We start from the raw sequence: 144,179 nt of genomic DNA on the forward strand, positions 1-144,179 counted from the left end.
TTCATTAGTGTAACTCATATATATCACCAAATTCTTTTGCCAGGACCTCATCTTCATCCATGTCCTCACCCCTTTCTACGATATTGTCTTCTAGTTCCTTTGCTTTATGTAGCACTTGTATACATTCATTCCATCTTTCAGCCTTTTCGTCATTGCTGGCGGCGGCGGCGGTGGTGGTGGTGGTGGTGGTAGTAGTAGTAGTAGAACTGACTTGTCATCTTAGCTCTTGATGTTTGTCGGACTACTTCTCTTTGCTCCTTTAATTTTCCTGCATTTAGGATCTCTCTTTCACTTAGTAATGTATGCACCTAGAGCTTTGTAAAGGTTGTATGAGATTGTCGATGATTCATTCTTCACCTTGTTAACAAAACTGGTTGCATTTACCTACAGCTGACATCTAAAGAAGATATTGCATGGTTCTCATGTCACAAAATGCCAAGTTTAGTTGTAGTGATATGGCAGTGTACCAGCACAAGGAAATTATATTCATATCCACTTTGTTCAGGTGGTGTCTGATAAACTTTACTCATCCTAATGCCTGACTTGCATAATCTAGAATTTGTGGTTAAATTTGTAGCAGAAAATGAAGTGCATATTTTACACCCGTTTGCCACCAACATAATAAAAGTTTGTACTGCATGATAAATGTATAATTTTGATAGCCATATGTGTTTAGTCAGCATTCTGTTAAGAAAAGACCACCTCAAAATAACTTTAGATATGTACAAAATAGCACTTTTATGCAGAGAGTATTGTGATAGTTTGTTCAGAACAACAAAAAAGGACAAAGATAGATTGGTATCATAACATTAAGAAGATAGAAACTACTAACCTCTTGCACAAGACAAAATAGCTTTCAAAATGCATTGAGTCAGATTTTATGACATTCAGCAAAATGTGATTATTCATATGGAAGTCTTTTAAATGTTAAAGGATCAGTGTGAATTTCTAGAGAGATTAAAAAGACTGAGTAACCTTGTGGCACATAGTGTCCGCTACAGTAGACAGCTATTAATGGTCATTTCTTTGGTGTTTTCAATCAGTAAATGCACACAATCCACTGCAGTAAGCACTTTCTACTGGTGGTGTACCCTGCATTCATTTGGAGCCTCATGCCTGAATGGAAACACCAGAGATGTGACCATTAAAAACTGTTCACTGCAGTGGAATTCATGCACCACAGGGTTAAGCAACTAGTGAATGAAATTTTGCACCCACCCAATTACAAATGTTATGCTCAAGATAGCTAAAAGACTGCTTGAATCCATCCCTGCTTTTTACTCAATGTAGAACAAAGATGTGGTGTTCTAGGAAAGGAAAGCCAGCAAATAATTATGCAGGCATTGCAGATAACTGAGAAAATGCAGCAGTGATAAGTAAAAGTTTACTTCCACTTTCCGTAAGCCTTGTTAGGTGAGAAACCAGAGATTCAAGGGTGACACGAACCGAAGGTGATGTGGCAAAGCAAAAGCAGAATTGCTGAACTCAGTTTTGAGAGAGAGAGTGTGAGTGAGTGAGTGAGTGAGTGGGGGCAGGGGGAGTGTAAGCCACAAGTGCATTGTTTTGGATGTACTTACGCGTTAGTTCAAATCACAACAGATACTAGAGCAAATACTACTGAAAAAACTATAATGTTCAAATCAAAAATTAATATTTACTGTAATCACAGATTTCGCTGGTCAAAAAAAAAAAAATTGCACAAGTTATTCTGAACTCATTTGTATTCAATATATGCTCAAGACATTGTACATGACATACTGAAAGCTGTGGATCAAGGCAATCAGATAGATACAGCATTTCTTGATCTCCAAAAAGCATTTGACTCAGTATAACATCCACACTTATCGTCAAAAATTCGATCATATGGGGTATCAAGTAGAATTTGTGACTGGACTGAGGACTTTTTAGAAGGGAGGACACAGCATGTTATCTTGGATGGAGAACCATTGTCAGATATAGAAGTAATTTTAGGTGTATCCCAGGGAGGTGCATTGGGATCCTTGTTGTTCATGTTGTATATTAATGGCCTTGCATACAATATTATTAATAATAATAGTAGGCTTTTTGCAGGTGATGCAGTTATCTATAATAAAGTACTATCTGAAAGAAGCTGCATAAATATTCAGTCAGATGTTAATAAGATTTCAATGTAATGCAAAGCCTGGCAATTTGCTTTAAATGTCCAGAAATGTAAAACTGGGCATTTTTACAGACCAAAAAGCATGGTATCCTATGACTGTAATATCAATGAGTCACTGCTGGAATTGCCCAACTCATACAAATACCTGGGTGTAACACTATGTAGGGGTATGAAATGGAATGATGACATATGCTCAGTCATGGGTAAAGCAGGTGATAGATCTCAGATTGCTGGTAGAATACCAGGGACGTGCAATATGTCTACAAAGGAGGTTTCTTACAAATCACATGTGCAACCCATCCTAGAATATTGCTGAAGTGTGTGGGACCCATACCAAATAGGATTTACAGGGGACATTGAACATTTATAGCACAAATGGTCACAGTTGTTTAATCCATGGGAGAGTGTCATGGAAATACTGGAGGAACTGAACTGAAAGACAGACAAAAACAACCCTAAGAAAGCCTACTAACAAAGCTTTAAATGGCGACTCTAGGAATATACCACAATCCCCCATGTATCACTCACACAGTTATCATGAGAATAAGATTAGAATAATTACGGCACACAAAGAGGCATTCAGTATGTCAATGGAACAGGAAGAAACCTTAATAACTGGTACAATGGAACAAAGTCTCTGCCATGTATGTCACTGTGGTTTGCAGAATATAGATGTTGATGTAGATATAGACTTAGTTACAGAGTGATGAAAAGAGAACAGCAAAGAGACACTTGTGATCTCTGCCACATAACTATTTATATTTCTTAAATATTCAGATTATTGTGAAATATATCTCAGTGCTTTAGGCCCTCAGCTGTCACCTGTCCTCATCTCCAGAATGGCAACCTACATATTTACCTTTCTTGTGTTCTTCTATTAGTATATTTCACGCATGTTTACTATTTGAGAGGTTTAGTCACACATTTTTAATTGGAAGTGTTACTTATTTCACCCATTGCCTCTGCTCCCAAGGCACCTCCTAGTGTACCGACACATTGAATTTGACCTCACTGCAGGGTGAGTGGCAGCTGGTAATGTATTTACATCCCTCCAAGTGCAGGGCCACAGGTGGCCGTTTCTTCAGCAGGGCCTGAGCAGGCACAAGTGGGTGGGGCTTTGCTAGGAATTGGGAGCTCCAATGTTAGGTGTGTTACAGACCCCCTTAGGAAGATAGCACTCAGGGCTGGGAGGAAAGCCAATGTGCACTCGGTATGTCTGCTCGAGGGGAGGGGATTTCATCCAAGATGTGGAGGCAGCCTGGCCTGTGGCTATCGAGTGTGCAGGGTGCAGTAGTCTGCAAGTTGTGGCTCGTGTCGGCACTGACATCTGTCACGTGGGTTCAGAGGCCATCCAGTTCATCATGGCACTGGCAGAGGTGGTAAAGGTTGATGGCGTGTTGTGTGGGGTGCAAGCACAGCTCATAATTTACAGCATTGTTCCCAGAGTTGATCAGGGTCATTTGGTTTGGAGCCAAGTGGAGGGTCTTGACCAAAGGTTTTGTCAACTGTGCGACAGTCTTGGCTGCTGATGTCTGGACGTGCGTTATTGGATGGAGAATTGTAGGACTCCCCTTGATAGGTCAGGAATGCACAATGCAAAGGAAGCAGCTATTTGGGTAGTGGGGTACTTGTGGAGTGCACGTGGTGGTATTTTAGGCTAGGCGGTAGTTTAAATTCCTCTGATGAACACTCACTGGTTGATATGCAGTTAGTGAAATAAGACCATGTTCAATGTAAAGACACCTTTTGACTGATATAATTTTATTGGTAAATTGTCAAATTATTCATAACAAACATTCTGAATTTACTGCCCTCCAGGAAAGTCCACATGTTGAAATTGTTCTTGGAGCCGAGAGCTAGCTGAAACCCAACATAGAAACCTCCGAGATGCTTAGCGAGACACGGAATATATGTCAAAAAGACATATTATGATCCATAGGAGGGGGAGTGTTTGCTGCAACTGACAAAAATATTGTCTCTATTGAAATTGTGTCTGACAGAGAAGTCATATGGTTGCATATAAGAGGTCTAGGTGAAACCAAGTTAAGTATTGGATGTTTTTACCAGTGACCTGATCCACTGTGACAGTTCTAGAGCCATTCAAAGAAAGTCTATGGTTAGTAGTGCGTAAATGCCCAGATCTAGCAATACTAGTTGGAAACAACTTTAACCTCAAAGTATGGACTGGGGAATCTATGAATTCACTGCAGGGGGTACAGACACACACTCTTGCGAAGTACTTTTGAACACATTTTTGATAAATAGTCTTGAGCAGCTAGTTTGGCAGCTTACATGCAATGGACAGATCATAGACCTTGTAGCTACAACCAGGCCAAACCTTATCAATGGCATCAGTATAGAGATGGAGATTAGTGTTCATGATGTCATCATACCAGCTATGGATACAAAAGTTAATAAATCATCAAGAAGGCTAGGAGACTGTTTGTGCTGGAAAGAGCAGATAAGTAGTTGTTAGCATCTCACTCAGCCAATGAATTGACATCCTTTAGTTCTGGTACGATTGATGAGGAGGAATTGTGGACAACGTTTAAATAGATTGTAAATCATGCTCTAGAGAATTATGTGCCTAGTTAGTGGATTAAGGATGGAAAAGACCCACTGCAGTTTAACAATGAAATTTGGAAAATGCTGAGGAAGCAAAGGATGTTGCACTTCTGGTTCAAAAGATAAAGTTCGGATGAAGACAGGCACAGATTAGTAGAGATTCATGCACCTGTGAAAAGATCTATGCTTAAAGCATACAGCAACTACCAGTGTCATGCCTTAACAAAAGACCTGGCCAATACCCCGAGAAAATTCTGGTCCCATGTAAAATCAGTAAGCAAGTCTACAGCTTCCATCCAGTCATTCAGTGACCAGTCTGGTATAGCAGTAGAAGATAGCAAAACAAAAGCCGAAGTTTTAAATTTTGTGTTTAATAAATTGTTCATGCAGCAGTTGTTGACCATCGCACAGAGTCCTTTATGGATGACATAGTAATAAGCATTCCTGACAGAGAGAAATAACCGAAAGAGTTGAAAACAAATAAGTCATCAGGTCTGGATGGCATACCAGTTTGGTTTTACAAAGTGTTCTCTATGGCATTGGCCTCTTACTTAGCTTGCATTTATTGCCAATCTCTCGCCCAGCGCAAATTCCCAAGTGACGAAAAAAGTGCAAGTGGCTCCAGTATACAGGATGAAAATTATTGAAACCAACAAACTCTGAGAGATTGGATGGGTCACTGAAATGCATATTTTTCTCTAATATCATATCTTCCTGTGAGAATTTTTTAAACTGTTAGAGGAAGTTTTCTGTAGAAGAAAATTAAACTAACATATTCTGGGAGGGTACATGGATCAATGAAAATACTTTTTCTAGTGTGTTTTGTCTGTGAGGACAAAAAGTAACACAAACAAGTTTGGACAAAAGCATTAACATAACATAGTTACTTCAATTGCAGTAGAGGTTCAAAAGATGACTCTACTGACTTTTAAACAGAGGTTACTCCAGTGGGTCATGTTCTATCTAACACATTCAAAGAGTGCATGAGTCTCCTTAATTCATACTGCTACTGCTACTGTTTTGGCAACCAGATCCTCTTCTGATTCAACAAGGATTTTTGAATCAGGTTGCACACCTCTCATCACACAAAACAAGTCCAGAGCAGTCAAATCAGGGAATGGAGTAGGCAATGGTACAAGACCATAGCTGTCACCACTTTTCTGGAATTTCTTTTCAAGAGTCAGTGCACAGGACGACTGAAATGTGCCAGTGCCCCATCATGCTGGAACCATTTGCCCTGTCTTGTAGTGAGTGGCACATCATCCAGCAACTGTGGTGAGGAAATTGTAATGATGCCTGTCATAATGGCCTAAGTAGGGGATGTGGCCCAATTAAATAGTCACCAATAACATTTGCCACCACATTCCCATAGAACCACAACTGATGAGCACAAATAAATGTGGCATGTGGATTTATCTCACTCAAAACATGCAAATTGTGAATGTTGAAGACCCCATCATGCCACAATGTTGCTTCATATGTAAACAGCACAGAGGATGGAAATGTAGGTTGCGTTTGACACTGTCCCAGGTACCACTGCGAAAACTGTGCTCTGCATGGATAAACATCCGATTACAGATTGTGCACACACTGTAAGTGAAATGGATTAACTATTGCTCATGAAAGACATTATTAATATTCATCTGATTCGCCCCCATGTTATGCTCAATTGATGCAATTGCGAGTGCCAAGAGCAACTATGCCTCTACCAGATTAGATATTAGAGAAAAATTTTTGTTTTGGTGTCCCATGCAACCTCCCAGAGTTTGTCAGTTTAAATAATTGCAAAAGTTGGACACTCAAGGCCACAGACAAACAGCGCATTGATGCGTTTGATCTTTGGTGCTGGTGTAGGATGCTACACATAAAATGGAGCGAAATAATAACAAATATGTCCATTATGGAACAACTTGATATCTCCAGATGCCTTTCTTCTTGAGTCACCAAAAAAAATTCTCCAGTTCTTTGGCATATTGTGAGAAGAGATGGAGAAAATCTTGCAAGGAAAGATTGAGGGAATGAGACTAAGAGGAAGAGCAGCAAATAGATGGATAGATCAAATCAAGAAGATCTCTGGTCTGCCTCTTCAGCAGACACTAAGAGAAGCTGGCAACCGCCCGAGATGGAGACGCTTGGCTCACAGGGTCACGATGCTCAGCAGTGAGCACAACTTATGATGACGACGATAATGATGATGAAGGGCAAAAGAATGGGCTGGCAAAATTACTGACCAAAATGCTTAGTATTGGTTTGCTTCAGCATATTTTATCTTAAGTATCCCTGATGCCAAAAACCTTATGTCCATGAATCAGCATAGTTTTAGAAAACTCTGCTCATGTGAAACTTAAGTTGCCTTCTTCTCACATGATATACTGCAAACTGTGGATGAAGGGCAACAGGCAGATCCCATGCTTCTAGATTTCGAAAAAGCACCTCACATGATCCTCCACTGCAGACTGTTGATGACGGTATGAGCACAGCATTAGTAGTGTCCTGCTTGGCACCATCGTGTCATTTAAATATCTGGGTGTAATGTTGCAAAGTGATACGAACTTGAATGAACATGTGGGGATTGTGGTAGGGAAGGCAAATGGTCGACTTCGGTTTATTGGGAGAATTTTGGGAAAGTTTGGTTTATCTGCAAAGGAGACTACATACAGGACACTATTGCAACCTATTCTTGAGTACGGTTTGAGTGTTTCGGATCTGCAGCACCAAATTTGACTTAAAGGAAGACATGGAAGTAATTCAGAGGTGGGCTGCTATATTTGATACTGGCTTGTTCAAACAAAATGCAAGTACTATGGATATGCTTCGGGAACAAATGGGAAACCCTGGAGGGAAGGCAACGTTGTTTTTGAGGAACATTATTGAGAAAATTTTATAGAACCAGCATTTGAAGCTGAGTGATGAACATTTCTCCTCCACGCTCATAATTTCTCATAAGGAACATAAAGATATGACATGAGCAATTAGGGCTTATTTGGAGGCATAAAGACAGTTATTTTTCCCTCATTCTATTTGCAAGGGGAACAGGAAAGGAAATGACCCTCTCCCATAAACTGCGTGGTGGCTTGTGGAGTGTGCACATAGATGTGGATGACAAAAATATGACTACTGTATACTTCCCCTAACCACTACATCATATACCGGTACTATATAATTCCCTTGATTAGTCAGTTATCTTTTACTCTGCAACGAAGAATTATGTAGACATTAGTGTCAGTGCCATTGAGGAACTGCTGAAAATCAAATAAGGTTCCACAGCCCAATGTCATTCCAGTCAGATTTATACATAATTTAAGCTGAGTATACTGTATATCCCTTGAAAAAACTGCTGTTCCCAGTGGTTGGAAGAGAGCACAGGTCATAACAGTATTACAAGAAGATTAGCAGAAAAGAAAACTCAAGATAGTTACAGTTACATGGGAGTAAAACTATTTAACATGTTGCCAATAGAGGCACATAATGTGTCACTGAATGAGTTTAAAAGTGTCACAAAGAAATGGCTTAGAGAAAAAGCTTTTTATACGATAGAAGAGTTTATAATGTGCACTAAAGATGATCTTAAGTATCAGTACTAATATAGTTTCACTTAGATTAAACTTACACATGTAAATATAATGCAAATAACTTGTGCAGCATGTAAACTGTATATGTACACAAATGACGACATCAAAGGCATTTTAATGCCTAAAGATGGATAATAAAACAAATAAATAGATCCACAAAACTATCAATCATTATCATTGACTTTCATCTGTTCTAGAATCTTAGAATATATTCTGAACTCAGACATTTCAAGTTATCTCAAACAGAATGGCCTGAACACATTGATTCTAGAATAGAATAATTTTATTGTCATCAGGCCATTAAGGCAATAGACAAAGTCATACATATAAAACAATATAATGCATGTTGCAATGGAACAATAGGTTTGTGATTACAGTGTAATATTACAATTGATGAAATCCTACAAAGTCATACTTATAACACAATATAATTCCTGTTGCAAAAGAGCAATAGATTTGTTATTACAGTATAATATTACAGTTGACAAGGTCACACATATGATACAATATAATTCATGTTGCAAAAGAACAATGGGTTTGTTATTACATGGTTATATTACGATTAATGAAATCCTACAAAGTCATACTTATATTACTATATAATTCCTTCGGCAAAAGAGTAGTTGGTTTGTTATTACAGTATAATTTTTACAATTGATAAAATCCTTTATGTTGTAGAATGGGTGGGCAACTAACCAGTCATACAGTGCTTGTTTGAATGGTTGCTCTGGTAAATCTTGCATAGCTAGTGGAAGTTTATTATAGGTTTACTACTGTCATAATTTTTTGCTCAGAAAACAAAGGTTTACAGTGTGCCTTATATGATGAGCCTGTAATTACCCTAATAGCTTTCTTCTGCAGTAGAAGGATGTCACACACACAAGTGGAGTTTCCCCATAAAGTGATACCACAGGTTATTATGCTTTGGCAGAATGAGAGAGAGGATATTCTAACATAATTTTTAGGTACAAAATCCATTAGTCGCCTTAACAGATAGATTACCGTAGGCAACTTACCACTAAGATACTTGACTTGTTGACCCCAAGATAATTTGTGATCCAAATATACCCCTAAAAACTTAACATAACTAGGATCATCAGATGGTAGCTTGTCTTTTAGACTAAATACTACCTGCTGAGTTTTATTTTTACTAAAAGCAAAAATCCATTTGCTTTAAACCAGTATGATGCTTGAGCAATTGTCTGTGCAACACAAGCTTTAAGGCTATTGAGGTCATTACTGCTGTTCAGAAAAGTTGTACCATTTGCACATAGTGCAGTTTCTGTTTTAATACATGATGGCAGGTCGTTAATCATTATTAGGAACAGGAAAGGGCCCAGTACAGATCCCTGTGGGACACCTACCTTAACTAGTTCTACACTGGACAATTCTTTGCCAACACAGACAGCTTGCTTACGGTTCTGTAAAAATGATCTTAATAGTTTAAAGCTATTACCTCTAACTCCATAGAAGTCCAATTTTTCAAGTAGTAGTGTATATTCTACACAGTCAAAGGCTTTGCTTAGGTCACAAAAAGTGACTTGAGCAAACTCTTTATCCTCAAATACTTGATGGATGTATTTTACAATAGCATCGATCACATCAATTGTTGACAAGTTTTTCCTAAAACCATATTGAGATCCACTAATAATTCCTATATTAGCAAAGTAATCAGATAATTGCAAATTGTGCATTCCAGAACTTTAGCAAAAGATGGGACTATGGTAATTGGCCCATAACTTGAGGCAGAGTCTTTATCCCCTTTTTTTATAAACTAGAACTACCCAAGACAGTTTAAGCTCATCAGGAATATATCCTTCAGCAAGACATTTGTTTATACAATGTGTTAAGAGGTACACTGTACTGCCTATGACTTTCTTCAGTATGTTACAGGATAAGTCATATATATCTACACTGTCTGATGATTTTAACTGTTACACTATTCTTAATACAAAATCTGGTGAGACCTCAGAGAAACTGAAGATACTTGTATTTGTTGTTGATCTACAACTATTTTTTGACAGTAACTGTGATGAGAACTGGGTTTCCATCTGGGCTCTTGATATTCATACAAGTGGTTCTCTTTTCTCGAAATGATTCTTTAATATTCCTGCAGGCAGTATCTATCTTACCCCTAGTGAGATATGCCTCTACATCCTTACATTTGTCCTCTAGCCATCCCAACTTAGCCATTTTGCACTTCCTGTTGATCTCATTTTTGAGGCGTTTGTATTCCCTTTTGCCCGCTTCTAAGCAAAGAAGAGAAAGTAGACAGGTGGAAGGAGTATATAGAGGGCCTGTGCAAGGGTGATGCACTTGAGGACAATATTATGGAAATGGAAGAGGATGTAGATGAAGATGAAATGGGAGATATGATACTGCGTGAAGAGTTTGACAGGGCACTGAAAGACCTAAGCCAAAACAAGGCCCCGGGAGTAGACAACATTCCATTAGAACAACCGATAGCCTTGGGAGAGCCAGCCCTGACAAAACTCTACCATCTGGTGAGCAAGATGTATGAGGCAGACCCTCAGACTTAAAGAAGAATAGAATAATTCCAATATCAATGAAAGCAGGTGTTGACAGATATGCAAATTACCAAACTACCAGTTTAATAAGCTATGTCTGCAAAATACTAAGACTAATTATTTACAGATGAATGGAAAAACCGTTAAAGCCGACCTTGGGGAAGATCAGTTTGGATTCCGTAGAAATGTTGGAACATGTGAGGCAAATACTGACCCTACGACTTATCTTAGAAAATAGATTAAGGAAAGGCAAACCTATGTTTCTAGCATTTGTAGACTTAGAGAAAGCTTTTGACAATGTTGACTGGAATATTCTCTTTCAAATTCTGAAGGTGGCAGGGCTAAAATACAGGGAGCGAAAGGCTATTTACAATTTGTTCAGGAACCAAATGGCAGTTCTAAGAGTTGAGGGGCATGAAAGGGAAGCAGTGGTTGGGAAGGGAGTGATACAGGGTTGTAGCCTCTCCCTGATGTTGTTCAATCTGTTTATTGAGCAAGCACTAAAGGAAACAAAAGAAAAATTCGGAGTAGGAATTAAAATCCATGGAGAAGAAATAAAAACTCTGAGGTTCGTCGTTGATATTGTAATTCTGTCAGAGACTGGAAGAGCAGCTGAACGGAATGGACAGTGTCTTGAAAGGAGGATATAAGATGAACATCAACAAAAGCAAAACGAGGATAATGGAATGTAGTCGAATTAAATCAGGTGATTCTGAGGGTATTAGATTAGGAAATGAGACGCTTACAGCAGTAAATGAGTTTTGCTATTTGGGGAGCAAAATAACTGATGGTGGTCGAAGTAGAGAGGATATAAAATGTAGACTGGCAATGGCAAGGAAAGCTTTCCTGAAGAAGAGAAATTTGTTAACATTGACTACAGATTTAAGTGTCAGGAAGTTGTCTCTGAAAGTATTTGTATGGAGTGTGGCCATGTATGGAAGTGAAACGTGGACGCTAAATAGTTTGGACAAGAAGGGAATAGAAGCTTTCAAAATGTTGTGCTACAGAAGAATGCTGAAGATTAGATGGGTAGATCACATAACTAATGAGGAGGTATTGAATAGAATTATGGAGAAGAGAAATTTGTGGCACACCTTGACTAGAAGAAGGGATCGGATGGTAGGACACGTTCTGAGGCATCAAGGGATCACCAATTTAGTATTGGAGGGCAGCGTGGAGGGTAAAAATCGTAGAGGGAGACCAAGAGATGAATACACTAAGCAGATTCAGAAGGATGTAGATTGCAGTAGGTACTGGGAGATGAAGAAGCTTGCGCAGGACAGAGTAGCATGGAGAGCTGCATCAAACCAGTCTCTGGACTGAAGACCACAATAACTGTGATGAGCTGATTTCGAGTTTAGCAATACTACTTCCTTCTTCTTCAACTGATTTTTAAAAAAAAATCATTGAATTTTTGGGGAGAGATATTAATTGCAACATTTCTTTCATCTTTTGTGACACTATTTATTAGCTTCCAAGCAGCTTTGCACTTGTTTGTGGATTTCTCAGTACTTTTGAGATTGTGTGCTTTTTTGGCCTCTATGATCGCTTTTTTATATTCATTCCTACATGTAACATAGGCTAGTTTAGCTTGATTAGCCTTCAATCTACAATAAACATTGTGCAACAACATAACTTGGTTGTTCAGAGTGGTCAGCTGTTCTGTATACCATGTATTTTGTCTTTTTGGAACTTTATTTTTCAGGACTTGATCAGTTAGGCCTACTTTGAATTTCTTTGTTGGAATGCAGTCATCAAAGTGTGCCAAAAATACTTTAAAAAACCTATCCTATAGTATAGTATAGTATAGTGTCACCATAACATATCAAAATACCATGCACTAAAGCAACTGGGATGCAGTATTTATTCAGTATTTGGCACTGTATTACACCAACATAATATTGGGTATCAAATGAAATTAATGACTGGGTTGAGGATGTCTTGCTAGGAAGGACACAGTATATTATCTTTCTTGTAGAGTCATCAGCAAAAGTAGAAGAAATTTCAGCCATGCCCTAGGAAAGTGTATTGACAACCTGCTGTTCACATTGTAAATTAATTGACAGATAATAGTAACTGTAAAGTTTTTGAAAGTAAGTGGAATGAGGTAGTATCTGAAAATAATTGCAAACTATCCACATAGATCTTGGTAAGCTTTCAAAGTGGTGCAAAGGCTGATCACTAGCTTTAAATGTAGGGAAATGTAAAACTGTGCACATCACAAAACACAGAATAATAATATTCCATGACTACAGTACCAGTCACAGTTGGAATCAGTCAACTCATACAAATAACTGTGTGTAACAGTTTATGGAAATAGGTAAAGCAGGTGGCAGAAATCAGTTCAGTCGTAGGGTGCTTTGAAAATGTGAACTGTCTGCAAAAGAGCATAGTTATTAAACTCTGTGTGACCCTTCCTAGAATACCGCTTAAGTGTTGGGGGCCAGTGTCGAATAAGGCTAACAGAGCGAAACGAGCATATGCAGAAAAGGGCAGCTCAAATCATCACAGGTTTGTTTGATTCAAGAGAGAGCATGACAGAAATACTGGAAAACCTGGATTGGGCATGCCAATTATTTTATGGAAGCCCGCTTCCAAAGTTTCAAGTATGTAGGAGTGTACTACATTCCCCTACATATCGCTCATGCAAGGATGGTGAAGATAAAATTTGCTAATTATGGTGCGTACAGACCCAGTTAAGAACTCTTCAATGCATACTGAACTGTAAGAAACTTTAGTATGGTATATGTTCCAATGGGAAATACTATCTGCCATGCACTTCACAGCAGTCTGCAGAGTAGATTTTTGGCAGTACTTCAGGACACAAGAATCTTGTGACATGATAATCGGTTCATAAGAAAAGACTTAAGTAAATGTTAAAATGGAACTCATTCTAATTCTTTTACATTAGCTGTGAGCTTGCATCAAGGATTATTTTGTCTCAGTCTCTTTTCATTGCATATACTGAGGTAATATTGAATAATTATGGTGGAGGCAATTACGAGAAGTTATCACTATTGCATACAATGATTTGGAGTGCAGAACATTGTGAGTGCAAGAAAATATAGAGTACTACTCAGTAGAGATGAGATTTGCACAATAATAAATTGATGATTTTCAAATACCAAAGCAGGTGCATAAAATGACAGTTTAAGTACTCAATAACAAAGACACATGTGATAAAAGAGATTGTTCAATGGTTCAATACTCTTATAAACTATGATGCTGTCACTAAGCAACCCATAATTTGATAAGCACACATTCCTATATAACTAACTTAAGTTCTAGGCATGCATTGCCAGCTGCCACTTCAACCTCGTAAACTGGAGTGTTGAACTCTGAGAGACGAAAAGTCTTTATGCTCAAATGTGAGTATAGGGAAGGAAGTAATGTTATTGTTCACATCTAAGTCAACAAACCACTGGAAAGTGCATAGCAGAAGGTATTTGTCATTGTATCACATATTAGGATATCTTCCCATTTAATTAGTGTATGTGGTGTGAGAATAATGACTGCTTAAATATCTCGTGGCGCTGATGAGGTCAGCACCAGCATTGATCTGAGTATCATCTTTGAACTAAGCTAAGCATTATTTTTGGGCAGTTCCACCACATCAGTTCTTTGTGAGCCTTTGATGTGTTTAGGTGAATAAACGAACTACTGTTAAATTGGTGTTGTTTGGTGTAACCAACCCGAACATACACATTACTGGTGATCCCGAGTTGTAACGTCTTCTGTTTTCGCCATTTTACTGTGCCCGCGGCCTCCGCGTTGGTTATTTTCGCGTGTATTACATCGACACAGCATTCGAACAATGACTTCGGCCCAATGCCTAACACCGGATTTTGTGATCGACATGCATCGTGTTGCGGGCGATGTACACCCACCAGGACTGCAACACAATGCCTCTCACTTGATGATTACGCTGATTTCGCCAGACGTTTTCGAACCTGCAACAATAAGTGAGGTTAGGAGAGCAAATGACTCCGGCTATCAGACGCCTTTGTTCCCACCACATGTGCCCTCCCTCATAGACGGTGCAGTTACCTCTTACGGATCTCCGTGCAGTGCGGGACCAATGCCGATTTCTGCAAATGCTTCGTTGGACAACCTACCACGGTCAGGAAAATGATTTGCCACACCGCAATCCATGCAGTACCACGCAAATTCCTGCCACGTGGCCGGAACTGCTTCGTTCCCAGGTCAACCTCCTCAGCATCTGACCACGCCCACGCCTGCCTCGGTTCAGCATCAGCACATGCCTTCCTGCTTTGATACCTCGGCCTGCAACAGGAACAATAACTTGTTATCTGTGCCTGACCTCCATCTCCATTCCACTGCTACGCCTCAGTGTTTTGTGCCACGACATTCACCTTATCCGCACACTGTTTTGAGTGGAGTGACTATGAACAGTGAACATTCACACATTCCATCCCACGTTCGACATCATTTCCCACACTATGCTTCTGGACAGCCCGCACCTCCACAGCCTCCCTGCAACACAGGTGGCTCCAGCTCTGATCATCCATCGAGCTTTCCGCAGACTGACACGAGTTCTCAAACTTTGAACTTTTTCTCACCTGTCGCCCCCGTGCCGGCTCCAGTCGAGCTTCCGCTACCATTCTCGGCACATCTCTGTGTCTCATCCGCATCGGTCTACCGCAACACATCAATCCGAACACACCCGCAGTGTGTAGAGCTTCCGCAACCACAATCGACACATTACGGTGTCTCACCCGCGTCGGCCTTCTGCCTCGCAATGGATCGCGCTCAACCACAACGCGTCACCTTCACACTGCCACCCGACCAGTCATCGTCGCCAAATCCCCTGGAGACACACTCTCCTGGAATACTACAGCAACAACAGCTCGTTTCAGGCAGTGCCCCGATGAATTCAACTCAACATGTTCTTCCGAACATTGTACAATGCTTACCGACACTGCCGCCGTTTAATCCCGACAGAGCAACAACCTGGTTCAAAATTGTGGACGAAGTGTTTGACAACTACAAACTCGACGAGTCAACCAGGTTTCTGTGCCTCATCACCCACCTGCACGACCAGGAGGACGTGATTGCTGACCTGGTCGATGCCCTGGATTCATCTACCCGGTACACTCTAGCCAAAACGACAGTTCTACGTCGGCTTGCGTGCAGGTCAGCAAGTGCTCCACGTCGAGCAACTAGGCAACAACAAACCTTCCCAGCTCTGGAGACGGCTACGTGCCCTGGTCAGCGACGATCTACTCTCTGACACAGCTCTCCTCACCATCTGGTCAGATAAACTATCTCTTCACATCCGCTTTGCTCTGGCTCAGAGGTCTCCCGAACCTGTCGAGCAACGAATGACGATTGCTGACAAGCTACATGATGCATCACTGCTCTATTTCGCCAGCCACTGCCTACCTGGCAAGTCTCAGGTTCAGGCTCATCGTCCTGCGGCCGGCCGCGGCCAGTGCCGCACTGTACCGACTGCTCTGCTTGCTACGGGAAACAGTAAACAAGCAGCTGGTACATCACCAGCTCCACCCACGGTCACGCCGCCTTCTGCAACCAAACCTGCTGCGGCCACCGAACCTCGGCCACCACCCCTGGCAATGAACTTTCCACAGGAAATGCAACCACACTACCCATACTGTTACTTCCACACACGGTTTCGTGAGGCAGCACAGAACTGCAGACCACCCTGCTACTTCCAAAACGTCAATTGCAGGTAGGTCTGGGTGCCACCTCCTGCGCACAACATGACAGGCACCCCCCAGTGCTCCATTCTGTCTGGGAACGACCGGATAATTGTGGACGACTTTATATTGAAGACATTTCGTCGGGATACTTTTTCCAAGTGGACACAGGCGCCGATGTTTCGCTGCTGCCTATGTCCTTAGTGTCGTTGAACATCCGCCCTCATCATACTTCACTGCAAGCCATGAATTCAACTAAACTAAAATGCTCGGCTTCAACTTCCCACGTTTCTCATTCTCCGCAAACTGCAAACTCGAGTGGACTATTTTAGTGTGCGAAATTGATGAACCTATACTAGGCATTGACTTTTTGTGATACCACAAACTTTCACCAGACCTAGTGCAAAACACCGTGTTTCATCACCCATCCAAGACACACTTCCCCTGTGCTCCGTCGAGCAAAGCCCCCCGTGACACATTGGTCTGGGCTCATCTCATCCGTACATGCTCGTCTCTGTCGACGACGTTACAAGAAACAATCCACAAGTGCCTTGTCGAGCTTGAAAACGTCGCTCGCCTACGCAAGGAAAACTCTGAGCTCTCCCTCTGGCTCCACGAAACTCATCTCCAACTCTCCAATGCAGCAAAGGAATTACAGACACTACAGCAAGGACAAAGCAAGGTCAGTAAGTGCGCCAAATCTGCTTGCAGTCCCAGCAATCGAGCCTCCGTGTGCTTACCTCCCGCTACCCCTCGCAACTGTGCTATCAAGTCTGCCATAACGCGTACTGACAGTTCTACAGGGCCACACACCCCTAACACGGCAGCGTTTGACACTTGGCTGGACACAAGTGCGCTTGTGCGACGAGCGTCACGTGTTCCCAAACTGATGGCTCCTACCCCGCCCCTCGCGGACAGCACCTCAGACTATGCAACTTCGGCTCCTGTGTGCCGCCGTGCGACTGTCACTGACAACATAAACACTGCACTCACCCCAAGCACTTCGCCCATGACCGTGCTGCCACAGGCCACGCCCTTGGACAATGGACTGACTAACAGCTCACGAGCTCTACCGAGCTCACCTAACCTTGGTGCCACTGCTTTGGGCCGGCGGCCATCTTGTCACGTTGACTCCTGGGACACTTTGCCGGCTCGGCTCCCGTCGGATCCACTGAGTGGCTCCGAACACCACGACCGTGCCTCGCCTGCCCCGCCCACCACACATTGTAAACAAACCACCTCCTGCACTGCCGGCAACATTTCTGTTGTCACCAATGCCACGGTTCACAAGCTTTGCTTCACGCTAGGTCCCCTGATCTCCAGTAAACCACGTTGACTTTGTCCCGAGCGCCTCTCCGACCTTAAAAATCAGATTTCTGAACTACTAAGCTCCGGCGTCATTGAACCCTCTGCCAGTAGCTGGTTCACGCCCATACATATGACACCCAAGAAAGACAGGTCCTGGCGCATGTGCGGAGACTACCGTTGTCTAAACACATGAACAATTATGGACACCTACCGCACATCCAACATTGCCGACTTTATCAGTTCCCTCGCAGGTGCGACCACGTTCTCTGTCATTGATTGCAAACGGGCCTACCACCAGATCCCCATGGCACCTGAAGACATAGAGAAGACAGCAATCACCACCCCGATTGGGTTATTTCAGTTTCGAATCATGCCCTTCGATCTGAAAAACGCAACCCAGACCTGGCAACGCTTCATCAACGAAGTGCTATTCGACCTAAAATTCTGCTTTGCATATCTGGATGACATTCTTGTGTTCAGCTCCTCCATCGAGGACAACGTTCGACATGTGCAAACTGTTATGAACACTCTTGAGGCAGCAGGCATCGAGACCAACCAGGACAAATTGCAGCTACATCAACCCGCTGTCACTTTTCTTGGTTTTCGGGTCTCTGCTGACGGCATTTCACCGCCCCCTGAGATGTACAAACAATACTAAACCTACCCAGACCTTCGTCATTCAAAGAGCTCCGGCGCTTTCTGGAGACGGTTAATTATTATTGCTGACATCTACCTCAGGCTGCGGAGATTCAGGCTCCACTGAAGGACGCCTTGGCAGGCACCAACACTTCTGGATCTCGGCCCATTCCATGGACCCCTGCTATGACTGGCTCTTTCACTGCCCTCAAAAATCTTCTTGCCAAGGCCTGCACCATCACGCATCCTCATCCAAATGCGCAGCTTTTCAGCACCACAGATGCAAGCAATACTGCCATCGGCGCTGTCCTTAGCCAGACAATCGACGGCCAAACTACGCCTCTGCAGTTCTTCTTGCGCAAGCTCACCAATGCACAACGGAAATATTCCGTGTTTGACAGGGAGTTGCTCGTGATCTACGAAGCAATCAAGCATTTTAAGACTGACGTTGAGGGATGCCCTTTCTATGTTTTAACGGACCACAAACCCCTGCCTGCGGCCATTACAAAACCGCCAGCTGACCCGCCTCCTCGCCACTTCAGATACATGGACTTCATGTCCCAGTTCACCACCGATGTCAGACACATAAAGGGTGTTGACAATATAGTTGCTGATTTCCTTTCACGAGTCGACGCCGTCCATTCGCTGTTAGACCTCTCTGAACTGCCTGACCTCCAACCCGCCAACGAGGACTCGCAAAACCTGATTTCAGACTCTACCTCTTCAGTACACTTTGTCCGCACCACCTTCCCTGGCACTTCTGGTGAGATCTGGTGCGACGACAGTACGGGCACGCTATGCCCCCTCATTCCAACCACGCTCTGTCCAGCTGTCTTCAACGCATTGCATAATTTAGCCCACACTAGTGTTCGTGCGTCTGCCCGCCTCATAGCAGAGCTCTCTGTGTGGAGAAATGTCAACAAGGACTGCCAGCAATGGGCACGCTCCTCCATTGCGTGCCAACGCTGCAAAGTCCACAAGCACACTTCACCCCCCCCCTCCCCTCGGCGCCTTTTCGATCCCTCCTGGGCGTTTTCCAGCATATTCATATTGACATTGTCAGCCCTCTCACCCCCCCCCCCCCCCCGCTTTCTAACTGCTTTTGTTATGTCCTCTCGTCTATCAACCGAACAACTTGCTGGGTCGAGGCTGCCCCCTCCCCAATATTACGACAGTAACTGTTGCTCGAGCTTTCATTGAGTCATGGGTATTGCATTTCGGATGTCCAGCTATCATCATGACTGACCAGGGCAGACAATTTAAGTTGGCCCTGTTCAATGAGATTTATAACATTTGCAGCATCCGGCCCATCCATACCACAGCATATCACCTGCAAAGTAACGGGCTAGTTGCGCGCTGGCACCGCACTTTCAAGGCAGCTCTTCGATGCCAGGACTCTCTATGGACGGAGGCCCTTCCCCTTGTGCTACTTGGCATTCGTGCGATCTATAAAGAAGACCTCAAAGTCACAATAGCTGAGTTCGTATGGCCAGAACATTGTTCTCCCTGGCGAACTCGTGAGCCCTTCCGCTTCTCTCCCTCAGTTTGACTTACCTTCCCTCATGGACCGCATCAGACGCCACTTCATCAACCTCCACATCCCTCAGCCCGCCAGCCATTCCCACCCTAAGGTTCAAGTCCCGAAATCTCTGGACAATAGTATGTCATGCTCTGAGATGACACTGTCCATGCTCCCTCCAACCTCCATATACCGGCCTGTACTGAGTTATCTGGCGCTCAGCCAACACCTATGACATCCAGATGAAAGATTCATCTGTCACAGTCTCTCTCAACAGACTTAAGCCTGCTCATGTCGAGCCTTCTTCTACCCCCCTTCAGGCCACAACCACACCACTCACTGTCGTGGCTCACACCGCTCCGTCTGTCCCTCCACGTCGGACTTACACACTCAATCGAGTGACTTCCAGCTCCAATTGTCGAGCTCTCCTCCGACCTCACCCCCTACTCCAGTCTCACGCACTCCATCGAGTGACCACCTCCTCCCCACGTCGAGCTTACCTACGATCACGCCCTCGCCGCCAGACCCTTCGCCGGTCCCTTCGACCTCTCCCCCGTCGCCTGCCTCGCCCTGTCAAGGTTTCTCACTCCCCCCATCTTGAACGTGCCCTCGCTCGAGGTATTTGTGCCTGTCCCTCCGGACATAATCCACGACATCTCAATAATATTACCCGATTATACACTGTTTGTTGTGTGTTTCCCTTCATCTAGTGCTCATGACACAACATCCGCCATTCCCTGCCAGCTGGTTAAATGTGTTCCCCTCTCGCCTGACATCGACCTGGACATGCTTCGTGTGTTTGCCATGCCCACTGGAGACATCGTCGTCGTCGCTCCGTTACACCCGGAAACTGCCAGCCTACATGTCGCCGCACGACCAGCATGCCAAGTACGATGCCCGGCTCGCTTCAACGACTTCCAGGTTCATGACATCTACCCACACAGCTCCCCGACGACGCTGTCGAGCTGACCGTGGTCCGACTCCCGCAGACCACCCTGCCGACGCCATAGTCACCCCCCCCCCCCGGCCTCTCAAGAGTACTCCGTACTGCGTGGGGGGGGGGGGGGGGGTCTATTTGGCGCTGATGAGGTCAACACCAGCATCAATCTGAGTATCGTCTTTGAACTAAGCTAAGCATTATCTTTGGGCAGTTCCAATCAAGTCAGACACGGCTTTCCATCAGGATGAGTTGCTTTGTTTCTACTTAGAGACTGAGAACTAGAGCATGATAGATGGTCTTCCCATCACTAGTGCCATGATAGCAATGGCTTTTCACATGGATCACGTATTTAGTCAGGTCCTCTCTTTTGTGCAGCACAGTTGAGCAGAAAAAGCCTCGGCCTGTGCCTCGGATGTGTTGTGTAATTACTTCTCTCTCCAACACCGTGTGACAAAGCAAGTTGAGATCTCTTTAGAACCTCTCTTTAAATTCATTTTATTTTCATATTTGCCCAATTACCATTAACATGCATGAGTATTATCTGCATTTCCATAAAAGAGAAAGGTTGGCCCTCAGTCTTAAGGAATATAGCACCACGTCTAATTTTGACTTAGTTTTGCATATGTAATTAATTTCATAATTTACTTTGACCATTCCTAGTTAATACTTTCGTTATAGGGAGAAATTGGTATTGTTTCAGGATTGTTGACTTAGAAGCAAATATAAATTCTGTACTAATTGGAAACATTTAGTTAGTATCTTTGATGTGGGATACTGGCTTTTGGGCAGTCATTTGTAGGTGCTGGTCAACAAGAGTGGAAATTCTTCCAATGGGAACTCAAAAGGCAGCTACAACGGGGTGTCCAAGATTTTTGGATTTGTGGATTTTGGGGAGCATGTAGAAGATAGGTGTGTTGAATATTTTGGGGTGAGGAGGAGAAGGACTTTGGGGAGAGCTTCTGGGAAGGTTCTAAGGATTTCAGTATGGATTTCAGGTTATGTTGGAGTTCTGGAATGGGATCATTACAGGAGAGCTTGCAGGTGGATGAGTCAGGCAGTTGGCAGAAGCATTCTGCCAGGTAGTCATTGCAGTACATTACAACAGTAGTGGAGCTTAGAAATCCAATTATGAAAGCATAGCTCTGTTGAAATCGTTCATCTATAAAATGCTTTTTTAGTAATCTTGGCTTGTGAAATTTTCTTCAATTACCATATATCCCCCCATGAACCATGGACGTTGCCATTGGTCGGGATGCTTGCGTGCCTCAACGATACAGATAGCCGTACCATAGGTGCAACCACAATGGAGGGGTATCTGTTGAGAGGCCAGACAAACTTGTGGTTCCTGAAGAGGGGCAGCAGCCTTTTCAGTAGTTGCAGGGGCAACAGTCTGGATGACTGACTGATCTGGCCTTGTAACACTAACCAAAACGGCCTTGCTCTGCTGGTACTGCGAACGGCTGAAAGCAAGTGGAAACTACAGCTGTAATTTTTCCCGAGGGCATGCAGGAGTCCTCAATGACAAGGCTAGATACATCAGTTTACTCTGCAATCTAGAAGTCAAGCAGATGTCAACAGTGATGTCATATTGTTACCACCTAAAATGAACAAATGCAACACAGTGAAACTTAGACTCCTACAATGCCTCTCAAGAACCCCTCAACAACAAGTGCAGGAGGCTTTGTATGAGTAACAGCTACACAATAACAATCCATTACACGTCTGGTGGCATCTCCACACAAACGTTGACAATGCCCTCATGCTGGACATGGTACTATGGACACTGTGTGTGTTAAACTACCAACGGAACTACAACTAACGATGATTATGCATGAGTCTGAATCTCTTGACAAATGACTCATATTAACTGACCGTATGTTCTCCATCATCCTTTACTGTCAATTAATAAACAGCCAGGATGATGACACCCCAGGCAGCACATGGGTGTTATCATCTTCAAAGCCACCACTGCTAGGCATACCAGCTTGATGCATCCTGAGTGCGACGTCATACCACACTATCCAGCTCCAACAAGCTGTAGCAAGAACATGCCATCCATGCCATGCGACAAGGACACTTCCAGCAACATGACCTCATCACGATAGTTCTGCTACTTTCATACAACCTTCAGGCACACAGCTCCAAAATGTAGAAAACCGTGTGAGTTCCCAAATGTCTTCAGTGAACTGAAGTTTGAGCTTCAGCCCACTCATCACAATATAGTCACCTATCACCCTCGCATGTTGCACAGACTCACTTCACATATATGGCACCTATGGACAGGTGCCTCTTCATTCAATAACTAACTACAAAACAATTCTTTCTTATGAATATGGGCTCTGTCAGTTCCCTGCCCTTTGACGGCATGGCCATTTCAAGCCATCATTGATTATTAGTCTACACACAGGAGATGATTCAGGAATCGCCATCCATGACACCCTTCGTGCACTGTTCAGCTTACACTGGATTTACAATGCACCTGGACATTTTAGAGCATGGACATGTGTGAACCTATTATCGACATGGGCTTCCTATATAACCATAAACTTTTGCCTGATGTAGGGCACACAGCATTAATGTTCCACATTAGTGGGGCTCAGGTTCAAGGACGATTCTCTAAGACTATTCTCACTACACCTCGTTCTACCAGACCCATTTCTACTCATAAGTCTATGACAGAAACAGCCCACCGGTGCATCACTATGATTGAAAGCATTCTCTCCACTCAACAGCAATACATTGACTCTTTCACAGAAGCATGATTACTTTGTATCGAAAATTCTGACCTCTACCACCGCATAAACATCTTGGGAGCCAAAGATACAACAGCATGCACACAAAAATGTGAGCTTCCTTCAAAATGGCCAGCTATGACAAACAGGATGCCACCCCATGCTCCACACCCCCTCGCAACCATGGCACAGACTTCATAGGCATTCCACTGTGCCACACGCCAATGCTAGATGTCAACAATCACTTCGAACCAGCCACTGCCGACAAGGTGCCCCCCTGTTCCTCATCACCTGTCTACACACCAGTCTCGGTACAGCACTCACCGCAACGACTGGGGCCATCAATCAACAACATCACACACTTCAAGGCCAGTACGCTGCTACCTGCAGTGTTAGTAAACAGTGCACTGGCCCCAGCAACTGCCCACATTCAGCCTTGTGTCTGTGCAGTATGTGATGTTGCAATGGGCAGGACTGTGACTACAGATGGTCCTCCCATCAGATACAAACCTCGTCACCTGTGTCCAGCCGATTTACCAACAGCTAAAAATGCCATTCACAGAGTCATACAAGCAGGTATTTTCCACCCATCTGTCAGCCCCTTGGCATCATAAATTAAATATATTGCCAAGAAAGATGGTAGTACAACAAGACTTCGTGGCAACTGGAGAGTTCTTAACTCTAGAACAACCCATGACAACTACCCTGTCCTGAATCTCCAGGATTCCTCATGTGCTCACATGCCAACAATCTTCAATGTCAATGACTGCTAGCATGTATTTCTACACATTCAGATGCATCCTGATGATATACAAAAGACTGACATCTTAACACCATTCGGACTTTATGTATACCTCTATACGAGGTGTGGCTAGAAAAAAACCGGACTAGTACTGGTGAAACAATAAAACGAATGCAATAAGGCTGAAAGTCACGTGGCCTGTCACGTGACTCTCTCTTCGCCTACTGCTCGAGTTTCATCTGCCTCCTGCACTCAGTCTGCCCGTGGCGTCTGTTTTAAGTAGTTGACGTTTTGTCTGTGCGTCGGAAAATGTTGAGTGTACAGAAAGAACAGCGTGTTAACATCAAATTTTGTTTCAAACTAGGAAAATCTGCAAGTGAAACGTTTGTAATGTTACAACAAGTGTACGGCGATGATTGTTTATCGCGAACACAAGTGTTTGAGTGGTTTAAACGATTTAAAGATGGCCGTGAAGACACCAGTGATGACACTCGCACTGGCAGACCATTGTCAGCAAAATCTGATGCAAACATTGAAAAAATCGGTAAACTTGTTCGACAAGATCGCCGTTTAACAATCAGAGCAGTGTCTGAGTTAACAGGAGTTGACAAGGAAAGTGTTAGGCAGATTCTTCATGAAAGTTTCAACATGAACAAAGTGTGTTCAAAACGGTTCCAAAGTGTCTCACAATTGAACAGAAGGAACGCCGAAAAATGATTTGTTCTGACATCCTGGAAAACATTGAAAGTGATCCCACCTTCTTAAAAAATGTTATTACTTGCGATGAATCGTGGTTTTTTACTTACGATCCCGAAACTAAACGCCAATCGATGCATTGGAAAACTCCTGGTTCTCCACGACAAAAAAAGCGCTAATGTCAAAATCGAAATTCAAGGCAATGACGATTGTTTTTTTTGACATCAAAGGGATTGTGCATATTGATTGGGTACCAGAGGGACAAACAGTGAATCAGCATTACTACATTAGCGTCCTGGCTACCCTACGTGAGCGAGTACGGAGAAAACGGAACGATTTGTGGAGAAAAAAGTCATGGATCCTTCACCAAGACAATGCACCAGCTCACAGTGCGTTGTCAGTGAAGACGTTTTTGGCAAAACACAACATTCCCATCTTAGATCATCCACCCTACTCACCTGATTTGGCCCCCCTGTGACTTTTTTCTTTTCCCTAAAGTCAAATCAGCTTTGAAAGGAACTAGATTTGAGACTGTTGAAGCAGTAAAAGAAAAAGCGACGGAACTAATGTATGGACTTACCGAAAATGATCTGCAGCATTGCTATGAACAGTGGAAAATTCGTATGGAGCGGTGTAGAGACCGAGGAGGAGAGTACATTGAAGGAGATAACATGAAATTGTAAATAATTGTAAATAAATGTTTTTTCCAGCATCAGTCCGGTTTTTTTCTAGCCGCACCTCGTATGCCTTATGGCTTAACAAAATGCTGCACAAGTGTAGCAGTGGTTCACTGATGGCCTCCTCTGCTGGGTAATGTTTATTTTCTCACCGTCTAGTCACAAACACATCAGTCTACTTGCTAGTTGCTTTGTTTCTCCTGTGTTTTTGATAGGCTCTCTTCGTCCTTTATAGATGCTGCTATCACTTCCAGTTGATTTCTTCTGTATGTTTCCCAATCTTTGTCCAGACTTTCATCGAGTATTTGTTCTTCTAATTGGTCTTCATCAATACAATAATCCAAGCACTGTCTGTATTTTTATCTTCTTAAGTTGCTTACTAGTACCAGGCAGCGGTGCAAAGTTGCCCCACTTCTCCCAGAAAATTCACTTCATGGCTGCTTTCGATCGTATAGTGACAAATAATGTGCTGACTACAATTTTTAGGGTACGCTTTTGACAATAACTAATTTCTACAAATAAAATAATGTCATTGGCCTTCTGTTTCCTGGTAGCAAAATACCACTTTTTCTTGACGAAAATTACCTAAAAAGTAGAGATATGGTTAACAGAAAATATGCAAAATAGCGAATGGCAGAATAACTCAAACATTCGATCTAGTAGAAACTGACAATTGTTGGAAAGAATCAAAATCGTTCTGAAACTTTTATTAGAATAGGTGCTTGGCAGGATTGAATCTTTTTTCACAGTTGGAGCAAAGTTACCCCCCAAGGGGCAAAGTAGCCCAGCTTTACGGTACTTATTTTTAATACACGGCAGCTGACGCACTCGCAAAGAGAGCCTTTCATCAATTGGATTGCTGAACCCTGACCGCGCTCTGAACAAGACCTTTTGCGCTAGACAACAGCGCGCTAAGCGAACTCTCTGACTCAGCATTCAACGTCGTCAAGCCGTCTGACGATTTTCAATTTAATATTCTATACCTATCCGTAGCGCACTGAAACGGTACATGACGATACCAGTGGTTTGATGGCAGCTGAGAGCGTTTTGGCGCCAGTAGCTAGAAGTTATTTGAACTGTCGAACGACTTTGATCTTTGGCTGGTGTTATCTGTCTTACGGCTTTGTTTGGATCTATGGTGATGCGCGAAAGGTTGTGAGCTGTGTTTGGTATTGTGGATTGAGTGAATGAATTGAAAATGTCGATGTTTACGAGATCTGTTTTGGAATTGTTTTCGTTTCCTCGGTATGTGTTACTCAACAGACAGTTAAGAGATTCTCGTGAGTGTGAACTTCAGTTTCTTTAGTAGATTAGCAGAGAAAAACTGTATAATTAGCGACCGGTTAGACATAACCTCGAACTGTAATGTGGTTTTTCCTTTATTAATGATTAACAACTCGATTAAACAAAATGTTAACAATATTCTCCATGTTGGTTTTTGTAAGACACTCGAGAAAGCTGAGAGGACATTATTCAATTGACAGGTGTACATTTAAGTAAGTACCGGTCATAATAGCAGACATCCCACAAATATTGTGAAAGTAGCTGTGTTCACCTAGATAACCTATAAGTAAACTAGCTGCCACGCACCCGTCTTATACTCCCCTTTATTGGTGAGTGAATTCGAATACCAAGTTTCGTAGCAGCATGCATACGTGCACGATCAGATAAAGCGACATTTGAATATATTTCGGTGTGATCCCGTTAATCTTCAAGGACATTTAATATGACTTTATTTTAAAGAAACTGCAGCATTCACTCGGTCTCAACACATTTACGCGCGGATAACAAGGGACAGTGGCTTCTGTATCAAGAGTGACTTGCTACATATAACATCCGCAATCAGCCGTATAAATACAGGGTGTTTCAAAAATGACCGGTATATTTGAAACGGCAATAAAAACTAAACGAGTAGCGATAGAAATACACCGTTTGTTGCAATATGCTTGGGACAACAGTACATTTTCAGGCGGACAAACTTTCGAAATTACAGTAGTTACAATTTTCAACAACAGATGGCGCTGCAAGTGATGTGAAAGATGTAGAAGACAACGCAGTCTGTGGGTGCGCCATTCCGTACGTCGTCTTTCTGCTGTAAGCGTGTGCTGTTCACAACATGCAAGTGTGCTGTAGACAACATGGTTTATTCCTTAGAACAGAGGATTTTTCTGGTGTTGGAATTCCACCGCCTAGAACACAGTGTTGTTGCAACAAGACGAAGTTTTCAACGGAGGGTTAATGTAACCAAAGGACCGAAAAGCGATACAATAAAGGATCTGTTTGAAAAATTTCAACGGACTGGGAACGTGACGGATGAACGTGCTGGAAAGGTACGGCGACCGCGTACGGCAACCACAGAGGGCAACGCGCAGCTAGTGCAGCAGGTGATCCAACAGCGGCCTCGGGTTTCCGTTCGCCGTGTTGCAGCTGCGGTCCAAATGACGCCAATGTCCACGTATCGTCTAATGCGCCAGAGTTTACACCTCTATCCATACAAAATTCAAGCGCGGCAACCCCTCAGCGCCGCTACCATTGCTGCGCGAGAGACATTCGCTAACGATATAGTGCACAGGATTGATGACGGCGATATGCATGTGGGCAGCATTTGGTTTACTGATGAAGCGTATTTCTACCTGGACGGCTTCGTCAGTAAACAGAACTGGCGCATATGGGGAACCGAAAAGCCCCATGTTGCAGTCCCATCGTCCCTGCATCCTCAAAAAGTACTGGTCTGGGCCGCCATTTCTTCCAAAGGAATCATTGGCCCATTTTTCAGATCCGAAACGATTACTGCATCACGCTATCTGGACATTCTTCGTGAATTTGTGGCGGTACAAACTGCCTTAGACAACACTGCGAACACCTCGTGGTTTATGCAAGATGGTGCCCGGCCACATCGCGCGGCCGACGTCTTTAATTTCCTGAATGAATATTTCGATGATCGTGTGATTGCTTAGGGCTATCCGAAACATACAGGAGGCGGCGTGGAGTGGCCTCCCTATTCGCCAGACATGAACCCCTGTGACTTCTTTCTGTGGGTACACTTGAAAGACCAGGTGTACCGCCAGAATCCAGAAACAATTGAACAGCTTAAGCAGTACATCTCATCTGCATGTGAAGCCATTCCGCCAGACACGTTGCCAAAGGTTTCGGGTAATTTCATTCAGAGACTACGCCATATTATTGCTACGCATGGTGGATATGTGGAAAATATCGTACTATAGAGTTTCCCAGACCGCAGCCCCATCTGTTGTTGACAGTTGTAACTACTGTAATTTCGAAAGGTTGTCTGCCTGAAAATGTACTGTTGTCCCAAGCATATTGCAACAATTGGTGTATTTCTATCGCTGCTCATTTAGTTTTTATTGCCGTGTCAAATATACTGGTCATTTTTGAAACACCCTGTATTTAGGTCCGTATATGTTTTGAGACGTTGTGGCAGGCTCAACCTGACCAGCTCCTTGAGTTGGGTCAAGATTGGGGTAGCGCAGTGATTAGCATGCTGGACTTGTATTGGGGAGAAAGACAGTTCAAACTTGCGTGTGGCCATCCTGATTTAGGCTTTCCATTATTTTCTTAAGTTGCTTAAGGCAAATGCCAGGATGTTTCCTTCCAAAGGGCATGGCTGCTTTCCTTCACCAACCTTCCCTAATCGGAGATTGTGCTAAGTCTCTAATGACCTCATTGTCTATGGATCATTAAATTCTAAACTCCTCCTCCTCGAGTTGGGCCAACATGGAGGTAAACCAAATGCTTCTGTCAAGTACTGGGTCACACATAAGTTGGGTTTCTGTTTGTGCTATTAACAGCCAGGGTTTACAAGGCATACCTTACATATTAACAGGAGTGGGAAAGGGATATTGGCTGGTTTGATAGCAGAATTTGTAAGGGTGTGGCGTAACATGTACACTCAGCTCTCAGGGTATCTTTATCAAAAGAAGTAAACCTCTTGTATCAAGAGTGCTAGAGGATTAAAACATACCACTAAATTTCTGAATTCTTTGGATGACTTGCAGCTTTAAAATCGTGTATTTGCAATGTGTGTTCCTGAACATCATTTGATGACCTATGTAGGAATGTTGAATATGGATGGATATAACCTAACATTCAGTTACTGTTTGTCAAATACAGAGAAAAGAGTAGTCGCCACTTACATTAGGCAGGGATACAAATGTAAATTCATTGATGGACACAGATTTTTCAGTTGAAGTTTGTCCTGCAGAAGTAGATTTTCGTGAAAAGTCAATAATAATAACAATATAGAGGCTTCATTTTGTGATTTTCAATTATTTATGAAACAACTTAATACATTATTACACTTCTTGACTTTCAAGCTGAAGGTGATGACATTAAGTGTAGATTTTAATTTAAATTTTTAAGAGCATACCTATTCCATATATAGATTAAAATAACTTTGTGATTGATGTTTCAGGAAGCCAAGTGGATAGGGTCCATGAGTGCCACGTGCTCAGAGAGTTGCCTGTGATGTTGGTGAACACAGAGCCTTGTTAAGCATGGCTGGTTGCACATCGACTGCACCCCCCCCCCCCCCAAACAACCACCACCGCCCCACCACCACCACCACCACCACCATTGCAATCGGAAATACGGAAGCATCCGATCCCACCCATCTGCTTTGACCCATGACGTCACAAATATGGTGAAAACGACCATAAACCACGAATCCAATATGGCGCATATAAAGTCTTTACGTAAACATTATAAAGAAGAAAATACATCGAAACACACACACACACACACACACACACATTCCACAAAAAGCCTAATGACACTGACGGGACAAGCGCGGGAAATTGGGGGTTTTTGGGTGGGGACAAACTAAATATAAACAAATTTAGACACCCACCCCCATATAAAACCATACAAAATGACGAAAAAAACCGACAACACAAAACTCTCCAAATTCCACTAAAAACAATATCATGTGGAATCGGACACTTCCCTTGACCTATATAGCTCAGCAGCAGCTCCCGATACCACAAGTTAGAATCTATCACTTCCCTTGACCTTTATAGTTAAACAGCACCTCTCGATCCCATAAATTGCGATCGAACACTTCCCTTGACCTATATAGCTCAACAGCAGCTCCTGATCCCATAAATTGGGATCTAACACTACCGTGACCTATATAGCTGTTTCAGATTTGGATAGATTCAGCCATCAGCGACCTATATGTATAGGAAATTGAGGTCCATCTTGGATCAGTTTTGAGTGCATCCTCTTTGCCATTGAAGTCAACGGTATCATGACCGCAGTGGGACTCACGATCTCACCATCATTTTGTGTAGAAGGTCTGTGCATGTATTACAGCTCTACATTGATGCGCATCTCTGGGTGTCAACTGCAGGGGACATACAGAAGTACAGAGCTGAGCCATGAACCATGGATATCAATTTTCTCCTGTAAAAACTCATTTGGTTCACTTTTGTAGACTCAGGATTGCATCAGGACCTAGACTTTTGAAGTCTTTGAAACTTTCATATTCTTAGTCCTCTTGTTGGACAATAAGTCAACATAGTTAAAACAATTATGTCAGATAGAAACTTAATGCCCTCATATTTCTCAGTAGACCTTCCTAAGTTGCAGATCACACAGTTCTTTTGTGACTCTTAAAGTGACTTTTATTTTTTATCCCGTCTCGATGTATTGCTTACGGGTCGGTAGCACCAATGGTACTAAGCTTGTAAGACCTTGTCCACCACAGTGGTGTGCGGTTGGCAGCTGAAGCTTTCTGCACAAGCCCTGTAGACAGTCTACTGGTTGAAGGTGGTATCTCATCACAGAGGGTTAGACACCAGCAACTCCTGGTGAACTATGTGGTCACAATCTGTCAGATGCCAACCTGCTTGATTGGGTGATTGCTTACGAATCACCCAAAAATGGATAGACCAGTGGTATACGATTCGAAGCGCTATCCAGGGACCTCCAATTGGCCCCTCTTGTCTGTGTTAACAGAGTTCTCTCAGCATCCCTCCCTCCCCTCCCCCTCCCCCCTTCCCCTGTGGTGTGTATCCAGTCCTATGATTCAGATGGCCCTAAGAAAATGCTGATGTCACCATTCTCCAATGCTTGTTCCCTTTGGTTCCCTATGGCTACCCATATTCGACATCCATTTACATGGGTGGATCCAAAGTCAGTGATAGAATCAATTTGCTTTTGACATGCAATGAGACACGAAAAGTGTCCACTGTCTAGTGCTTGGAGTGTATATGTGGCATAGTTGGTCACCATATCGAGGGTTCTGCAGTACGTTAAAACCCTCACTACAGAAAACTTGGTGGTTTAAAGTGACACCATGAGCTACTTAGAAGGTGTATCTCAGTGTTGCCACAAAAACATTGTGGTCGCTGCCATCCAAGGTCTATTAGTTGACTATCATGGCTCCAGTACAATGGCAACATTCATCTGGACACCAAGAGACATGGGTATTCTGGAGAATGAAGTCACTGACAAATTAGCTGAAGAAGCAGCCACAGGAGACAAACTCAGATTTGAATTACTGGGCACAAATTTAAGATTGCGACTGTGACATTAAATCTAGAAAACCTGAGATATGGAAAGGCAGGCTACCATAGCCTTCAGCAAACAGAACAATCAAGGGCACCACCAAGGCATGGCATTCTTCTCTTCAGGCCCGTTGGAAAGATGCCATTGGACTTTTGCAACTGTTATTGCCAACACCAGACTTGTCAACAAGTTCTTTTAACATCAAGATGACTCTCCTCAAAACAAGTGTGGAAGTCCTCTCACGATTCCCCAAATTCTCGGGGAGTGTGCCGGGGTTAATGGAAACATCCGATTCCACCCATCTGCTTTGACCAGTGACATCACCAATATGTCGGAAATGACCATTCACAACAACTCCCGTATAGCGACTATGATGTCATAATGTAAACAAGACAACAAACCCAAAAATAGATTGAAAAACCATCAAATACATATTCCTCCAAAAAGATAATGAAACTAACAGGACAAGTGAGGGAAATTGGGGTTTTGGGTGGGGACAAACGAAATATAAACCAACACCACTAAACCAAACGACAAAAACAATAAAATAAAATGACCTCAACCTTCCCAAAATCAGCTAAAAACAATATCCACTGGAATCAAACACTTCCCTTGACCTATATAGGTCAACAGAAACTACCGATACCAAATCATGAAACCCAGAACTACAACCACCTCCACAATCATCACTACCTCAGAAAACACAACAAACCAACAAAATTGGAATAGAACACTTCCCTTGACCTATATAGGTCAACAGCAACTACCGATACCACACTGTAAGTCTCAAAACTTTCACCACCACCACACTTAATCCTACCACAAAAAAACACCTAGAAAATCAAAATTAGAATCGAACACATCCCTTGACCTGTTATCCTTACAACATCTTCACGTATAGCCATCCCTGATCCAAGACGCCGTAACTTTAGTAAGCCTCATTTCTTCACGACACATTGAACACTTCACGACTTCAGCCGACAGGCTGAATAGCTGAAGAAATTTTATTAGAGACAACACACTGTCCCCCATCATCATCGAAAACTGAAAACTGTTGACCTTGTCAGTCACATCCACATCTACCAAAGACATAACCAAAGCGATTTACCAAAATTCACACACAATGAGCAGAAAAAAAAACCAATTACGTCGACATAACGAAACCAAAATTGTTAACTCGCTGAAAAATATTCCGCTGAAAGACAGTCACCACTGATGCCCCACACGTGCAATGCTACCACGCAGGTGAACCCCATACACCACATAACATGCTAACCATAAACACACCACACATGCAAACTAAAGCAACACACAAACACACCTCCAGAGAGCACCACCGATCATATCGAAATGACCCCTACAAACACGCCACTCTCACAAACTAAACTCCGCGCTGTCATGACTTCACACACCACAACAGCCTTATGTCACGGGTCAAGGCTGACGGGTGGAATCGGACGCTTCAGTTAACCCATGTGCCCTTTTGGCTGATTTGAGATCAGGAATCAACCTGTCTTCCTCACTACCTCAGACACTTGCAAACAATGAGTTAGCAGCTACCAAAGGCCTATGTTTCCTGTGGGATAGCGGATTTTATAAAAAATAAATAAATTTAAAGCCCCTCCATTTTCAGAGTCTGGGATGGTTGTGGGTGGAGTACCTCTCACTACAACATGTACGCGAATGCCCTCAGGCTACTTTATCCCTCTGCACATTTTTGTGTGTGTATTTTATTGATCTAATTGTTTAAGGGGATACGGAATCACCTATCCCCGCAATGTTAATATATGCCTACTATAGGGAACATTTTCTCACAAACTACTGGAGACAGAGAGGTAAAAATTTTACTGTATGTGCATTCATATGTTACAACAATACTGAAACAACAGTTTATTGTCAAAGTATTTTCTTACAGAGATATTGTACATTTATTTTTAAGTAAATTTTTTCCATCGCTTTTTACTAGACTATCACCCCTAAGTCTTTTGTAAATCAAGTAATTAAAAAATCGTTGTTTCAGTATGTAATAGGGACCTATGTCACTACGTCATAAAAATTTCAGACTTCTAGGTTGACCAGTACCTGAGATAATGTTCCTAGATGAAGTAAAAAGTAAACTTACGGGAAACGGAGAAAGAAGATTAAAACATTCCTGATCCGTAGCTAATACCCCCTTCACAGTCTTCATAATCATCTTCAAGTCTTCTTTTGGCACCCCTCTGCACCTGTCTTGCTTTTTTCACTAATGTCTTGATTATATTATCAGCATGCCTTAGTCTGTGCTGATCTAAAAAGAACATAGCACGTACCGTACGGGAACCAACACACATACCCAACTTTTGAAGGACCTGGCATTTAGTTATATTTCCAAGATTGAAGGTTGCCACAGCATCATACACACCAAAATGTAGTGTATTAATTCCGACAAACACTGTTTTTGGGAGACGATGCCATATCACACTATTCAAGCACTCGTTGGGGTTCTGCGTTTTTCCGTGAAGACATTTCATCAGAAGACTTCTGTCAGCCAGATCTCTGAAAATGGGCTTTATTTCTGCCATGATGGCTGATGGTAGACTGTGGTGGTGAATGTATTTCTCTCCTGTTGTTAGTCCCCTATTGTATTTACACCAGCTGTTTTCACCTTTGGGGCACAAACCATGTTGTGGATGCTCATCCGTGGATGCGGTGTGGAAATATAAAGCCCATATAGCTCTCCTCATTTCTTCAAGATTGCCTGTATTTTGCCTGATTGCAAGGCCATAACAGTTCTGAATGTGGTCTATTATGGAATCAGTCAATCTTCCTCTGCCATCCAAGGTTTTCCCATCATCTAGTTTTTTTCCTTTCATAACTGATTTTAACCTTCTCAGCCTGGCACCCATTCTCTTCTGCACATGTCCTATACATTCAAGTTTGCTTATATTTACACTGTTCCCATATGGTTTGCTTTCCAAAACTTCTTTGAATGCTTTAGAGTCACCATCTCCCAGATATTTGACATAGCGAACATTATACCACTGTGAAGAGCGATGAAAAATTTTCTTCACTCCAGCAACCTCCATGCCACCACTACTACCATAATAATTAGCAATACAGTCATCACTGTGTTCATTTTTCAGCCTGCCTGTGCACCTACAGTATTTAGACATTATTGCAACATCAATAACCTTGCCAGTATCAACACTAGTTGCTGTTACAACACCATTGTTGGAGGTGTGGCCCCTTTTCTGCCACGTGCCATCAAACGCCACTGTGAGGTCACGACTGCCGTCATTTTCTTCCACTGCTTCTTCCACAGCAACCTACATTGACTTCTGTGCTACATCTTCAACTGCAGATCCTAGTACATAATTGTAAGCTTCAAACTTTGAAGGTGCACTTGGAAGATTTAGAACACCACATAGCATATCACCAGCTGCTTTGCCCTTACCAATTGCTCGCAATCCATAAACTAACCTAATATTTACACTATAAAGTTCAGTTTTCTTGTATCCATTATTTACAGTTACTGAAACCGAACTTGGAAACTTACAGCTGTATTTACAAACACTGCATATTAAATTAAACTGGGCAGCCAGGCCAACATGGGATTCTACTTTCAGAGAAACGTTTCCATGACATTTTTTGCAGCACAAACTGTTTTCAAGAGCTTCACACAATATATTCGTATCAATGAGTTCAAAAACTTCATTCCCTCTATCAAGTAAATTATATTTCTCTTCCAAATCTCTTAGTTTTTTATGAGAAGCACTGTTTTCATTTGGTGTAAGTTCGTTCGGCAAATCAGTAATAAGTGGATTCACATTTTCCAACAGTGATGATGATGAACTGCTTTGCTTTGCTAATGAATCATTATTTCTTTTCTTTTGCCAGTTCACACGCTTTTTAAATACTTTTGCTTTAGCTCTAGGCATTTTCACTGCGAAAAATGAAGCACTAAATACGAAATAACTCAACAACAACTACTTTCTTATATCACACTGTTTACAAAACAGTCCCGCCACAAAGTCAAAGAGTAACTTGAGGAAACCAGAGAGAAACATTTTCGGGCAACTAGTGTATAAATAGTCGCTGGAAACCGGGATATTTGAATTCATGTCACTTTAAAGGTACTGCCAAAAAGTTCATGGTCAGCCACGAGAGACGTGTATAACTAAAGCGCAATACCCGATCTCACAAATATATAAAAATAAAATAGTTATAATTGTAGTAGAGTTATGTATGATACGTCATTTTAAAGAGGAAACATGGCAGAATATAATACGCCAATAAAAAAAAAATCGATTTTTTAACCCAAAATCCGATTCCGTATCCCCGCTAATTTGTTGCCAAGTTCGTACAGTCTGCATTTCCTTGTGCCATTTAGTTTCTCACCCCATTTTAGGTATACTGACTGTGATGATTCTTGGTGTAACCCTCAGTAACCAGCTACAGTTTTTAGCTGCTTGAGTTGTATCTCACTTTTAACTATTCTGCTAAAACAGCTGTCACGCACATTTTCAACAACGATGACATGCTCACATACACTGCAGCTGACAGTTCTTTCTCATTTCATATCTTTTTCCGTCATTTTCCTGTGCATCAAGGAACTGATAACCAAGTGTTTTAGCCCCTTGAACCCGTAATCATCATCATCACAATCAGTGTTTCTAAGTTCTGAAAGTTATTTTAGTATTTGGGTTATAATACTTTTTCTGTTCCACAGGCATTCGAACACTATACTCGGCAGCTGCACTGGGACTAGACAACTACAGCAAAACAAGAGAGAGGGTACAAAACCAGTTTACAAATATGGCTGACAGATTTCGATCAAAGATGGAAGAAATTTCTCATCCAGAGTCAAAAAATTTAGTTTTCACTGAAGACCTGAAAAACATGGTTCACTTAGCTGGTGAAAATGATGTGGAATTGGTGCTGAAAATGCTCAGAAGGTATTGTCTCTTGCATTTATGTTAAATTTTCTTAAAATGAGCAACTCTGTGTTGTTGAATGCTATTTTGTCTGCAGGTGATTTATTTAGGATACAGTGGTTTAAAATAAATTGTAAAACAGTTTTCAGCCACTGAATTTATGAAATGTTTCAGTCATATGTTTGTTCCGTGCAATTACCAATTTTAAATAAAATGTTCATCATGAGATGTCTGTAGTACATTAATGAGATGAGTTACTGATTGTGTGTTACATGGCATTGACTGTTATTGTGCCAGTGAAGTCTTCCTTCCACATAGCACAAAATATGCGGTTTGCCTTTCTATGTATCATTTCCTTGAGCAGGATAATAACAAAATGTGTGAGCCTAAAATATGGAGTGAGGAAACACTTGCACATGGAACTGAACAACATGTTCTTTTAACTTCATGATTTATTTTTATTTGAAGTGATGAACTCTCTTCTGTGCCAAATTGTATCAAGATATCAAGAGTAATGACATGTTAAAGTTCGCAGAGTTATCCATTGATACATGTTGAAACAAAAAATACCCTCCACCACCCACCCCATCTTCTGAAGACAAACAGCAGAATTGTGAAACACTTCAAGAAAGTTAAAAATACAAGCTTGAGAGAAATTTTTGCACAAGAAATGTCAAGGATAAGAAAACTGCAAACGACAAGACTAATTCATAATTTAATATTTAGTTGTACGTCCAGGTGTAGCAGTAAGGACTATGATAGATCCAGAGTGACTGAACTTAGCAGAAAGGCAAAGTGTGAAAGGAGGGAGAGGATTTGCTACAGAGCAGTGAAGAAATTGAAAGATGTAATAAGCTGAGCAGATGAATGTGTGCGAGGGGTGAGGCGGGAAGCAGAACAACAGTTATTTACCACACTCATTTCTGCCACATGACTGCTTATGGTGTGTGTTATTGACTGTCAAAAATGGCTAATTCAATGAGCTGAATCAGTAGCCAGTGAGATAATTTCTTCTGCGTCTTGTTAGCACACGGCACTCGCACTCGGGAGGACGACGGTTCAAACCTGCGTCCAACCATCCTGATATGGGTTTTCCATGATTTCCCTAAATTGCTTCAGGCAAATACCTGGATGGTTCCTTTGAAAGGGCACAGCCGACTTTGTTCCACATCCCTCCATAATCCGATGGAACCAATAACCTCGCTATTTGGTCCCCTCCCCTAAATCAACCAACCAATCTTCTGCATCTACAGTGTCCCCAGATTACAGTTGATGATTAGGGTAAGGCTGTTAAAGAGATATTATAAAGTCATGTGATAAGGAAATGTTTAATATCTAGTGAACAGAAGGCGTCTACATTGTGTCAGTTTCACTGATATTTCTGTAAGAACAATTATGAACATTTGAATGGAGGAATGTTTTACTTCAATAACTTCGACAGGACTGTAGTAAGATATAGTATGTGGTATTTCTTCTCAGTGGAGAAAAGTCTCTGCTGCACCAAAGGAATGAGGGAAAAAATTGAATTTATACAATCTGTCAATTCAGTGACACAGTTTCATACAGTTGGGTTCAAAAATGGTTGTACGCAATTGGTTTCAAGTGGGAGAGGTGTGCTAGCAAGAAGAAGATTTTAATTAAACAACAAATATTGTATTTTAGCATGTAAAATGTTTCAGGGTCATCAAAGCTTTTCAATATCGGAACATGAACAATGTTACACAAGTAACCACAAGTACCAGTCTACCGAAATGATTTACACATTTTCATCCAGGAGCGAATTTTTCAGTGAAGCAGAACTAATTTTTAAAGCTTGAAAAGCCACTGGACATTATTGTAGGAAAATGAATGCTACTAATTGATCAAAGTGGGTACAAGAATTTTTTGCTCCCCATTCTGACCAAGGGTAAAATCATAATTGTAGGTAATGTTTCCCCTTTACCAATCAAGAAATGAAGTTCCTTGGCATAGTGTCATCAATATGATTAATTGGTTGCAAAATAACGGTGTACAGTACAGCAAAAAAAAGGAAGATATTTGAATGATTAGACCAGATTCAAAAGTCCTGGAAATACATACCACTTAGATGAATTGTAAACATTAATGTACACAGTTCTCTGGTGACCTCCATTTATTTATTTATCATATGGCGAGCATCACATCGCCCAAGGAAACATTTTTTTTTCCTTACAACACATATACAGTCAGTTAGCACATAGAAAGGAACATTATTTCAAGATTTTAAACATGGCTGCAGCAGCAACTGTTAAAATTCTTCACAATAAAGGATGGCAGCCAAAAACAGTTGCAGGATAGAATTTTTTTATTAAAATTCTTGACCAAGGTTTCGGTACATATAAACATACCTTCATCAGAAGTAAAACTTCCTGAACAGAAAGACACATTCATTAGAAAAGCCATATCAACGAAAGTGAGAAACAGAAGCTTAAATAACGGTGAAATTGCTAAAGTAATACAGGCACACAATCTTTAGTACTTACTAAAATTACATCATGCACTGGAGAATAATAAAACAATTATGCCAAAAGGCGTCGTCAGTAATTAAAATATCATCTCTATTTGTACAACATGTGTAATGGGCACAGGATCAAAGCGAACAGTTTAACAATGTTACTTCGCCTATGAACTGTTGAGACACGAGTGTGAAGGCACTAAGGTAGATTGTTTCGCCGAGAGAGGGCACTTGCATGTCCCAGACTCGCGCATATTACAATCCATAAATACATACATAAGCGCATCACTGCCTACGTTACGCGAGACTCTCGCGCATTACAGTAGTGCCCTCTCTCGTTAGATGTTCCAAGCGCAAGCTTTATCCGTTTGACACTAGGACACAGGTAAATTTGGTTCTATATTTCTAGTTTACATAAATGTCTTTAATTGGCGTGATACGCTTTATTTATTAAGACAAAGTTTGAATTAACACAACCTTTAATAATTTTTGATGCACTTATGTATGTACTTATGGATTGTAATATGCGCGAGTCTGGCACATGCAAGTGCCCTCTCTCGGCGAAACAATCTACCTTAGTGCCTTCACACTCGTGTCTCAACAGTTCATAGGCGAAGTAATATTGTTAAACTGTTCGCTTTGATCCTGTGCCCATTACACATGTTGTACAAATAGAGATGATATTTTAATTACTGACGACGCCTTTTGGCATAATTGTTTTATTATTCTCCAGTGCATGATGTAATTTTAGTAAGTACTAAAGATTGTGTGCCTGTATTACTTTAGCAATTTCACCGTTATTTAAGCTTCTGTTTCTCACTTTCGTTGATATGGCTTTTCTAATGAATGTGTCTTTCTGTTCAGGAAGTTTTACTTCTGATGAAGGTATGTTTATATGTACCGAAACCTTGGTCAAGAATTTTAATAAAAAAATTCTATCCTGCAACTGTTTTTGGCTGCCATCCTTTATTGTGAAGGAACATTATGATTATAAGTTGATTAAATTTACAATACTTACAAATTACAGGTTACAGGATTACCTCCAACTGCTGACTATACACAATTGATGCCTTGCTTGCTAACAGGAACTCCTCCAGATCACCAGGAAAGGATCAATTTGGGCATGTACATATGATGTGCTGAACAGTGTGTCATTCTGCACCGCGGTCACAGCTGGGCGATGTTGTTAATCGCCGTTTGTACATTGAGTCGGCACATCTTCCACTATTTGTCCTTATTCTATTAAAAGCAGGCCAGATATTGTGATGCTCTTCAAACCCCGGAGGTTTATTCGCGATGCATGGCATCTTCAGCTGTTCTGGGATAGCGTTCTGCCAATATTTCTGTCCATTAGTCTGTTGTTGTTCTGTTGTCCGCCAGAGATTTTACTCTTTGTAGAGGTGGGTGACGGGTGCGAAGTCTGTTTTTATCAAGGACAGGAATGTCCTCATGTATAGAGAGGTAAGGATCATCAGCTATTTTTGTAAACTCACACTTTAATATGGCTGAGAATAGGCAGCCAGGAAGTTGGGGTATTTTGGATTGTACCTGTGATGATACGCATAGTGTGGTTGAGTTGTGTATTTATGAGTCTGGTGTATGAGCTGTTCATCCAGACTGCAGTGCAATATTTTGCAACAGGGTTTACCAGTCCAAAAGCAGATGTCCTTAGTGTTGGAGCTAATGATCTCCACGTTGTGCCACGGAGTTTCTGGAAGACGCCCTGGTAGAAAGAAAGAAAAATAAATAAAAAATAAAACATAAAAAATGAGAATGGCATAAGGAACATGAGAGGTTGCATTGCAATAGAGAAGCTCCAGGAGGCAACAGAATATAATTCCATCCATGACTGCAGTTGTCGTGTAGAAGTTTGTTAAACACACCATAGAAACAAGGAATTTGTTTTGGGTAAAAGATGGATCAGAGGTGTATGACAATTGTGAAGAAAGTTACATGTCTGCAAAATTTTGAAATTGTATGGAACTTACATGCATGTGTATCAACATATATGACTATAATTCTGATTCAAATCCATATGCAGCAGAGAAACTTATATCACTGAGAAGCTAACGAGTAGAGCTTTACATATATATGCAACATCACAGGTTTCTAAGAATTTGTTTGTTCCTTTATGAAATAGAGTAGACAAGAAGCAAAATTCACAGATTTGTCACTCCCTGTGAGGCAAAGAAGTACCTTGGGAATGTTTGGAGCCTTTGTTATCACAATGTTTTAAACGGAAGCTTTACTCCCTAAAATAAATATCACACTGACAGCAGTGACGCAGATTAAAACATTAGTCTATCATTTCTCAATATCGCACCAACAACAATAACGATGACAACAGGATTCATTATCTGAAATTGAAAAAATTTCTTGTCAGCAAATTACGTGCGCTGAAACGCATACAAAAGGGTTGTGGGGAGGGAAGGGAGAAAGAAATCATGATTCTTTGTACGTGGAAGAAATGAGTATATGTAGGAGGCAGCAGTCAGTAGTAAATGTGGATGTGGCAGGGGGATCATCAGCTACAAGTTCCCCACCACATTCATTGAAAGTGTGAGTGACATTGAGGCTGAAGTAGTTTTCTTTATTGAAAATGATAATTTTGATTAATCATTAATTTCATTTCAATTTTCTACCATCTGCATTTTGATAGTGTACTGATGCCGACAAATTTTTGGGCGTGATACCCTTGGTGGACCATCTTGGTAGTTACCATATTTATAGTAAACAAAAATATTGGACATGTAGTTTCTACAGTTAGCAGAGTAGGTTTATACCTTCTGTTCACTTGTTAAAACAGTAACAAAATGAAAATGTCACGTGTGGGTCATTCCATGTCAAGTCATCCAGGCCATGATACCCATTATCTAGTTATGGACTGAGATTTTGGAAAGTTTAATGCAATGCGTTACTTCAAAGCAAACTGTAAAAATTTGAAAATTGGCTGCAGTTTTTTTTTTTTTTTTTAAATGGTATTCTGACAGTTTTTTGCCCTGAATTTCCTTTCAGATGTAGTTTCTCAAAACATGTTAGAATTACCCAATTAAATTTCTGTAATTTAATTTTATTGTTAAATTAGAAAAAAATATTTTGGACAATTGCACCCCCACCCTCAAATCTATAAATAATAAAGTTTCATCACACAAAAAAATCAGTTTTGAGAAATGAATGGCTATATATATAAAAACATTTTCTTCTTTACATAGCATTTTGTTTATAATATTCAAGCATTTTGTCAAAAGCCAATATTGCCAACACTGCACAAAGTGCTGGTGCTGCATTCAAATTGATTCGGAACTACACATGTGACGAAACACTTTAATGCTTAGATAATATTTTTTTGTATGAGAACCACTTTTCTTCCAGCAGCCTTGTGGACTCTGATCAGAGAATAACTACGGCCTGTTGCTGTGATTATATCAACTTCACACAGAATATGAGAGAAAGAAATATCACAAGCATCATTATCAGGCCAATAGGAGGACAGGGATGGTCCATGAGGGTGCTTGCACCTTACTGTAACATCTGCTTTAACATCTGCTTCTTCACAATTTACCATCGCAACAATTCCCACATACCAAGAAGAGTCATATGCACATGCAACATAGCAGGTGGGCTGCACAGTGCATTCTGGTATTAGTGGCATAAGTGCATCTGAGAAATCATGCACAATACTAAAATATGTATCGCAGCTCAGCCCTTTTGCTCTAATCTTGGTTGGTGGTTTTGGTACATGTTCCAGGAATAGTTTTTGCACTTGTGAAGTGCTGAGAAAGATTGTCTGACTTATACCGTTTCATCTTTTGAAACAGAGAGAACTTAAATGCCTTGCAGGTTCTCACGACAGAATTCAAATACCTGTGGAGCTATAAGTATTTGATCTTTATAAACTCTTTGCAAACATGTTTTTGTGACAAGTCTTTTAACAGTGCCACCAATACCATCTCAGGGAGATTTGTCATGGCTGGTGCAAAAAAGGACCAGCTGCACTTTATGTTGGAAGTCATGTTCATGGTAGCAGATATTTCTGAAATTCTTACAATTTTTATATTGTGCAGCACAACTGTCAGTGAAATATTCAACATACGAAAGATGAATTTCTGGAAATTCACACTTAAAAAAACTCAGTACAGTCTTCTGAGTCTGGTACACCAAGGCAATATCATGTTCTAGATCATCAGAAACAATACAAATACTTTATGTATGCGACTGTTTGTTGTAATATATATAGACAGTGTGAAGAGTGCAGCTGCCATTGTTCCAATGGTACCCCTGTACTTCATCTTGAACAACAAAATTGAGATTTTCACTGAAATCCATTAAAATTAACACTGATCCTCCATCAAGTGTTTCCTTCTTTATTTTTAGATCATCAGATTGTGATTGAGAAATAAGAGTGTGGAGTAAGTTTTTCAATTTTCTTAATTAGTGTGTCACAGAATTTCTGATAGAGAAGTGATTCGAACACTTAGTCATTCCGTCAGTTGATACCCATTAGCTGTACTGAACTATCTCCTCAGGATCATAGTCTTCTATTTTATTTTCTAAGTGGGTTTGAAGCAATGAGGGGGTGGGGCATTTTTCACACAGACGAAGCATACAGGCTCAGTTATTTATATCATATGTTGTTATTTTAGTTAGATTTTGGTATGTTTCTTTAATAGAAAAGGAATTTAGAAGCAACTTAAAGTTTTGGTGGTAAATGCACACACATACGGTATATGTTCCTAATGATCCTGCAACTATACACTGTTTTAGTCGAAGAGAAGGATACTTTTTTTTATAGAGAGAATACAGTTCAGTTAAATTACTTGAAACAAGATGCTTTTGTTCATAGGTATTTATGCTGGTGCTCACTTTCTCTTTTTTCCCGGGCATTATTCTTGTGTTTTCATCATCCAAATAAAAATGCTTTACTTTTTGCACTGTATCATGTGGCAATGTCTTTCCTCTTTTTTTGCTCAGCCAACGATAAAATCCCCCTCTCCATTAAAAGAACTCTTGCTTGTCGTACCAAATATTCAGAAACCTGAAATTTGGAACTGACTTTCCGTCGAGACCAAGTTGGTGGCACAAGAGTAAGTAACTGAATTTTTTCACAATTATTTGCATGTTCAATTTTCTGTTTGATTTTGTCCATGGGTTCATTGTGGTGCTTTGCCTTTTCTTCCAGTTCTGTTGAATCACTGTCAGGGATAGTGCTTGCATCAGCAGCCAGCTCAACTTAATATGTATGTGAAATTTTAGTTTTCAAAGCCCCAGCTGCTGACTCCAATTTTTGTTTGGCTGCTGCATACCGACTATGCCGAGAAATTAAATGCAGCTTTGCAGGAGATCCTCCTAAGTTAGTTAAGCTAGTATTGAGCACAGATTTTTCAGGAGTCTGCACCTTCACATTACTGTCATTTATATAGTCTGGTGATGAGTCGTAACTTGCTTGCTTTTCATTAATAAGTTTGACAGGTTGGGGGGCACATTTTCTCCCCAGGAATAACGCCAAAGCCTCTCATTTTGAAGGTCTTTGTCTTTTCTAAACTAATTTCACGCAGTTCAGATGAAACAGATTGTTTATGGTACTTGAAGGGATCAAAGCAAATTTTTTTATGTAAAGAGAATCTTATTTAAAGAGAATCTTTCTTTGTGTGTACACACACACACACACACACGCACATGAAACACTTAAATCACAGTAGGAATGACTGTTACTTTGCCGTAATAAAAGTTCTTCTTCTTCACTTGTCAGTTCATTCACACAAGTCAGGGCATTATCACATGTATCTTGCCGATACCGTACAAGAAAACACTGGCTACTTGTACTTCCCATACTACTTCAGTCTTAAAACCAATATTTATTGTAAATAATTCAAAAGATGATTGGTGTAACCTAGAATGTAATTAAATAATGGAAAAATTATTCTATCCCAGTGTTTCATTACAAAAGTATTTCACATTATTATTGTGACATTAGGGGAGTTACTTTTGTTTTGGAATGAATAGTTGAAAACTGCAACAATTGAATTTTTAACCAATAATTGACTCTGGATCACAAGGGGAGGCCGCCAGTTGTGAAATTCAGATTCGATTCATACTGCGCATAATAAAAGCTCATCGCCAGAGGTGTAATGTGGCAAAGCACCAAGATGCACTTCTCAGCCGTTGTCGAGAAAATCGACACTTAATAGAAACCGTTGTAGTGAAATACTCTCTACGATTAACAATTTTCTACAGCATCGTGGCGCAGCGGTAAGCGCTTGGGTTCGTAATCTGAAGGTCGCCGGATTGAATCTCGCGCCATGCAACTTTTTTTTAATTATTTGTTTTTTGCAATTGAAATGTATACACACACACATATGTATGCATATAATAAGTTGTTGAAAGTCGTTTGTCGTGAAAAAATAATACTTGAAGTAAAACACAATATCACAAATAATATTCAAGTGGATACAATTTATTGAAAAGTTCGGTATACACTCGCACATAATTAACAATTACTGACCAGAAGTAGCTGGAGTATCGCATGAACTTGAGTGATAGTTATCATAGAAACATGGAAAGCAGGAAACAGCACGACATCGAACACATCTGATAAACGATGTGTTTTTACAAGAACAATTGTTTTTTAAATTATCTGTTGGGAAACACACCTGATTGACATTCTGAAAAATTGTTCTATCGTTCGTCAGGTTTGATGCATAGCACGCGTATCGTATCATATCGGCAAAAATCGGAGAAGACAATTGGTGGTGGACGATGGATTGGATTTTTATACAATCGTCTCTGGAGTTGATGTCATGGTTTCGCTCAATTAAAAAAGCACAATTTTGAAGGCGCTTGATCAAATTTTTTACCTGCCGGTAAAAATACACGTCACACGGTTGGATGAGAGGAGTGCACTTTGGAGGAATGACTTTTATAGTGCATGTTGGTAACTTCTTATCGTCCTGGAACATCTCATTGTATAACGTCGGGTCTGTTTGCCCACCCCAAGAGTCGATCAGAAGGAGAACTTCTTTCTTTTGTACGTATGGTTGCAAAGCATTAAGCAAGAAGTCCATGATAAAACTCGTTGTTAGTTTACTGGATTTGGAGGATGTAATAACAACATTGGTATACTTCTTGGTGTACTCGTTGACTGTCTTCTGTACTCTGGGTCCAAACGTACCTGTGGACTCTTGGAGGCATACGAAAACAAGAGGCAAGACTCGTCCAGACATCGTGATTGAATATTGTGCCGTATACGAATGCGTCACCCTGTTCATGTCATGTCGGGTTACCAGGACAGCCTTTGATCCTTTTTCGGCGAGAGTTCTGTTGAACGTGGACTGGTACTGGTAACCTGACAAACAAATATTGTTTATATAAGAAATATATGAAATCTGTGTTGTCTATCATATATCAGATTATCATATTCTATCATCATGTCATATGACATTTGTGAACAGCTCTTTACGTACCTGTTTGATCAGTATTAATTATGAAATCTTTGTCGACGTTAGTTATCAATGTTCGCGTCTGGATCCGAAATGTGTCTGCTACGGCCAAAATTTCGTCTTGGGTAGCCATCTCTTTCTGGGAAACAAATTTTGTGATTTTCCGTTGCCGAATACCATGCTTCTTTTTAAATTCGGTGACCCATGTTTTTGAAGCTTTGAAGTTGAAATCTGGGAACTGACTTGCAGCGCCCAAGCCCCACTGCTGCAGGTTTCTGGTAGTAACTTGCTGGAAGTTTTGTCGAGCTTCTACGAAGCGATCATGCACCCATGAATCGATGGTACAACATTTATCAAATTTGCTACCGCCACGTTTTTTTTTTTTAGTGTTTTGAGGCTCAGCCTGGATGTTTTTTGGCCAGATTGACAGCCCTAATTTTGTAATCCAGAGAAATATAGTCGTACCCTTTTTTTTTTTTTTTTTTTTCTTCTCGTCCGGCTCATATTCGTCTGATGATTCGTTGGCAATGGGATTCGTTTCAACTTCTTCATAGGCATTATTATCATCGATTTCATTAATGTCTATCAGTTCCTCATCATGAACGAGGGTTTTTTCAGCGAGCATTTGCAGCGTACCCTGGAACATTTCTTCCACAATTACCATGGCTTCTTCGTTGATTGCTGATGACGGTTCTGCTGCGATGCGATTACTGTTACGGAGAACACTTTCAAAATACACCAACGCACCTTTCAATTGTTTTTTCGCCACTTCACTGTGTATAGAATCTTCTTTGATCACATCACTTTCATGCGAAGGGCCCGGATCGCTCTCCAATTGTACCGCCTCCATTTTTGTTGTAACAGGATGTACCAAAGCTCTCACGTACGCACTGTTTTTCGATGATGTTATAAGTTGCGCTAGGGACCGCATCTACCTTCTTTCGAAGTTAGCAGGCAACTACGCTGTTACGTGGCAGCTCGTTTCGGCCCATTCAACATCTGTTCTTCAAGTGTAACAAGCAAGTAACGGAGTTTATATTTCATACCTGCCACAGCAAATTTGTGTTCGTGGGGTCTCTATTCTAATTCGAACGTTTGACTTACACTATACGTATTCATTTCGGAATATTGTTTCTACATCTTCCGTTAACTATACGTGGTAAACATTATGAAGTCAATTAATAACATTTGTGAAATACAACTTTGTTTGTGGAAAACATAATGATGTTCGAAGTCGCCAGCTTTTCCACGACAAACGACTTTCAGCAACTTATTATTTTCATAATTGTTGAGACTGATTGCCGGGAATGGAATTTTTTTTATATATATATAAAAAAAAAAAAAACAAAGATGATGTGACTTACCAAATGAAAGTGCTGGCAGGTCGACAGACACACAAACAAACACAAACATACACACAAAATTCAAGCTTTCGCAACAAACTGTTGCCTCATCAGGAAAGAGGGAAGGAGAGGGAAAGACGAAAGGATGTGGGTTTTAAGGGAGAGGGTAAGGAGTCATTCGAATTCTGGGAGCGGAAAGACTTACCTTAGGGGGAAAAAAGGACGGGTATACGCTCGCACACACACACATATCCATCCACACATATACAGACACAAGCAGACATATTTAAAGACAAAGAGTTTGGGCAGAGATGTCAGTCGAGGCAGAAGTGCAGAGGCAAAGATGTTGTTGAATGACAGGTGAGGTATGAGTGGTGGCAACTTGAAATTAGCGGAGATTGAGGCCTGGTGGATAACGGGAAGAGAGGATATATTGAAGAGAAAGTTCCCATCTCCGGAGTTCGGATAGGTTGGTGTTAGTGGGAAGTATCCAGATAACCCGGACAGTGTAACACTGTGCCAAGATGTGCTGGCCGTGCACCAAGGCATGTTTAGCCACAGGGTGATATCACGTGAGTGCTTTCACAGGGGGCTCTGCCTTTGATCGTGTACACCTTCCGGGTTACAGGACTGGAGTAGGTGGTGGTGGGAGGGTGCATGGGACAGGTTTTACACCGGGGGCGGTTACAAGGGTAGGAGCCAGAGGGTAGGGAAGGTGGTTTGGGGATTTCATAGGGATGAACTAAGAGGTTACGAAGGTTAGGTGGACGGCGGAAAGACACTCTTGGTGGAGTGGGGAGGATTTCATGAAGGATGGATCTCATTTCAGGGCAGGATTTGAGGAAGTCGTATCCCTGCTGGAGAGCCACATTCAGAATCTGATCCAGTCCCGGAAAATATCCTGTCACAAGTGCGAAAGCTGTTGTCAGGTTGTTGGTGTAATGCTTCAGGGATTCCGGACTGGATCAGATTCGTTTGCCACGAAGACCTAAGCTGTGATCTACCAACTGACCTGCCTACACTGTGACGCATTCTATGTGGGAATGACCAGGAACAAACTGTCCATTCGCATGAATGGACACAGGCAGACAGTGTTTGTTGGTAATGAGGATCACCCTGTGGCTAAACATGCCTTGGTGCACGACCAGCACATCTTGGCACAGTGTTACACTGTCCGGGTTATCTGGATACTTCCCACTAACACCAACCTATCCGAACTCCGGAGATGGGAACTTTCTCTTCAATATATCCTCTCTTCCCGTTATCCACCAGGCCTCAATCTCCGCTAATTTCAAGTTGCCGCCACTCATACCTCACCTGTCATTCAACAACATCTTTGCCTCTGCACTTCTGCCTCGACTGACATCTCTGCCCAAACTCTTTGTCTTTAAATATGTCTGCTTGTGTCTGTATATGTGTGGGGATATGTGTGTGTGTGTGCGAGTGTATACCCGTCCTTTTTTCCCCCTAAGGTAAGTCTTTCCGCTCCCAGGATTGGAATGACTCCTTACCCTCTCCCTTAAAACCCACATCCTTTTGTCTTTCCCTCTCCTTCCCTCTTTCCTGATGAGGCAACAGTTTGTTGCGAATGCTTGAATTTTGTGTGTATGTTTGTGTTTGTTTGTGTGTCTGTCAACCTGCCAGCACTTTCATTTGGTAAGTCACATCATCTTTGTTTTTAGATATATTGCAACTTTGATATTTCTTTTACAATAACTTTGTTTTTCACACTTCCCATTATTTCTACAAACTGATTCTTTTTGTGTAACATATTGGAATATTTATAATAAAATTGTAAATTTTTCAATGGTATCTATGAGGCGGCAATAACTTAAAAAATTTATAATGTCCATGCATGGATTTGGTTTAAAAGAAATTATTTACGATTTTTTATGAAATGTAGATGGTGGATATTCACTACAAGAAGCATGATTATAAAAATATAAACCTTCCACTTTAACTAAAAAAGAAAACTTCAAGCTTCCACTGCAAAAATTGTAGGAACTATTGCATTTTTAAATTATAAAGGAGCTCGTCTATGAAAGCCGGAATTCCTGAATCTATACAACTTCTTTTTATCATAAGTGAAAAAGTAATTGACCTGCAACATTTACATTTTGGAAATGTGAATATATCCAGGTAAACTTCCACTACCCAAAATTTCAAGGATTTGCGTGACGATGGGTGTCATTTCCTAAAATTTCTGGATGATTTGACATGGAATGACACACACACTAAAATATCTTATACGAAAGTGTGTTATAAATCAGTGTCTGTACTGTATAATGCGTTCTGAATTGTAGTACTGCAGTGACACACAGATGATTTGCAATTGACTGTTCAAAACATGAGATCACATGGTAAAAAATGTTCTGATCTAAAGCAGGACAAAAAATCTGTAATGAGGTTTTTCTTAGGAACCAACAACTTCAATTTTGCCACGATGTTCTGCAGTTATCCATCCACAAAATGTCTTTCGGGTACACATAGAGCTTTGTTAGATGTATTGAAAGGCTATATCACATGTAATTTTACCATATATGTGTGATGCTTGAGCCATTGGTTCATTGTCTTCATTGGTGTCATCATCATTCTCATCCTCATCAGTTCTTCAGTTTCAGTAATTTGATCATCGGTTAATTCTTCTACCATTGTGCAGTAATGTCAGCTATACTGATCCACTCACTCATGCCACTGGGTCCAACGTCCAGTTGTAAAGTGTAAAAATGCCTCAAAATCACAGGAGTGTCTACTATGTCTTGACTTTCATCGCGTGTTTCATGATCTGTTTCATCTTGATTCTCTTCACTTGTTTCTTTTGATGTTTCATCTTTAAATTCCTTAATTTTTGGCCATAGTTTGTGCCAAGATTTTTCAAGCATAGATGCTGGCAAATCTTCTCACACTTTGGCTACTGTACAGATCACATCTTTTATATTTATTGATTTCATTGCTCGAAACAAGGTGCTAACTCCTTGTGTCCCCTCTAAAATTGATCAAATGCATTTTTGACGATATGACTTCTTTAGCCTCTCACTGATCCCATGGTCCATGGGTTGGATTATACATGTTACATTAACAGGACAGAATAAAGCTTTTATTTCACCTTTTAAAGTTCATCTTCAGATGGATGAGTTATCGCATTGTCGAGTATCAATATGGCATGTTTAGGGAGTCTGTTTCCTTGTAGTTATTTTGTGATGGCAGGGACTAATTGGTCATAATACCATTCCTTAAAGACGCTGTATCATCCATGTTGACTTTTGGTTACAATAAAATACAGGTTGCGTGCGATATTAATGTTTTTGAATGCCTTTTCCTGCCATCACAAACAAAGGCATCTCCTGACTGTCATTAGCAGTGCTACAGAGAGCAATAGTAATTCTGTCTTTGGCAAGTTGTGTACGTGGTGCCGATGGATTCTGTGTAGCAAGAATTCTTGCAGGGAGCATTATGTAGTTCATGCCAGGCTCATCAATGTTATACACCTACTCAGGGGTTTCAGATTTTGGAACAAACTCATTGGTAGCTGATTCGTCATCCGACAGTTTCTCGCTCAAGATAATTACATTTTGAATGCCACATCATTTTTGCCAGCAGTCTAGCTAGTTTTCGCACACTGTAAATTTTTAATTTTTGTGTAATTTTTCATACAAAATTGGTGCCTTTTCTTTTATGATTGGATCCAGACAATGGAGTTCATCTTCTGTTCGAACCACACCCACAAAGCGTTGTCTATAATTTTACTTATAGGCTTCTTCAAAGTCTAGTGTATTTTCAGTTCAATCGCATCACCGATCATCATTGTATGACTTGTATGAGTGTTAAAAATAAAAAGTCCACAATGGAATGTAACAATATTATGAAAAGAATAGTTGCTATTCACCATATAGCAAAGGTGCTGAGTCACAGATAGGCACAAGAAGAAGACTGCCACACAATAACTTTCAACCAATAAGGCCTTTCTCAAAAATAGACAAAATATACACACAGTTGTGTGTGTGTGTGTGTGTGTGTTTGACAAAGGCCTATATGGTGAGTAGCAACTATCCTTTTCATAATACATAATATTGTTTCATGAGTTTTAGTGTTTTTTTTCTCCACTTGTTAAAAGCTGCTGTTATGCCAACACCTATCTCAAGTGCAATGCTTTGAAGAGATTCTCTTTCCCTAACCTTTCAAGCCCTTTCAGTTTCTACACTAAAGACATCATCACATGCTTGGATTTAGTTGATGCCATGATTTAGTTTTAAATACTTTAATGTTTGAGATCAACATTGTCTTCAGCTGCCAGAGGCTGCAGTCATTGTATGAGTTGCGTATGCGCGCTCTCGTGTGTGTGTGTGTGTGTGTGTGTGTGTGTGTGTGTGTGTATTTTCGACAAAGGCTTCGATGGCCGAAAGCTTATATTGTGACAGTCTTTTTATTGTGCCTATCTGCGATTCAGCCTCTCCACTAAATGGTTAGTAGCATTTCTCCTTTTCATAATATTGTTACATTCCAACCTGGATTTTCCTTTATTTGATTTTTGATTTTTCTGTTATTTGATTGTTGCCTAACAACATTGTTACTAACTTATAAAACAAATGACTGTACAGTAAATTTATTGATCAAGGTCAAAGCAAATTATTTCATGCTAAAACTGATCGAACTACTGCACCTATGAGTGGTTAACTGCCTACTGATTCAGACCCGTATTGCAGGTGATGACTCACTGACAAGTCCTAACAGACACTGGGATTGGGGTAGTTGGACTAAGCAAGGAGTTAGACCTTCCAAGGGCATATTAATGAACCCTCTCTCTCTCTCTCTCTCTCTCTCTCTCTCTCTCTCTCTCTCTCTCTCTATCAGTGAGCAATATACTGAACAATGTGTTGTTAAGGACATTGGGTGGGAAACACAAGGAATGTGTCAGTTGTTTAGATATGATATCTGTAGTTTCTTTTCAATATGTGTAAAAATTGGGATTTTGGTTGCAGATTTAACAATCAGAGTAAGGACCTAAGATTTGGAACTTTTGTCTTTGGACCAGTTGTTATGAGAATGTTTTACTACCTGAATAAGCCAGATGAAGCATTGAATGTAAGTACATCTGTAACAAAACATATTTTATCATTTACACCTGATTTGAAAATAAGTTTTAAGTATTTTTATTCAGTTTACTACCTTGAAAAAATGTGACTTCTTGTTTCTCCAGTTAACATTCTTTACCGTCCACTAATATATGTCACTAATGATGGGATCATACACTTTGGAACAAAAAAAAAGAAAAGAGACAAACCACGAAGGAATTATCTGAATCGAATGAAAATCGGTAGAGCTGATGTTCATGTACATACAAACAAATGATTAAAATTAAAAAAAAGGATTATTTATTCCAGAGTAACAGCTACACAAATTGAGCAAGTAAATAATGTGTTGGTCCTCCTCTGTTCGTTATGCCAAACAGTTATTAGGCCTCGCATTGATTGACAGAGTTGTTGGGTATCCTCCTGAGGGATATCCTGTCAAATTCTGTCCAGTTGGTGTATCATACCCTACCCATAATGCTCCAAACGTTCTTGATTGGGGGGAGATGTGGTGACATTACTGGCCAAGGTAGGCTTTGGCAAGCACGAAGATAAGCAGTAGAAACTCTCGCGATGTACAGGGCAGACATTATCTTGCTGAAATATAATCCCTGGGATGGCTTGCCATGAAGAGCAACTAAATGGTGAGTAGAATATTGTTGACATACCGCTGTGCTGTAAGGATGCTGCGAGTGACAACCAAAGGGGTCCTGCTATGAAAAGAAGCGGCGCCCCATTCCATTACTCCTGTTGTGTTGGGCTGTATGGCGAGTGACAGTGAGATTGGTATACCACTGCTGTCTGGGGTGTCACCAGACATGTCTTCATTCTGGAATCTTCTTGACTGGAGCAGAATTGTCTTCAGTGACAAGTCCCACTTTGAACTGAGCCACAATGATCAGTGCACAGTGGTGTCTCAATGATATTGTGTACTTCATTTTGTTGGCCTTCATGAAAAGCTACTCTGGGCTTACAATTCAGCATTATAATGCCTGCCCATATATGGCGAGTGTTTCTATTGTTTGTTTTCCTGCGTGCCAAACCCTTCCTTGGCCAGCAAGGTTGCCTGATCTCTCCCAAATTGAAAACATTTAAAGCATTATGGTGTAGCGCCCTCCAGTCAGCTCAGGATTTTGATGATCTAACAAACTAATTGGGCAGAATTTGACACGATACTCTTCAGGAGGAAATCAAACAATTCTCTTTCAATCAGTGCCAAGCTGAATAACTGCTTGGATAAGGGCAAAAGGTGGACCAACATGTCATTTAGTTGCTCAATTTGTGAAGCTCTTTCTCTGGAATAGAGTGTCCGATTTCCATCAAATTTGGGTAAGTCCTTCATGGTCCTCTTTTTTTCATAGAATGTATAGACAGTATACAAGACCACTGTCAATGCAGATTTGTCTTTGAAATAATTCTCACATGCAAAACTTGCTTCACCTTCCTTTCCGAGTTCCCTTCCCAACGAGTCCAATAGCTGACAGCTACTCATGTCCTAAAAAAACAGTCCTAACACAATTGGTTATCCTACTAGAAAGAACTCTGTACACCCACCTTTAATTTGCTCCCTAAATTGCACAAACTCTGCTTCGCTTATTTCCCAACTGGTCACTTAGTAAAGGCTCATAACACTGTTCGCACAAGAAGATCCTTCACTCTTCTTCGCTGCCATCCTCAACAAACTATCCACAATCTTCTGTTATGGATGTGAGACACTAATCACTTTCGTTACCACCTTTCCTCTGTTTATGTCGTCGTAGATGTAATACCCCTTTACACCAAAAACCCTACAGATGTGGCTTTGCTGCAGTGGAATCTTTCCCAATGATGTCCTTCCTAATCTACATGATCGGCCAAATTCTTATTCATCATTATTTCTCCTTTGCAAGAAACAAATCCCTGAAACTGCCATGAATAAATGTGTGGCACCTCCTGAATCAACCCGCTCACAGGCCACTTAGAGAAGTCTTTAAACACCTTCAAACCTTTGTCTACAGTGTTTGGTCTCTCCTGTAGAGTGACACTGCCTATCCCCAATCCTCTTCATCTGGCTTTTCTCAGGTACCTTCTTGGATGTTGGTGTCCACCTCTTTAGTTACTACATAAATACCCTTGTCCATAACAGGCACACTGACCACCAACAGTTCGTCCACTTTGAGATGCTGTCACCCATTACATATGAAAAGTCCCTCCTCTGTAGTCATGGCATCTTCAGACAATGCATCTCCAAAGGGAAGCAGGACTTATCCAAATATGCAGTTAACCTTACCAGATGCTTTACAGGCAGATGGTGCTGCGCTCACTTAATTCAGAAACAGTTTACTGAACTATTTCTTCCTATGACACCAACAAACCAATGGTCCCGGTGGATGAGGTACTGATTCCATTTCACCCAGTGAAACATGTGCCTTGGAAAACTCTGGTCACATCCTTTGCCCAAGTTCTGTCTTCAGGATTCTTATGAATCAATGTAGCGACCCCAAAGACTAGATATTCATTTCTGATATTGCTCCTTTAGTGTGTGAAGAGTGTTCTACCCCCTTCTACACACTGTAAGGCATATGTGTAAGTATGTTGGCAATTTATTTAGATATTTCGCCATTATACTTATTTCTACATGTCACTCGTTCCCACCACCCACCCCTCATCTCAACCCATACAGTGTGTATTTTCACTACAGTATATTTGTCTGGAGATAGTAAAGCATGCATATACACACACACACACACACACTCACACACACTCACACACACACACACACACACACACACACACACACACATCAAATTCAATTGAAATTTCTTGAAACATTTCAAAGTTACACTGGAATCTACGGAATCTACAGATCCCTATCTTACGATTGGTTCTGCATTGTGACCATTTCTGTTGCAGTACCAGCAATTATAACGTTAAAGATTTACTTAAATATTTATTGTGAGTTGAGAGGAGTGCACTCAAGATTTCTGGCTTATGCTTAGGTTTAATTTTACTTATCTGCTTTGTTACCCTGTAACCAAGTGGACCCACATTTTTTAGGAGTTGGAGTAAAATACCCATTCAGCCATCGAGATTTAAGTTTCCCATGATTTCCCTAAATCACTTAAGGCTGATTCCTTTGAAAAGCACATGGTCAATTCAATTTCCTTTGTGTTACATCTCTAATGGGCTCCTTCCTGTTCTAATGTCTTTATATAGGTTTATAACACTTATCACCCTCCCCCTCCAACTCCCAAAAAAAGGGCAGCTTTAAACTTTCTATATGCATGCACATCTTCTTATCTCCTGGTCAGCTGTTCCATAGTGCTCCCCTGCCTTCATAGTCACATTGACATGATATCACACTAATGAATAAAATTCAGAAAGTCGCACATACTTTCTTCACTCCTTCAAAGGGATAATAAAGCAAAACACTTAAGTCTAGAAATGGTAATCATTTTCCATAACCTGGTATGTAAGTGATAAACAGTGATTACCAGCAGGAATCATTTTAAACTGATTGTCTTGTCAGGATTCATACTATTTTTTATTGCATGTAAATCTCATAATCATAATACAGGGTGATTCAAAAGTCCCTTGACATTTTTGGTGAACAAATGTTTATTCACAAAATGGAAATTATAGCTTTATTACACACCACTTGGAGAACGTACATCAATACATTTGAATGTGGTGACCCTGCAAATGTTCATTTAGCTTCCGTCTCTTTGTGTGGCACGAAACAGTCTACATCTACACCTTCATCGATACTCTGCAAATCACATTTAAGTGCCTGGCAGAGTGTTCATCAAACCACCTTCACAATTTTCTATTATTCCAATCTCGTATAGCGCGCGGAAAGAACGAACACCTGTATCTTTCCGTACGAGCTCTGATTTCCCTTATTTTATCTTGGTGATAGTTCCTCCTTATGTAGGTCGGTGTCAACAAAATATTTTCACATTCAGAGGAGAAATTTGCTGATTGGAATTTCCTGAGAAGATTCTGTCGCAACGGAAAACGCCTTTCTTTTAATGATGTCCAGCCCAGATCCTGTATCATTTCTGTGACACTCTCTCCCATATTTTGCGATAATACAAAACATGCTGCCTTTCTTGGAACTTTTTTGATGTACTCTGTCAGCCCTGTCTGGTAAGGATCCCACACCGCACAGCAGTATTCTAAAAGAGGACAGACAAGCATAGTGTAGGCAGTCTCCTTAGTAGGTATGTTACATTTTCTAAGTGTCCTACCAATAAAACTCAGTCTTTGGTTAGCCTTCCCCACAACATTTTCTGTGTGCTCCTTCCAATTTAAGTAGTTTGTTATTGTAATACCTAGGTATTTAGTTGAATTTACGGCTTTTAGATTAGACTGATTTATCATGTAACCGAAATTTAACGAGTTCCTTTTAGCACTCATGTGGATGACCTCACACTTGTCGTTATTTAGGGTCAACTGCCACTTTTTGCACCATTCAGATATCTTTTCTAAATCATTTTGCAGTTTGTTTTGGTCTTCTGATAACTTTATTAGTCGATAAATGACAGCGTCATCTGCAAACAGCCAAATACGGCAGCTCAGATTGTCTCCAAAATCGTTTATACAAATAAGGAACAGCAAAGGGCCTATAACACTACTTTGGGGAACGCCAGAAATCACTTCTGTTTTATTCTATGACTTTCCGTCAGTTGCTGTGAACTGTGAACACTCTGACAGGAAATCACAAATCCAGTCACATAACTGAGACGATATTCCATAAGCATGCAATTTCACTATGAGCCGCTTCTGTGTTACAGTGTCAAAAGCCTTCCAGAAATCCAGAAATATGGAATCGATCTGAAATTCCTTGTCAATAGCACTCAGCACTTCATGTGAATAAAGAGATAGTTGTGTTTCACATGAACGACATTTTCTAAACCCATGTTGACTGTGTGTCAATAGCCCGTTTTCTTCGAGGTAATTCATAATGTTCGAACACAATATATGTTCTAAAATCCTGCTGCATATCAGCGTTAATGATATGTGCCTGTAATTTAGTGGATTACTCCTACTACCTTTCTTGAATAGTTGTGTGACCTGTGCAACTTTCCAGTCTTTGGGTACGGATTTTTCATCGAGCGAACGGTTGTATATGATTATTAAGTATGCAGCTAATACATCAGCATACTCCAAAAGGAACCTAATTGGTATACAGTCTGGCACAGAAGACTTGCTTTTATTAAGTGATTTAAGTTGCTTCACTCTTCCAAGGATATTTACTTCTACGTTACTCATGTTGGCAGCTGTTCTCGATTCAAATTCTGGAATATTTACTTCTTCTTCTGTTGTGAAGGCATTTCGGAAGGCTCTGTTTAGTAACTCTGCTTTGGCAGCACTGTCTTCGAGAGTATCTCCATTGTTATTGTGCAGAGAAGGCATTGATTGTTTCTTGCCGCTAACATACTTCACATACGATCAGAATCTCTTTGGATTTTCTGCCAGGTTTCGAGACAAAGTTTTGTTGTGGAAACTGTTATAGGCATCTTGCATTGAGGTCCATGCTAAATTTTGAGCTTCTGTAAAAGCTTGCCAATGTTGAGGATTTTGCATCTGTTTAAATTAGGCATGTTTGTTTCGTTGTTTCTCAACATTGTTCTAACCCGTTTTGTGTACCAAGAAGGATCAGCACCATCGTTTGTTATTTTATTTGGTATAAATCTCTCAATTGCTGCCGATGCTATTTCTTTGAATTTAAGCCACATCTAGTCTACACTTATATTATAAATTTGGAATGAGTGGAGATTGTCTCTCAGGAAGGCTTCAAGTGAATTTTTATCTGCTTTTTTGAATAGGTATATTTTTCGCTTATTTTTCGAGGATTTGGGGATTACAGTATTTAATCTCGCTACGACAACCCTGTGTTCACTAATCCCTGAGTCGGTTTTGATGCTCGTTATTAACTCAGGATTATTTGTTGCTTTTAAGAGGTCAAGAGTGTTTTCACAACCGTTTACTATTCGTGTGGGCCCATGAACTAACTGCTCGAAATAATTTTCAGAGAATGCGTTTAGCACAATTTTGTATGATATTTTATGTGTACCTCCGGAATTAAATATGTATTTTTGCCAACATATCGAGAGTAAATTAGTCACCACCAACTATCAACGTATGAGTCGGGCATGTGTTTGAAATCAGACTCAAGTTTTCTTTGAACCTTTCAGCAATTGTATCATCTGAATTGGGAAGTCGGTAAAAGGATCCAATTATTATTTTATTCCGGTTGCCAACAATGACCTCTGCCCGTACTAACTCACAGGAAGTATCTACTTCAATTTCGCGACAAGTTAAACTATTTCTGATAACAATAAACACGCCACCACCAACCATGTTTAGCCTATCCTTTCGGAACACCATTAGGTTCTTCACAAAAATTTCAGCTCAGATTATATCCGGCTTTAGCCAGCTTTCAGTGCCTATAATGATTTGAGCATCAGTGCTTTCTATTAGCGCTTGGAGCTTTGGTACTTTCCCAACACAGCTATGACAATTTACTACTGTTATACCAATGGTTCCTGTATCTACGTTTTTTCTGTGTTCAGCCTGCACTCTTTGTGACTGAAGCCCTTCTTGTGTTTTCCCAAGACCCTCTAACCTAAAAAACCGCCCAGTCCACGCCACACAGCCCCTGCTACGCGTGTAGCTACCTCCTGCATATAGTGGACCCCTGACCTATTCAGCGGAACCCAAAATTATTAATTATTTATTATAAATTATGAAAGGAAATTATGAAAGCGCAAGTCGAGGAATCTACAGCCTACACTGTCGCAGAACCGTCTTAGCCCCTGATTCAGACCCTCCACTCGGCTCTGTATCAGAGGTCCGCAATCGGTACTGTTGACTATGCTGATAATGGTCAGCTCTCCTTTCATCTTGCAAGCAAGACTGGCAGTGTTTACCACTTCTGTTAGCCACTCGAAACCAGAGAGAATCTCTTCTGATCCAAAGTGACTCACATCATTGGTACTGACGTGAGCCACCACCTACAGTTGGCTGCACCCTGTGCTCTTCATGGCATCCAGGAAGACCCTTTCCACATCTGGAATGACTCCAACTAGTATGCACATGGAGTGCACATTGGATTTCTTACCCCTCCTTGTCACCCAAGTCCCTAAGGGGCCCCATAACGTGACTAACATTGGAGCTCCCAACTACCAATAATCCCACTCTCTGTGATTGCCCGGATCTTGCAGGCTGAGTGGTTTCCTCTGAAACAAGACAGGTGACAGCATCCGGCTCAGTGACAGTTTCAGCCACAGAGAGCAACTGGAACCTGTTTGTCAGACAAACTGGCTCCCTGGTTTGTCTGACAAACAAGTTCCAGGTGCTCTCTGTGGCTGACACTGTCGCCTTATGTGCAGCTGCCTGGGAAGTCTTTCGCCGCCTGGGGCGACCTCCCACTCGACCACAGGTGAAGGGTCAGCCTCAGTGCGAGCAGCAACTGGGTTATCCACTGGTGAGGACCTATCGGAGGACTCTGACGCGCTGGATGTCTGTTGGGTCCCCACGGCCAGCCCACAATAGTGGTGCCCATCCACTGCAGCTTCAAGTTGTGTAACCGCAGTCATCACAGCCTGAAGCTGAGAGCGAAGTGTCACCTATTCGGCTCACATCCACACACAACGATCGCAGTCCCTGTCCACACTAAAGGCCGTGGAAAACTAAACTATGCAGATAAATGGACTATTGGCAAGTGCTGCGCAGCTCTTCTGTAGACCCTTACGAAAATGCTTGAACTGTGTCTAGTAATACGCAGGTATTCAAAAACCTATCTACCAAAGCATTCAGGTAAAACTAAATAATTTGCCCCTGATTGGGAACTTTTAATATGTCACAAAATTGGTTTACTTTCTGATGCAAACAAAAATTTATTACTTCCCTGTTGCTGCGTCTGTCTCAGTCAGCTACTACTGCCTGATTACATGTCTTGTGTTATTACTCTTGCTGCAATGGTTATTCACTGTATCAACTGGCCTAAGCTATTAATCTTTACCTGGTACACCTTTGTACCCCAAACAAGTCCAAAGGCGTCAGGTCATGAGAGCTGAACTAGGTGATGTGTGGCCAATCCATCTACCAGAAAATGTTTCCTGCAAGTAATCCCAAATGACAGTTGCTAAGTGTGGAGGTGTGCCATTTTGTTGGAAAACAAGTCTTTTATCCTATCCTGTTAGAGTTGTGGTTCCAGATATGAGTTCTGTTCAAAAAATTCCGGAACTTTGTCCACAAAATTTTTCTACGCTTACCTTTTACTTATTATGCAAGGTCTCCTTCAAAATACTCTCCGCCACAATTGATATACCACTTCCAATGCCATTCCCACTTCTGAACGTAGTGTTGGTATGCCTTCTGTTGGATCATGTGAAGTACCATCTGTGAATTTTCTTTTTCTCATCTGTTGTTGCAAATCTTAGCCATTTCAACAGGTTTTTCAACTTTGGAAATAACAGAAAGTCCACAGGGGCCAGGTGTGGAGAGTATATAGGATGAGGCAGCAGAGTGATTTTGTTTTTTGTGCAATAGTCATGCGTCAACAGGGATGTATGTGCAGGTGCATTATCGTGATGCAAGAACCATGAATTGTCTTGCCACATTTCAGGCCATTTACTTGTTGCATTTTCTCACAAGTGTCGTAACACGTCCCGATAGTAACTTCAATTAACAGTTTGTCCTTGTGGTACAAATCCGAGCTGAACTAATCCTTCAAAGTCAAAGAAAACACTATCAGCATGGCTTTGACATTTGACCTTACCTGACGACCTTTTTTTGGTCTTGGAGAACATTTCCTGACCCATTGTGAAGATTGAACGTTGCTCTCAACATCATAACCTTAGACCCATGTCTCACCACCCATCAGAAGGAATATCTCATTCTCATTTGCCTGATCCAAAAGCTCTTCACAGATTGTGAGGTGAGGCTTTTTTGGTCTTGACTCATGAGCCATGGGACGAACTTGGCAGCAACACTGTGCATTCTATGATGCTATGTCAGGATTTCATGACATGATCCAACTGAAATGTTACAGTCTTCTGCAATCTTTTGGACACTTGGTCTTCGATTGGCAAGCACCATTTAGTTGATGTTCCTGACATGAGTGTCGAAGGGTGTCCTGAACGGTGATCATCTTTCACTTCTGTCAGGCCATTTTTAAACTGTGTGAACCATTCGTAACACTGAGTATAGCTTAAGCACTCATCACTGTAGGCTTCCTGCATCATTTGGTGTGCCTGTGTGAGGTTTTCTTGAGTTTCACGCAAAATTTAAAGCAGATGTGTTGTCCCTCTTAACTCTGCCATCTCAAAATTCACAAGATATGCAACCTAACGTTCTACTCAGTGCAGCACTGAACAGTAAGTAACAGACATACAACAATGAAACTTCCAGCAGTTACATGTTAAACACAGGCATGTGCAGGGATGCCAACCGCATTTTGCTCCAACATACCAATGGCGCAAAATTATGAATGTTCCATAATTTTTTGAACAGACTTCTTACTGTTGAAGCATATCTAGGTAAATTGTGTCTGTTGTTGTACACCCAAATGCGACAGTTGTGCCTATTCACCTTGCCACATGTGTGTATTGTGGACTCATCACTGAACAGAAAGTTTTCCATGAGATTTTCTCCTTTGTGATTGTAGAAGGTCTCTCGCCATAAATGGCAACACGAGCAGCAGTGTCTTTATGGTCAAAGTGGTGCATAGTTTGGATGTTGTACGCCTGTTTATTCAACGTGAATCTCAGTGTCTGCCACACAGTTGTTTGCGGGACATTTAGCTTCCTACTGAGCCATCATGTTGGGCTGGTTGGACTGCAGTTGGTAGCATTCTGTACAATGTCTATAGGCTCTAGTGATGTTACTTGCCACCTAGAATTTACTCCATCAGCAACACTTCCCATTCTTTTGAACTTTTTTACTAAATCCCTGATAGCTTGCCCAGATGGACCTGTCTTTCTAAACTTCCTAAGGAAATCCTGTCGGACCTCTTGGTAAGTCATCCCCCTCAGTCGAGCCGAAACAGTGGCTGTACTTTCTTTAAATATTTCAAGGAAATGTCAAGGGATTTTTGAATCACCCTCCACAACATGAAATAGTTCAACACTGGGATTCATTTGATAGTTTATCTTGTGTGTGATACTCAATACCTGTAATCAGCTTGGCAACAAAAAATTTCAAAACTTGCTAGAACTTAAATGCAATATTAATGGAAATTCTTGGCTATTTTAAATGTAAAATTATGCCCTGTTAAAAATGCTCCTGTGAATAATATTGTCCATGTCATAGTACAAGGGGCTGTGATCTCACAAAGTTCCGTGACATTTAGTTCATGGCATCTGCATTGGACAGTAGTGTCTGATGTCTCTCTCATTCCTACAAATATAACTCATTAAGACATTAATTGCTTCATATGCACATACTTTACAATTTGTAAAATTCACAAGTTTTTAACTTCAGTTTTAGAAGAGAGGAGTAGCCAGTGACCATACTTCTTTGTATTTGACGTTACTTGTTTTTCTTAAAATAATGTTAGACTTTCCCATGTTCTTTTAATTTTTCTGTTTGTTTCTAGGCATTCAAAGACTCTGCTCTTGATGGGATTTTTGATCAGTTAATATCATATCAGTTACTTTTGGACCTCCTCTACAAGAATGAGAAATACCAAGATATGCTAACTGTATTTGAAATGATTAAAGACAAACAAATTCAGAATGCAAGATTTCCAAAAAATGTTGTTGTATTAACTATGGCAGCTTGCTACAAATTGGTGAGCTAATTTTATGTTTTGAAGGACATATTTTTACAGTGCATTTTTCAGTGTTTTGTAAGTATTCAATTTAGACTTGGTATCATGACTGACAAGAGTGTAACTATAAAACAATGACAACAATTCAAAAGTACTTTGTACTGAGTGGTTTGATGCAGCTCTCTGTGCTACTCTACCCTGTGCAAGCCTGTCCATCTCGGTGTGACTACTGCAACCTACATCAGTTCGAATCTGCTTACTACAGTGTACAGTCTCATTAATGTGATCACCTGTTGAAAGCCTAAATAACCACCTTTTCATGTACGGACTGTGGCAGGGCGTGCAAGAAGATTGTAAGTGAGATACTGGAAGGTACCAACTGGGATGTGGAGCCATGCCAACTCCAATCCCATGGCCAGCTGTGCTAGGATTCTTGGTTGTGGATCTATGGTGTGGACAGCCCACTCGAGGTGATCCCACGGGATTCTCAATTAAGTTTAAATCCAGAGAGTTTGGTGGCCACAGGAGTATGGTAAACTCATCCTGGTGCTCTTCAAATCATGCATGTACTCTGTGAACTGTGTGACACATTGCATTGTCCTGCTGGTAGATGTCATGGTGCCGAGGAAAAACAAACTGCATCTAGGGGTGGTCATGGTCCCCAGCGATAGATGCGTACTTGTGTTGATCCATTGTGTCTTCCAGAATGACAAGATCATCCAGGGTATGCCACAAAAACATTTCCCATGCCATAATGCATGCTCTGCCAGACTGGGTGTTTGCTTTCAGACGTTTCACGCATTACACACCAGTAGCAGTCTGATGGAGCATAAAATGTGATGTATATGAGGTGGTCACCTGTTGTCATTCAGTGGGCATCCAGTTGCGATATGGGCATGCAAATTCCAATGAACAGAGGTCAGCAAAACCAGTGATCATGCCCCTTTGGACTTCAGATAAATCATTCTGTTTACACCCTTCTCTGCCCCCTGACATGCTTTAAACACCCTCCACTACTAGTGCTGCTGCCTGCTCTCTGTGAGTGATTATTGTATGTTGTCATCATACATAGGCAGGGGTCACATTAATATGAACGATCAATGTATATTCAAACCTCAGCTTCCCTTTGCACACACATTTCCTTCCATCACTATTCCTTATGTTTCAGGATTTGTCATAACCACCGATCCTGTCTCTGAGTCAAGTTGTGGCACAAATTTATTTTTTCCTCCCAATTCAATTCAGTATTGCACCATTAGTTATTTGATCCACCCATGTAATTTTAAACATTGTTCAGTTGCATCACATTTTAAAATCTTCCATTCTCTTCTTCTCCAAACTGCTTATTGTCCTCATTTTGCTTCCATATAAGGCTACAGTCGATGCAAATACCTTCAGAAAAACATCCCAACACTCACATTTATATTCTGTGTTAATGAAGTTCTCTTTTTTTATATAAATGCACTTCTTGCTATTGCCAGTCTGCTTTTTGTCCTCTCGATTTTGTCTACCACCACTTGTTTTGCTGCCCAAATAGCAAATCTCGTCAATTACTTTGTGTCTTGTTTCCTGATCTAATTCTGTCTGTATCATCATAATTTGACTGCATTCCATTACCATTGTTTTACTTCTGTTGATGTTCATCTTAGCCTTTTTTAAAACACTATCCATTCCTGTTGTATTGCTTTCAGTTGTCCAGGCAGGGACATCATTTAGAGAACACATTGTTTTGAAGCATACCTCAAGTGATACACATATATCGTCTGTCTGTTACATCGCACCTCCTTTCTACTCTTATCACTCCTCACCCCCTTCTCCCATTACCAGGCTGCTCACTGTGTCATGCAGAGTGGTGGTGGTGGTGGTGGTGGTGGGGATTGCAAACTGTGCTGGATGCCAACTACAATCCCTCAGTGCTTCTGCTGCAACTGTCATGTGTGGAAGTAAATCTCAGCTGACAGTGTGATCTCAGTTGGCTTAGTTCTGGGTTCCATGGTTTTTTGAGAAGTGACAAGATCTGCCCTTGCACTTCCATTTGTTCATATTTCATTCAGACCCCTATAGCTACACAGTGTTCTACAACTGCAGATTTTGAGTGTTGATTGAGGTTGGTGTGTGTTCTGCACTCTTGGCACCTTTCTTTATCGGTCTGCACTGAAATGTCTGAATCGTGCAAGGTCGCCAGGAAAAAAAGAAAAAAAATCTAAGTATGAATATTAATTGTAAGCCTGTAACTTAGGTAGGGATGTGTAGTGCAAGCCACTTTCACCAGTCCATTGAGAAACCACTGCTTGATTTCACACTCACAGATTGCGAATTAGAGATAAAAAGCAATGGAATCACAACCCATCTGCAAGCAAACACCTCCAATTGTCATATGTAGACACACTCAAACACCCTCCAAAGCAGAGATCGAGTCCAGTGATCAAAAGAGTTTCAGCCTCAGATGAACAACAGCCTATACAGAAGACATCTTGTGAGTTAAGCTTCCACACTAAGAAGGACTTGTAAAGTGTGGCTGTAAGTATCTCTGGACTGGGTTATGGTTTTCCATCATACATTTGTGTACATGTACCTATCTGTATGTCACTTTTACTTTAACGTGTACTTAAAACTAAGGGTTCGATTAAAGCAACAGATTCTGGCACTTTCACGGTTTGTGGTCTTTAGTGCCATCCACTATGTTACTGTTTATCTTAACAAACTTATATGCTGGGGTGTCCATTTGCTCTGCCGGCTGACTGGAGACTCTAACAAGCCTCATCTACGTTTTTATAAACTAGTGTATGTGCTCTTCTGCATGTTCATTGCTAACATGGGAAGAAGTAGTGAAAAGGAGATCAGTAAGCCAACCCAGAGTCTCATTTCACTATCATCACCATATGTTCATACTTAGCCTAACACCGAAGTCTTTCTGTACTGTCTCCAACCACAGAGACCTGAAAAATCTCAGCTGTTTCACTCCTGCGCATGGGCTCCATATACCAAGAAATGGATGACCTTAAATCCCAGATCAGCTCTGATGTGAGTGTGAGCATATAATTGTGTTGCAACCCACACTGGGTTACAAGAGCACAGTCTGATCATTGTATTACTGCATTTGCATGAAATGTAGTAGACACACATTTTACAGAGCCCCACATCATCTGACACCATAGCTAATAGTGGATGCCTTTCCAGAAGAGGAAAATGCATTAAATATTACATTAAGTATGGCAGATACTCCATTGTCTTAAACTCCTCATAGTGTTCAATTTGCTGGACCTGCACCTTCTGCATGAACACACATTGAATTTGTCTTGTGCTGTATCTGTTCTCCTTGAATATGTCCTTAAAATGCTCAAGCTCCCTCAGTATACTTTCTTTGGAGTGACTTAAAGTAAAAGTGGACAATGGGCTGATCAATAGCGACATTGGCTTCACTGTCAGGAAAGGTTGAGACCCAGTGCTCAGCCAGCTGAAGTCACACTGTGGGCTGAGAGCTACTTCTGCACCTGATAGAGTTGGCAAGAACGTAGAGAAACTGCAGTTCATGCCCAGTATTCAGCAACTGCATCTGCCTATCACTTTACCGCGCATGTTGCATGGCCAGCTAGTGAGGGAATGTGTGGGGAGTGATGAAGAGGATAAAGGAAGTGTGATGTAGCAAAGACACCCGTTCTTTTGGTATCTCCTGAAGATGATAGCAAGCTACACCTTTGAAATATTGTATTTAATTGACAACTGCACCTGGCTGGACACTAGAGAGCAATACAAACATTTGATACACCGGGAAAGCTTTAAGATCTCACAATATGAATTCCAGTTGCTTGCTGTTACAAGTCCTTTGCCATCTCAGATAGAGTTGTCATCAGCAAACAGTGTGGAGATGGTCAATGACAAGGAAGGCAGCTTTGGTTCTGGAAAGGGATCAGGTGATTTTGAATTGAGAAAATGAACTAAACTGTTGCTGGATGTGGAGGATTTCTTCTTTATCATGAGTACAAACCACAAAGATGTCATTAATAAGTCCGTATCAAGCCAGGTGGTCAGCTTCCGGGTCTTGAGAACTGCCTCTTGCATGGCATGGAAAGGTTGACATAGGACGGGACCATTGTGGTTCCTAGGACATGCTCCATGATTTATTTGTAGTCCTGGCACTCGAAAGTAAAGTAATTATGCGTAAGGATGAAGTTGGTTAGGGTGACAATAGACAATGTTTTTTGTAGACTCTTGGGTTGTCTTTAGGAGAGGTGATGTTATTGGGCTGAGAGGCCATGTGCAATATCTGTGTGGAGAGAGGTCAGGCTGTCGGTAACAAGGAAGGTTCCAGATGGAAGAGGAATGAAATGAATTTGAGATGCTCAAGGAAGTGATCAAAAATGTCTGTGATACTTTTGATAGGGGGCTTGAAAGCTAGCTGATATGGGACAGCCAGGATGGTTATTAATATATTTTAGGATGTAGATAGGAATGGGAGGTGCATGCTTTAGGAAGAGTGGCAAGAAGTTCTATAGAACCAGTTGGCGGTAGAAGAAGTAGTAAATGACAGCTTTGGACGATTTTCAGAAAATCCCTATTTGACATATATAGAACTATTCTAAGAAGGGAAGTACCCCAGTTTGAATGAGTAAAACTGATTGAAAACGTGTGTTAAATATAATGTTGTACCCTTCTGAATAGCTATCAACGTCATTCATGTATATAACTATGTGTGTAGCCACCAGCGCCATCTGAAGGTCAGAGTAGTAGCCCCACTGTGCCGTAGCTGTGCAGACAGTACGAACATGAATGTTGCAGTGTGTCATGGTGAAACACATGTACAGATGTCAAACATGAATAAGCTGCAGGTGGTTAATCGTGTGAATGTTGTGAACCTGATGCTTGTAAAGCTATGTCGAGCTGCTTGGAAAGGTATGTCGAGCTTACGCACTGGATAATGAGTATGTAATTGTAGTGGAGGATCAGCAATGTTCATACATGTAAAATGACATCATAATGCAAAAATGCTATGGGGTTTAACAGATACATACCGACACATTGGATCGGAATAGTGATTGAGTCTGACAGTGGCGAAGAAACTGCCCATGGGTATGATAGTTTCAGCAGTTCTGGAATGTTCTCATGATTAAATGAAGTCATGGATACGCACCTTCAAACCCAAAAATATCACGAAGCAGTGTGCTACAGTGTATTGATGAAAGAACATTGGACAATATTTATGAGAATTATTTTAATAAAGGTTGACTTTCTTACAGAAAACTTACGAACTGTTATAGTCACATCAGTTCAAAATCCAACTGCGAGATAATTTTAAATTATGCGATACAGAAAAAACGCGACCCAGGCCACTTCAAGAGAAACAAACTTCAAAACTGAAGGCTTTAAATGAATCTGTCAGAGTGCAGTTTGACAAAGCCAGAGACTGTGGATCAGTAGACCACTATTGGCACATTCAAGTGCAGATTGTGGGAGCTGCTTGGACCATTGCTCTGGACAATTTTAAAACTTCTTTGCATTTCATCAGTGGCCTCAAAGAAGTAGATAATAATCATCCAGGCATATCACTACAGTCATGGCAAACAAAGAAATTAAAAGTACCATATTATTAGAAAGAGAGGAGAAAATTTGAGGCATATGTAAACATGTTTGTTGAAGACAAAAAAGGTTGTTAAGCACATGTGTGCAATATTGCCCAGACACTCACACACAGATGCTAAAAATCAACAGCTGGTGTGGTAAAATCTGTTCATAGTGCCACACACAGTTGCAAAATAGATGTGGCTGTATTGATAGATGGTAGATTAACTAACAAGCTTTAGCTTTACATTTGTTTGCAGAAAACACAGGGGCCATTTGGCCCACAGGTTGCAAAGAAACTAGCAGAAATGTGTCCACAGAACTTCTGTACTGAAGTGAGTAAAAATGGAAAAATGACCAGGGAGCACATGAAAAGTTTTTTCAGATTGGTCCTTTGTGAACATGTTGGTGAGAATGGTCTATTACTTTGTGATTCAAAGTCAAGGCACAAAGACTACAGTCTGATAGAATAATGTTTTCCTAACAAGAATATTATGCTACAGATACTGCCACCAAAGCCAGCCAAATGCTACCAACCTCTGGAGGTATATTTATTTAGACAGTGTAAACTCTATTGCATGGATCTTGTTGATTTTGTATTTTTGCAAATTGACAAACCCAGGTCACATTACATGAATGATGATTTATCATCTGCTTTCATTGTTATCTATAACCAACTTTATGAAGCAAGGTATAGACCAATGTTAACATATTTATGGCAAAGGTCTGGATGTGACATTGATATTCCCGTCACATCATGTGATATGTGGTCACTGTGGCTTTCGATATTGGATTACTGCAGTGGAGATACACTGAAGACAGTGTAGCATATCCACATGTTGACATTGTCAAGTATGCATACTGTTCCATTCCATTGTGTTTTAATCACTTCATTGAAACTCCACCTTTGCACTTCAATGTTGAATAGAAGAAGAAAATTCTACAACACAGCACCTACTATTTTGGAAAATATGGACAGGAACATACTGCATCTGTTTGTAGCAAAAATCATATAGCTTTTTTCTGGATAATACCTCATTTTGTCTTTTGTGGACCTGCTGGCTGTAACTGTCTGTTACATAGTATTACTTCATCAGTGACTTGTGCTTTTAAAGACTTTAGATTTTTTTTCCTTCAAACATTGATTATACAGAACTGTGGAGTGTTACAGATAAATAACCCCTATGGGTGGTAGAACAGGCACAGCTTCATAATGAAAATGCAGTTGTACTCTGTTTTAGCGATTCAATCTGAGATAGTTCCCTTGTAAATAAAGGGAACATGTCACATTATGCAAACCACTTGTGTTGCTTCAGAAAGACTACCTTTTTAAATTAAGGGAATTTTCAAAGTATAAAGTGCTGAAAAGACATGGGCTTCACCTACTCATTTATAAATGGACATGAAACAGTAATGGAAAGGACAGATTTTGCATAGTGGTTCCAATTTCTGCTGAGAAGCAAGAGTGAGATATTCAAAAATGTTGTTTGGCTAGGTGACACTTCCAGTCATTCATTATTTAGAGGTGGCAGTGCCTGTTGGAAAAGTTGGAGAAACTATTTTACATGCAGGAACATTGCTCTCTCTCTCTCTCTCTCTCTCTCTCTCTCTCTCTCTCTCTCTCTCTCTGTCCCCCCCCCCCCCTTTCTCCCTCCCTCCCCCCTCCCTCTCTCTGTCCCCCCCTCCACTCTCCTTTCCTCCTCCCTTTTTTTCCAAACTATCTGTTAATCTTTCGTTCAGAAAAAAATGGATTATTATCATTAAGGGAGTTGATAATTTAGTTTCCCCGCAAGTGGTTTGGAACATCACTTATGACAAATCTCACAAGGCAGTCGGGCAATATTATGGATAATGCCCTGTATCATTCAGTTGTTCATGGTAAAACACCAATTATGACAAGAAGGAAAGATGAAATTATTCAGCTGTTCAAAAGATGAATTGTAGGTCTGAGAGATTAGTTGAAGAAGGCTGAAGCACTCAAAATTGTAGCACAAATGAAACCATAATTTCCAACACACATCATTGATGAAATTGCTAAAAGACAAGAACATGAAATCGTTCAGCTTCGTCTGTACCATTCTCAGTGCAATGCTACTGAAGGCCTGTGGGCACAAATATTAAAATAAGCGGTTGCTAGCAACAAACAGTTCACCATCTCTGTAAAGTTGAGACTCATGTTTTGGAAGCTGTTAGTAAAATGACGGGAGAGGCCCGGAAGAAAGTAGTGAGCAACACTGTAGGTGTCATCACAGAGGCAACCAAGGCTTTTTGGAAGGTAGTGTAGAAAATTTAATTATGGGTCTGAGAGAGAGCAGTGATAGCTCAAGCATTACGGAAGAAAATAATTCAAAATTAGGTTCTGACAGTGATGATGCGAGTGGTGTTTTCACATTACTGTAACTACAACACACTTGGTAATTTAAGACGATAGCAAATCATCAACTGAATATCACATTGTGTGTATTTTTTCAGATTGTGTCTACAAATGTAGTGATAAATTATTCTGTCACCCATTGTGTAACAAGTTATTAATGAAAATATTTAACAATGAAAACAATAACTGCCAGTGTTTTACAACATTGCGACTGCCAATGTTTTATAATGTTACAAAAATATTTTGCATCTCTGTTGTGAAATATAACAACTTTTAAGGTTTTTTGGTATAGGAGATATTGAACTGTTCTTTTCAATTTTTTAAGTGTATGTAATAGAACTAATAACTGTAAATAAATTTATGCATGTAAGTACAACCTACATATTGTCATCTTTTTTGTTTTTTCACAAGAGTATGTGATTAGTAGCGAACTGGGTGCTGCATGCCTCATCCGGTAACATTGCTACATGCCCACATAAGCTGTCAATACCAATCATTTGTGTCACATACTATAATTTGTCTTGTAGCTATCCAGACAGCTTGTCATGAGAGGTGATAGTTGCTTTGATAGTGGCCACAGTGCACTAGTGGAAGTGAAAAATATTCTCATTTGCCTCAAATTACCTAAGTTACAAAGTTATGTGTATCAAACACTCTCTGCTCGTACTATGTTTTGGAACTGTGAGACCACGTTATGTAAGACAAATGTGCACTGCCCAACAACCAACAGGCTGTCTGCATTGGCCTATGTGGTATTAGTCGTGACTCAATACTGCTTCTGTCATACTGTTTGTGACTGAGAATAACTTAATAGAATTGAAAAATTCATAGAGCTGCTAGGAATTTGTTATTTTTGTATATTGTGTATTATCATCTTGTAACATGATTCTAAAATAAATGTTGTATCTGTATGCAGAATTCAGAGGACAGCTTAAAGTATGCAAGTGATTTATGGAAAAATTTACAAGAAGTGGGTCATCAGCCAACAAGAAGAGCTGCTACATTTATTGCGGCTCTTGCTCTCAATCAAAATGCACCCCATATTACAGCAGAGATCATATCGAATGTTGGTGCACAGAACTATATCACGATAAGGAACCTCAAGGTATTATTCTACAATTAAAAATGTGTGTTAGAAGTGATTATTATGTAAATACTTTCTGTCACCAAAAAAATATGCAGTTGTAATAATACATGATGAAATGTAACAGGCAGCTGCACTTGCAGATCTGAACAGACTTGAAGATGCTGTGGCTGTGTTGAGGCGAGCCGTACAAGTAGATAATCCCAACCAAGCAAAGGTTTCCTTCACTAAAGATGTCGTAAGTACTTACTGTTCGCTATCTGTGTCTTTGTTCCTTTTGATATACGTGAAAAATTTTGAAAGCACTATTGGACCTACACCAAATTGGACTCAAATGGCTCTGAGCACTATGGGACTTAACATCTGAGGTCATCAGTCCCGTGGAACTTAGAACTACTTAAACCTAACTAACCTAAGGACATCACACACATCCATGCCCGAGGCAGGATTCGAACCTGCGACCGTAGCGGTCGCGCGGTTCCAGACTGAATCGTCTAGAACCGCTCGGCCACTCCGGCCGGCAAATTGGATTCCATAGTGTGCTCACGATATCACGATATACGTAAATAATTAATTTCACTTTACTGAACAAACAATGGAAAATCCAGGATGGAATGTAATAATACACTCCTGGAAATGGAAAACAGAACACATTGACACCGGTGTGTCAGACCCACCATACTTGCTCCGAACACTGCGAGAGGGCTGTACAAGCAATGATCACACGCACGGCACAGCGGACACACCAGGAACCGCGGTGTTGGCCGTCGAATGGCGCTAGCTGCGCACCATTTGTGCACCGCCGCCGTCAGTGTCAGCCAGTTTGCCGTGGCATACGGAGCTCCATCGCAGTCTTTAACACTGGTAGCATGCCGTGACAGCGTGCACGTGAACCGTATGTGCAGTTGACGGACTTTGAGCGAGGGCGTATAGTGGGCATGCGGGAGGCCGGGTGGACGTACCGCCGAATTGCTCAACACGTGCGGCGTGAGGTCTCCACAGTACATCGATGTTGTCGCCAGTGGTCGGCGGAAGGTGCACGTGCCCGTCGACCTGGGACCGGACCGCAGCGACGCACGGATGCACGCCAAGACCGTAGGATCCTACGCAGTGCCGTAGGGGACCGCACCGCCACTTCCCAGCAAATTAGGGACACTGTTGCTCCTGGGGTATCGGCGAGGACCATTCGCAACCGTCTCCATGAAGCTGGGCTACGGTCCCGCACACCGTTAGCCCGTCTTCCGCTCACGCCCCAACATCGTGCAGCCCGCCTCCAGTGGTGTCGCGACAGGCGTGAATGGAGGGACGAATGGAGACGTGTCGTCTTCAGCGATGAGAGTCGCATCTGCCTTGGTGCCAATGATGGTCGTATGCGTGTTTGGCGCCATGCAGGTGAGCGCCACAATAAGGACTGCATACGACCGAGGCACACAGGGCCAACACCCGGCATCATGGTGTGGGGAGCGATCTCCTACACTGGCCGTACACCACTGGTGATCGTCGAGGGGACACTGAATAGTGCACGGTACATCCAAACCGTCATCGAACCCATCGTTCGACCATTCCTAGACCGGCAAGGGAACTTGCTGTTCCAACAGGACAATGCACGTCCGCATGTATCCCGTGCCACCCAACGTGCTCTAGAAGGTGTAAGTCAACTACGCTGGCCAGCAAGATCTCCAGATCTGTCCCCCATTGAGCATGTTTGGGACTGGATGAAGCGTCGTCTCACGCGGTCTGCACGTCCAGCACGAACGCTGGTCCAACTGAGGCGCCAGGTGGAAATGGAATAGCAAGCCGTTCCACAGGACTACATCCAGCATCTCTACGATCGTCTCCATGGGAGAATAGCAGCCTGCATTGCTGCGAAAGGTGGATATACACTGTACTAGTGCCGACATTGTGCATGCTCTGTTGCCTGTGTCTATGTGCCTGTGGTTCTGTCAGTGTAATCATGTGATGTATCTGACCCCAGGAATGTGTCAATAAAGTTTCCCCTTCCTGGGACAATGAATTCACGGTGTTCTTATTTCAATTTCCAGGAGTGTATTATGAAAAGGAAAGTTGCTACTCACCATATAGCAGAGATGGTGAGTCGCAGATAGGCACAACAAAAAGACTGTTACAAACAGAGATTTCGGCCGGTAAAGCCTTCGACAAAAATAGATGAGACACACACACACACACACACACACACACACACACACTGTGTGTCTCTCATCTATTTCCTTTTCATAATATTGTGACTATATACAAGGTGATTCAAAAAGAATACCACAACTTTAGGAATTTAAAACTCTGCAATGACAAAAGGCAGAGCTAAGCACTATCTGTCGGCGAATGAAGGGAGCTATAAAGTTTCACTTACTTGTACATTTGTTCGCTTGAGGCGCTGTTGACTAGGCGTCAGCGTCAGTTGATGCTAAGATGGCGACCGCTCAACAGAAAGCTTTTTGTGTTATTGAGTACGGCAGAAGTGAATTGACGACAGTTGTTCAGCGTGCATTTCGAACGAAGTATGGTGTTAAACCTCCTGATAGGTGGTGTATTAAATGTTGGTATAAACAGTTTACAGAGAATGGGTGTTTGTGCAAAGGGAAAAGTTCTGGACGGCCGAGAACGAGCGATGAAAATGTAGCACGCATCCAGCAAGCATTTGTTCGCAGCCCAGGAAAATCGACTCGCAGAGCTAGCAGAGAGCTGCAAATTCCACAATCAACTGTATGGAGAGTCCTACGAAAAAGGTTAGTTATGAAACCTTATCGTCTGAAATTGGTTCAAGCACTGTCTGCAGCTGATAAGATTAAAAGAATCGATTTCTGTGATTTTATCCTTGCTCAAATGGAAACAGATGAATCTTTCGTTTCAAAGATTGTGTTTAGTGATGAAGCAACTTTCCACACTAACGGGAAAGTCAACCGTCACAATGTCTGTATATGGGGCACTGAGAATCCACGGGAAACAACTCAGTATGAATGTGACTTGCCTAAGGTGAACGTTTTCTGTGCCATTTCAGCCAATAAAGTTTTTGGTCCCTTTTTCTTCGAAGGTGCTACTGTAACTGGACTACAGTATCTGGAGGTGTTAGAGAATTGGCTGTTCCCTCAGCTCGAACAAGAAGCACAACAATTCATATTTCAGCAGGATGGGGCGCCACCACATTGGCACTTATCTGTCCGTAACTACCTGAACGTCAACTACCCGAGGCGATTGATCGGCCGCCAGGCAGCCCGTGACAGAGCACTTCATCACTGGCCTCCAAGAAGCCCTGATCTTACCCTCTGCGATTTTTTCTTATGGGGGTATGTTAAGGATATGGTGTTTCGGCCACCTCTCCCAGCCACCATTGATGATTTGAAACGAGAAATAACAGCAGCTATCCAAACTGTTACGCCTGATATGCTACAGAGAGTGTGGAACGAGTTGGAGTATCAGGTTGATATTGCTCGAGTGTCTGGAGGGGGCCATATTGAACATCTCTGAACTTGTTTTTGAGTGAAAAAAAAACCTTTTTAAATACTCTTTGTAATGATGTATAACAGAAGGTTATATTATGTTTCTTTCATTAAATACACATTTTTAAAGTTGTGGTATTCTTTTTGAATCACCCTGTATTATATTGATTGAGAGTATGGATGCAAGTAACTGCTACTTAAACATTTTTAAATCCTTGGGTTTTTTAGTTGTATCAGTTACATGGAAAAGCTCACCAGAACATACCTTCAGTGGCCGAAATTTTTAGTAATGCTGACAGACACACACAAAAGTACTAGAAGTTATGCTAGCTTTTGCAGCTATTAGTTCATTCCTCGGGGAGGAAAGCGTTCTCCAAGGGAAATGATTCAGACTTCAGGATGAGGGGGACCCACCTGCTATGAGAATGAGGGGAAATAGTTTCCTGAAGTAAATTGTCCTGGTGATGCAACTGACTTTACATGAAGTTGGACATTGTGGGGAAAATAAGTTGTGATAGTGCTACACAGAATATTGCTGTACAGTTTTAACATTCACACGAGTGACAATTCAGTTCAGCTATCTAAGATGTGCCACACTGATAGTTCTATATAAACACCACTTTCTACAGTAAGCACTGCAGAAAACATGTTTCACTGAAAGGGAGGTTGCAGTCTGCTCTCACTGAAAACAAGCCTATAAATCATTGAAATTCTTTCTATGTTTGAACAGTAAAGGACATAGGTCTAAAATACTGGATTTGCAAGAAATGTGTATCAGGTCTTGCTTGTGCTATCTTACTTAAATTATTCCCAAAACAATGGAAAATCCAGGTTGGAGTCCTTTTCATAATATTGTTAAAACATTCCATAAATTATAGGTGATTATAAGAGGAGTTTTAATACAAAGAGAAAGGATTAGTCTTTTCCTGTGTCTTGTAATCCCTACATTCACATTTCATAAACTTTCAAGTACACCAGTTTCTACTTTGTGCATATGTGACCTAGAGATCCATATTTCTGATTACAAGCATAATCTACTGGTGGATAAGGTTGCTGCTTGATGCTAATCATGTATGGCACAATGCTGAACCTAAAAACGTAGATTGTTCGGGGAAATGGGGGGGGGGGGGGGGGGAGAATTCAAAACTTACTGAAAGTGGTGGAATATTGGAGAATAAGAAATAAAGAATACCAAACAGTGGAAATTTCAAGTTGAAATAACAACAATTTGGAAAGAATAGATTATTAATCACCATATAGAGGAGGCATTGTGTTGTAGACAGGCACACTGAAGAAGATGCTGAAATGTTAAAACTTGTGGACAAACTCCTGTGGCAGTAGAAAATCCACATTCTCAGAAGTGTGTGTGTGTGCCCCTCCCCCTCCACACACACACACACACACACACACACACACACACACACACACACACACTTCAATTTCATGTGTGAATCAAATTCCTTATTAGTTTTGTGGATCTGTCATTTAATGAATTTGTTACAATTTACATTCATTAAGGACTCAGTTTAACTAGATTTTTCAATATATTTTATTTTCTTATCGTGCACACTGAGATACTTTAATTACAATCAGCATAGAATAACAAATTTAATTTTTTTTCTTTTATTATTCCAAAGAATAATAATGTTATCATACCCACAGTATTGTGGCAAACACTTTTCAAATATATTAAAAATACAAACAGCAATTTGTCATGTTCCCACATCACTCCCTTCTCAGTAGCATAGTCAGTTTAGGACTTCAACTAATCATGCTGGTAATCGAATTTTACGACCAGATCTTGTTGTTCTTCGTGGTTTTTCACCTTCTGTAGAATTGGTTGTTGGTCCTGTGCTGACAGTTCAATCAGAGTGCCATCAGGGTGTTTATTATTCTCATTCATCAGGTAGACAGGCTTCAATTGATCAGTGGAAATATTTTTTGTCTGGTCTTTCACTTTAAGTCCAAAAATTTTTGGGTTCCTTTCGATCACTTCATACGGGCCTTCATATGGAGGCTCTAATGCCTTCTTCATTCATTTAGCCCTTACAAACACATGTTGAGTTGCTGACGTCCTTACATGTGAATGGTTTTCTTTTGCTTTGTGGGGATGTTGGACAGGTTTTAGACAATTCATATACTGCTACAGTTGTGACACAAATTGGGGTAAGTGTGAATCCCTTTTTGTGCCATTCTCTTGAGAAAAATCACTTGGTATCCTGATGGGCGAGCCTTAAACCATTTTCACAATTGTAGCATTAGTGTTTTTTCTAATTGAGCATTGAAGACCAAGAAGGATCTTGCATATTACTTGAGTACATTTCCCCCCAGGGGCTCAGCATTCATTTGCTGAGTACGGGCTTGGCGACCCCGGGGTCCTGAGCTGGGGACTGGTCAGCGCCGCCAGTCTCCTGTCACCGTAAACCCCGGACATGCTTCAGTGACCACCGCATGGCGCAGCGGTGGAATGTTGTGTGCTGCGGGGAATGGTAATCTTGGCTTGACCGCCTGGATTGCGAGGAAGGTAAACCTCTATAAAAACCCCTCAATCTTACGGTGTGCTGTGCGCCTATAAGATGCATGGCTGTTGGGGTGGAACAGTCGCAAGCGGGCAACCTCTGGGGCACCTGCCGCACCCCACTTGTATAAGGCTTACTCAGGCACGCGGGGCTCTGTCTGCGCGGGCCTTTAGTTCCCTAGCTGCTCGTGGGACCACAATGGACCCTTCGACCTCTACATTTCCCCCTACCAGTGGATTGGGTGGCCCACTGGTAGGAAAACACACCCCATCGAAAAAGCGACTTCGTGCTGCGAGTCCTCCAGCGCCTGGTGTTACTAGAGATTTATCAGACTGTCATAACAGAGCACATGCTGATATCCAGAATGTGTTTTTGATTGTCAAACGGAAGGAAGGTAGCTTTGAGAGAGTTTCTCCCTTTTACATCCACAAGGGTTTTGAGGGAATTGCAGGAACACTGAAATCTGTGAAGCATCTGCGCAATGGGACTCTGTTAGTTGAAACTTCTAGTTCCCGTCAAGTCACTTCTCTTAGGAAAGCAACCTGTCTCGGAGAGTACGCTATCGAGACCGAGCTCCACTCCACTTTGAACTATAGTAAGGGTGTTGTGACATGTAGGGACTTGGTGGATATCCCCAAGGACGAGTTGAAATCTGAGTGGGCTGACGAAGGTATTGTCGACGTGCAGCATATTATGAAACGAGTCGATGGGGACCTAGTCAAATCCGACTCGTTTATTCTCACGTTCAATTGCCCGAGACTCCCAGAGCATGTTAAAGCGGGTTTCTTACGTTTGCCAGTATGGCCATATTTCTCCAACCCAATGCGCTGTTTTAAATGTCAGCGCTTTGGGCATACTACGTTGGGGTGCAATGGGATAGCCACTTGTGGTAAATGTGGTCAGCCTGCCCATGAAGGAGCCGATTGTTCATCGCCTGTGAAGTGCGTGAATTGCTCTGGGAGTCACCCTGTCTGGAGCCGGGTCTGCCCCATCTATCTCGAGGAACGGAAGATACAAGAGATCAAAACATCTAAGCGCATCCCCTATGGTGAGGCCAAGAAGCTCTTTAAGGCCATGCAGCCTCCTGTGTTTACAACATCTTTCGCCTCCACTCTGCAGAAACCGGTACAGTTGACCACTGTTGCTACACAAATGGAGGTTGCTAGTGTCAGCACTAATACCGGCATTTGCCAGCGCACTTGTGCTGCTGCAGTTGTTTTGCAACCTGCAGCTCTCCCCACAACGTCGGACAAGGCCGTGGTTGCTGACATTGGGGTACTTCCTGCCCCTCCCCATATAGCACCTTCTCCCCAGGCAAGTAAAGCTCCAACTGTTGACAAGGTTCTTCATTCTAAGCCCCCCAAGACGAAGACGCCGAAGGTGAAGGTTTTGCCACCTGAGGAGACTAGTCAGGGTCAGTCCGATGACGATGCCATCGTACTATCTGACATCTCCCTTGGGTCGCCATCGGAGCTGATGGACATTGATGTCGACCGGGGGCGATCTTCTCGCCCCAGGAATAAATCTCCGGCCAGTACGGGCTCTCCTCCAAAGCACAGGGGCAGGGTGAAAATTCAGCCACCCTGATCACTGGCTCCCATATTACCGTGGAACCTGAATGGGTTCAGGACGCATGTGGCCGAATTACAACTCCTTGTACAAGAGCGCCCCTTGTGCGTATGTCTCCAAGAGACACATTTCCGGGCCATTGATGCTCCTTCTTTACGGGGATATACCGTGTATCGAAAAGATGATCTGATGGGGGAAAGGGCAAAGGGTGGTGATGCGGTTTTTGCCCATGACATGCACCACTCATCTGAGCTCCCTCTCGTTACGGACTTGCAAGCAGTTGCAGTTGACCTTCTTGTGGGGCGGAGGCTCACAATCTGTTCCGTTTACTTACCACCTCAGGATGCAATAGACTCTGAGGCTCTCACAGACCTTATTACCCAACTCCCCCGCCCATTTCTCCTTCTGGGGGACTTCAATGCTCATAATGTCTTATTGGGGCTCTATGACTACTTGCCCCAGGGATCGCATTCTGGAAAGCCTCATGGCATCCGAAGAACAGTGCATCCTCAACTCTGGTGCTCCCACTCATTTCTGTACTGCTTCTGGGTCGTCGTCAGCTATTGACCTTTCCTTTTGCTCTCCAGCACTCGCGGATTCTGCTCTGTGGGAGGTTGCCGCTGAGCTCCATTCTAGTGACCACTTCCCCCTTTGGATTCGCCTCCTGGATGAGACTATGGCATTACCAGTGCCGCCCAGGTGGCACCTCTGTAGAGCTGACTGGACACTTTTCAGCGATTTAGCTCTTTTGGAACACCGTGCCAGCGTCCACGAATGGGTCGACCATGTTACAGCCGTGATCTCCCATGCTGCTGAATTGTCGATCCCACGGTCCTCAAGTCATCCCAAGAGGCGCCCTGTCCCTTGGTGGACCACTGAGTGCCGCTCAGCCATCCGGGCCCGCCGTGCACCTCTGCGCCGCTTCAAGTGCCGTCCCTCAGCTGACAATCTTGCGGCCTTTCGGGTGGCAAGGGCCAAGGCGCGGCGAGTGATTAAAGAGAGCAAACGATGGTCATGGCAATCGTTCCTGAACTCCATCTCCCACTCCACTAGTTCTACAAAAGTATGGGAAGCCATCAGGAGGATTTCCGGGAAATGTAGCCAACTACCTGTCACGGCATTGCTGCATCAGGGTTGTCTACTCACGGCGCCGAGAGACATTGCCCAGACACTGGCCGTGTATTTTGCCGAATCTACTGCCACTATCAACTGTGATCCAGATTTCTGCCGCTACCGCACTGCCGTCGAGAGGGATCACTTGGACTTCCGGTCTCCAAATTCTGAACCCTACAACTGCCCCTTCACAATGTGGGAACTGGATTCGGCGCTGTCTGTGGCTCATGATACTGCGCCAGGTGATGATCAAATCCTGTACAGCATGCTGCAGCACTTGTTGCTGCCATCCAAGGAAGTTCTCCTGAATTGTTTTAATATGATATGGTCATCCGCCACGTTCCCTGACTCGTGGAGGGAGGCGATTTTGGTTCCCCTCCTCAAACCGGGAAAAGACCGAATACATCCCAGTGGTTATCGGAGTATTGCTTTGACGAGCTGTGTCGGGAAGACATTGGAACGCATGGTCAACCATCGCCTGGTTTGGCTGCTCGAGACCAGGCAGCTCCTTAGCCACTGTCAGTGTGGCTTTCGGAGATGTCGTTCAACTATAGACAACTTGACCCTGCTTGAGGCGGCCATCCAGCAGGCCTTCCTACATAACCAGCATTGTCTAGGTGTATTCTTTGACATTAATAAGGCGTATGACACTACTTGGCGCCGCCTTATCCTCAGTCAACTCCATCAGTGGGGCTTTCTTGGCCATCTCCCCATCTTCATTCGGTCCTTTCTTTCCCGCCGCCTCTTTCGATATCGGGTTGGTAATGTGCTATCTGATTTGTACGTGCAGGAGAATGGTGTTCCTCAGGGAAGCGTTTTAAGTGTCACCCTCTTTGCCGTCGCCATTAACAGTATCACGTCCACTATCCGGAGTCCTGCCCAGTGCTCCTTGTTTGTGGACGATTTTGCTGTTTTCTGTTCTTCCTCCAGTCTTGTCACTGCTAGTCGGCAGCTGCAGCTTACGATAAAGCGATTAGAGGCATGGACTGCGAAGACGGGTTTTACCTTTTCTGCAGACAAATGTGTGTGTGTTCATTTTAATCGTTCTCGACGTGCTTTTACCTCCCCTGAATTGCGTCTGAGGGACACCATTCTTCCTTTTAGAGACACTGTCAGGTTCCTGGGCCTCACTTTTGATTCCAAGTTGTCGTGGTTGCTGCACCTTAAAGACCTCAAGGTGCGGGCCGTGAAGGCACTGAATATTTTGAAGTGTCTGAGTCATCGGTCCTGGGGAGCAGATCGGGCGCGTCTGCTGCAGTTTTATAGGGCTTTCGTCTGGTCGCATCTTGACTATGGATGCACTGTGTATGGGTCAGCGAGGCCTTCGTATCTGAAGATTCTTGACGCAGTACACCATGAGGGTATCAGGCTGGCTACTGGTGCCTTCCGTACCAGTCCCATCCCCAGCCTGTGTGCTGAGGCAGGGGAACCGCCGCTCGCCATCCGGCGGAAACTCCTCATGGTGCGACGGGTGTGTCAATTCCTTGCTTGTCCTAACTCCCCTGCATACCCTACTGTTACCCGACCGCCTATGGAACGTCTCTTTTTCCAGTCGTCCAAGGGCAACGAGACCATTTGGGATTCGTGCCAAGCATTTGCTTGAGTCCCTTGGTGTGGAGCGTGTGGCACCCCCAACTCCAGGGTTTTACCCGCCTGCCTCCCTGGTTGCTCCAGAGGCCCAGCGTCCTTTTAGACTTGTCAGAGTACTGGAGGAGCTGCACTCCTGCGTTTGTTTTTACCTCCTTATTTTACGATATTTTAAACCAGCATGCCGGCCATGTACCAGTATTTACGGATGGCTCTAAACAGGGGGACTCTGTTGGTTGTGGTGTTGTTTTCCCTGATCGAGTCGTCAAGTTACGGCTTCCTGCAGCGTTTACCATCTTTGATGCCGAATTGTTTGCGATCTTGCGGGCATTGGAGCAGATGAGATGTGTTCCCAGTCTTAAGTTTCTCATCTGTTCTGACTCCCTGAGTGCTCTTCAGACCATGCAACACTTGTACCCAGCGGATACGGTCGTCCAGAACATCCATGATGCCCTACTCCACCTGCAACGGCAGGGGAAGGAGGTTTCTTTCTGCTGGGTGCCGGGGCACGTGGGTATTAGGGGAAACGAACTGGCGGATGTGGCTGCCAAAGATGCATGTTCCCTCCCTCACGTTGTTGAATGTGCCGTCCCCCTCCATGCTGTTACCTCCCTTTTGTGTTTTCGTGTTATGCGTCAATGGGAAGAGGAGTGGCTGGCAGTCGGTGAAAATAAGCTGCGTCTGGTCAAGGCCACCACGAGGCCATGGCGTACGTCCTACCAGTCATGCAGGCGGGATGAGGTTCTCCTCATTCGCCTCCGCATCGGGCACAGTCCCTTAACGCACGGTTCTTTACTCCGGCGGGAGGACCCCCCAATCTGCAGTGCTTGTGGCGTCCAGATTACTGTCCGCCACATTTTACTTGACTGTCCTTTATTCTCTGACCAGAGGACGGTGGTTTCCTTGCCACCGGATTTGCCCTCTATTTTGCAAGACGATGCAACGACTGTGGTTAAGGTCTTACGGTTTTGTGTCCTGTCCAATTTGTTGCCTCGGATTTTAGGGAGAGGATTTTAATGTGCTGCTGGGTGACTGGCTCACCCAGGCTTTAGGTAAGAGATCGGCCAGTCATGATTACCTACTTGTTTCACTTCGATTTGTGTTCTCTTTTCCTTGTGTTTCCTTTCCTTTTTTAGTGCGTTTCTTCTCCTCTTGTTTTGCCTCTGTATGTGAGGATTTGTAACTGCGTCAGGTCTGTGTCTTTTAGCCGTTCTCCTTGTTCGCTGTCCGTCTTCGTCCCTTCACTGCATGTGTTCCTGTTTCTATGCATTTGGGCGCTGATGACCACGCTGTTTAGTGCCCGAAAACCTCAAACCACACCACACCACACCACACCACACACACACACACACACACACACACACACACACACACACACTTGAGTACATTTAACAGTTGCATTGGCAAGGAGGCTGCTTTAAACATCCAGTGACATCTGTCAGGCGACTAAAAGGAGTCTCTCACGTTTCGGCCTTTATGTGATGGTCTCCTGTCGGGTTTGACCTCCAGCTTTATAAATTTATCCGGAGAGCGAGCCAATTGCGAAAGGGTGCCATACGTCGTGTCCATCATGCATTGAGGTCTGTAGCCCACTTTCTTGTCGCCGCATTGCAGTCCCACTTATTCTCCATCTCTTGGGTGAGGACACCTTCCTGGGTGCATTTTCCACCATGCACTATGCAGTGTCGCTTTCTGCGCCAACGATGACCATGGACTTCTTAGCACCTCATATCCAGCATGATAGCCAGTCCATTGTGGTAGGGCTGCCTTGTACCCAGTTGGTTGTGGCACCCTGACAACACAGTGATCACTCTGCTGATGCCTGCACTGTTAACTCCCCACGTATGCCGTGGAGTAGATGCCCTTCTCCCTGGGGCATCGGGACTCCCGGCAATGGCCATCCTGCCAGGTGGCTCATGCTGAGGCTGGGTGGCACCCGTGGGAAGGACCTCTGATCGGAATGGGTGGCATCAGGGCGGATGACACCATGAAGTGTAGTACGTCATCTCTTGCTGGTGGTCTACCGCCAGCAGTCTCTAAGTGGGCAAAGTCCAACTTCAATGCTAAGAAATATGACCCCAAATCGTTACCCTCTCTGGCCACACCATGGGAGGAATGGCAGGCTAATAGCGAAGCTTATTCGCCCCGGTACCTTGTATGTAAGAGAGTTGATGGGGAATCTTTCATGTCCATGAAGCCTCAGTTTTTTGTGGAGAATTTGGAGGACAAGTTTGGGGAGGTGGAGGGCTTGTCCAAAATATGCTCTGGGCAGTCTTGATAAAAACAGCATCCTCTGCCCAGTCATGGGCATTACTTGCTTATGACAAGTTGGGAGATGTTTCTGTTACCATCATGCCCCCATAATAGCTTAAATATGGTCCAGGATATTATATTCCACAGGGACCTTCTTCAGCAGTCTAATGACGAGCTGCGCACAAATTTAGAGTGCTGAGGTGTTCATTTCATCCAGCGCAGCCATGGGGGTCCGAGGGATAATCAGGTTGCCACCAGTGCCTTCATCTTGGCCTTCGAGGATGTCACATTACCCGAGAAGCTCGAGGTGATGGTCTACTGCTGTGATGCCATATATCCCTCTCCCAGTGTGGTGCTGTAAGAGCTGGAAGTTCGGCCATATGTCTTCCCGCCATAATTCCAGCATCACATGTCGAGATTGTGGACGTCCATCACATCCCAATACTCCATGTGCCCCGCCTCCTATATGTGTCAAGTGTGGAGAGCATCATTCACCTTGCTCGCCAAACTGCAGGATTTTACAGAAAGAGAGGAAAATTGTGGACCGACTGACCTACACTGAGGCTAAGAGGAAATTTGAGCACCTACATCCTGTGGCTATGACCTCCTCTTACGCCGCCACTATGAGAACCGTTGTTGCGCCATCAGTTCCTCACATTCCTGTCACCTCTCAGAACCAGAACCTGCCCCGTTGATGGTGGGGGAATCACTTCCCTCCCTGTTGCTCTGGCACTACCTACTTCGGGAGCAACCCCCCCCCCCCCCCCCTCCCCCAACCATCGGGGATATCAGTCCCCACTTCTGAACCAGAGAAGTGTAAGTTTTCTTTGGCTCCTCTCGCTAGGAAGGGGTCCTTTGGGTCACTCCCTTCCCAGGTTTCTGCTAGTGGGAAAGATGACACCCACCACTGGCTGAAGAGCCCAAAAGCAGCTGGTTGTAGGGCTTCATGCTCATCCTCAGTCCCAGAGACTGAATCAGTGAAGTCCTCCAAGCCAGGGAAACCCAAGGAGTAGCGAGATAAATCCAAAATGAAAGTCCCCAAGACCAAGGGAATTGCGGTGACACCCACACCACCGCTACCTACAAGTTCTGCGTCTGCGGATGAGGTGGAGATTCTGGTGTCCGCTGAGGACCTAGATCTTGCCGGACCTTCTGACACAACGGATATAAACTGCTCAGGCAAAAAAGTTGGTGGCAGCAGGTGACCTTGAGGCATAAACTGCCTCATTGAATGTTCAATTCCTTCCCAGTCTCACGATGACGTCATCCTCTAGTGGAACTGCGGCAGTTTTTTCTGCAGCCTGGCTGAGCTACAGCATCTGTTAAGCTTTACATTTGCTTTCTGCATTGCCCTCCAGGAAACCTGGTTGCCGGCAATGCGGACCCCTGCGCTCCATGGCTATAAGGGATACTACAGGAACCAAAGGGACCATAATCAAATGTCAGGTGGAATTTGCGTTTATGTCCTAAACTCTTTCTGTAGTGAAACTTTGCTCCTTCAAACCCCTCTTGAAGCTGTGTCTGTCACAATAAGGACGACGCAGTAAATAATTGTCTACAATGTATATCTTCCTCCAGATGGTGCAGTATCCCTGAATGAATTAACTGCACTGATTGAGCAACACCCTAAACCTTTCCTACTTTTGGGAGATTTTAACACCCATAACCCCTTGTGGGGTGGCACAGTGCTTACTGGCCGAGGCAGAGATGTTGAAACTCTACTGTCTCAGTTCAACCTCTACCTCTTAAACACTTGGGGCACCACACGTTTCAGTGTGGCTCAGGGTAGTTATTCAGCCATTGATTTATCAATTTGCAGCCCAGGACTTCTCCCGTCTATCCACTGGAGAGCACATGACTACCTGTGTGGTAGTGACCACTTCCCCATCTTCCTATCACTGCCCCGGCATCAGGCCCATAGACGCCTGCCCAGATGGGTTTTAAACAAGGTGGACTTGGAAACTTTCACCTCTGCTGTCACTGTTGAATCTCCCCCACATGGTAACATTGATGCGATGGTTGGGCAGGTGACTACAACAATCGTTTCTGTAGGCAAAAGGCAATCCCTTAGTGGTCGCCAGAAGTTGCTGAAGCAATTACGGAGTGTCGGTGAGCTCTACAGTGGCATAAGCAGCACCCTTACCTGGAGCACCTGATAGCCTTTAAATGGCTCCGTGCCCGTGTTCGCCGCCTTATAAAACGACGGAAACAGGAGTGTTGCGAGAGACATGTCTGGACCATTGGGTGCCATACATCACCTTCCCAAGTCTGGGCAAAGATCAAATATGTTTCCGGGTACCAGACCCCAACAGGTATTCCCGGTGTTAACATAAATGGCATGTTATCTACCGACGTAAACGAATTTCCTGAGCACTTTGCTAAGCACTATAGTTGAGCCTCTGCATTGGAGAAATAGCCCCCATCCTTTCACACTCTCAAATGGCAGCTGGAAGGGAAAGTCCTCTTGTTCACCACATGCCACAATGAATCCTATAACACCCCATTTACAGAGTGGGAGTGCCTCATTGCCCTGACACAGCTCCTGGGCCAGATCAGATCCACAGTCAGATGATTAAACATTTCTCATCTGACTGCAAGTGATGACTCCTCATCATTTTCAGCTGGATCTGGTGCAATGGCATCTTTCCATCTCAATGGCGGGAGAGCACCATCATTCCAGTGCTCAAACCCGGTAAAAACCCACTTTATGTGGATAGCTATCGATCCATCAGCCTTACCAACGTTCTTTGTAAGCTGCTGGAATGTATGGTGTGTTGGCGGTTGGCTTGGGTCCTGGAGATACGTGGTCTACTGGCTCCATGTCAGGGCACCACTGATAATCTTGTCTCTCTTGAGTCTGCCACCCGAACAGCCTTTTCCAGACACCAACACCTGGTTGCCGTCTTTTTTTTATTTACAAAAAGTGTACGACACCACCTGGCGACATCATATCCTTGCCACATTATACGAGTGGGCTCTCCGAAGCTCGCTCCTGATTTTTATCCAAAATTTTCTGTCGCTTCGTACTTTCCGTGTCCAAGTTGGTGCCTCCCATAGTTCCCCCCATATCCAGGAGAATGGGGTCCCGCAGGTATCTGTATTGAGTGTCTCTCTATTTTTAGTGGCCAATAATGGTCTAGTAGCAGCTATAGGGCCGTCCATCTCACCTTCTCTGTATGCAGACTACTTCTGCATTTCATGCTGCTTGACCAGTACAGGTGTTGCTGAGCGGCGCCTACAGGGAGCCATCCACAAGGTGCTATCATGGTCTCTAGCCCACGGTTTCCAGTTTTCGGCCGCGAAGATGTGTGTTATGCACTTCTGTCTGCGTCGTACCGTTCATCTAGAACCAGAACTTCACCTTAATGATGATCCGCTCACTGTAGTGGAGACATATCGATTCTTAGGAATGGTTTTCGACTCCCGATTGACTTTGCTTCCTCACCTTTGTCAGCTTAAGTGTAAGTGTTTGCAGCACCTCAATGCCCTCCGCTACCTGAGCCACACCAACTGGGGTGCAGATCGCTGTACACTGCTGCAGCTATACAGAACACTTGTTCAACCCCACCTTGACTATGGGAGCCTGGTTTATGGTTTGGCGGCGCCCTCAGTGTTGCGTTTACTCAACCCAGTGCACCACTGCGGCGTTCGCCCAGTGACAGGAGCTTTTTGGACCAGTCCGGTGACCAGCATCCTTGTGGAGGCCAGAGTCCCTCCATTGCAGGTTAGGTGTGCACAACTGCTGGCCAGTTACATTGCACACGTTCATAGTTCTCCTGTGCATCTGAATCACCGTCTCCTTTTCCCACCCACGGCGATTCATCTCCCGCATCGGAGGCACAGGTCAAGGCTCCAATTGCAGTTTGTGCCTGATCCCTGCTTTCCGAACTGGAGTCCTTGCCTTTACCACCTATACTTGAGGTCCATTCATGTACACCGCCATAGTGTACACCTAGGCTACAGCTTCTCCTGGACCTTTCACATGACCCTAAGGACTCAGTTAACCCCGCGGCTCTCCACTGCCACTTCCTCTCGATTCTTGACATGTACCGAGACCATGCAGTGGTTTACACTGACGGCTCAATGGCTGATGCTCACTTCGGCTTCGCGTATGTCCATAGAGGACATACTGAACAGCATTCCTTGCCCAGTGGCTGTAGTGTTTTCACTGCTGAGGTGGTGGCTATATCTCGTGCTTTTGAGCACAACCGTTCATGCCCTGGGGAGTTGTTTCTTCTGTGTACTGACTCCTTGAGCAGCCTACAAGCTATCAGCCAGTGCAACCCTCATCATCCTTTGGTAGCAACCATCCAGGAGTCCACCTATGCCCTGGAACGGTCCAGTCGTTCAGTGGTGTTTGTGTGGACCCCAGGTTATGTCGCCTGACCTGCGTTCAGTACTATGCCGCAAGGTTTTGTGGCTTTGGGAGATGAAATGGCATAATCTCAGCATGCACAACAAACTGTGTGCCATTAAGGAGACTACAAATGTGTGGCAGGCCTCTCGCAGGGTCACTGTGGTTCTCTGCCGGCTCCGCATTGGTCATGCTTCGGTGACACACGGCTACCTCTTGTGACGTGATGACCCACCTCAGTGTCGGTGTGGCGCCTAGCTGACAGTGGCCCATATCTTGGTGAGCTGTCCTTTTGCTGCCCTGCAACGGACTCTTCAGTTACTGGACTCGTTGCCATTAATTTTAGCTGACAACGCCTCATCAGCTAATTTAGTTTTACGTTTTGTACGTGACAATGGGTATTATCATTCTATATAAGTTTTAGCACATGTCCTTTGTCCCTTTGTGTTCTCCACTCTAATGCTTTTAGGGTGGATGTTTTAATGTTTTGCAGAGTGGGTGGCTTTTTCTTTTTATTCTCTTGGTCTCCCAGCCACGGTCATCAGCTCTGTTGTTTTTACCCCTTGTACCTGTTTCTTGCTACTCTCTGTGGTTTTCTTTTCCTGTTTTGTCCATGGTAATGTTGGTTGTCCTTCTGGTTTTCCCTTTGTCCTGTTGTGCTGTATGTCTCCTTTCTTTTTTTCCCCCCCTTGTGTAATTATTTTACTGGGAACAAGGGACCAATGATCACGCAGTCTGATCTTTAACAAACAGATGATGTTGGTGGCTTGATGTCGATACTGAAGTAGAACACTCAGCCAGTGTTGTGTCTATCGTTTTTAGTTTTTCCTTTTTTCCTTGTTTGGCCGCTGACAAGGCTGGACACATTTTTCAGGTTTACAGCATGTGCAAAATTTAAAGTGATAATAGCAGTATTTTTCGCTTTTATTGAATATTGCTCTGCTTCTCCTTGTACTGCGTGGTCTTTGCCTACTTGATTTTCAAAGCATTTTATTTCATTTTCCAATTCTTCAATCCTTACAAGAAGATTTTAGACTGACATGTATGATGAGGTTGATGGAATGGATTGAACTGATGCAATTTGGACGTCCTCAACAGAGTGCATTTCGATCATATGATCTGCCATATCCACTGCTTCATCAGATATAACTAAAATTTAGAATGTTACCCGGAAGTTTGTCAAGCCAAAGTGTTTTCAAGATCTTGTCCGACACATTAGTAATGGCGTAGCCCTGCATTTTTCTTAATAATTTGGGAGGCTTAGTATCACCCAGTTCCAAACAACTTTGGTCAAAAGTCATTCTTCTGCAAGAGAATATTTATTGTTCTCATCATTTGTAACTAGATCCTAGATATTTTCAACAAATTTTGGCTCCAGCTGAGCAAGCAAATAGTTAAATTTAGTTGCTCAGTCTCTATACCAGCGATCATAAATTGTGCTTGAGCATGACAAAACCAGATATCTGGCTTTTCCGTCCAAAACTGGCAGTTTAATCCTTATCTTATCAATTTCCAGCTGCATTCAGGATTATCATCTTCAGGTCCATTCAGCTCTTGACATTTCGCCTAACACAGTATGTGACGAATTCAATTTAAAAAAATACGTGAAAATTTTGCCACAATTACTTTGCCGATGTCATCATCTCGCCGTTCACGTAGGGGTCGTCAATTTGTAGCTCTTTACGTTCATTAAGGTCTCAGTTTAACTAGATTTTTCCATTTGATTTTCTTATCGCACACACCAAAAAAACTTTAATTACAATCACCATGGTGTAACAAATTTCTCTTTTTATGTTTTATTCCAAAGAGTAATAATATTATTATGTCAACATTGGCATTGTCACAGCAAACACATTTCAAACACATTAAAAACAAAAATAATAATTTGTGATGTTCCCACAAATTATATCAGGAAAATGTGAAATTCCATGGGCATCTTCCATTAATTGGTGTGTGCAGCACACACACATGTAACACTGCTTAAGAATTAGCTAGCAAAGGCCAACTCACCCGCAAGCTAGTGAATTGTTTGTGATGTTACATGTGTGTATGTGAGACACCTTAATCAGCTGCTGGTAAATGTTTGCTTTTCCTCATTTCAATGAATAATTTCCTTATTGATAAATGATATTCTATTTCCAGGTTGAAAAAGTGAAGGCAGCAAGTGAGAGGGAAGAACGTAAAGAAATTGCTCATGAAGCTCAAGCTTTGCTTAAACGTCTTAGTGAGAACGGTCACACAGTAGACCAGGTAAGCAAATCATTGAAGGTTGTGTGGGAGAAAATTTCTTAGCATATATTTGCAAGAGCCCCCCAAAAAAAGCAATCTCAAGGAGATTACTCAACTATTTGTAGAATTAATTTTGTAATACTTTGCTTAGAATAATTTTAAAAATCTGCATCTTTATTCTTAGTCATAATCGCAGAACTCCCCCACTCACTAAGCTGAAAACTGACATGTTCTCAAGAACCTGTTTAATGGTGGGTACAGCCATCATAGTTCAGTGTATTACAGTATGATGGTGGATACTACTCTTACATGGCTCTAATTGTATATTTGTGAGCTCAGTGAATGACAGCACGCCTGACCCCTATGAAGCAGAAATTGCCAGTATTTGGTGTTTTTTAATGAAGTGGTTTTAATGAGTCGTTTAAAGGTGCAAGCTACTATATTGCATGTGATACGTCATCAAGTTATGAAAACAGTAGCATTTTGGGCGTCCAAGTGGAAGTACACAACAAAGCACAGTGACCTAAGAAACTTGTGCCAATGTGACAGCAATGTGTGCTGTACACTGTGATTCCTTGGGACTGGAAACAATGTAGCTAATCATCCTAAAACTAGTATTTGCACTGTGACATCTAAAATAGAAGTAACTGTTCTACAGCATCCAAACACTGGCTGCCAATTCAAGAAGTGACAACAAATGCTGGTTTCCTGTAATACTTGGTGAACTGAGGGTGCACTTTGCTCGCTGCATCCCCATGTAACAGTTATCAGTACCTCCTATAGAAGACAGTGGGTCAAAAAGAAAAAGTAATTGCGACTCCAGTGTTCTGGCTTACTGTGGCAGAGCAGCTCTTCAAGAATGTAACTCTCCTTATGTACACTTGGAAGGGACAACCAAGCAGAAGAACCACTAAGGCTTCAAGCCAGAAGCTGGGAACATTTTCCAGTGCAAAAAATGCCGAAAGAGAAACCAACTGCTCCCTCTAGAAGATGGGTAGTTTTTTATGATCAAGGGCATCATAGGGAAACCTGTTTTGAATGTAACACTTGTAAAGTTGTCCTTCATGTGGACAAATGTTTCATAAGATACCATGTGCAGCTCTAGTATGTATGAATATTTATGGCAAATGAGAAATGATTCATGGTTTACAATAGGCAATAGAATTGCGTGTGGATGATTATGGTGTTATAACTCCTTAGAACCAACTACATTTTTTCATGTTTCATAAATAATCATGTATATGTGAAAACAAAATATGTATATGGTAAAAACATTGTATTCCTATGACAAATCTGGTATCAAAAAATTCTGCGTGAATGGATTAAGTGACTTGCTGTATCAAACACTACATCAGGTGATGAGACATAGCTTATATCTGGTTATAATTTTAGACCTTTTTTACTAAGATTGTTTTTCTTTCTGGATCTATGTACGTATTAAAAGTTTTTCACTGAATTTCTTCCTGTAGTCTCACTTATTCTTTCATATGTATTCTGAAAGTAATTAGTAAACTTTGAGAGATATGATGTGGCAATGTGCTAATAAAAGATGAATGATTTGGTAGGCAGTATGTTTTTAAATGATGAAATATCTTTTGTTGTATCACCCAGAACACAAGAAGTGAGGCTATGTAAACCACTGTGAAGTTCGTGACATCAGCTTTGTTGAACATGTTAGAGTTTCTTCCCATTCCAACTGCATATGAGTCTAGGAAGAAAGACTGCTTAAGTGCCTCTGTGTAAACAGTAGTTAGTCTGAACTTGGCTTCACTGTCCGTATGGGACTTACATGTAGTGGGCTGAAGTATGTTTGTAGATTCTTTTCTCAATACTCCAGGGTGTGTACAAACTCCTTATACACCTTAGAAACATCTGAGTTGTGAAAAAATTTCCAATTAGTGCTTGGAAATCCTTATATGAGCGTACTACTACTCATGTTGTCATGATGTAAAAGCAACACAGATTCAGACACATGTATTATCACTACTCTCAGCATGTGGTTCAGCTCAAGCACAGTGGTGATTGACTCAGATCATCCTAATAACCACATGTATTCTTTGACTGACAGAAGAGACACACAGTTCTTTGAGAGATTTCCTTCCTTCCCCCTCCTCTCTTGTGAAACTACAAATAGTGGTTTGCAGCAGTGTTGCGAGATTGTGGGTAATTATCCAGAATTCAGGTATTTTAAGAGCTTGGGGCTATACATAAGTTACAGATTACATCACTAATTGGCGTTACATAGTTTTAAACTTGTGGGTATTTCAAAGGCGTTTTTGCCAGAGTTGAACGATTTAAAAAAAGAAGAAGAAGAGAGTTATGTTCGCAACACTATTTAGCAGTGTTGTTTTGTTATTCTGTTATATCCCTTGTCATCTTTATGTTGATATAATTACACTTCATTTGTTTTTTGTTGGTAAAGAAAGAAGTAAGTTCATTCGTTCTTTTTTTTCGTTTTATATTTTTAATAAACACAGTAAATCTCTTTAAGTTGCTAATGTTTAATGCTCCTTGTAAAATGCGTTATTCTAAGCTTAGTATATAATGTGTCTGATCACTACTCCCACAATATTAATATTAATTAACTTTTTTATTTTGGCTCAAATTTAAAAAAAAAACCTGTATTTTATTTTTTTTTATTACCGGGCCTCGAGTATTTTTACATAAATAAATTGTAATGCCATATATTTCTGATAATAACCTGTGAAAGAATAGAGGAGTTATGCCTATCTACATCCATTATCATGGTGCAACAACTCTTTAAAAATGGGTATATTCATATGGAATGACCCATTTTGACATTAAACATGGTCCAGTCACATTAATGTGACCACCACCTCTGTCCAATGTCAATGACCACTCACGGATGGCAGGTGGCAGCACTAGCAGTGGAGTGTATATAAAGCTTGTTGAAGAACACAAAAACCAGTGCAGTCCATGTCGTAATGGGGAAACAGCAATTTATTTTAGGTCCTAGAGGGCATGATCATAGGCTTTTGGGCCAAAGGTGGAAGCATTTCCAAACTGGCTAAGTTTATAAACTGTTTGCTTGCCACCTTGGTTAAATCATACTGTTTGTGACAAAATGGCACTATCTAAAACCAGCACTGAGGCAACTGTGATGCCATGGTGAACTATGACTGCAGAGATTTTTGTGGGTGAATAGACATCCAGTTGTTAAGTAACTGACCACCCAGATGAACAAAGGGGCTACCTGCAGTGTCTGCTGAATGACTGTTCAGTGAACGTTGCTGCGTCTGGGCTTCCACAGCAGGCACCTGGTCCACGCACTCATGCTGACTGCTGTTCATTGGCGACAAAGGTTAGAATTTGCACACCAGTATTGCAACTGGACATTCGCTGAGTGGCAACAGGTGGCCTTTTCAGATGCATCACATTTTATGCTCTTATCAGACAGATGGCTGTTGACACACATGGTGTGAAACATCTGAAAGATAACTTCCAGGCCAGAGGAGGGAGTGTTATTGTCTGCGCACTGTTTTTGTGGCATTCCCTAGGTGATCTCGTCATTGTGAAATGCACAGTGGATCAGCACAAGTATGCATCTGTCCTTCAGGACCATGTCCACCCCTGTATGTGGTTTATTTTTCCTCAGCACCATGGCATCTACCAACAGGACCATGCAATGTGTCACACAGCTCACAGTGTGCGTTGTAATGGATCTGGGAGATGTTATTTTTTTACCGTATTTGTCGATACTGAATTGAAAATGTTTTCTTATATTTTTGTCAGAATTTATTATAATTTGTCTTATTATATGTTAATTTACTTCTGTTTTTGAGAGTAAAAGCATATTGATTACTGTTAGAAAATGTATCGAAGAATAGCAAAGAAACTGATTGTGTAAAATATCTTTGACGTTGGAGTAGTCTTTGACTATAGTCAGTCCGAGTCGGAAGCTAACTCTTGGCGTGTGTTGACGGAAGAACAATGTGAAGGTCGCAGTCATAAATAATTTTGAATTATGTTAACTATTATTTTTGTATTATCTGAAAAGAAGAAACTACATCGGAAGAAACTGTATTTGAAACACCAAAATGAGAGAAACACGCTGAACCACGTCATTTTCTGCAGCCGACAACGATGCATTGTGGAATCATACTTAGACAACTGAAGCCAAGACTTATATTTGCTTGCAAACGTCTAATGGAAAAGGTACTGTCACGAAATATGGCAAATTTAAGTTTATAAAAAATAGTGACCATATTTTCAACTTGTGTAATAGCCGGGAAGCCATATTTCAGCGTGCATGGTTTGAAGAGCACAAAGATAAGTTCACTGTACGCCCCTGGCCACCAAACTTTCTGAACTTACCCTTAACTGCGAAACCTAATGTAGCTGGCCACAGCTCTGCAGTTAGCATGGCTCCACAACCTTTTTGGTATGTTGTTGCTGCACGCCTCACAACATTCATCACTGCTAAAGGTGGTTATTCAGGCTTTTGACAGGTGGTCACATTAATGTGACTGGGCTGTGTGTTATCTGCTAATGTTTATAGATTTTTTCCCCAGAAAAACTACCTTCTCGAAACATCTTTGTAACATCAATTTTCCATGGCCACACTACTGCAAATGACATGTTTGAAAATCTGCCAAGTTCAGTTTTGCCCATATTTTAAAATGTCTATGGATGGTCCAAACACCAACTTAGAAGTAACATAAACCAATAGAACAACACATTCTTAATGATTATAATAATCAGTCAGCTGATAAATATTGGGACTTGTGCAATACACGTCATTCATAATGCTTTCAGACAAGGGTTTGAATCATTAGTTTGGAACATTGATAATTATTCCTTTCTTTTTTTCTTTAGTGTTTACTGATTAGTAAAATATTTTCCAACTATAAGAGAGGGTTTTAGTACTGTTAACAGGGCAAGCTTTGAAATTTGTTTCTCACCGATTATTTGAAAATGTGTCTGTATGCAAGAGAGTACTAGAAATTTTGCCTGCATTGAAAACATGGTTTAAACAGATAGAGAAGGGGAAATTTAGGGAGCCACCACCCAAATACACTCCTGAAAATGGAAAAAAGAACACATTGACACCGGTGTGTCAGACCCACCATACTTACTCCGGACACTGCGAGAGGGCTGTACAAGCAATGATCACACGCATGGCACAGCGGACACACCAGGAACCGCGGTGTTGGCCGTCGAATGGTGCTAGCTGCGCAGTATTTGTGCACCGCCGCCGTCAGTGTCAGCCAGTTTGCCGTGGCATACGGAGCTCCATCGCAGTCTTTAACACTGGTAGCATGCCGCAACAGCATGGACGTGAACCGTATGTGCAGTTGACGGACTTTGAGTGAGGGCGTATAGTGGGCATGCGGGAGGCCGGGTGGACGTACCGCCGAATTGCTCAACACGTGGGGCGTGAGGTCTCCACAGTACATCGATGTTGTCGCCAGTGGTCGGCGGAAGGTGCACGTGCCCGTCGACCTGGGACCGGACCGCAGCGACGCACGGATGCACGCCAAGACCGTAGGATCCTACGCAGTGCCGTAGGGGACCGCACCGCCACTTCCCAGCAAATTAGGGACACTGTTGCTCCTGGGGTATCGGCGAGGACCATTCGCAACCGTCTCCATGAAGCTGGGCTACGGTCCCGCACACCGTTAGGCCGTCTTCCGCTCACGCCCCAACATCGTGCAGCCCGCCTCCAGTGGTGTCACGACAGGCGTGAATGGAGGGACGAATGGAGACGTGTCGTCTTCAGCGATGAGAGTTGCTTCTGCCTTGGTGCCAATGACGGTCGTATGCGTGTTTGGCGCCGTGCAGGTGAGCGCCACAATCAGGACTGCATACGACCGAGGCACACAGGGTCAACACCCGGCATCATGGTGTGGGGAGCGATCTCCTACACTGGCCGTACACCACTGGTGATCGTCGAGGGGACACTGAATAGTGCACGGTACATCCAAACCGTCATCGAACCCATCGTTCTACCATTCCTAGACCGGCAAGGGAACTTGCTGTTCCAACAGGACAATGCACGTCCGCATGCATCCCGTGCCACCCAACGTGCTCTAGAAGGTGTAAGTCAACTACCCTGGCCAGCAAGATCTCCGGATCTGTCCCCCATTGAGCATGTTTGGGACTGGATGAAGCGTCGTCTGACGCGGTCTGCACGTCCAGCACGAACGCTGGTCCAACTGAGGCGCCAGGTGGAAATGGCATGGCAAGCCGTTCCACAGGACTACATCCAGCATCTCTACGATCGTCTCCATGGGAGAATAGCAGCCTGCATTGCTGCGAAAGGTGGATATACACTGCACTAGTCCCGACATTGTGCATGCTCTGTTGTCTGTGTCTATGTGCCTGTGGTTCTGTCAGTGTGATCATGTGATGTATCTGACCCCAGGAATGTGTCAATAAAGTTTCCCCTTCCTGGGACAATGAATTCACGGTGTTCTTATTTCAATTTCCAGGAGTGTAATATCAAAATATTGAGAACAGTGCCAAAGATGATTGAAATAGAGAGGATATAAAATAAAGACTGGAAATGGTGAAAAAAGTGTTTCTGAAGAAGAGAAATTTGTTAACATTGAATACAGACTTAAGTGTTAGGAAATCTTTTCTGAAGGCATTTGTCTGGAGCGTAGACATGTATGGAAGTTAAACATGGACAGTAAACAGCTTAGACAAGAAAAGAATAGAAGTTTTTGAAATGTGGTGCTACAGAAGAATGCTGAAGATTAGATGGGTAGATCAGACAACTAAGAGGAGGTACTGAATAGAATTGGAGAGACAACAAATTTGTGGCACAACTTGACTAAAAGAAGGGGTCATTTGATAGGAAACATTCTGAGACATCAAGGGATCACCAATTTAGTATTGGAGGGAAGTTTGGGGAGTTAAAATCGTAGAGGGAGGCAAAGAGATGAAGACAGTAAGCATATTCCGAAGGATGTTGGTTGCAGTAGTTATTTGGAGATAAAGAGGCTTGCACAGGATAGAGTAGTGTGGAGGGCTGTATTAAACCAGTCTCCAGACTGAGGATGACAACAATGACGACTACAACAACAAAATCAAAAATCATTTTCATGTAAAACTTAACACTTTGCAATACTTAAACATTATGGAGCCTTTCCGTAACACACATCAGACTGATAAACCCATGCTCTTGTACATAACGGACAATATTAAAAAAATCGATTCTTGCATTAATACAGGGAAACCAAAACTGTTGAATAATTTAACTGTTGTTGATGTAGTAAAAGTTGAATTCAATAACCCTAAGAACCATCTTCCTATTTTTTGTTTTTTGTTTTGACAAATTCAAGAACTACATTCTTTTATAAAGGTGTCAGAGGGGGGACATACTGATTTTACATGGGAACGTAAAATATGTGTTAATTAAAGTTGTATCAGCTATAATTTCGAAATCACCAGCAGTTTTCAGCATTGTAAGAAATTTATCATGTTTAAGTATATTTAGTGGAAGAGAAACGAAATTGTATGAGGGAGAGTAAATGTCCTCTAAGTAGCTTATTAGATTTGGAGGTTGTGATGACATTCATGCAGATTGTGTCAATGATACTGTTATGAAAACACTGAAGAATTTTTAACTTTGGAGAAAGAAACTATGAGTTTGGATGATTTCATTTAAAAATGAAACATATACAAGTTTGATCATGTATCCAGAAGCTTTTTCTATTAAGTGACGGCCAAACAACTGCAGAAAGAGTTTTTAGAGTAACAAAAAATATGCAGTCGGAAATCTTAAAAGAGGAATTGCATGTAGCTTTGAGACTCATTTGTGGTCATGTAAATATCTTAAGTGCAGATGTGATAATAGTTGTTTACTAATAAAGATTTGTGTTACTCTCATTCCATGTTAAGACATCATTATAATCAGTATCTGGAAGAGGTATAAAACACAGAAAATGCTAAAAAAAGAAAGGAAGACAGATTAATGATCATAAAATATTAATTTTCACAGCCAAAAATGTCACAGTTAACAAAATGTTCTGGGCTATTATATCCTGATCAGAGTTGAAATCCGTTCAACCACAGCATAATAGCAATCAGAGAAACAACGGGCTGTAATGGTGTTAAATAAATCGAATAATTTGAGAAGTCTGCAAAAGAAAAAAGATATGAAATGCAGAAATTAGAAGAAATAAATTTCAAAATGACAAATTAGCTTTAATACATTCTTTCATGTAGCATATACTTCTGCCCTCAAACTGAGTGAGGTGGCACCGTGGTTAGCACACTGGACTCCCATTCAGGATGGCACCGTTCAAACCCATGTCCAGCCAGCCAGATTTAGGTTTTCTGTGATTTTCCTAAATCACTCCAGGCAAATGCCAGGATGTTTCCTTTGAAAGGACACGGCAGATTTCCTTCCACATCCTTACAACAATCCGAGCTTGTGCTCTGTCTCCAGTGACCTCAATGTTGACAGCACAATAAACCGTAAGCCTCCTTCTTTCTGCCCTCAAAATTGTTTTAAAGAAGTTTTCCAATATTTTTTCTTTTTATTTAGATGTTATTTTTGCATGTCATTTATTCCAAATTTTAAAGCTGTAGACCAGAAAGATGACTTTCCTTGTGTTATTTTTGATCTTTGATTTATATTTTGTGTACAAACAAGGTTTAATTGATACATTCAAGAGTAGAAAATGAACATAGACTCTTATCTTATGCGATAAAAGTAGTGCTGCCTTTTTAATAATTTTTGCTAAGTGAGTATGAAATGAACAACTTTCACCAGTTTATAGAAAGTGAAATAAAAATATGATCCTTATAAAAAGAAAAAAAAACTTCAAGTGATTACTGTTATTCTGAAATAACATTTAGAAATTAAGTTAGCATATTTTTTCATGTGTGCAGTGTTTTCTCCCTTTTAACTAGTTTGTCATTGTCATTGCACTGTTTCATGTTGTGGTTTGACAGTGATATTTCATTTTACCATAAGCAGACACTTTCTCCATAAGCATCACACTGCAAACCGATGTGAATGTTGTGGGTTGGCAGGAGAGCCAACACCGGGTTACTAGAGGAAGCCGAAAGGCACGCGTTTTAGCTCACGCAGGCTGGCGTGAGGTCTGGAACAGGACAAGGAAATTAGAATTAGAAAAACAGACGTAGCTGGTGGAATACTTAACTTTAATCCATTAATGATGAGCGTCGTTCTTGACTGTACATTATTCACAATATCAATAGTAGCTGAACATGGCGCCTTGCTAGGTCGTAGCAAATTATGTAGCTGAAGGCTATGCTAACTATCGTCTTGGCAAATGAGAGCGTATTTTGTCAGTGAACCATCGCTAGCAAAGGGGGGCGAGTGCTAAGAAGTCTCTCTAGACCTGCCGTGTGGCGGCGCTCGGTCTGCAATCACTGATAGTGGCAACATGCGGGTCCGACGTATACTAACGGACCGCGGCCGATTTAAAGGCTACCGCCTAGCAAGTGTGGTGTCTGGCGGTGACACCACAGTGAATAACCATATAGGCCTCCAACTCTTTGTGCATATGATGTGGACATTCTTGATCAAACATACAATATTTAATTCTTATGTGTAAAAAAGATCCTACAAATGTGTAGATTAATTTCAGTGTGTCATGAGATTGTGTAAGTGTCATAACTGTTGCTTTTGTAGTATTACAACTGCAGAAATAAGCTTATTAAGTTCCTTGAAAATATTGATCTGATAATCTCATTTCAGATTCTGGATGACATGGTGTGTGCGGAAATTGCAGTGACTGACTTGCATGGCCCACGAAATCGTGAACGAAGGTACATAGCAGCAACATTTGAACGTACAGAGAGAAGAGACCCTCCAAGAAGCTACCAAAGACCTGGTCTTAGAGATCTTTTGTGAAGTAAAATTTATTGTTAGTGTAATGGTGGATCCATCCCACCTCGGTGCCTGTCAGTACATAGCGATGCACAGAGAACTCGAGTAAAAGTTCTTTTTCAATACCATGCTGTAGTAGTTTGTTACTGTACCTGATTTCCATTCTCATTACAATCCTCACAACCTGCAGATTCCTGGTTACTTGCTTATTATTAGTGTATTTACGCTAATAAGTAAAACTGTTGTACTGTGTGTGTTAAATTATCAGTAGACAGTATGAAAATTAAAAGCTATGAAGCAAAACAAAATATGTATAAGTGCGACTGTTAAACTGTGTGAACAAGAACAGTGCAGGGAAGGAAATTGCAAAATACCTTTTTAAATGGGAACTGAGAAGGTTGTAGCACTTTCAAACTGCAAGAACATACGTGGTGTCCCTTTCACAGATTTATTTTACAGCCTGCCCATTGACAATGACGAAGATGAAATACCTGTTTGTAGTTAATATTTTGTATAGCTTGAGTGCCACTTACATCACTCAAAACTTTCAGTGAATGTGACTCATTCATAAATAACATTTTTCAATCAACAGAACAGAACAGAACAGGAAGGGAGTGCAGGAGATTTCCATTTCTAAAAGAAGATCGAGTCTTAAATAGGTCTGAATGGCTCAAATATGATACCTTTTATAATGTCCAAACAACATCCTGGCACATCGTGAGCTTTTGAAGATTGTACAGTGAGGTGCAGAGGTGCTCAGCAAGGTGCCATTTGTTACATGGACACCCATATTTAGACTTCTTATCTGTGCTTCAGGCAGATGTTGAGATTCTGCTTTGAACAACTGGAATGTGAACTAGCTATCAACTTGAAAATTGGCTTGAACACCGAAGTGCTGAACCCCACTCTTGGGGAATTATGTTCCCTTGTTTCCTCCACCCCTCAGGTGGACTTACCCAGCTGGTTGTAGGGTAACATGCGTCTTGGCCTTTCTGACATACATAACCAATTCTAAAAGGTGGAGTCTGTATGTTTAAAACCATGTGTGTGTGAATCCTGGAACCCTAATATTTATAGTCCGATAGTTACTGATATAGCAAAGTAATCTGTCAACAGCACATTAAATCACAAGTGCCCTATTACCTACGTGGAAATGTACAGATGGAAGATATGTTGCTTTTTTCGTATAGTTCACTGAACAATGTTATAGCAAAGTATCTGCAAAAATGAACAGTTGTGTTGAATTTATTTTTTATGGCAGAACATTATGCATTAACAGACATTATATACCATATATAATACAGAATGATTGTCTTCTACACCCATATTATTTAGCAGTGGTATTGATACTTACAAAATATAGAAACTCTGTTTACTGTAAAATATAGATGGGTAAGCAGATAACTGATTGGTACACTGGTGTCCAGATGACTAGAAATACAAGTAAATGGAATACAGGTCATATGCTTCAATGAAAGTCTCCAATATTATTGAGCCATATCATGATTTGAGTACTAAAATCAACTTCTTTTCTCTTATTTCTGGAATTTGGAAATATAAATTTCAGATACCAAGAATTAAGTGTACAAGATCCTCATTTATTCATTTGCTCACTTCAGTTCATTCTAGAGTACTGGAAGCCATATCATACTGCTGCCAGGTAAGAATGATACAGTCCTAAACAAGTTGCAGTGGTCTTGTTTATCAATCAGCTTAAGTGAAATTCATTACAAACATTAACTTGTCCTTATGGAAAAACTAAACGAAGTCATACAAACTTTGAGGCAGACAGGCAATTCTATGATCTGCCCATGAATTTAATTTCAGGGGGCAATTTATGATGATTCTGGGACTGTGTATCCTCCATTTGTAAAAACAAGTTGCCTAGTACACCATAGAGCAGAGGAGGGAGGGGGGGGGGGGGGGGGGATTCGTCATCACTGTCCAGCACCATATAGTCCAGCTGTTCTCTCTCCTGGCAACTGTCTGCATTGATGTACACAACAGGGTGGCATTATTTTTGATTCCAGTTTCCGTTTGAAAAATAATATACACACAGTGTTGTTTGTTGTTAACATAATATTTGTTATGTTCTTTCTATTATAAAGAACAACTGGTGCTATCACAAAACACCACTATCTGCTCCTGTAAGCAAACAGTAATCTGAACAAAATTGTTTCATGGTATCCACATCTCTTCTTGCTGTTTGACTAATCAACATATCTTCCCCTTCGGGTGGGGATGAAGCATCAGTTAACATTCACTTTTTCATAGACACTTATGTGCCTGCACTGTGAGGCAGTTCCTAAGGACTATCTTCTATAGAATAAATGTGAGTAATAAATAAATTAGCTAGTTGTGGAACACAGATCAGATTGCAACTGTGAACCATCAAAACCAGTGTGGACAATTTTAAATTTATTATTTTGTCACTGGAAAACTTTATATTGTTTTGTCACTTCATACAGAACATGCCTCCATGCACACTGCTTGTTACTCACTGCTCCTGATAACAGCATGTTCGAGAAAGTAAAAGATAATGCTGCCATTTTATAATAGGGAACAAAAAACACAACCTTGTGATTATTAATTTTGCCTACTCACCAAGCAGCAACATGAGACTACACATGTATGTTGTTGTTGTGGTCTTCAGTCCTGAGACTGGTTTGGTGCAGCTCTCGATGCTACTCTATCCTGTGCAAGCTTCTTCATCTCCCAGTACCTACTGCAACCTACATCCTTCTGAATCTGCTTGGTGTATTCCTCTTTTGGTCTCCCTCTATGATTTTTACCCTCCACGCTGCCCTCCAATACTAAATTGGTGATCCCTTGATGCCTCAGATCATGTCCTACCAACCGATCCCTTCTTCTAGTCAAGTTGTGCCACAAACTTCTCTTCTCCCCAATCCTATTCAACACCACCTCATTAGTTATGCGATGTACCCATCTAATCTTCAGCATTCTTCTGTAGCACCACATTTCGAAAGCTTCTATTCTCTTCTTGTCTAAACTACACACATGTAAAGGAACTGAAATTTGCAAGCTTTCAGTGCTAGTGGCTCCTTCTGGCAGAAGGGTTGAAGGGGAAGGAAGAGGGATGGATGAAAAGGACTGGTGAGGTTTAGGAAATAGGGGAGAGTTTGGAAAAAATCACCCACAACTCCGGGTTGGAAGAGGTCTCTAAATCTCTTCCAGTGCTCTCCCCTAGTCGGCTAAAATGTGGAAGATGGTGTAATACCCAAGACTGACAAAACATCAGGCAAGAGTTAGGTTGAGTTCAGTAGCATGAATGGGCATAGGCAGAGGGTGTTTACCAGCAACACACACTATCCTGTTGCAGAGCAGGTTCTACAGCTTGACAGTCATGGCCTCAGTGCCCATTTCACCACACATGCTGTCTCGTTTCTTTCCCCTTCTCATCAGTTTCTCAGAACTCTGGGTGGGAATTGGTCTTACATGTTGGTGGTTCTCACCACCCACCTGGTCTTAATTTACATTAATTTGTTTGGTCTCAGCATTTCTTCTCAGTAATTATTCCTTCCATTGTCATGTAACTTGTCATGCCATACGACAACTTACTTCCTGTACTGTAATGAACCTAAATCTGGATGACTGGATATGGATTCGAACCGCCGTTGTCCAGAAAGAGTCCAATGTGCTAACCACTGCACTACCTCACTCAGTGCTTCCTTCGGTATGTTGACAACACTTCCTTAATATGGTCTACAGCTGAAAGTGCAACACAGCAGTTCACAGCATACATGAATGGTGTCCATCTTAACCTTGAGGAGGCAACTACCATTTTTTGATGTGTTAAGCAAAAAGAAGTATGGCCAGTTTCATCATCATATGCCTAGGAAACCAAAACCACAGTGACTGCTTGCTATCTGAATGCTAATAGTTTACATTATCCTTTGCATGAAGAGCAGCCTTAACACATTGAGGCACAGAACAATACAATTTCTTATGATGAACATCAGCAGTATGAACTTCAGCACCTGAGACACTGTGAATGTGGCAGTATCTACAAAACCCATACAATGGTGCACTACTGCTGATGGTTGGTTGGTTTTAAAGAGGGGCAGAAGGGACCAAACTGCTAGGTCATAGGTCCCTTGTTCCGAATAAAACAATGCCACAAGGGAGAGAATAAAACAAGCGAGACTGACAACACAAAACGGAGAGAAAGGAAAAACGACAAGAATGACAGAAGGGCAACCAACACTTAAATGGACAAAAGGGGACAAGAAAACCACAGAAACGCAAGGAACAGGTAGAATAGATTAAAACTATAAAACAGGTTACCATGGCTGGCTGACCATGAGAATAAAAAGGAGGAGGAGGACACAGAGGGACAAAAGAGATGCGCTAAAACTTAGATCAAATGATAAAACCCACCGTCTCAAATAAAACTAAATCAGCCGTTGAGGTGTTGTCAGGTAAAATTAATGGCAACGAATCCGGTAACCGAAGATTTCGTCACAGGGCATTCAAAGTGGGACAGTGCACCAGGATATAGGGCACTGTCAACTGGGCACTATACCGACACTGAGGCAGGTCTTGGCAGTGCAGGGGGTAGCCCTGGGTCGCGCAAGCCGTAGTCTCCTTAATTGCACACAGTCTGTTGTGTGTACTGAGACTATGCCATTTCGTCTCCCAAAGCCGAAAAACCTGCTGGTGTAAAAATGAATGCAGGTCAGTTATTGGAATGCCGATCTCTATAAGCAGTTTCCGTGTAGCCTGTTCGGCCAGCCTACAGCAAGTTTGTTGCCTGGGATTCCGAGTCCTGGGGTCCACAAAAACACCACTGAACGACCGGACCGTTCCAGGGCATAGATGTTCTCCTGGATGGTCACTACCACAGGATGACGAGAGTAGCACTGGTCGATAGCTTGTAGGCTGCTCAAGGAATCAGTGTACAGAAGAAACAACTCCCCAGGGCATGAATGGATGTGTTCAAGAGCGTGAAATATAGTCACCAGCTCTGCAGTGAAAACACTGCAGTCATCAGGCAAGGAATGCTGTTCAATATGTCCTCCATGGACATACACAAAGCCGACGCGACCATCAGCCATTGAGCTGTCAGTGGAAACTACTTCATGGCCTCGGTACATGTCAAGAATTGAGAGGAAGTGACAGTGGAGAGCCGTCAGGTGAACTGAGCTTATTGGGCCATGTGAAAGGTCCAGGCGAAGCCGCAGCCTAGGTGTACACCGGATCAAACGTAAACTGCAATTGCAAGCCCTGACCTGGGCTGCTGATGTGGGAGAGGAACCGCTGTGGGTACGAAAAGGAGATGGTAATTCAGATGCTCAGGAGAACTACGAACATGTGCAACGTAACTGGCAAGCAGCTGTGTACGCCTGATCTGCAATGGAGGGAGTTCAGCCTCCACAAGGACGCTGGTCGCGGGACTCGTCCCAAAAGCTCCTGTTGCTTGTCAAATGCCACAATGGTGCACTGGTTTGAGTAAATGCAACGCTGAGGGTACTGCCGAAACATAACCAGACTGCCATAGTCAAGGAGGGATTGAACAAGGGCTCTGTAGAGCTACAGCAGCGTAGAGCGATCTGCATCCCAGTTGGTGTTGCTCAGGCAGCAGAGGGCATTGAGTTGCTGCCAACACTTTCACTTAAGCTGACGAAGGAGAGGAAGTCAAATCAATCGGGCATCAAAAACCGGTCCTAAAAATCGATATGTCTCCACTACACTGAGGGGATCGTTAGTAAGGTACAGTTCCGGTTCCGGATGAACGGTACGATGCCGACAGAAGTGCATAACATACGACTTTGCAGCCGAAAACTGGAAGCCGTGGGCTAGAGACCATGACTGTGCCTTGTAGATGGCTCCCTGTAACCACTGCTCAGCAACACCAGTACTGGTGGAGTTGTACGAAATGCAGAAGTCATCTGCATACTGAGAGGGTGAGACAGAAGGCCCTATAGCTGCTGCTAGACCATTAATGGCCACTAAAATTAGAGATACACTCAATATAGAGCATTGCAGGACCTCATTCCCCTGGATATGGGGGAGAACTATCGGAGGCACCAACTTGGACACGAAAAGTACGTAGCAACAGGAAATTCTGGATAAAAATCAGGAGCGGACCTCGGAGACTCGACTCATATAATGTGGCAAGGATATGATGTCGCCAGGTGGTATCACTCGCTTTTTGTAAATCAAAAAAGTCTGGAAAAGGCTGTTCGGATGGCAGACTCAAGGGACACAAGATTATCAGTGGTAGAGCGACCCAGGTGGAAACTGCCTTGGTACAGAGCCAGTAGACAATGTGACTCCAGGACCCAACCCAACCGCCGACACACCATACGTTCCAGCAGCTTGCAAAGAACGTTCGTGAGGCTGATGGCCCAATAGCTATCCACATGAAGCGGGTTTTTGATGGGTTTTAGCACTGGTATGATGATGCTCTCCTGCCAGTGCAATGGAAAGACACTATCGCATCAGATCCGGTTGAACATCACAAGGTGGTGTCGCTTGTTGTCAGATGAGAGATGTTTCATCATCTGACTGTGAATCCGATCTGGCCCAGGAGCTGTGTCGGGGCAATGTGCAAGGGCACTGAGGAGGTCCCACTCTGTAAATGGGGCGTTATAGGGTTCACTGTGGCGTGTACTGAATGAGAGGACTTCCCCTTCCATCCGCCATTTGAGAGTGCAAAAGGCTGGTGGGAATTCTCCGATACAGAGGCGAGAGCATAGTGCTCATCAAAGTGCTCCGCAATCACATTTGCGTCGGTAGATAACACGCCATTTATGTTAAAGCCGGGGACACCTGTTGCGGTCAGGTACCCAAAAACTCGTTTCATCTTTGCCCAGAGTTGGGAAGGTGTCGTATGGCACCCAAAGGTCGAGATGTATCTCTCCCAACACTCCTGTTTTCGCCTTTTGATATGCTGGCAAATGTGGGCATGGAGTCGTTTAAAGGCTATGAGATGCTCCAGGAAGGGTGCCGCTTTAGAGCTTGTCGACACTCCTTAACTGCCGCAGTGAGTACTGGGGACCACCAAAAGAATGTCTTTCGCTGGGGCCACCCTAAAGAACGAGAGATCGTGTTTTCCACCGAAGAAACGATCGTTGTAGTTACCTGCTCAACCACCACATTGATGTTACCAAGTGGGGGAGATTCAATGGTGGCAGCAGAGGTGAAGGCATCCCAGTCTGCCTTGTTTAAAACCCATCTGGGCAGGTGTCCGTGGGCCTGATGCTGGGGCAGTGACAGGAAGATGGGGAAGTGGTCACTACCACACAGGTCATCGTGCGCTCTACAGGGTTAGATGGGAGAAGGCCACGACTGCAGACTGAGAAATCAGTGGCCGAATATATGCCATGTGCCACACTGAATTGTTTTTGGTTTTTTTTTAAATAGAGGTGGAGCCCCTCCACACCCACACCGGCGTGATGTCCAACACAAAAGGTCTACTGCCATCTCTGCATAAGGGTTAGTATTCACTAAAGTGAGGTGTCGCAGGATGTGGGTACTGCGATGTTTGCGTACGTCTGGTTAGGATTAACCATTAATACGCGCTCATCTGGAGAGAGATTGGTCGAAATCTGACGAAGGGTAGCGGTTTGAAGGGCAGAGGAGAAAAAAGTGCCAAAGAAAGAGCCAAGGGAAAACGGTGCGTGTGTAGCGTGGAGCATTGCTGGTGATTCGTAGCACCTTGTTCTGTATGATCTGCAGGCGGCGCAGTCGTGTGGGAGCTGCATATCCCCAGACGGGAGCTGCGTACGTCATCAGAGGTCTAATCAGTGTCATGTATAAGGACCTCGACACCCTCCTATTCAGTGTGCTTTCCCTGTTGAGCATTGGGTAGAGCTGTTTGAGCCTCGCGTGCGCTCGGTTGGCAACGTATTCGATGTGGTCCCCCCATGTAAGTTTCCGGTCCAGCCAGACACCAAGGTATCTGACTTTCTCTCGGAAACGTATTGGGCGTGTATGTAGTGTTATCGGTCTACAGTGTTGGTGTTTGCGCAGTAGTTTCGGTCTGCGTGTGAACAGAACTGCTTCTCACTTGTCGACATTTACTTTAATGCGCCATCGCTCCAGCCAAGGCTCAGCTGTTCTGAGTGCTGTCTGTATTCGTGAGTTGATGTTCGACGGTTTCCAGTCTTGCGCGAGGATGGCTGTGTCATCCGCGTAGACGGCTAACGTCGTGTTTCGTGTAGCTGGGAAGTCATTAATGTACAGGTTAAACAAGATGGGCCCTAGGATGCTTCCTTGGGGTACTCCAGCTTGGATACCGTGTTGTGTTGATTGTTTATCCTGCACGTTAGTGTTGATACATCTGTTCGTGAGATATGAGTGTATGAGACGTACGAGTCCGTCCGGGAAACCAGCTTCGCTTAGTTTGCGTATGAGTCCGTTGTGCCAGAGACGATCGAAAGCCTTTTCGATGTCTAGGAACACGGCCCCTGTGGCTTTGTTCATGTTGTAGCCATGTGTTATATGTTCGACTACGCAGAGGAGTTGTTGTGTTGTCGAGTGGTGATTCCTAAAGCCGAATTGCTCCGGTCTTAGGGTGTCGTTGGCGATGCAATGCCTAGTGATACGTTTTAGTATTACTTTCTCAACAATCTTGCTGAGCGAGCACAGCAGACTGATGGGTCGGTAATTTTGTGGGAGGGAGTGGTCTTTCCCTGGCTTCCTGAACATCAGGACCTTGGCCACCTTCCAAAAGTCAGGGAAGTGTTGGTGTGTCAGGATGGCATTCGTTAAGTGTGTGAGGTATTCTACGGCTGTATCCGTGAACTCCTGGAGGACACGGTTTTGAATGCCATCAGGCCCAGGGGCTTTTCTAGTGTTGGTGTGCTTGATAGCCCATGTGACTTCATTTGTGCTAGTACGTCTTATTTCGTTGCGCGAGGGCTGGGCTACAAGTCGTGTAACCTCCTGGTCTGTTTCAAGTGTGAATGCTGGGTCTGAAGGAACCAGATTCGGCATGAAAGATGCTGTAAGTGTTGTGGCCATAAGCTCTGCCTTCTCCGTCGCGGAGTAGGCTGGGCCGTCTGGTCCTTGTAACGTGGGAATGTAATGTTTCTCCCTGGTGAAGTGTCTGGCCAGCTGCCACACGCCAGGACGTGTGGTATCCAGCCCAGCGAGTTTCTGTCCCCATTGTTTGTTTCTGAATGTTTGAATTTTATTCCGTATTATGCCCTGGAATCTGTTGACGTGCAGTTTATAGAACGGGCGCCTGGTACACTGCCAGTATCTCCTGAGGCGGTTCCTCATTGAGATAAGGCCCAGGATTTCCTGGGGCAGGGCCGTCGAGTGTTGTCTTGGTGTTGTAAATGGAATGGCGTCAGTCATTGCGTCTTGGACGGCAGTTGTGAGAGCCTCCACAGCCTCATCGATTTGCTGTGTGTTGTTAATTTCGTGGGTGTCGGGAATGCGACTATCAAGCGTTTCCTTGAACAGTGTCCAATTTGCACGCTTGTAGTTAAGCGTCCTGCGTGGTTCGATGTCCTGCAGTGTCTCTTCCATGTGCAGTATTACAGGCATGTGGTCTGAGTCCAGATCGTTTTCAACCGTTAGGTTGAGTGTGCATGTGATGCCCTTTATGAGGGCTATGTCTAGCACGTCTGGCCTATGTCAGGCCTGTGTAGGCACGAACGTGGGAACGTCCGGTCCAAGTATAATGTAGTTTCGGCCTAGCGCGTGTTCGTACAGTTTCTTGCCATTGGAGGTTCGTATTCGTGAGTTCCAATCAGGGTGTTTTGCGTTGAGGTCTCCAGCGGCTATTACCCGCGGTGCTATGTTGAGTACTGTGCTGATATTGCGTGTTACTATGTTTTTAGGAGGATTGTATAGCGATACCAGTGTGGTGTTGGCTCTGTTGAACTTGACCCTGACGGCCGTAGCCTCTAGTCTTTCAAGTGCTGGGAGCTCGATGTTCGTGTGGTCTATGTCTCTGTGTATGATGATTGCCGTGCCGCCTCCCCTCTTGCCATCCGCTCGATCGGTACGATAGATGCAATAACCTGGGAAGTTTAGTTGTTTGCGAGGCGTAAGCAGTGTTTCGTTCACAAGAGCGATTCGGATACCCTTTCGCTCCATGAACGCGGCCATCTCGGCTTTTTTGCTTGCGATCCCGTTGGCATTCCAAAACAGGATCTGTGTGATTGTGTTTAAGTCTGCGTTTCGGGGCAGGTGTGGTGTATTATCCATGTAGTAGTGTAAAAAGCGGTGTGATAGTGGTTTGGAAGCTAGTCCAGTTGAGCGTACCCGACATGAACTGCATGAAGAGTTGTGAGACACACCCCATAATCTTCGTGACTATTTCGGTGGTCCTGCGTCCGGGGAATAATGTTTCCATTATTCTCTGGAATGTTGTCGTAATGTTGGTCATGTCGGCCTGCGAGTTATTGGTCATGTTAGCGGCCGCTTCTTCCAGTGTTGGCGTTTGGTGAGGGCTGGCCTGCGAGTCGGTTGTTCGTGTGGCAGTTGTGGGCGTCTGTGTATTCTCTGTTGTGAGTGGGTGTGTAATGTGGGTTGTTGAGTTGGGTCCGGGATGTATTCGTGGGGGTTGATGTTCTGTTGCCTGTGTACTTGTTGTGGTGTGGTCGTGTTCCTCGTGCTGCGGCTGTTTCTCCTTCTCCTCCTCCTCTGGCGCTGTGGTTGTCCCTGTGTAGGTGCGTTTTCTGTAGCGTGTGGTGGGCTGCAGTTCGCGATCTCAGGGGGTACGGTGGTGTTGTTGCTTGTTTCGTGTGGTGTGCCCGGTGCGGGTGTGGTGTCAGGTGTTGTGCTTGTCTGTTGTGTGTCTGTTGCTGGGGGTGTTTGCTGCGCGTGTTCTGAGCTCTGGGGCTCCTCTGACCGTCCCGCGCTGCTGAGGCTGCCAGCGACCACTCCAGCGAAGGATATTACACTTCTTACTGGGCGCGGGGGCGGTTTTGGAACTGTGATGGCGGTAGGTTTCGCATGTTTTGCGATTTTGCGCCTCAGAGCTGCTTTGTAAGCAATGCACCCTCTGTAGTTTGCCGGATGGGCAGCACCACAGTTGGCGCACTTGCGAGGTGCTGTATGGGGGAGTTTGCAGCGTTGGGTTGTGTGACCGCCAGCGCAAATGCGGCAGCGGGGTGCGAGACCGCATCTGATACCCGCGTGCACATAGCGCTGGCAGTTGTGGCATTGTTGGGGGGTGCGCAGCGTGTTGTAAATTTCTACATTTACGACCATGTGAAGAAATAGCTTTAACTTCGGCAGGTCGCAGGATTTGGCCGTGTCGGCCAACTCCGCCATGTAGTTATGAGACGGTCTCGCTGTGCCGAACTCTGACATTCGGTTTATCCGAATGCACTCCCACCCGAGAGCAGAGTTCATTGTGTACTGTGTCGGTCAGGGTTCGTGAGTCTATCCCCTTTATCACGTACTGCTGTGTTTTTTCCAGGACTGTCCTGTACATGAAGTGTTCTACCTTCCTTTCTTTGAGAAAGTCCAGTAGATTTGTGTAGTCTGCCTTGTTCTCCACGTACAGTGCGGCGTGTTCCCCGGTGAGCTTAGAGTAGTATGTTGTGGGGCTGTGCTGATTGTTAAATTCCTTGTTTAGGAGACTTAGGTCTCCGTAGTTGTGAATGATGACTCGTGGGAAGCCAGTCGCGGTGTTGTTTGTGTTCTGCGTAGCTGCTTGTATATTTGTGGTTGCTGCAGTCGCAGGGTTGTTTGTGTTGGTCCCTGTGTTGTTATTGTTGTTTGTTCGCGATGTAGATGGTGTTGGCAGCAGTGCTCGGCCGTTACCTCGTGAGTTTGTGGGCTCACTTGTTTGCGTATTTGGCTGCTGTTTGCGCCTTGGGCCGACCTGCTGCCACGGCCCGTCTTCATCTGTGTTTGTTGTGTCCTCTGTCGGCTCTGGATCCGGTTCCGTCGGTGCCTGGGCCGCCAGAGGTGAAATAGGGGGCATGTCCTTCTGTTGTTCAGCAGGTGCCTGTGTGTGTGGTGTGGGTGTTTCTGTCTGTGTGTTTTCACTGCCCATCAGCTCTGCGATCAGCTCCAGCTGTTCCGCGACCTGTTTGTCCTTCAAGGCAACCTGCTCTTGGAAGGTGGACAGTGGGACGGAAATGATGGCGGGAGTAGCCGGCATTACCGCCTCTTGTGCTGCAGCTTTGCTGCGGGTGAGTGGTGGGGAAGCACAGGAAAGATCGGACATCTTTGCTGTTTCGGGAGTATTTATTTATTTGGATAGGGAAGGATGGATGCACGACAATTTTGCTCTTTTTCAAGAAGCGACAATATTTGCTTTTTAGTGAAAGCGCTGTGTATCGTGTTCCTACAGAAGAGGGGTGTCCCTACGACCTATCTGCGCAGAGTGCAATGCGTGGCGCAAGAGAGCGCGGGTTGAAGAGAGCGGCCTACAGTGCGCAGGGTTATCCGACGTGAACGGGCCCCTGACACTGAGATTACCCTACCAAAGAACGGGAGAGTCCCGCTGGGGAGATTTGCAACCGAAGTTGCAGGAAGTTGAGCCAAAGCTCTTGCCACTTAGCGCCCGAAAGCGTTAAGTGGCTTGCGCGGGTTCGTAGCGCTCAGTAGAGCGTCACTGGCAGCTACGCCAGTTGCAGCTTGTTAGAGACCACTCCGAGGAGCTATCAGCGGGCAGCTACGCCAGGTGCAGAGAGCAGCGTTCCGCTCGGGTCGGCTGCTCGACTGCGAGTACACTGAATTGTGTGGGGGCACCTGTATTTAACAGGCAGAGGTCGAGTTGTGACAGTTAATTTTCGATATCTCTGCCTCGGTCAGTAAGCACGGTGCCACCCCACAAGGGGTTATGAGCATTAAAATCTCCCAAAAGCAGGAAAGGTTTAGGGAGTTGATCAATCAGTGCAGCCAATGCACTCAGCGGTACTGCACTATCTGGAGGAAGATATACGTTGCAGACAATTATTTCCTGTGTCCTGACAGCCACAGCTTCAAGATGGGTTTGAAGGGGCAAAGTTCACTGCATACTGAGTTCAGGACATAGACACAAACTCCACCTGATACACTATTATAGTCACTGTGTTTCTTGTAATATCCCCTATAGCCATGGAGGGCAGGCGTCCGCATTGCCAGGAACCAGGTTTTGCTGGAGGGCAATGCAGACAGCAAGTGTAAAGCTTAGAGTTGCTGTAGCTCAGCCGGGCGGTGGAAAAAACTGCCGCAATTCCACTGGAGGATGATGTTATCGAGAGATTGGGAAGGCATGAAGCACGCAATGAGGTAAGTTATGCCTCAGGGTCACTTGATGCCACCAATTGAGTACTTGTAGCCTTTTCTATGGTGGATGAGGCATCAGTGAGATCCAGGTCCGCAGGGGACGTTAAGATCTCCACCACATCCTCAGATGCTGAATTGGTAGGGGTGGTGGTGTTAGAGACACCAGAGGGTCCTCTTTCTTAGCAGACTACTTCTTAGTTTGCTTGCTCTCTAGCTTCTCTTTAGGGACTTGCTGGCAAGATTTCTCTTAAGAAGCTTCAGGCACGGAGGAAGCTCTTTGTCCAGCAGCTTTTTGCTCCTTGAGCTACTGGCGAGTGTTCGCCATGGCATTAGAGGAGACCTTGGGAGAGAGGGCCCCAAGGGACCCCTTCCGCCTGAGAGAAGCCAGAGGAGGCTGTTGCTTCTCTGGCAGGGGGGAAGGGCCGATGTCCCCTGCGTTTGTGGGGGCCTTGCTCCCGAACTAGGTGCTTTGGGTGCAATGGAGGAAGATTTTTTCCCCTACCACCAAGGGAGCGGATGTATTCTGATGGCTCGGAGGGCCCACGGTTCTTGGAACAGAGTGAGGAACTGTTGGCACTTGGGACGGCATTGGTGACGTAGCTGAAGCATATGTTGACGTCAACAGAATGGGATGTAATCTTTCAAATTTAAGTTCAGCCTCTGTATAAGTCAACTGGTCCAGGGTCTTGTACTCATGATTTTCCGCTCCTTTTGGGGTACTGGGCATTCTGGCGTGCAGGGAGAGTGGTGCTCTCCATAGTTGATGCAAGTTGGAGGAGGTGCACATGGAATATCTGGGTGCAGTGGACATCTGCAGTCTCGACATGTGGTGCTGGAGATGCAGCGGGAGGACATGTGCCCGAACTTCCAGCACTAAAAGCACCGCATAGGGAGAGGGATGTATGGTTAACGTCACAGTGGTAAGCCATCACCTTGACCTTTTCAGGCAATGAATCACCCTCAAAGGCCAAGATGAAGGCAACTGTAGCAACCCTGTTGTCTTTGGATCCCCTGTAAACGTGACGAATGAAATGAACACTCTGCCATTCTAAATTCGCGTGGAGCTCATAGTCAGACTACAAGAGGAGATTGCAATGGAAAATGATCCCCTGGACCATGTTGAGGCTTTTATGGGGAGTGACGGAAACAGGAATATCACCCAGCTTGTCACAGGCAAGTAACACTCAGGATTAGGCTGGGAATGCTATCTGAATCAAGACTGTGCCGTTTCGCATCTTGGACAGCAGTCACTTCTCCAAATTTATCCTCAAGGTGTTCAATGAAAAATTGAGACTTTGTAGGTAGAAAGGAGTCCCCATCAGTTCTGCTATAGACTAAAAACCGAGGCAAATATGCCCCTCTCCGTTCTGTAGCCCTACGTTCGTCCCATGATGTAGTGAGGGAGGGAAACGATTTAGGGTCATACCTGTCAGCATTGTATTCGATTTTGCCCTTCTTAGAGACTCCTGGCGCCATACAGTCACCAGCAAGAGGTGACTAAGGGGCTCTCCCCACAGGCGCCACCCAGCCACAGCAAAGGTCACCTGGCATGATGGCCGTTTCCGGGAGTCCTGATGCCCCAGGAAGACAGGCATCTACTCCTTGGCATACATGGGGAGTTTACAGCTCAGGCATCAGCAGTGCGATCCCTGTGTTGTCAGGGGGGCTACCACCAAGTGGGAGTCCCCATCAGTTCTGCTATAGACTAAAAACCGAGGCAAATATGCCCCTCTCCGTTGTGTAGCCCTACGTTCGTCCCATGATGTAGCGAGGGAGGGAAACGATTTAGGGTCATACCTGTCAGCATTGTATTCGATCTTGCCCTTCTTAGAGACTCCTGGCGCCATACGGTCACCAGCAAGATGTGACTAAGGGGCTCTCCCCACAGGTGCCACCCAGCCACAGCAAAGGTTACCTGGCATGATGGCCGTTTCTGGGAGTCCTGATGCCCCAGGAAGACAGGCATCTACTCCTTGGCATACATGGGTAGTTTACAGCTCAGGCATCAGCAGTGCGATCCCTGTGTTGTCGGGGGGGGGGGGCTACCACCAAATGGGTACATGACGGCCCCACCACAACGGACTGGCTGCTGTAATGGATACTGGGCACAGAGAAATCCAATGTTGTCGTGGAGGTGAAAGAGGATAGGAGACAACGGAAGAAGATGACATACCCCAGAAAGTGTCCTCACCCAAATGGTTGAATTGCAGGTGGGGATGCAAAGTCATGACAAGATATTCAGGAGATCGAATCTAAGGGCACTGTGGATAATTCGTGCACCACGTAAGGCATCCTTACCCATATGTCACGCACTCCTGTAGAATTTTGTAAGTGGCACGTCAAACCATAGAATGGGACCTGAACTCATACGGCCAAAAAGTGAGACTCCTTTTAGTCACCTCTTACGAGAGGCAGGAATACCTTGGGCATATTCAACCCTCGGACCCACAGGGGGCACTATCGCTGAGAATTGTGTCCAGCTTACACAGCTCGTAAAGCAAAGGGAGCAATGGACTGGAGCTGCTTAACTCTACTTCCCATGCCTATGTCTTTCCAGCCTTCTGCTGGGAGGTTTCAGACACTGGACCATGTATGTGAGAGGCAGCAGTCACATTAAGTGACCACTGGCATTTTTTGACGTCGATGTGCATTAACCCCTCACAGATGGCACCACTAGCAGTGGAGGGTATATAAATCTTATCAAGGGATGCAGGAAACAGTGCAGTCCTTGTCGTGATGCGGAAACAGAGTAATTTGTTTGATATCCAAAGGGGCAACGCTGGAAGCATGGCTAGCTCTGTCAACTGTTCTCATGCCATCGTGGTTAAAGTATACCGTGCATAGCAAAATGTTGCTATCCCAAACCAGCGCCGAGGCACCTGTGTTGCACCATGTGCAACTGTTGACCAACTGAAGTCCAGATGAACCAAGTTACTGCCAACACTGTCTCCTCAGTACCATTCAAGCAAATGCTATGTATGGGGCTCCACCACAGTGGCCTGGTTCATATATCTATTCTGACAGCTATTCACCAGCAACAAAGGCTGGAATTTTCACACCAAGACGTCTGGAGAGGGGTGATAGGTAGGCTTTTCAGATGAAGCACATTTTACGCTCCATCAGGTTGAAGGCAAACACCCTGCAACAATTGAGGGGCCCAGTGGAAAAGGGGCACATGCCACCAGAGTATGTTGTGTTGGGAAATGGGAATTAAGGAAATATGATTTTGTATAGTAATGTGAACTGCTGTGATACCAACAGTAGATGTTTTGCAAACACTTAAATATTAGGTCACTTTATTACAATTTAAAGTACAGAAAATGAAATCCTTGAGACGTAGTCACATTACACAGCATGTCATTAATAGTCAAACTCCTCATCAATGTTTTCCTGTTCCATTGTATCGTCACTACCATCACTTATCAATGACTGATAAAAGCTTGAATATATTGGAGGCACTAATTGCAGTAAGCTTTGAAGGTCCTTGAACTTTGCTGCCTTAACCCTAGGACTCACTCTGGGGTCATAGGTGACCCCAATCATCTTTACTATGGATAAAATAATAGTTCTATTTCTTGTAAAAATCCAGAATTTTATGACTTGTACCACACAGTATTGTAGTTCTCTCACAAAAATTTTTAGAGCGCTTGACGCAACATTTAAATCAATAATTAACAAAAACTACTGTTGGGGTCAATTATGACCCCAGATAGATTATATGTAACATTCGTAGAATGTATAGATTATCAACTATCAATCTCTTTCTTAGGTATTTTGAGTTGGTAACACTGAATTCAAGTGTTACTCAGAACTAACCTCAAACTGGAATTTCGTTTGTACGTTTGTTGTTGCAGTGTAATTTCAGCATGGATGGAATACGTTTTGCTCTTGGCTATAGTGTAGAACAAGCTATGGAAGACTTATTTCGTAGCAGTAGTGATTCAGAAGGTAGTGATGCCGAAGATGATGGAACAGAGACACAGGTAGACCAAAGTGATGAAATTTGTTTACATGAATTAGAAGAAAATGATATTCTTGCTGAAAATGATGACAGTGGAGAAGATGAAAGTGCAGTACTGGTAAGCAGGGGTCGGGATATTGCATGGAGTACAAAAGAACCATCAATTCGTAGATTTCCAATCTGCAACATACAATGATTTTCAGCAGGTATTCCTAGTACAGTTAGTGTTAGCTCAGCTGTTGACTGTTTCAGGCAGTTTATTGCTAATGAATTGCTGGATATAATAGTTCAGTTCACAAATCAACAAGGAAATGAATTGAAAGTGTCTGGAAAATTAGTTGACTGGCGTGATACAGACAGATGCGAGCTTCTTTCATTTTTAGGCTTGCTGATTCTGTATGGTGTACAGAAGAGCCGGGGGAAACCTATTGACGAATTTTGGGACTCTGAATATGGCACTCCTCTATTCCGTGCTACTATGTCGAGGAGGCGATATCAGGACGTTCTGCGTTCACTTCGTTTTGACGACCGCATCACAAGACTTGAAAGGAAAGAGAGGACTGGAAATAAGGCTGAAGCTGTACAGGAAATATTTGATTTGTTTACTGTGCAATGTCAAACATCATTTATACATTCCAGCAACATTACTTTTGATGAACATCTTTGCGTATACAGAGGTCGGTGCAGTTTCAGGGTCTACATTCCTTCAAAGCCAGGAAAGTATGGCATCAAGATATGGTGCGCAGTAGACTGTGAACATGGTTATCTGACAAATCTTCAAATGTACACTGGAAGGAGTGGTGATGTGAGAGAAGTGAATCAAGGCAAGAGAGTGGTCTTAGATTTAGTGCGTCATCTGGCTGGCAGTGGTAGGAATATTACCACTGACAATTTTTTCACGAGCTATGACCTTGGCCAAGAATTGTTGAAAATGAAGTTGACACTTGTAGGTACTCTACGTTCTACAAGAAAAGAAGTCCCAAAAGAGTTTTTGCCTTCGAAAACTAGGGAAGAATGCACTACCAGATTTGCATACAGTGGTAAAACCCTATTAGTTTCGTATGTTCCAAAAATAAATAAGGTTGTGCTACTCCTGTCAACACAACATCAATCATCTGAAGTGCCCAAAGAAAACAACTTGAAACGAAAACCAGAAGTAGTGTTGTATTACAACTCAACAAAATCAGGTGTTGATACGCTAGATCAAATGAGCTCTTACTATTCTGTGAAAAAGGGTACAAAACGTTGGCCATTAGCAGTATTTTATGATCTTGTTGATCTAGCTGCACTCAATGCCTATAGACTCTTCTGTGTTGCTGTTGAAAAAAACAGAGAGACGTCTTTTTCTAATGAAGTTGGCCAAAGAAATGGCAAAGCCCCAAGTGGAACGTCATTTGAGTTTACCACAAGCAAGGAACAAGGATATTATTAGCAGTATCAGACGATGTGGATTTGATGATCTGTTAGACAATGGACACCCAGACGTAATACCCGACAATCAGAAGAGAAAGCGAGGCAGATGCTCCATTTGCCCCCAATCAAAGGACACAAAATACAGTTCAACATGCAAAAAGTGTAACAAATTTGTTTGCAAGGAACATTCTGAAATAGTTACTACTTGCAAAATATGTGCAGATGACTATGATATGGATTCCGGTTAGAATTATGTTTCCTGATGAGTTGTTCATCACATTTTCTGTAAATTTGAAGCCATTTTGAAACATTTATGAGTGAAACAAATTATGACTTAGAGTAATATTGTAACTTCTGATATGTAATTTAATTCTACTATGTACATACCTGTTAAAAAAGCTGTGAAATGTGTCTAAATAATAAATAAAATGTAAACAAACAGTATTAAATGACAGTACGTTGTTCTCTGAATGATTAGTACACACAGTCAATTATATATTGATTGGGGTCATGTATGACCCCAGGTGGAGTACTAGGGAAATTTTAGCAGAGTGAATACTAGGGTTAATTTGATGTCCATTTGGATACTTACGAACTAACCGGCAGTCTGCAAGCTTCGTAAATTGCCCACGACACTTCTGTAAACTAACTCGCACAGGTTTCTCAGTTTGACTATGTGATTATTTGATATATACAGAATGTTCACCACTCACTGATCTTAACACCATTGCGTTTCTCATGTCTGCAAGCTTTTTGTCAACAGTAACATTGTGTTCGACGATACTGTTCATTATAGACGACAAAGACACGAAGTCTTCTTTCTTCATTTCAACCACAATGAATGGGTTCTTTTGCTTGCTCTTTCTTATAAGTTCAGCCCATTTTGCTGGAGTGTACACAGCCTGTGACTTTCTTTTCAGTTACTCAATAACTCCAAAATCCCTGTCACATGGCAGGAATGTGTGACCATAGGGGAGAAATTTGTGCTCAACATCACAACATTTTTTTATTAGGAGGTACAACCACAGACCTAGGATAATACAGTTTTTAATTTGTCCAACACACGAATCAGAATAAATGATGAGCCTTTGATGGCATTCTTCATCATATCTAAAGCCTTTAAAATGCAGCTAGCTACTTCATTGGCCCCTCTAGATGCAACATTCTAGGACCAGACACACATCACTACAACGGTGAATACAGAAATCATATCTCCAAACTCATCTCTTGTAAAAGAACTGTTTCCGTCAAAATATATGGTTTGGCAATGCTCGTCGTAAGTCCATACATAAAACAAGTGCATCACTACCATCCTGTTTTGGCTCATTTCAGAGCACTACATCCAGCTTCAGCTTTCTCAAGGTGTACTTTGATGTCTGTGGATTCGGTGTTATGTGCTTTAGCAGAATCACAAATACGACATATATCACTCGACGGCAATTTAAAACCAATATTATATTCAGTGTTGAAAATGAGTCATACACATGTTGTTTCACTGGGACTTAATCTGAATTTTTAAGATATTAACAGTACAAACAATACATTCCAGCAATAAAGTGAACAGAGGTCATGTAGGACTTATTCGGATTCTATGTTTTACCATAATATGACGTGTACCTTGGAAACATTTTGATGTGGTTTCTACCCCTATTTTTTCTCTCGTCCGTTGAATGCTTACCTCTTCTATCCTGTCTAGGTTTATGTACAGAAACATGTTTTTTTTATATTCATGATTGTGTGTCACATTCTTCATTGCTATGGACATATCTCAAATGTTTAACAGAAATGGTATGAACAGCTAAAAATGAATTCCTACACACTTCAACCTCAGTAACAGGCGTGTCTGAAATAAAATACCTGAAAGAAACCTTCCTCTTTGGCTACACTTTTTTTGCCCTTATTAGGGTGAACTACTCCAAATAAAGAAGCATTTTGCTTATTATAATCTCCCAATCAACAAAACTCAATAAATATTGCCTCTGCCTGTTCTTCATTCAATGTGTATTTGCAGAAACTATTTTGGAGCATGGATCTCTGGCACTAAGAAACATTTTCTCAGGAACAGTTTTTTCCCTGGGATTTATATTCTTTTCCATTGTTTCTTAACCTCTTCCTTTCATTATCTATCCACTCTTTTTTACATGTATTGTTGCATTTTCTTCATGAGTAACTTTAATAGCAACATATTTTGCCGCCATCTTGGAAATATATGAACCACGTTTGAGAAACTCTTTCTGATTGGCTTTCCGAAACCAAGTCAACCAATGAGACGAATCGACTCATGAGACAGATACTATTGGTGTGGGCCGCTTTCCACTGGGAATGTGTCAGTCCTAAATAACAGCAAATATGATATGCTCTCTAAAGGAACAGGCACATGCCACTGTGCTAAAAGTTCCCACCTACAATACTAGATGGTATAGGCTGTCTTCCTGTACCAAAATCACTGTGCATGTGGCATGTGCTCCTTTTCCACTGGGTCCCTCATCTATCAGAAGGGAGCATCACAGGCTGGGGAATGTTTGGCGGTCCCTGGGTGAATGTCATTTTGGAAGTCTATCCTTGGTAACCACATGCTGCCCTATTTGCAGTTTGTTTCTCCTCAACACTGGTGGAGTCAACAAGTAGTACATTGGAAGGTGTCACACAGCTCGCAGGGTATGTGCATAGTTCAAGGAGTACCAGGATGAGTTTGCTGTACTCTTAGGACCATCTCGATAAGGCTGTTCGCACCACGGATTCTCAACCAAGAAAGCTTGCATACCTGGACAAGACACTGGATTTGGCATGGCTTCACATCCTTTCCAGAACTCTAGTGACTTTCCCTGCATGTCCTGCAGTGGTCCGCACTGCAAAAGGTGGTTATGTAGGCTTTTTACCGTGAATGGACAGTGTATAAATGGAACACTATGCCAGCCCTAGCAGTCGATGAAGATTTTATTCAAGCTTGCCATTGCAAAAGACTGAGGACCAATAAAATGATCAATATTCTTAACCCATTGTTCAATGAAAAAGTTCGCCTGTTTAGTGCTTTGTGCACAGCATGAACAACGATACTTGAATCGGTCCACTGGTCTGAGACATGCTAGTTGTGTTTTACTGTAGTCAGAAAGCAATATTTCAGTAACAGTAGGGAGATATCCATTTCTCATGTGGTAGGAGTAATGGGAAGTCTCACATTTGCACACAGGAGCAAATCCTGATTGAAGACAGTTTTATATCCCATTACTGATGTCATTACACACTGAGCAGAATCGCACGTTAGAGAAAGAAATTGGCGAAGGTCTTTCGAAGGAACCATCCCCACAATTCCCTTAGATGACTTAAATAGATCACAAAACCTAAATCTGGCTGACCATCCTCCTGAACAAAGTATCTTACTAATGTGCCACCTCAGTTTGTGGAAGGCTAAGAGTTTGTACATTGATTAGGTATGGGAGTTACATGCGTGTATCAAAGCAGCAGTTTCGCCTGTATAAATTACACTGAAAGTTAAAAATACTAGACCACTCTCCCAAATCCTAACTGAAGAGACATACAATTCTCTCTCAAAAAGCTAATTTGTAAAAACCATGTTTACGATGACACACTCTTAGCATTATGTACTGTCAGGCGTGACAATCTGTGCCATTAAGACAAACTTTGATTTTGTGTGATCAAATCATTATGATATAATACATATCAATAAAAATAAAGCTTTGAAGTATTAAAGAGTATAAATGTCAGTTTTGTATTTTTAAACACTTAAATCTCTACATCAAGTTCTGTTGTTACCATTAAACTTAATATAACATGGCTGGTATTTAATTATGCTGTTTTCACTCTTAACAGTAAGTCTGAAGGATATTAACATTGTTGCAATTTCTGACAAAAACTGGATGCTCTGTTTATAAAAAAAAATCTTTATTCTCCACTTGTAGAAACAGACACACAAAAGTTCAAAGTTATACAAAGATCATTTATCAAACATTTCTGGAATGACCTGCCCACTGAGTTCACTGTAACTTCTGCTTCTGTGATGTTCTTTCACCTCGAGTTCCACTTACACATCTTCATTCGGTCGCGTCTTCCTTAGCCACTGAAAAGGGTTCAGAGAGAGTTTCTGCACCAGAGTCTGCTATAACAACCTCTTGGTTTGGCCTGTCTCTTGCATCCGTAGGTGTGGATTCAATCTTCCTTACAACATCCTGCAATCAAATTTAATACAGTGTGATGCATCAGGAGCAAACAACAGCAACAGTCTGTCCACAAGGGAATGAAGATAACATTTTACACTATTGCTAAGCAAGCAGAGGGGGAATAAGGAATGCCAACTTCTGGTATTCAATATCTTCTAAATTACAGAAAAAAATTAAAAACTGGTAGTGTAATAACCTAACAAGTAACAATATTCTCTGGGACTGGCCACCCTGTACAAGGGTTGGCAAATACTGGAGTCCTATGAGGTGAGAAATCAGTCTTCCAAAATAAGGACATTGGTGATTAAGAGCCACCAGTGTCAAACTGAGTATCTATTATGAAAATGAACAGTGGAATGTATTATACATGTTTACCAGGGGCCATCCACATTCTAACCTCGAAGTGTCTTAGTAACACCTGTCACGAGCAGTCATGGAAAGCTGAGATGACTGAACAGCTGATTCATACAGCTAATTACTTGATGTTTCCATTAAAAATATTAACATTTTAATGTTAACAATGACCTTCCATTGTTAGGTTCTAGAGAGCAATCAAACTGCCTTTTCTGAGGAGAACATTGTGTTTTCAGAAGCAAATACACAAGAACATGTAAGGAACAATTTAACATTGAATTTTCATTAATTGCTTTTGGCATATCATATGTATTGTACATTACTGCAGAAATCTAGATGCAAGTAAACAAAAAATGAGGGAAAATGAAACTGCCAGCACACAAGCTGACAGACCTCTAGCTACACTACAGAGCAACCTGTCAACTCAACCAAGATTCCACCTTTACATTCATTGTCTTCATAATGAGGCAACCAAACTGTCACTTACAACCTAACCTAGATCTCTGGCTATGCTACTTATCAGTCAGTCACCACATAGATTCTGCGTTTGAGACAAAAATCAGTAGTCATATTTCATAATTATAGAAGCGTCCGATTCCACCTGTCTGCTTTGACCTGTGACATGAATACAGCAGAAATGGCCATTCTCAGCATCTCCAATATGGTGCCTATGACGTTACTTCATACATATGGCAACAAACATGAAAATACATATACAAAGACAATAACATCTCCCTCCAATAATACAATCAACTAACAGGACAACCATAAGAAATTGGGGGTTTTAGGGTGGGGACAAGCTAAATATAACAGTAAAAAAATGATGCCAAAACACACAAAATGATTGGCGAAGAAAAAGCAATTTACCAAATTCTGCTATACCAACCGAATCCACAGTAATCTGACACTTCCCTTGACCTATATAGGTCAACCATAGCTGATTATACCAAACACCAACACCTACAGCTACAAAAATAGGAATCTGACATTTCCCTTGACCTACGTAGGTCAACCACAACTATAAATACCAAAAAACCAACACCTACAACTACTAAAAAATAAAGCCAGACTCAACACCTCAAAAATCCAAAAATCAAACATCCCAACAGAAACTGAAACACAATCAATACATACCACCAACAAACTCAGCACTGCAAACTAGGTTGGCCGCCCCAAACAAAAACAAAGACAAAAACACACACACACACACACACACACACACACACACACACACACACACACACACGAGGGCACCATCAAAGACAACAGGATGACATCTACAAACACAACTAACTTGTAAACTCCGCACCATAATGACAACACACACAACAGCTGAGTGGTCAGCGTGACAGACTGTCAATCCTAAGGGCCCGGGTTCGATTCCCGGCTGGGTCGGAAATTTTCTCCGCTCAGGGACTGGGTGTTGTGTTGTCCTAATCATCATCATTTCATCCCCATCGACGCGCAGGTCGCCGAAGTGGCGTCAAATCGAAAGACCTGCACCAGGCGAACGGCCTACCCGACGGGAGGCCCTAGCCACACGACATTTCCATTTTTATTACCCTTACGTCACGGGTCAAGGCACACTGGTGGGATCGGACGCTTCTGCTGACAATATTTCAACAAGACAGTGTCAAAGCACTGTATAGATCAATAAAACAAACTTTTATAAACAGCAAAAGCATAAAACTATGAATGAGCCATCCAGACAATGCAAGCAATCAAAGCAGAATGTGAAGGAAAGGCTGTCCACATAAAATGATTAATTCATAAATTAACAGCCTGAAAAAGTAGGTAGATAACAACTGCCCACTGGCTACCACATAATATCCTCCCACTGGCTGCTTCAAACTTTACACAGAAACCTGTTGCCAAGATGTACCTTATACTGTTGATAAGTGCAACCCACAAGCGATTTTGTATGACGTTAGCCAAAAGCATGATCACTGTTTTAGAGAAATCATTGTGTATGTACGTGTTTTAGTTATACTTTGAAGACCAGAACAGAAACATAGAATGAAGTACATAAATACAGAGAGAAATGTAGGCAGCCCTCTCAGCCCACACCTGGTACTGAGGGATGTAAAGCATGTATGGGAGCTAAGTTTTAACAGCATTCTTTGATTTAACGATCCTACTGAAATGTGTACACTTGGTACATGTTTATATTGAAAAGTTGTTACCAAAACCATTTCTGAAACTTCCTGGCAGTGTTTTACTCCTGCCTTCCAGACTTCACAGAAGTTCTCCAGCATACATGTGGTATTAGCACTCCTGGAAAAGAGGACAGTTCAGAGAAATGGCTTGATTACAACCTTCACTGCTGGAAGAAAAGATAGTGAGGAAATACATGGCTTGGCCACAGCCTTGGGAAATGTTTACAAAATGAATGTTCACATTGCATCAGAGTGTCCACTGTTCTGAAACATCCTATGAATCCTACGGATCCGAGGAAATCCTCTCTGGCTTCCGGCGGCTATCTGATTTGGTGAAGACTGCCAGTCTCGCTAGCGGGATGAAAGCAGAGCTCACCATCTGCAGCATCGTCGACAGAATTGACTGCGGACCTTTGGTACAGAGCCGAGTGGAGGGTCTGAATCAGAGGCTGAGACGGTTCTGCGACCGTGTGGGCTGCAGATTCCTCGACTTGCGCCATAGGGTGGTGGGGTTTCGGGTTCCACTGGATAGGTCAGGAGTCCACTACACGCAACAAGCGGCTACACGGGTAGCAGAGGTTGTGTGGCGTGGGCTGGGCGGTTTTTTAGGTTAGATGGCCTTGGGCAAGTACAGAAAGGGCAACAGCCTCAACGGGTGGAGGGCAAAGTCAGGACATCCGGGGACTGCAAAGTCAGGACATGCGGGGACCAAGCAGCAATCGGTATTGTAATTGTAAACTGTCGAAGCTGCGTTGGTAAAGTACCAGAACTTCAAGTACTGATAGAAAACACCGAAGCCGAAATCGTTATAGGTACAGAAAGCTGGTTGAAGCCAGAGATAAATTCTGCCGAAATTTTTACAAAGGTACAGATGGTGTTTAGAAAGGATAGATTGCATGCAACCGGTGGTGGCGTGTTGTTGCTGGTAGTAGTAGTTTATCCTGTAGTGAAATAGAAGTGGATAGTTCCTGTGAATTATTACAGGTGGAGGTTACACTCAACAACCGAGCTAGGTTAATAATTGGCTCCTTTTACTGACCTCCCGACTCAGCAGCATTAGTGGCAGAACAACAGAGAAAATTTGGAATACATTTCACATAAATTTTCTCAGCATGTTATAGTCTTAGGTGGAGATTTCAATTTACCAGATATAGACTGGGACACTCAGATGTTTAGGACGCGAGGTAGGGACAGAGCATCGAGTGACATTATACTGAGTGCACTATCCGAAAATTACCTCGAGCAATTAAACAGAGAACCAACTAGTGGAGATAACATCTTGGACCTACTGATAACAAACAGACCCGAACTTTTCGACTCTGTAAGTGCAGAACAGGGAATCAGTGATCATAAGGCCGTTGCAGCATCCCTGAATATGGAAGTTAGTAGGAATATAAAAAAAAGGAGGAAGGTTTATCTGTTTAGCAAGAGTAATAGAAGGCAGATTTCAGACTACCTAACAGATCAAAACAAAAATTTCTGTTCCGACACTGACAATGTTGAGTGTTTATGGAAAAAGTTCAAGGCAATTGTAAAATGCGTTTTAGACAGGTACGTGCCGAGTAAAACTGTGAGGGACACGAAAAACCTACCGTGGTACAACAACAAAGTTAGGAAACTACTGCGAAAGCAAAGAGAGCTCCACTCCAAGTTTAAACGCAGCCAAAACCTCTCAGACAAACAGAAGCTAAACGATGTCAAAGTTAGCGTAAGGAGGGCTATGCGTGAAGCGTTCAGTGAATTCGAAAGTAAAATTCTATGTACCGACTTGACAGAAAATCCTAGGAAGTTCTGGTCTTGATGATGGCATTCAAACAGAGGATGACACGCGTAAAGCTGAAATACTAAACAACTTTTTCCAAAGCTGTTTCACAGAGGAAGACCGCCCTGCAGTTCCTTCTCTAAATCCTCGCACAAACGAAAAAATGGCTGACATCGAAAAAGGAATAGAAAAGCAACTGGAATCACTCAACAGAGGAAAGTCCACTGGACCTGACGGGATACCAATTCGATTCTACACAGAGTACGCGAAAGAACTTGCCTCCCTTCTAACAGCCGTGTACCTCAAGTCTCTAGAGAAACGGAAGGTTCCAAATGATTGGAAAAGAGCACAGGTAGTCCCAGTCTTCAAGAAGGGTCGTCGAGCAGATGCGCAAAACTATAGACCTATATCTCTGACGACGATCTGTTGTAGAATTTTAGAACATGTTTTTTGCTCGAGTATCATGTCGTTTTTGGAAACCCAGAATCTACTATGTAGGAATCAACATGGATTCCGGAAACAGCGATCGTGTGACACCCAACTCGCTTTATTTGTTCATGAGACCCAGAAAATATTAGATACAGGCTCCCAGGTAGATGCTATTTTTCTTGACTTCCGGAAGGCGTTCGATACAGTTCCGCACTGTCGCCTGATCAACAAAGTAAGAGCCTACGGAATATCAGACCAGCTGTGTGGCTGGATCGAAGAGTTTTTAGCAAACAGAACACAGCATGTTGTTATCAATGGAGAGACGTCTACAGACGTTAAAGTAACCTCTGGCGTGCCACAGGGGAGTGTTATGGGACCATTGCTTTTCACAATATATATAAATGACCTAGTAGATAGTGTCGGAAGTTCCATGCGGCTTTTCGCGGATGATGCTGTAGTATACAGAGAAGTTGCAGCATTAGAAAATTGTAGCGAAATGCAGGAAGATCTGCAGCGGATAGGCACTTGGTGCAGGGAGTGGCAACTGACCCTTAACATAGACAAATGTAATGTATTGCGAATACATAGAAAGAAGGATCCTTTATTGTATGATTATATGATAGCGGAACAAAAACTGGTAGCAGTTACTTCTGTAAAATATCTGGGAGTATGCGTGCGGAACGATTTGAAGTGGAATGATCATATAAAATTAATTGTTGGTAAGGCGGGTACCAGGTTGAGATTCATTGGGAGAGTCCTTAGAAAATGTAGTCCATCAACAAAGGAGGTGGCTTACAAAACACTCGTTCGACCTATACTTGAGTATTGCTCATCAGTGTGGGATCCGTACCAGATCGGGTTGACGGAGGAGAGAGAGAAGATCCAAAGAAGAGCGGCGCGTTTCGTCACAGGGTTATTTGGTAACCGTGATAGCGTTACGGAGATGTTTAACAAACTCAAGTAGCAGACTCTGCAAGAGAGGCGCTCTGCATCACGGTGTAGCTTGCTTGCCAGGTTTCGAGAGGGTGCGTTTCTGGATGAGCTATCGAATATATTGCTTCCCCCTACTTACACCTCCCGAGGAGATCACGAATGTAAAATTAGAGAGATTAGAGCGCGCACGGAGGCTTTCAGACAGTCGTTCTTCCGTGAACCATACGCGACTGGAACAGGAAAGGGAGGTAATGACAGTGGCATGTAAAGTGCCGTCCGCCACACACCGCTGGGTGACTTGCGGAGTATAGATGTAGATGTAGAATTATGTGCAGGACCGAGACTCAAAGCTTGACTTGATATGCTCTTACGTAATGAGCTATGAAGTTTGGAAAGTGGGAGAGCAGTACTGCCAAAAGTGAAGCTGAGAAAGTAGGTCAAAAGTCCTGTCAGAATAGCTCAGTTAGCAAGACCAATACCCACAGAAGGCAAAGGCCCATGTTCAAATCCTGGTCTGGCACACAAAATCTGCCAGGAATTGTCAATAATAGTGCACACTCCACAGCAGTATGAAATATTCTTTCCAAAACTAATGGTACTGAACACACTAAAACGGGAAGACAAAGGCACATTCAGCTGAATATTAAGAAATTTGGAATGGCTGTAGAATGAAGATAAATAAATAAATAAATGCCGTGTGACTAGGGCCTCCCGTCGGGTAGACCGTTCCCTGGGTGCAAGTATTTCGATTTGATGCCACTTCGGCGACTTGCGCGTCGATGGGGATGAAATAATGATGATTAGGACAACACTACACCCAGTCCCTGAGTGGAGAAAATCTCCGATCCAACCGGGAATCAAACCCGGGCCCTTGGGATTGACATTCTGTTGCTCTGACCACTCAGCCACCAGGGGTGTCATACAAAGGCTGGCAATACAACACAGTAATTATGCATAGCCAATGAGAGTAGTTTTACACAGCCACTGAGAGGGAGAAAAAGAACCAGAGATGTGTGTGCCACTCCAAAGTCTAAGAGTTTGTATACTGCTCAACACTTTTTTTTACTATAAATACCCTACTGAAAATATTTATGCTGGTGCCACCAATTTGCTTTGATCCATGACATCACTAAAATGGTGAACAAACCAACCATCAATATGTGTACAATATGCACCATAATAAGAGTTGCAATTAGTGTCAGGGCATATTGGTTTCATCAATTCTCAACTAAATTCTCACCTTCCAACTTAACATAGATCTCGTGCAGAGCTACAGGTCAGTGTCACCATAACCTATTGGTTCTCTAACTACACAACCATAACATCATATACCACAATTATCATGGGTCAGAGACGACTGCTGATATCAGTTATATATTGGCTATGTTCAATCCACTTTTGCAAATCAAGGTAACGTTGGGAAATGAAAATTATGTTAAATTGCTACTGCCAAACTCATTGTGTTACAGTTCTGAATTAGCTCCTGTATGTTCCAGAGCAGGTGTGACTCATAGCTGAAGGCTCTGAAGTGGAAGTACCCAAAAATATACAGAGTGTTTATGAACGAATATCGGGATTTTAACGCTTTATAATATTCATTATATTAAACTTACAGTTATAAATGTTATGTCAAATGAAAGAGCAACTCAACTTTACCAAACACCTTATTAAATGTTCATTGTGAGCACCATCTGTCGCACTGCACACATCAAGTCTATAGCCGAGTTCTTCCCAAATGTTGATAAGTGTGTCTTCAGTGATTGTAGCAACAGCTGCTTCAATCCGGTTTCTTAATTCAGGGAGGACTGCTGGTAGCAGAGACGCGCACACATGATCCTTGATGAAGCCCCAAAGGAAAAAAAAATCTCATAGTGTCCGTCGGGTGAACGTAGAGGCCATGCAAAGCAAGCCCTGTCATTGGGCCTCTTGCGACCTATCCAGCGCTTGGGTACAGTGAAGTTCAACCAATCGCATACCTCGCTATACCAGTGAGGTGGCACTGGTGCCAAACAATTGTTTGAGTTGCTCTTTTGTTTGACATATCATTTATAACCAAGTTTAATGTAATAAATATTATAAAGCGTTAAAACCCCGATATTCATTTATAAACACCCTGCATATTAAAATACATATATCTGTGTTGGATTACAGGATTTAAATTATCAAGACACATTTCAAATATTTTTCCAACATGAATTTATGTAATGATAGTCAAGGTTTTTGGAACAGCTGATATCTGATGTCAAGTAGCTTAAGGTTGCACTTTGAAATGTCGCACAGCTTTACACAGCAGAGGTTTGAGGGGTGTGGCTTCTGCAGGGTATGGCTAACACAGGCCTGATGAAGGTTCAGACCCTTCAACCAAGCTGTCCTATTTCACAAACAGAACTTGGGAGATGCCATATTGGATTTTGTCCTATTCATCTGAAGCCCATAATTGGTGCATTTTATATTATAACTTGCATCCTATGAAGATGTACTACTTTGAAGCACCAGCATATTAAGGATGTCTCAAAAAAGTGTCATTATTAGTACAACTTCTTGTAAGAAAAGGATGGGAAACGTCATACTGGTGGTTAAAGACTGTCCATATTGTGTTTTAGAATTGTAACTTGTGTTTTATGAAAGTATGCTGTTTCAAGGCAATGGCGCACTGAAGATATATCAAAACACATCAATCTTGGTAAAATTTTTCATAATGAAATGTCAGTTAATTACGACACATCAGTGATAACTGCCTTCAAGTGATCGTATAATATAAGACAAAAAGTGCAGAAGTATACAGCAGTTTAGTGCATAAAGATGCAGACTAATGAATGAAAGGGAAAATGGTTTGCATCCCGTTTTCTCAAAAAAAAAAAAAAAAAATTAGTCACCATCGTGTTTTCTGAAATATTCTGGAATTGTCTTGATTTGTTCTGTAATATCAGGTGTTATGTACATGGTCATAGACAGCAAGAGACTTGAGACCATTGGTCTATTATGGGATTATAAAATTGGTTGCTGGGTTTTATATGTATTTCTTGTACTGCATTGTATGTTTCTTGGAATATGGCAGGATTTCTTGGGCATTGTTTCATAATCCAATGCTATAGTTTGCTTATCAGTTGGCAAAGACTATAAATGTGACAGGAAGAAAACTTCCTGTAGTAACAGATTAACATGTGGCGAAGTCCACGGTCTGTTAGGTTGAAATGAGTCAGTTTGGTTGAGAGTTGGTGAAGCGAACAAATGTCACTTGAGCAAAACTGGCTGTGGTAAAGGACTAATCTATCATTCAGACCAATGATAATTTTGGAAAAAATTGTGAGTAGGCTATTTCCAAAATATTTTAGTTTCTAGGTTGTAGTTATGCAGAAGCCTATCAGTACAGTTCAAATTTTACAGAACATTCTGTTTCACACAACAACATTCTGCACAATATATTCCATTATGCACCACGTAATCTCATACACTCCACATCATTATGTTTATCGAACATTTTCTTTTTCTTTCTGCCATTTTGTCAGCAGTTAGTGTTATCACCTGCAGCACACAATACAAAAGCCACCAACACCAGCAGTGTACTTTTAGGCTATACATATAGACAGCCTGTATATGCAACACTTGTCTTCAGATGTTTACCAAACACTCATACAAAAATGCATTCTAAATAAATTAGAGCTTACCATTCCCTTCAACACTTTTCCAAATACAACATGCCTCCCATCAAGCCATGGTGTTTGTTTTGTGGTGATGAAGAACTGAGAGCCATTTGTGTCCTTTCCTGCATTGGCCATTGAGAGCCAACCTGCTCCATAGTGCTTTAGCTTGAAATTTTCATCAGCAAACTTATCTCCATAGATGCTTCGACCTGGTTGTAAGAAAATACAATTACTTTAAACAATTTTGAGAAAACAGTGGCCACCAAGCGTCACTGCACAGCACTTTGCTAAGTTTGTTTGGGCAATTTAACAGCTCTATAAAACTGTCCAAACAAACTAACCGAAATGCTGTTTCAGAAAGTCAAGTAGAGTCTGTACTGCTCAGTATATACTTTATAGTATGATAATTCTATCTTTACAATTTCTCTGTATGTGTAGAGTAAGTCAAGAAGCTACCCACCTCCAGTTCCATCACCCCTGGTAAAATCACCTCCTTGTATCATGAAGTCTTTAATCACTCTATGAAACTTACTTCCCTTGTAACCTTCTCCTGCAGGCTTTTGTGCAAGCTCAACAAAATTCTTAACTGTCTTTGGAACAGTTTTACCGAACAGACCAATCTCTATTCTGCCCACATTCTCCTCTCCGATCTTTATGTCAAACCATACCTGAAACAAAGATATCAATATTACATGTCAAAACTAGCAAGTACTGTTAAAAATATGCGAATTCTGTGGTATTTACACCGAACTTCTATGTACTTAAAATTATCACAGTAGTTTTCACTCCAGCGGTTCTTCGTAAATGTTAATGGATTGATGGGACTTGCAGCTAGAATATGTTGCTGACGTTTGCACTTAGTATTATTTCTGAAATAATGTTACTTCTAAAATATTTTTCCAATACCTTATCTGTTACTTTAGGGCCTTTCTTTTGATCACCCTCCGCAGCAACAACGTAGCATACTAAACACAGAAAAACTGGCACCAGAACTTGCCAACAAGCCATTGTAGAACGTTACATGCATCAAAGGCACTTAATCAACACCACCACCACCACCACCACGCTGTCACTGAACTCCCGACCTCTCCGATCTCTAGTTTTCTCTCGCCACTGTAGGTGTGAAAAATCTGAAGGTATGCGTTGTCCAATCAGAATTCGACAGCTCACTGCCTTCGAAATCCAAAGATTCCGATAATACTGGATCTCTCGTCCTGCTATCGCCTGCAATGAAGTAAAATAGTACGAAAAAATTTACCTAAGTTCTAATAACGTCGATGTACTGCACTTTTTGTACACTGTATTCTGCGCATAATTTATTATCATTAAGATCGATTAACACTGAACGATACGGACAGTAACTGTACGGAACTTCATAAAAGTCCACGATGCGTTACGGAAGCGCACAGGCCGTCAATGAAACGTAACAGGTCGCTTACGCCAAGCTTTCTCGAAAGGCGTTAACTTTTACCAAGAGCGGGAGAGAGGGAATGGCATCGGTTTATTTCATTAATTTGCCTTGTTTCCCCACAATGTTCCATGATAATTTGAACATTTTTTTGATGAGTGTTCTCCCACAAGAGAGGACAGATACCAGAAAGTGAAAAAATGGTTTAGGTTTTACAATGTCTGGACAAAGAAAAAATTGATGAAGCAATTTTCATTAATGACATTTTTAAACGGTGACAGAGCCGCTCCATTTAAGGACAAAATACAGTATTTGACATTTTGTACTTAGAAACAAGCAAAATGATATGATTAATAGGTGAAGCTTCCTTATCTGCAGCTATATTCAAGCAACTAGAGAAATTAATAATACACTGTTTCAGGGTTATTTTGCAATTTCAGCTGCATTTTGGCAAAAGAAGCAGATTTTAACATGGCAACAAGAGAATTACATAGCCCTCAAAACTCATCACAGTTCTTCATGAATCCATCTCTCCTCAGTTATCTTCTTGGTTTGGCTTAAAATTCGAGATTAGTCCTGCGGTGTAACATTTGCAATAGCTGCTTTTATTAGCATTTCTATCTCTGTTCAGGATAAACTTTGTTTTTTGCTTCATTACTTTTCTCCTAGTCCCATGTATTCTCAATGGGATTTAAATGAGCATTATACGGAGGAAGCCTGATTAAATTATGTCCTTTAGAGTTAGCTAGTTGGTCGACCTGGTAGCGTTGAGTTTTTGGCTACAATTTGCAGTAACGTCGCCTTATACATGCTAGGTTCAACTTTACCCCAGGCAACATTATTTTATATGTAACTAGAGTAAAATATCTGCTTTCTTCTACTGTATTTTTAGAACTTTTCCATCCCAACAGAGTGGTGTGATGTATTGTCCATTACTACTGTCGAATACAGAGGGATATTTTGCAGCAGAACATTACTTTAACAGCTAGTGAATGTGTTCCTGGATGACACTTCTATTGCGACTATCATATTCACTCGTACATCACTGTCGTTATCAATGCAATGCCAACAGAAATCACTTGTTAACATTACCTGCAAATCACTAAAACGCCAGAAAATACGACTTTACAACGAGAGCTGACGAATGTAATGTGTGACACCATGTGGTACTGTTTATCCATAGTGTGGCAAGAGGGACGCCTTCCCAGCTGAACTGCTGGCAACATGGTAGGGAAAGCCAGTTCACCATTGGAGTTACCTGGGCAATGGCATCATGTTTCCTCTAGTGAGCCAGACATCCAAATTCACAACTAATTGTAAATGCACTATAGTATGATCAACGGCCAATTCACACTGTCTGCCACATCACGTCCCACCAAGACATTCTGCAATGCATTTCAAATGGTGGCATACACAGTGGCTGTCCCATCCCGCCATGTCATGTCACAACACTGTCAAGGTTTCTCAAGATGGAAGTTTGGCAGGTGACATCATCTGTCCATTGTCGATCACATGACCCCAAGCTTATTTCCTCCAGAGTGGCCATGCTCGGATCTACATATTTTGTTGGGATGTGTCTTTCATGGTTGATATCAGTTGTGTGTTGTTAGTTATTTGTTACAAATAGTTTCGTTTTGTTACCCATCTCACAGTAAAAAACAAGGAAATAGTGGTTGCTGGTGACTTTAATGTGGATTTACTGAAAAGCTCTGTCAGTGAACAGTCATTGCAATCAGTAACATTGTCATTCAACTTAGTTCCAACTGTGAACTTTGCAACTAGCGTATGTAAATGCTCTGAGACTGTTATTGAAAATATCCTTGTAGAGAAATCTAGGGAAAAAGTCATACCACAAAACCAATAGTAAATGGGCTATCTGATCATGACATGCAGCACCTTGTGTTAAATGTTGAAACTTCTCAGGATGGAAAAAAAATCTATCACATCTGCGTACAGGAGGGCAATAAATCAGTTAAAAATTGAGAATTTTAGGACATTGTCCAAAGACATGAACTAGATAGGTTTACAATATTTCTGACTTAAATGGAAAATACAAAGCATTCATTAATAAAGTTACTTCCTCATTTGAAAATTGTTTTCCCCTAAACGTAACTGAAATCAAACAGAAGTCTAAAAATAAAGAATGGATTACACAAGATATAAAGATATATTGTGGGACAAAAGGGACTGTATCTACTATCTAGGAACAGCTCTGATATTAGCATTGTAACGCATTACAAAGAATACTGCAAAATATTGAAGCAAGTAATTCAGAAATCAAAGCAGCTTTATTATGAGGAAAACGTAATTACATCAGGCAACAAAATAAAAACAGTATGGGATATAGTAAAGACAGAGACAGGTGGGGCCAAAAAGCAAGAGGAACAGATACCTGTAAAAATAAATGAGACATTGGTAACATATAGTGTTGAAAATCTGTTAAACAAGCACTTTGTTTCTGTTACTGACAGCTTGCAGTTATCAGGTTTGATGGTCAGTGCAATGGAGTATCTGAGACCAGTCTTTAAAAAAATCATCAGTAAAATGGAAATGACACTCACGTCTGCCAAAGAAGTAGCATCCATCATAAAATCCTTAAAATCTAAGTATTCTTGTGAATGTGATAAAATATCAAAAGAAGTTAATCAAAGAGTTTAGATTAGATTATATTTACCATGGAGGTAGGAATAAGGGGAGATGGCGCTACGTATCCCAGCCGTACGGGAGTGTCTCCCCACAGTACGCACTTGGCTGTTTTGACGCTTACTGACCGGAAGTTGGTCTCACGTGACGAGGCATCCTGTTCGAAGACGCCATTCATGTTGATGTTTATTGTTCTGATAACCAATGTTTACACAGACACAGTAAAATTGGCTTCACTTAGTTCTAAGACACAGGCACTGCCTGCGATTATGGGAGTAACTTTCTGAGCGGTATGTGATCCGTATACACTTAATTCTTCTTTCTGTTTGTCACAGAAAAGATTATTTCACTGGAATAAAAAAACGATAGAACGATAGATCACAGTATTTTTGGGCCATGTAGCATTATCCATTACGTTATATCTAAGCTCAGAGTAAACACTTTCAAGCTTTCCAGCTGTCAAGTTGTAATGTTTACGGAAGTTTTTTTTGTTTTGCTGGAAGCTAATGATTGTTCAGGTGTAGCCATGATCTTTTTTCACCATACAGCATTCCTTATGCAGGTTCTCAACAGGGCTGGAACTATACTATGGCTACTTAAAAGCCACTTTTCGTCGTCCAAAATATTAAAAATACTTCATATTCCCCGGTTTGGTCCCCCTACATGTGAATGCGAAATAAACCGAGGTAGCAAACTTACGAGCAGTATAGCCTTGTGTTAAGTTTTTAACCACATTTATTTTCCATATGTAACGCACATTTCGTTATAACAACTAAGATCCACAGAAAAAAAAAACCAACACTAATCGACTGAATATTTCGGCGTATCTGTATGCACATATATCAATTACGTAACTTTCAATATGGGCCTACTGCGGAACTTTTATACTATTCTGTTTATTGAACATGAAGGACTAAAAGATAAGATAGAAATTACTTCAAGCTTAACTAATTCCTTCAGTCTTCACGGTTGCAACTGCATGAAAACCGTCCTCGCAGCCAAGTCACGTGACTCCCGGCAGCCAAACGTCAAAACAGCCAAGTGCGTACTGTCGGGAGACACTCCCCAGCCATAACTACGTTCTGAGCCATGGGGGCGTGGCTCGCTTCCATGACACTCTGACCAAAACATTGCCAGTGTGCTATAGCGCTGCATGTATTACAGTCGCTAATTGCACCATATACGCATGTAACGTCATCAGATTGGTTGTTTCAAAGTTTTTGTTTAAAATAAAATCTCGTAAAGGCGAAATTCCGCGTTTCTTCTGATTAAAAATAGTTTTTAATGTAATATTACGAATAGCTAGCCTTCAATGTAAATGATACAAATTTGTTAATTCAGTAATAAACGTGTATCACAAACTAAATAATAGAAATAGTTAGCTATACCCTCCCTCCAAAGCCCCATAAATACATCTTGTTTGTAATACGTTACACTACTGGGAAACACTGTTCATTACCACCAATATTTACTGAAATACGGTATATAGAATGGCAAATCTATACAGTGTCCTGTTTAGGCCTATACTTTACGCCAGTTAATGCAGTGTTAGCTTTTAATTTGGTACATGATGAAGACAAAATGAGTTACTCAACACTTCGATTATCGACGATACGTACGTCACAGTCTAATATTTTAGACTGTGACGTACGTATTATACTGAAACGTGAACTTGAAAACTAAGAATTTAATTCTTTGAATTAACATACCTTTTGCAAATGTTTTGGGTGTGTAGGGAAAACTAATGGTACAGCATTTTCTCGGAGCCTTACTGTTGAAAGGGAAGTTCGGTCTATGTCCTCTTCTCGGAAATGCTGAGAACATATAGTGCTCCATTTAGACGAACGCCAATTCTTCCTCCTCACGGCATTCTACCACAGAGCTTTCCGACTTTCATTTTTAGGAAATCTAAAATCATACAGGAGAAAAACACGCTACGCTATAGTACAAGTACCGATGTAGCACATGTTCATTCACAATGAAGTTGTAAAATCACACTTAACGAGACAACTTACACATGAAATGTTATTCCCTTCGATTTCGCATCACAATCAGAACGATTCGTACATCCGAACACCACACAAGTCACCATAATAGCGCAAAATCCTTCCAAAAGCGAGCGACAAGCCTATGCACACAAGCTTACAGCAGCAATGTTTTGGTCGGATTGAGATGGCTACCCTCGGCTTCACATAGCTTCACAGCTGTGATGTCACGGCGTCTCCCTCTATTCTTACCTCCATGATATTTAACTCGTTGACTTACACACACACAGACATTTACAATGAACACATATATATATACACACACACACACACACACACACACACACACACACACACACACACACACACACACACACACATATATATATATATATATATATATATATATATATATATATATATATATATATATATATATAAACTAATCAGTTGGTTTTACTGAGAAATTCATCAATGGAGTAGAAGGAGTTGGCCACCAATAAATCCTTTAGGCTTCTCTTGAACTGAATTTCATTGGTTATTAAGCTTTTTATGGCTGCTGGCAAGTTATTGAAAATGTGTGTTCCTGAATAATGCACACCTTTTTGTACAAGACTAAGTGACTTTAAATCCAGGTGAAGATTATTCTAATTCTGGTATTGATTCCATGAATTGAGCTGTTGGTTTGAAAAAGTGATATATTTTTAAAGCAAATTTCATTAAGGAATAAATATATTGGGAAGCAGTAGTTAGTATCCCTAGTTCCCTAAACAGGCTTCCGCAGGATGTTCTTGAGTTCACACCACATATAACTCTTATTGCACGTGTTTGTGCCTGGAAAACTTTAACTTGGCTTCATGAATTACCCCAAAAAAGAATCCCATATGACATTATGGAATGAAAGTAAGCATAGTATGCCAGCTTTTTCATTTTTATATCCCCTATGTCTGACAAAATTCGCATTGCAAACAGAGATTTGTTAAGACGCTTCAGTAGTTCTGTGGTGTGCTCCTCCCAGTTGAATTTATTATCAAGCTGTAATCCCAAGAATTTAACACTGTGCACTTCTTCTATCTTCTTGTCATCGTATGTTAGACATATACTCGTGGGACACCCCTTACAAGTTCTGAACTGCATGTAGTGTGTTTTTTCAAAGTTTAGTGACAAAGAATTGGCTAGGAACCAGTGATTAATGTCCACAAATATTTTATTAGCTGATCTTTCTAAGACTATGCTTGATTTGCTATTTATTGCAATGTTTGTATCATCGGCAAACAAAACGAACTTGGCATCTGGTTATGTTACTGATGAAATGTCATTGACATACACAAGAAGAAGTAAGGGCCCCAAAATGGAACCTTGTGGGACCCCACATGTAATTACTTCCCAGTTGGATGATGCCTGATAGCTTGATACATGTCTCTTTCCTAATAACACCTTTTGTTTCCTGCCAGAGATATAAGATTTGAACCATTTTGCAGCACTTCCTGTTACACTATAATACTCTAATTTACTTAAAAGGATATTGTGATTTACACAGTCAAATGCCTTTGACAGATCACAAAATATACCAGTTGCCTGCAATGTTTTGTCTAATGAATTAAGCACATTTTCACTGTAAGTGTAGATAGCCTTCTCAATATCAGAACCTTTTAGAAATCCAACCTGTGACTTTGACAGTATGTTATTTGAGATAAGATGGTTATAAAGCCGACTGTACATTACTTTTTCGAAAAATTTTGAGAATGCTGGCAACAGTGAAATTGGACAGAAATTTGATGCTATTTCTTTATCTCCCTTCTTAAACAGTGGCTTAACTTTAGCATATTTCAGCCATTCAGGAAATATTCCACTGATAAATGACTGGTTACACAGAGAGCTTAATATGTTACTTAGCTCAGAATCACATTTTTTAATTAACTTTGTTGATATTTCATAATACCCACTAGATGTTTTTGATTTTAAAGATTTTATGATGGACATTATTTCTGTTGGGGTAGTGAGGGTCAAATTCATATTATGGAAGTTGCTTGAAATTTCTGGTCTGAGGTAATCCTTAGCAGCATCTACCGAACCTGACAACCCCATCTTTTCGGTAACAGTTATAAAATGTTTATTAAAAAGTTCTGCAACACTATACACATCTGTCACCAATGTATCATTTACTCTTAATGCTATTTGTTCCTCTTCATGTCTGGTTCTACCGGTCTCCTCCTTCACTATATCCCATATTGTCTTTATTTTGTTATCTGATATGACTATCTTTTTCTTGTAATATATTTGCTTTGACATCTGTATTACAGTCTTTAATATTTCACAGTATTTGTTGTAATGTGCTATAGCATCAACATCGGTACTGTTTCGGATTGACAGATACCGTTTTTTTTGTTTTTTTTTGTTTTACGAGATACCCCTATTCCTCGAGTAATCCATGGCTTTTTTGTAGACTTTGCTCTAACCTTGGTAAGTTTTGGTGGAAAACAGTGTTCGAATAAGGTAAGCACTTTATAAGCAAAAGTGTTATGTTTTTCATTCATGCCATGAGCACTGTAAACATCAGTCCAGTGAATGTCTCTGAGGAGTGTCCTAAAATAATCAATTTTTGGCTTATTGATTACCCTCTTGAGCTCAGATTTAACAGATTTTATATCCTGTTCAGTATTAACATTTAACAGAAGGAACTGCATGCCACTGACTATTGGTTTTGTAATATAATTTTGTTCATTCGACTTTTCTATAAAGATATTATCAATGGCTGTTTGTGAGCAAGTGGCTACCCTAGAGAGGAACTTTAAAGTGGGAATTAAGTTGAATGATAGTGTTACTAACTCAAATAAGTTCTTATTGGGAGAGTCTTTAAGGAAATCTACATCGAAATCACCAGCAACAACTATTTCTTTGTATTTGGTCGTTAAATGGGCCAGTACAGCTTCACAGTGGTTTACAAACAGATTAAAGTTACCTGCAGCTGCTCGATATACACTTAATATTATGAAGGATTTTTTGTGAAATTCTAATTCTGTTGCACATGCTTCCATATGCTGTTCTAGGCAAAATTTATGAATGTCTGTGTTCTTAAATTTATGACAGTTCCTAATGAATGTGGCAACTCCTCCTTTCTCCATTTCTGATCTACAAAAGTGAGATGCTAACCTAAACCGTGTAACACTTAAAAGTTCTATACCAGTGGTCACATGATGTTCAGAGAGGCAGATTATGTCAGCTGGGATTGAAGACTCTAATTCATCTATGCAGATAGTTAATTCATTAATTTTATTCCTCGAATATTTTGATGCAATAAAGATAGCTGACATTTCACATTGACTGAGTTAAAATTTGGTAGAGTTATAATATCTGCTGACTGTCGAAAATTCTTAACCAATAGCTGTTTATGCTGATGTAATAAGCTGGAATTATGTTTTTTGATTTCTTTCTCAAACTTAAGGTTTGTCTCAGTTCTAACCTCTCTCAAAATTTGGCTTCTTTCTGTCCTCCCTACGCTAAAAAAGGGTCTTTTCTTAACCCTATAACCACTGGTATTTTACCACTCATGACAGTGCCTCCCCCCTTTAACTTTCCTGCTATTTCCCCAGCCAATTTACCCTTCCCCTTCCTGTTGAGGTGAAGGCCATGCCTAGTATAATCCCACCTACTAAGAGAATCAACAGGAACCACACCAATGTGTGACCCTGCACCCGACATAAGCAGCCGTTCCAGCTCCAAATTAACTCTCTTGACAGAAGAGTTCAAATGAGGTCGGTCATGGCGCCCAACAACAGATACAAACTCAACACTAGTATGCTTCGATGCTGATGCAATTTTCGCCGGGTCACACTCTATACTGTACCCAGGATCTCTGTCAATACTGTTACATGCCCCACCCACTATGACCATGGTATCTTCCTTAGTGAAATCTTTGCAAAGTGAT

The 144,179-nt window shown here is 42.2% G+C and overlaps 2 protein-coding genes across 3 annotated transcripts; one reads left to right on the forward strand and one right to left on the reverse strand.

The window, feature by feature from the left end:
* The first annotated feature begins 26,858 nt into the window (after positions 1 to 26,858).
* LOC126481307 (pentatricopeptide repeat-containing protein 2, mitochondrial-like) lies at positions 26,859 to 102,307 on the forward strand. Of its 2 annotated transcripts, none has more exons than XM_050104962.1 (8): positions 26,859 to 27,013; positions 36,970 to 37,195; positions 53,406 to 53,508; positions 64,081 to 64,275; positions 73,104 to 73,292; positions 73,399 to 73,509; positions 92,264 to 92,371; positions 102,048 to 102,307. In XM_050104962.1, exons 1-8 carry the CDS (start codon positions 26,932 to 26,934, stop codon positions 102,201 to 102,203), a joined length of 1,170 nt encoding a protein of 389 aa, XP_049960919.1. In that variant the 5' UTR covers positions 26,859 to 26,931; the 3' UTR covers positions 102,204 to 102,307. The 2 variants fall into 2 exon arrangements, with proteins under 2 accessions (XP_049960919.1, XP_049960920.1); XM_050104963.1 differs by having other exon boundaries at positions 26,860 to 26,978.
* A 22,334-nt stretch (positions 102,308 to 124,641) lies between these two features.
* On the reverse strand, positions 124,642 to 135,303 carry LOC126482301 (peptidyl-prolyl cis-trans isomerase 5). Its single transcript, XM_050106330.1, has 4 exons — positions 135,122 to 135,303; positions 134,676 to 134,883; positions 134,240 to 134,424; positions 124,642 to 124,946 (listed from the first exon to the last, which is right to left on the reverse strand). The coding sequence occupies exons 1-4, from the start codon at positions 135,221 to 135,223 to the stop codon at positions 124,812 to 124,814; spliced, it is 630 nt and encodes a 209-aa protein (XP_049962287.1). The 5' UTR covers positions 135,224 to 135,303; the 3' UTR covers positions 124,642 to 124,811.
* Positions 135,304 to 144,179: the final 8,876 nt, after the last annotated feature.

Source organism: Schistocerca serialis, chromosome 5 (genome assembly GCF_023864345.2).
Source record: "Schistocerca serialis cubense isolate TAMUIC-IGC-003099 chromosome 5, iqSchSeri2.2, whole genome shotgun sequence".
NCBI lineage: Eukaryota > Metazoa > Arthropoda > Insecta > Orthoptera > Acrididae > Schistocerca > Schistocerca serialis.

Coding starts and splice junctions, on each gene's coding strand:
- LOC126481307 (XM_050104962.1), top strand. CDS start 26,932: ATGTCGATGTTTACGAGATCTGTTTTGGAATTGTTTTCGTTTCCTCGG. Junction 53,509..64,080: donor AGCCAGATGAAGCATTGAAT/GTAAGTACATCT, acceptor GTTTGTTTCTAG/GCATTCAAAGACTCTGCTCT. Junction 73,510..92,263: donor TTTCCTTCACTAAAGATGTC/GTAAGTACTTAC, acceptor TTCTATTTCCAG/GTTGAAAAAGTGAAGGCAGC.
- LOC126482301 (XM_050106330.1), bottom strand. CDS start 135,223: ATGGCTTGTTGGCAAGTTCTGGTGCCAGTTTTTCTGTGTTTAGTATGC. Junction 134,884..135,121: donor GCCCTAAAGTAACAGATAAG/GTATTGGAAAAA, acceptor TCTTTGTTTCAG/GTATGGTTTGACATAAAGAT. Junction 124,947..134,239: donor GAAAAGTGTTGAAGGGAATG/GTAAGCTCTAAT, acceptor ATTTGATTGCAG/GATGTTGTAAGGAAGATTGA.